Source organism: Tamandua tetradactyla, chromosome 10 (assembly GCF_023851605.1).
Source record: "Tamandua tetradactyla isolate mTamTet1 chromosome 10, mTamTet1.pri, whole genome shotgun sequence".
Classification (NCBI taxonomy): domain Eukaryota; kingdom Metazoa; phylum Chordata; class Mammalia; order Pilosa; family Myrmecophagidae; genus Tamandua; species Tamandua tetradactyla.
This window is the reverse complement of record NC_135336.1, coordinates 99,366,918-99,488,813: the sequence shown is the minus strand read 5'-3', so window position 1 is coordinate 99,488,813 and position 121,896 is coordinate 99,366,918. Positions and strand designations below refer to the sequence as shown.

At 49.3% G+C, this 121,896-nt stretch overlaps 1 protein-coding gene and 1 long non-coding RNA gene across 2 annotated transcripts; one reads left to right on the top strand and one right to left on the bottom strand.

The window, feature by feature from the left end:
- Positions 1–323: 323 nt before the first annotated feature.
- On the top strand, positions 324–24,435 carry LOC143648086 (uncharacterized). Its single transcript, XR_013158356.1, has 4 exons — positions 324–1,043; positions 2,353–2,519; positions 23,535–23,726; positions 23,895–24,435. It is a non-coding gene; the product is annotated as an uncharacterized LOC143648086 (long non-coding RNA).
- Positions 24,436–30,681: 6,246 nt separating this feature from the next.
- UMODL1 (uromodulin like 1) lies at positions 30,682–102,501 on the bottom strand. Its single transcript, XM_077117507.1, has 23 exons — positions 102,494–102,501; positions 102,053–102,258; positions 95,233–95,475; positions 87,475–87,636; positions 86,645–86,766; positions 84,064–84,250; positions 81,752–81,892; positions 70,660–70,914; positions 65,453–65,565; positions 63,663–63,882; positions 58,272–58,409; positions 56,602–57,207; positions 50,599–50,856; positions 48,894–49,006; positions 46,070–46,283; positions 44,143–44,280; positions 42,664–43,001; positions 38,775–38,920; positions 38,049–38,285; positions 37,672–37,831; positions 36,216–36,300; positions 32,806–33,008; positions 30,682–31,086 (listed from the first exon to the last, which is right to left on the bottom strand). Exons 1-22 carry the CDS (start codon positions 102,499–102,501, stop codon positions 32,827–32,829), a joined length of 4,272 nt encoding a protein of 1,423 aa, XP_076973622.1. The 3' UTR covers positions 30,682–31,086; positions 32,806–32,826.
- Between the last annotated feature and the right edge of the window lie 19,395 nt (positions 102,502–121,896).

Below are 121,896 nucleotides of genomic sequence, written 5' to 3'. Positions count from 1 at the left end.
AAACCAGTCCACCTCTGGTGTATTGCATTCCAGCAGCACTGGAAAACTAAAAGAGATGACAATGGTACAAAGTGTGCTATTATGAGCTAATCACTAGTAAACTCATTTACGAGACAAACTAAGAGCCAGAGAAGCAGGTGTGACTCCAGGGGAGCCATCAGCGCACTCTGTCTGCCTAGCACTGTGACCGCCTGGAGGCTTTATGGATCCCAGCAGACCACGTTCCTAAAGCTAATTCTTTCCCGCAGTGTAGACTTCTTGTGGGTGGGTGGGACTCTCTGATTGGGTTACTTTAGTTGAGGGTGGGCCAGGTGGGTCTTAATTCTCTTACTGGAATCCTTTATAAGAGGATGAAACACACAGAAGTTCAGAGAGAAAGACAGAGACGCTTCAGAGAGAAAGCTACAGGCAGAGCAGCCAGAAGCTCAAAGCAAGGAAGCTGGGGAGGCAGAGCCAGCGGACCCCTGTGCCCGGCCAGCAGCCGCTCTTCAGAGTCCCGGTACCGTCTTGATGATGCCTTGATTTGGACATTTTTAAGCTTGAAGTTAATACATCCCCGTTGTAAAAGCCAATCCATTTTATGGATTCTGCATTTCAGCCGCATCAGCAAACTAAAACAAGCACCGTTCCCTGCCTTTCTTCAGGTGACTAAATGGCTCGTTTCCAGGGAAGACTCCCCCCCCAGGTGCTCCAAGTAGGTCTGACCTCACCAACCCTGCGGTCTGGCCCTGACCAATCAGAGCACCCTGCCATTGTGATTGGTCTGAGCTTGCTCACATGATTCAAGCTGGGCCAATCAGAGGCCCTCCTGGACATCTGTGCTGGAGCCAGCGGGAAGGGTTGGCATGTGCATGGGTAGGACTGACCCAGGGGGGTGGGAGCCCCAGAGTGCTGCCAGGAATCTCTCTGGCCATCTCCCTGGCTGAGAGGGACATGCCTTGGAGCCATGGGGATGGGCAGGGGATGGGAGAAGACCCACGACATCTTTGAGCCGGGACAGGCACCAGCTGTGTACACCCTGGACCTTGCATTTGTGTGAGCCGGTAAGCTCCCTATTTTGCTTCCTCTCGTTTGATACAGTTGCAGTTTAGAGAGAGTCCTGCCTATACAAGCCTTTTACTATAGGGCTTTTAAAAGTAGCATTTTAAGGAAATTGCAGCTAGCAATCCCCCTCCCCCTCAATAGAAATAAAACTAGCTCTTGATTCAGGCCATTGAGAGAGGAATTATCTACGTTGTAGGGGTGCAGATAAACTTTTGCGTTTATACACGTTTTCCCCGCCCTGCCCTCGCCTCCTTCCGCACACACTTTCAGGGTCCTGTGAGATGAAATCACTTTCCCCAGCCGCTAGGACCTTACCAAGGACTGCAGAATAATCATTTTCTGAGTGGTACATTTTTACCGTTTGGAAAGAGTTATTGGCACTTCTGGAAGGAAGCCTGGCCCACCGTCTGGGGGTCATTTTTGAGTTGGTTGGCCCAGGCTGACTACTTGGGAAAGCCCTTCACCCCTGCACACCCATTTTGGATGCAGGCAACATATTGACCTTATTGTGTGGGGCCAGTCCTTGGGGCTCTCTGATGAGGGCTTGGAAACTTGCCCCCTGCCTCCCCATGAGCCACATGGGGTATTATCCTGAGGAACAAACCCTCCCCAGGTTCGTCTTTTGGGGGATCCCCTGGATTCACTGACACCCCCTATGTCAGCAGTTTCTCTTGCCCCTTCCACCCATACCTGCAACTCTCACCTGGCCAGGGCCCAAGCAGATGCAGGCAGGATTCTCAGTGGGATCCCGGCCTCACCCTCGGGTGCCCCGGGCCTGAGGTGTCTGGCCACTGGAAGTCCCAGCCACCAACTCCCCAGCCACTGCAGCCGCAGTGCTCCCGGCCATCAGCCAGATGACCAGAGCTCCAGGTCACCCCCAAAGCAGCCATCCCTCCTTTCCCCACCCCCCGTCTCTTGCCACTACAGTTCCATAGAATCGGGATGCAAGGGCTTACAGAGAGACTGAGCTCTGAGGCGGGCTCAAGGGAGATGGCGCTGACCTGGGAGAGAGAGGATCCGATATCTCGGCCAGCTCTGCTGCTGGGGGCTGGGGGGTGGTGGGGGGGTGTCCTCGGGCAAGTCACGTGACTTCTCTGGGCTACGGTTCCTCACGTGCATGTGTGAAGGGAGGCGCTGGCTGTGGTCAAGGGCATTCCAGCCATCCCCACCTCGCTACAGGGGCCAGGTGGTGAGTGGGCACCGCTGCCTCCTCCACAGGGCAGCTCCTTTTCCATCTGACTCACTCAGTGGTAGGATCCTAGGCCAAAAAATATACTTGAAAACTACCAAATTGCGTTATCCCTGAAGGACTTTCCCGTTCTGTGAGACGCTGAATGAGAAAACTAATGGCTGGCCCAGAATGACTAATGTGCTGGAGAGACGGTGGTAAATCTGGAGCAAATCAGTGAGCACCTGGTGGGAACTGTCCACCCCTCTTCGGGCACTTCCACCTCTGCCTTACATTGGAGTAACAGGTACACGTGGCCTACACCCCCCCCCCCATAAATACATACTAAATAAATAAAATATGAAACAGGAGGATTATTGAACTTCCTTCTAATTTTATGTTTGAGAGAAAATTCCTTAGTTTTTTTTTAATTAAATACATATTAAAGGTCCTTGTTTGAAATAAGTTCCCTACTATAATAAAAGGTTAAAACTAGCTAGAAGGAATGTTATTTTTGTTTTATTGCTTATTTATGTAGAAACTTTTGTTAAAGCACATTGTTATAATTTTCCCAGCCTTTCAAGGATTAGAAAACTAGAGAAAGTTCAGCAAAGCAGAGTAAACATCCTAAATGCTGCAATTGTTCTGAATTCAAAATGCTCAGAGAGAAATATTTCCCCACCCTCATTTTCAGGAGAACAGAGAACACTACCGCATGTTGTGAGCCAATTTTAACTATTCCCATGCCCCCCACTTTAGAAAACACTTAGTACATGTTTTCTAAAACCTTTGAGCTTGAAATTTCTACACCCCAAACTCTTAATACATTCACACAATCATGTAGTCAGTGCTGTAGTTCAGTTTCAGAGAATGCCTTGCATTCGATGAAGCTGCTAAGCTGCCTCAATTTCCCCAGTGAAATGGGGAGCAGTCTGGTCCAAGAAGACCTGGAACAGGAACACACTATGGGCCGCTTACCAGTCCAGTTGGTGCCAGGGTGCAGAGGGGACCCACTCTCCGTTCCCAGGCAGCCGTCCACAGCCACGTGTGTTCACAACACGATCACATCTGCAGCTTCCAGACACAATGGTGCATGCAACAGGCCATACTCTGCAGCACCTGGAAGGGTTCCAGAGGGTTCCACCCCATGTCCTGATATGTGACCTTTTAAAACCAGGTCTCTTAGACATATGCTTCGATGTTCCATGCAGTCTTCTTCCCTCTTGCAAAATTTTGAATGGGAAGTTGATGGTGAGAAGTGAGGACAGAGGGGAGAAGGTCAACATGGCAGTGATTGGGAGGTAATGTGTATACCTGGTTCTCTCTGTGATATTGTGCTCCATTCTCTGTAGTATTTGAACTGCAGTGTCTCATCCTTCCTTCATTCCCTAAGTCAGTCAGGAAGTTAGTGAGTGGAACATTTGTGGAACTTCTACCAAGTGCCAGGCATTGTGCTAAGGTTACAAGATGAATAGATATTGTTTCTGTTCTCAAGGACCTTATTGTCTAATGTAGGAGGACAAATAAATAATAACAGCACCAAAACTGCTGCAGTAATCAAAGTACGAGCAGCATACTCTGGAAGCAAGAGAAAAAGCCACACATTTGCTATGTTATTTTGGTATTTTGTTTTAAAAATATTTTTATCTGAAAGCTATTTTGCCTTTAAATTGTGATTTTAAGAGAAAGAGATCTACTTTTAAAAAGATGACTATGTATTGTAAGATTCCTAATATATATAAGAGTAAAATGTATATAAACAACAGCTTAAAGGAATCAATGGGGAAAATGAAAGGACGGAGTTAAAGCTGTAAGTTTCTTATGCCATAGTGAAGTGGTGTAATGCTATCTGAAGGAAGACTGTGACAAATTTAAATTTTTTACAGAGCATTATACTAAAAAGCCATAGAGCAAAACAAGTAAGTACAACTAATAAGCCAATAGCAGAGATAAAATGGAATACCTAAAAAATATTCAGCAGAGTAAGGCAGAAAAAAAAGGAAAAATGTACAAACAATTGATAGGATGAATAAAAAATAAATAGCAAATAGTAGACTTAAACCCAACCATATCCAAAATTATCTTAAATATAAATGGGCTAACTCTGCCTCCAGTTAAAAGGCAGAGCTTATCATCTTGGACAAAAGAAAACAGGACCCAGCTATAGGCTGTTTACAAGAATGCAAAGACAGTTTAAAGGTAAAATAATGGGTAAAAATATACCATGCAAGCACTAAGCATAGGATAGCTGAAATGGTATCTTGGTTTGTCGGAGCTGCTATGACAAATACCACATGAATTGGCTTAAACAACAGGAAGTTATTGTCTCAGATTTTGGATGCTAAAAACCCAACAACAAGCTATTGGCAGGGCTTGCTTTCTCTCAGGGTCTGTAGTGTCCCAGCAATTCTCTGTCACATTGTGATCGCTCTCTGGATTCTTCTGACTTCTGACCCCTATTGACCGTCCATGAATTTCCTTTGCCTTAAGGACTCCAGTCATATGGAATCACCACCCTGATTCAATTTGGCCCCATCTAAACAGAATCTTCAAAGATTCTATTCACAAATGAGCCCCCACCTTAGCTAATAATAGCAGCTTCAAAGGTCCTGTTTACAAATGGGTTCACACCCACAAAGCTTGGGGTTTGGCTTGAATGCATCTTTATGGGGGACATGATTAATCCCAAACAAATGACTATATTAGTATCAAAATGAACCTTCGAACAAGAAATATTACCACAGATGAAGGGGGATATTCAGAATGATAAAGGAATGAATTCCTTTATGAAGAGGACATGTTAATCCTACATGTATATGCAGCTAGAAAGAAATTTATAGCTTTAAGTGCTTACATAAGAAAAGAATTAGAGCCTCAAAATACATAAAGGAAAAACTGGCAGACCTGAAAAGAGAAATAGGCAAATCTACAATTACAGTTGGTGATTTCAGTGCTCCTCTCTCAGGAACTGATTGAACATGTAGAGATAAAATCAGTAAGAAGATATCCCTTACTCAGGGGCAATGCTATCAACCACTGCCCACCAACAGACCTTATTAATCTTTATACACACCCCACCCAACAAGCAAATTACACATTCTGTTCAAATGCACATGATACAGTCATCAAGACAGATCAGATTCTGGACCATGAAGCCAGTCTCAATAAATTTTAAAGAATTCAAATCATGGAATGTATGTTCTTTAACCACAAAAGAATTAAACTGTAAATCAATAATAGAAAGGTATGGGGACAATCCAAATATTTGTAAATCAATAGCATACCTCTAAATAACTCATGGATCAAAAAAGGAATCACAATAGAAATCACAAAATATATTGAATGCAATGTGTGGTGGCTTGAAGCTCCATGTACCCCAGAAAGGCATGTTCTTACTGATCCCTCCCTATGGTGTAAACCCACTGTAAGTAGGATCTTTTGATGAGGTTACTTCGGCTAAGGTGTGTGTGGCCCATCCCAGTCAGGGAGCTTAATCCCATTACTAGACTCCTTTACCAGCAGAATGAATTCAGACGAAAGAGAGATAAAGCAACAGAAGCAAGAATTTGCAAAGAACCCAGAAGTGCAGGAAGAGCCCAGAAGTTGCTGCCATGTGCCGAGGAGCCAAAAATCACCAGCATCCAGCCCAGAATACCATCTTCAGGAAGAAAGCATCACCTTGTTGATGCCTTGATCTGGATGTTCTCTTAGCCTCAAATGCATAAATGAACCAGTTCCCATTGTTTAAGCCAACCCATTTCATGTTATTTGCTTAAACAGCCTAGAAAACTAAGCGTGAAAATAAAATCACAATAATATCAAAATTTGTGGGATACAGCTAGAGGGAAATTGATATCTTTAAATGCTTATGTAAGCAGAAAGCAAAGGTCTCAAATCAATTATCTAAGTGTTTAAGCTAAGAAGTTAGTAAAACAACAGCAAATTAAGCATAAAGAAGAAAGAAGAAAGCAGTTCAGATAACAGTGAGGAAACAGAAGACAGAAAAATAACAAAAAAATCAACAGAACCAAAACCAAGTTCTTTGGGGAAAAAAAGCCAATAAAAATTGCTAAGTCTCTATTTAAAAATAAAAAAGAAAAAAGAGAAAAGACATAAATGATCTATATCAGGAATTGTAAGAGGGCATCACGATGGATCCTGTATTAGTTAGGGTTCTCTAGAGAAACAGAATCAACAGGGAACACTTGCAAATATAAAATTTATGAAAGTGTCTCACGTGACCGTAGGAACGCAGAGTCCAAAATCCACAGGGCAGGCTGCGAAGCCGATGACTCCAATGGATGGCCTGGATGAACTCCACAGGAGAGGCTCACCAGCCAAAGCAGGAATCCAACCTGTCTCCTCTGAGTCCTCCTTAAAAGGCTTCCCATGATTGGATTTAGCATCACTAATTGCAGAAGACACTCCCCTTTGGCTGATTACAAATGGAATCAGCTGTGGATGTAGCTGATGTGATCATGACCTAATCCTATGAAATGTCCTCATTGCAACAGACAGGCCAGCGCTTGCCCAATCAGATGAACAGGTACCACAACTTGGCCAAGTTGACACCTGTCCCTAACCATGACAGATCCTATAGATATTAAAGTGATAAAAGGGAAATTATGAACAACTTTCACCAGTAAAACCCACCTAATGCACCAATTAATGGATCTCATAAAACACTTTTGCAAACATGACATTTTCAAACATTGTTTAGGCTCAGCTCCACAAGGGCAGGGATTTTTTGTGTTTGGTCACTAATATAACTTGACTACTTAAACTAATTCCTGGAAGATAGTAAGTACCCAATAAATGTTGTAGTATGAATGCCTAACCTAGGATTACTTTAATAATCACTTCCTATACAAGGCTGATTGTTCAATTGAGGCTTTAGTCTGAACAAATCCTTTGAACATGACTGCAGACTGCTAGTTGGAAAAGTTCTTAGCCCTTAGGCAAACTTTTTTCTCTCTAAAAATGGTAGTAATTCACATCATTGGTTTAATAAGGTAAGATTTCAGCTTCATATACACAACTGGCACACTTCAACCACCATTTACACATCGAAGCAGAGAACAACTGGAGCACATATGAACAGAAGCTAGGCACAGATCCATTGGCCTTCAGGAACAAGTCCTGTGGTGTTGTCATCAGGCAGGTGCTACCAGTCACTGCATCCTTGTTCTCTTCCCCCGCCAGCCTGTCTTCTGAGCTCCAGGCCTCCAACATGCAGGCAGCCTGGCGGGAGGGCCTCGCCTATAAGGAAGTAGTCCAAACCTGCCTGGACCACTACTGGTTGGAGTTAGTGACTTTCTGCTATAATTTAGTTTTGTTTTACTTTCATTTTATTTGTTTCACAATGAAAGCAGGTGGAAAGACACAGACTACAGGAGAGAGATTCAAGAGCTCTGATGAGGTGGATGCCTTAAGACCTAAATGCTCAAGATTGAAAGGGTTGGGTGAAGTTTTGATAGCTATTGTTTTCCAAATTGAGTTTGACAGAGAATTTACTCATCAGATGATTCCAGGCTGAGGGAGTCATATGACATTCATTATGTAGTTTGTGCAGAGCACCAGTGTAGAATAAGGCTGGGTTTTGCTTTCACAATGTTCACAATCTTCAGAGGAACTGGCCTCCACCAACCTTTTGTGGTAGATTGGATGACGCCCCCAGCATAGACATGTTCTCAATTTTGATCCACGTTCCTGGATCTTCAGGACCTCTTGAAGATGTAATTTTTTCTTAAGGTGTGGCCCAACTGAATGTGGGAAGGTCTTAATACATATCATTAGAGGCCTTATAAACTGGAATCCAGAAGTCAGGGGAAGTCACGGGGAGAAGCCAGAAGTCAGCCGAAGCCAGAAGGGAAGAAACAAGAAGAGAGATACCGTGTGACGGAGGCAGAGATGTCAGTCCCTGAGCACCAGAAACTCTGGGGAAAAGCAAGGCCTGTTGATGGCTGACTCTTAGCCTCCCAAAACCTGAGGCCATCAATTCCCATTGTTTACACCAATCCATTGCATTGTATTTGTCATAGACTTGGGCAAAGTAAGACACCTGCCAAGTCCCACTTGCTCTTAACCCCGAGTCTGCACACATCTCTTTTTCTGCCAGGAATGGCTCCCCTCCCTCAACTCCAGTTTGCTTGGCAAATTTCTCTTGGTTCCTCAAGGCTCTACTCTTTCTATTGGGAAGCCATCCCAAGCCCACATACACACACACAGGCACAGTGTGGGGCCTTCCCCTGGGTTGCCCTAACCTTTTGTGAATACCTCCATTGTCTTTTTGCACTACAATCTCTTTTGTTCAGTCTTCCTCAGTAGATAGCACCTGGCTTGACAGCAAGAGCTGGGTCATATTTGTTTGTGAATCCTCACTGGGTAGGACAGTTCCTGACGTTGACTGGGCTTAATCACCTTCTAAAATAAATGGACAGCTGAATAAATTAATGGATGATTTTCATCTGGACAGTGGAAGCCTGAACAAGATCCTGTTGGAACCCACAGGTGGGAGATGGGTGTGGGAGGTGAGGAAGAAAGGAGAAAACAGGGAAAGGGTGTACCTGGAAGCCTTAAAGCATGAGTAGTGTCTCTCCAGGTTCTCACAGGTGAGTTGTAGTTACCTGTGAGAACAGGTAAGAGGGCATGCCAGACAGAGGGAATGGCAAGAGCGAAGGCACAGGGGCATGTGCTGTGGGGCCTGGCATGGCAGGATCACAGAGTGTGGGGGGTCCAGGCAGGAAATGAGGTTCATGTGGACCCGGAAAGCAAAGCAGAAGGATGGGTTTTATTCTGCAGGTGGCCTCGTGGGAGACGGGTTTGGTTTCTGACTCAGCAAGCTCAGTCTAGCAGCTGAGAGGAGGGCAGGCTGGGAGTGGAGACCCATGTTTCATTGTGTCAAATCCCCTGTGGACTACAGCTTCCGGTCTTTCCTTTCATTCTTCTCACTCTAGCGAATGCGGTGGTCAGCTACTACAGGACCTCTTCACATGTGGAGGGGGATTTCCCCATAGTTTTTTTGCACATAGTCAAGCGAAGTATTGTTCTTTGATATGTCACCAAGAAAAGCAGCAACAGAATTTTTAAAAAACCAATGAATATAATACAAAAGGCAAAATGGTAGAGGAAAATATTATCCAAACAGTAATAACTCTAAATGTCAATGGACTGAATTCCCCAATTAAAAGACATAGACTGGCAGAATGGATTAAAAAACAGGATCCTTCTATATGCTGTCTACAGGAAACACATCTTAGACCCAAAGATAAATATAGGTTGAAAGTGAAAGGTTGGGAAAAGATATTTCATGCAAACAACAACCAGAAAAGAGCAGGAGTGGCTATACTAATATCCAACAAATTAGACTTCAAATGTAAAACAGTTAAAAGAGACAAAGAAGGACACTATATACTAATAAAAGGAACAATTAAACAAGAAGACATAACAATCATAAATATTTACGCACCGAACCAGAATGCCCCAAAATACGTGAGGAATACACTACAAACACTGAAAAGGGAAATAGACACATATACCATAATAGTTGGAGACTTCAATTCACCACTCTCATCAATGGACAGAACATCTACACAGAGGATCAATAAAGAAATAGAGAACCTGAATATTACTATAAATGAACTTGACTTAACAGACATTTATAGGACATTACATCCCACAACAGCAGGATACACCTTTTTTTCAAGTGCTCATGGATCATTCTCAAAGATAGACCATATGCTGGGTCACAAAGCAAGTCTTAACAAATTTAAAAAGATTGAAATCATACACAACACTTTCTCGGATCATAAAGGAATGAAGTTGGAAATCAATAATAGGCGGAGTGCCAGAAAATTCATAAATACATGGAGGCTCAACAACACACTCTTAAACAACAAGTGGGTCAAAGAAGAAATTGCAAGAGAAATTAGTAAATACCTAGAGGCAAATGAAAATGAAGACACAACATATCAAAACTTATGGGACGCAGCAAAGGCAGTGCTAAGAGGGAAATTTATTGCCCTAAATGCCTTTATCAGAAAAGAAGAAAAGGCAAAAATGCAGGAATTAACTGTCCACTTGGAAGAACTGGAGAAAGAACAGCAAACTAATCCCAAAGCAAGCAAAAGGAAAGAAATAACAAAGATTAGAGCAGAAATAAATGAAATTGAAAACATGAAAACAATAGAGAAAATCAATAAGACCAGAAGTTGGTTCTATGAGAAAATCAACAAGATTGATGGGCCCTTAGCAAGATTGACAAAAAGAAGAAGAGAGAGGATGCAAATAAATAAGATTAGAAATGAAAGAGGAGACATAACTACTGACCTCACAGAAATAAAGGAGGTAATAACAGGATACTATGAACAACTTTACGCTAATAAATACAACAATTTAGAAGAAATGGACAGGTTCCTGGAAAGACATGAACAACCAACTTTGACTCAAGAAGAAATAGACGACCTCAACAAACCAATCACAAGTAAAGAGATTGAATTAGTTATTCAAAAGCTCCCTAAAAAGAAAAGTCCAGGACCAGACGGCTTCACATGTGAATTCTATCAAACATTCCAGAAAGAATTAGTACCTACTCTCCTCAAACTGTTCAACATAATCGAAGTGGAGGGAAAACTACCTAATTCATTCTATGAAGCCAACATCACCCTCATACCAAAACCAGGCAAAGATATTACAAAAAAAGAAAACTACAGACCAATCTCTCTAATGAATACAGATGCAAAAATCCTCAATAAAATTCTAGCAAATCGTATCCAGCAACACATTAAAAGAATTATACATCATGACCAAGTAGGATTCATCCCAGGTATGCAAGGATGGTTCAACATAAGAAAATCAATTAATGTAATACACCATATCAACAAATCAAAGCAGAAAAATCACATGATCATCTCAATTGATGCAGAGAAGGCATTTGACAAGATTCAACATCCTTTCCTGCTGAAAACACTTCAAAAGATAGGAATACAAGGGAACTTCCTTAAAATGATAGAGGGAATATATGAAAAACCCACAGCTAATATCATCCTCAATGGGGAAAAATTGAAAACTTTCCCCCTAAGATCAGGAACAAGACAAGGATGTCCACTATCACCACTATTATTCAACATTGTGTTGGAAGTTCTAGCCAGAGCAATTAGGCAAGAAAAAGAAATACAAGGCATCAAAATTGGAAAGGAAGAAGTAAAACTATCACTGTTTGCAGACGATATGATACTATATGTAGAAAACCCAGAAAAATCCACAACAAAATTACTAGAGCTAATAAATGAGTACAGCAAAGTAGCAGGCTACAAGATCAACATTCAAAAATCTGTAGCTTTTCTATACACTAGTAATGAACAAGCTGAGGTAGAAATCAAGAAACGAATCCCATTTACAATCGCAACTAAAAGAATAAAATACCTAGGAATAAATTTAACCAAAGAGACAAAAAACCTATATAAAGAAAACTACAAAAAACTGTTAAAAGAAATCACAGAAGACCTAAATAGATGGAAGGGCGTACCGTGTTCATGGATTGGAAGACTAAATATAGTTAAGATGTCAATCCTACCTAAATTGATTTACAGATTCAATGCAATACCAATCAAAATCCCAACAGCATATTTTTCAGAAATAGAAAAACCAATAAGCAAATTTATCTGGAAGGGCAGGGTACCCCGAATTGCTAAAAACATCTTGAGGAAAAAAAACGAAGCTGGAGGTCTCGCGCTGCCTGACTTTAAGGCATATTATGAAGCCACAGTGGTCAAAACAGCATGGTATTGGCATAAAGATAGATATATCGACCAATGGAATCGAATAGAGTGCTCAGATATAGACCCTCTCATCTATGGACATTTGATCTTTGATAAGGCAGTCAAGCCAACTCACCTGGGACAGAACAGTCTCTTCAATAAATGGTGCCTAGAGAACTGGATAACCATATGCAAAAGAATGAAAGAAGACCCATCTCTCACACCCTATACAAAAGTTAACTCAAAATGGATCAAAGATCTAAACATTAGGTCTAAGACCATAAAACAGTTAGAGGAAAATGTTGGGAGATATCTTATGGATCTTACAACTGGAGGTGGTTTTATGGACCTTAAACCTAAAGCAAGAACACTGAAGAAGGAAATAAATAAATGGGAGCTTCTCAAAATTAAACACTTTTGTGCATCAGAGAACTTCATCAAGAAAGTAGAAAGACAGCCTACACAATGGGAGACAATATTTGGAAATGACATATCAGATAAGGGTCTAGTATCCAGAATTTATAAAGAGATTATTCAACTCAACAACAAAAAGACAGCCAACCCAATTACAAAATGGGAAAAAGACTTAAACAGACACCTACCAGACGAAGAAATACGGATGGCCAAGAGGCACATGAAGAGATGCTCAATGTCCCTGGCCATTAGAGAAATGCAAATCAAAACCACAATGAGATATCATCTCACACCCACCAGAATGGCCATTATCAACAAAACAGAAAATGACAAGTGCTGGAGAGGATGCGGAGAAAGAGGCACACTTATTCACTGTTGGTGGGAATGTCAAAGGGTGCAACCACTGTGGAAGGCAGTTTGGCGGTTCCTCAAAAAGCTGAATATAGAATTGCCATACGACCCAGCAATACCATTGCTAGGTATCTACTCAAAGGACTTAAGGGCAAAGACACAAACGGACATTTGCACACCAATGTTTATAGCAGCGTTATTTACAATTGCAAAGAGATGGAAACAGCCAAAATCTCCATCAACAGAAGAGTGGCTAAACAAACTGTGGTATATACATACGATGGAATATTATGCAGCTTTAAGACAAGATAAACTTGTGAACCATGTAATAACATGGATGGACCTAGAGAATATTATGCTGAGTGAATCCAGCCAAAAACTAAAGGACAAATACTGTATGGTCCCACTGTTGTGAACGGACATTCGAGAATAAACTTGAAATATGTCATTGGTAACAGAGTTCAGCAGGAGTTAGAAACAGGGTAAGACAATGGGTAATTGAAGCTGAAGGGATACAGATTGTGCAACAGGACTAGATACAAAAACTCAAAAATGGACAGCACAATAATACCTAATTGTAAAGTAATCATGTTAAAATACTGAATGAAGCTGCATCTGAGCTATAGGGTTTTTTTTTTTTGTTTTTGTTTGCTTGTTGGTTTGTTTGTTGTTGTTGTTTTTTACTATTACTACTACTTTTATTTCTTTTCTTTATATTGATATTTTATATCTTTTTCTGTTGTGTTGCTAGTTCCTCTAAACTGATGCAAATGTACTAAGAAACAATGATCATGCATCTATGTGATGATGTTAAGAATTACTGAGTGCATATGTAGAATGGTATGATTTCTAAATGTTGTGTTAATTTCTTTTTTTTCTTTCCGTTAATAAAAAAAAAAAAAAAAAAAAAAAAAAAAAAAAACCAATGAACCAATCAACTGGGCTTGAAGTGAAAGCAGAGAAAGAGAATATGGTATTCTTTATAAATAATTCTTTATGAGAATGTCCTAAAACACTTTTGACCCAAGACATAGTCTACGGTAGTCCTTAGAAATCTCTGCTCTTCCAACATTGTATAATATTTGGGATAATTTATACCTAGACTTTCTTCTCCTTTGCTGTGACTAGTGTACTTGTGAATTCAAATTGAGTTTGCAGAGCACTGTGATAAAACCAGCTCAAGTTGGCTATTTAACCCTTCTAAATGAGCTCCCACTGCCATGCAAAGGTAAAATTCACGTTTAGGTGAACAGATTCATTATTTACTCAAATCTTTCCGAGAATTAATATCCCCTAGTCCTGGTACAATCCATGGCATCTGCTAAGGTACTTTGCATTTACATAGTGGTATCTTTGCCAAGGCTTAGGGTTTTTTTTTGTTTTTTTCCCCCTATTTTTATTCCATATGTTCTACTCATCTGCTGACAAGGTAGATAAAAGGAGCCTCGGACTCAAGGTTTTCACAATCACACAGTCACATTGTGAAAGCTATATCATTATACAATCATCATCAAGAAACACGAGACAAAGTGTAAATGCTGAGAGATTCCAAACAGAGTCAAGAGGTTATCCTGGAGGTTATTCTTACGCATTAAATAGATATCACCTTGTTATTCAAGATGTAATGGAGAGGCTGGAGGGAACTGCCTGAAAATGTAGAGCTGTGTTCCAGTAAGGCTTGGGGTTTTATAATCTATTTATTCTGTTTTGAAGTAACACTTTTCTAATGTCCAGGAAGCTTTTCTAATGTCCACTACTCTCTAGTTGAAAAATTACCCTGGGGAAAGAATCCCTGCAGCTTTTTGTTTTCTTGAAAATCTTTTTGCTAATGTCATTTCTCTCCAAGTGAAATTCTCTTATATTATTCAGAATATAGAGTTTTAAGCCATAACATTGAAGAGTATTTCTTTTTAGGATAAATTCTTCTTTAGAAAAATCTTAATGATCTTGAAGAGTTTCCCCTTGACTTGTCTGGTGTGGGCGTGAAACCTCTTAGGTGTTACAGAGAGGTGTTGAAAAGGGTTAACCCCAGGCATGCCAGTTTGCATCTGTGGTGAACCCCAGAAAAGCCTCATTCAGTATTGCTGGGTGGGAATTTTTTGATTGTCCATGGATATGTGACCCACCCAACTGTGGGTGGTAACTTTTAATTAGATGGTTTCCATGGAGATATGTCTCCACCCATTCAAGATGGGGTTGCTTACTGGAGCCCTGTAAGAGGGAACCATTTTGGAAAGAGCCACAAGAACCCACACAGCCAGAGACCTTTGGAGGTGAAGGAAAACGCCCCTGGTGCAGCTGCATGAAACAAGAAGACTGGAGAGAAAGCTAGCAGATGTCGCCATGTTTGCCATGTGCCTTTCCAGCTGAGAGAGAAATCCTGAACGTCCTCAGCCTTCTTGAACCAAGGTATCTTTCCCTGGATACCTTAGATTGGACATTTTCATAGTCTTACTTTAATTTGGACATTTTCATGCCCTTAGAACATGTAAACTTGCAACTTAATAAATTCCCCTTTTTAAAAGCCATTCTGTTTCTAGTACATTGCATTCTGGCAGCTAGCAAACTAGAACAGCAGGGGAATATATATGTATATTTATTATATCTTGGGTATATGTAGGTATATAATATATGTTGGTATAGTTTCAATGAATTATCCTCATTACCATAGATCTAGGAATGCTGATTGCCACAGTGCTAGAATACCTGAATCTATTTAAAATAAAGAACATTCAAATGGGAACTCTGAGAAACATGGCCTGGTTCGTGCTTAATTGTTTGGCCAAGACTGTTGAAGGTTTGGTACCTTTTCATATGAAGGGACTGGTTGGAGCTGGTGCTGTTGGCATCTGTCCACCTATCCATGCTCCCTGGCACTGAGTGTTCCTGAACTTGGCATGTCCTCCTATCAGCACCTGGGACTCTCTTGATTCCTTACCCCTCTTCCCACACAATAAATTATACTCCTATCCTAGAATCAATGTTTGCTTCTGGGGGCCACCAACCTAAGATGCTGGCCTATTTGAAGTTTGTTTCAAATAACTGTATTTTAAGGTTTGAAAAACAAGGAGATGGTTAATTAAAAAACAAATAAATGTCAAGTTAAAATAAAAAAAATACTTTGCCACCCTATTGCTACCAAAAGAAAAGAGAAAAAGAAATGTTTAAACAAATTATTTTTTTAATTAAACTGTCTAATAACTTATATTTGGACTTGATATTTTATCAATTGATCTGTTTATAAAATGAATTAAATTTAAGGAATACCAATGACTGAGGGCCCTGAGAGAGCATCAGCCTCCTGAAGTGACTTCCCCTATTCTCATCTCCAAGGACACTAAAATCCCTCTTCTGAGATCCATCTAACCCATTTCTAATTCCCCTGACAAAAAACTATTGCATTTTATATGCATGCAGCAAACAATTTAAAATGAAAGCTTAAAAATCTATTTAAAATAGCATCAAAAATATAAAGTATTTAGGAATAAATTTAACGGAAGATGTTGAAGAACACTAGAAAGTACAGTACATTGCTGAGATAATTGAAAAAAAACTCAAATAAATGGAGAGATATACCATCTTCATGGATCAAGACTCAGTGTTATTAATAGGTTGCTTTTCACAAAGTTGGTCTATAGATTCAGTGAAATTCCAATAAAATTGCACTAGGTCTTTTAGTTTGCCAAAATTGCCAGAATGCAATATACCTGAAATGGGACTTTTATAAAATGGACTGGTTTTTATAAAAGTTACAAATGTAAAGTTCTTCTGAGGAAAGGCAGCTAGCTTTCCTCTGAGTATTTCTGTCACGTGGGAAGGCACATGGCAGTTTCTCTCCTGGCTTCTGGGCTCCAGGGGCTTTCTCTGGGGCATGTCATTTCTGCATCTCCAAACACTTGGGTCTGACCTGCCTGAGCCACTCACTTCTGACTCCTCCTGTTAGGCCTCACTCATTGTGCAAGGCACTTCCCTTAGCCAGTCACAGATGTAATTGGCCACAGATGAATTTCACATGCTGATGATTTAAGTCCAGGAACAGAACAACAGGGCACCATCACCTGGCCATGTTGACATCTGAACTTAACTATTACACTAGGTCTTTTTTTTTTTTTCTTGTAAACATTCGCAACTAATTCTAAAATTTATTTGAAAATCAATGGACCTAAAACAAGAACAAGGTTGGAAGATATATACAATCTGCTTTATGACTTACTAAAAAGATTCAGCTGTCAAGATAGCACAATACAGGAAAAAGAATGAACAAATGGGTCAGTGAAACAATATAGAGACTCCAGAAATAGATAACGCTTGCATGGCTGTTTGATTTTCAACAAAAGCACCAAAGCAATCCAATGAGGAAAAGAAAATCTTTTCAGCAAATGTAACAACTGTATATCCACATGCAAAAATATGAACTTCAACCCCTCCCTCACAAAATACACGGAAATTAATATAAAAAGACCTAAAATTAAATGATAAAATTGTAATGCTTCTAGGAGAATACATAGGACTTGGAAGTAGACAAATGTTTCTTAGGACACAGAAAGCAATAGCCTTAAGTGAAAAACAAATTGATAAATACATCATAAAAATAAAACTCCTGCTTTTCAAAAGATACCATAAAGATAACAAATAGGCCAGGTTGGGAGAAAATATTATCATATGTATATCAGTAAAGAATGTGTATCCAGAATATACAATGAACTCCTACAACTAAAATCAAAGGATTTGCTACCCAATAGAAAGTGGGCAAAAGATTTAAGCAGATACTCATCAAGGAAGATATAGAATGTTCAAAGAACACATGAAAAAATGCTCAATATCATTAGTAATCAGGAAAACAACAAATGAACTATAATTTGATATCATTACTCTCCTACTAGAATGTCTAAAATTAAAAAGAATGACAACACCAATTGCTGGCAAAACCACAGGGCAATACTCATAGGTAAAATGGTACAACCACTTTGGAAAAATATTTAACAATATCTCCTCAAACTATAGATACATCTACCTTTTGACCCAACCATTCCGCTCTTAAATATTACCCAAGATAAATAAAACTGTATGTCCATTAAAAGGATAGTACAAAAAAGAGTAGCTTTAGTTGTAATTTTGGAATTAGGTTGGGTTTCCAGCATTAGCAGACTAGATAAAGAAAATGTGGCATTTTCACACAATGGAACAATACAATCAATAAAAGTAGTTGGCACTACCAGTACACAAAATGATGTGATTCTCAAAACATAAAGCTGAGTGGAAGGATCCTCGCACAGAGGACTCTGAACTGTGAAAGTCCATTTTTATGGAAGAATAGAACCATACAAATTAATCTGTGGTAAAATGAATCAGAACTGTAGCTTCCTGGAAACTAAGAAAGGTCATGAGGGAACTTTTTAGGATGATGAAAATGTTCTCTTGACAGAGGTTTAGACTAGACTTAAAATTTATGCGCAATGCTGTATGTAAACTTCACCTGAACAAAGAATCATAAGCTCACAATCAACTCTAGTTTTGATAAGACATGCTGAAGGGTTTGAGAGTGGAGCATACTGATCTGTACAGTTTACTTTAAAAAGCGTCCAGAAAATGGATGGGTATTGGTTGATTATAAAGATGGAGATGTGATAAAGCAATTACAGCAGATTGTGCATTGCAGAATCTGGTTTTCCATAAAGGTCCAGCGAGTATAAATTGGGGGTCTATGAGCCATGGAGTCTCCGCCCAATTACTCAGCTCTGCCATCGTAGCAAGGCCACAGCCACTGACAGTCTGTGAATGGGTGAGCACAGCTGTGTTCCAACATAAATATATTGATAGATACTGGAATTCAAATTTCATATCTTTTTTTTTTTTTGGCATGGGCAGGCACCGGGAATCGAACCTGGGTCTTTGGCTTGGCAGACAAGAATTCTGTCACTGCCCTAAATTTCATATCATTTTTGCATGTCACAAAACAGCATTCTTTGATTGCCTTTCAACCATTTAAAAAATGTTGAAACCATTCTTAGCTCACAGGCCATATGAAGACGGGTGGTGGCCAAGATTGGCCCACAGGCCATAGTTTGCCAACACCGATCTAGGAGTGAGCATTTGGGTGCTTATCGTACCCCAATTCTATCAACTTTTATGTATATTTGAATTTTTAAAAATAAAATATTGGGGGGGGGGAGGAGACCACAACAGATAGTTTCTTCAAAGTCTCCTATTGGTGAGTATTCCTGGCCATATGTGCACACCCATATGTATTGCTCCATGTGTTGCGTCTGGGAAGGCAAACAGGCTTGGGGAAGTCCCTTCTGCCTGCACACAGAGCTCACTTCTTCTGTCCATGCCACGGATTTTGCCCTGGTGATGTGTTCTTTTATGGCCTCTTCTGAAACGTACAGCTGCAGGATCCTTTCTCTGTTCCTTCCCACATCCCTGCTCAACAGCCATCGCTTCCATATCCCTTCCATCTATTGCAGGGCTTGAGATCTCATGTATGGCCTGGTTCCTTAATGGTAGAGTCTGTATTTCCGTTTGTTATCCTCTTGTTGCTTGTGAGTCTTCCTAGAGGGTAAGAGGAAATTCTGACTTAAAACCACCTCACTTAAACCAGAATATTCCCGTAGTGCATTTTAAAAGTGTGTCAGCTATACCCACCTTTTACATTTTTACCACATCCTATTCTAGGTAAGCAGTAAAATAGATGTGTTCCTTCGAAGAAAATAGAAAGCCATTCATTTATATCACTGCTTGGCTTATTAAAATAAGATAATCTGTAGGCTAAGTACAATAAGGATGGTGAGTAAACCCAATTTCCTAAAATGAACAAAAAAATGGGTAAATATAATTTCTCACCACAAATAAGTAAAACAAACATTATAGTCTCAAGGTTATATTAAATAAACCATTGTGGTTTAAGTAGAATCTCGCAGGAAAGCTTCTTAGTAATAAGAAGCTCCATTTTATGACAGCAAGATAGCAGACTAAAGGTAGATTTAATTTTAAGTATGACCTGCAGATAGCTAGAGTTCTTTGTCTTTTTGGCATCCAATTTAGATGTGTTCCCAGCACTCACTGCTCATTTATAAAACATCTGACGAGGCGCTGAGGGGACTTCACCTAACCTTCCCGTGGGTGCAGCCTGCATGGGGAGTTGGCTCCCGGGCTCTGTCTGCAGAGCAAGGAAGGTCAGCTGGGCAACGGGGCAGGGGTACCTGGGGTCACCCCACACGGAGGGAACAGCATGTGTGCAAGTAGTGAGGCTTCCAGAAGCTGCACGTGGTTCAGCAGGGCTCAGGCACCCAGCGGGAGCTGCAGAGTGAGGCTGGAGAAGGAGCAGGTGGTGGTGTGCTGGCAAACGTTGAACAACTGGGTCTCTGCAAAATGCTGTGTGTGTGTGTCTGTGTGTATGTGTCCGTGTGCGCACATACGTAAGTTTATTCTAAATCGTACTGATGTGAAACCTGTATAGCATGCATTTTACAAAAAATAATGAAATAACAACATAAATTCCTTTTGCCAGTGATTCACAGGGGACACTGCCATTGATTTTTGTCAAGCTCTTGTCTTCGTAGCCAACCCGCAGGTGCAATTTGACCACAGTTTGACACCTTTTTGTGCTATTCACGGTGTATCTGTTACAGGAGTGACACATGTTTAGGTTAATCTGCATGAATAATTTTTTCCTCCATCACTTTTTAAAGTCCAGACAGGTAACAAAACAGTGATTCAAGTCCTGATTTGCAGCGTTTGCTGATTTCCCACCGTGGCATTTCCAAGAACAGGGGCGCCCGCCGCGGCTCACAGCTCGGCGAGCAGACCGCCTCCACAGCACAGGTGCGGTGGGCTGTAGCAATCAGAAAGTGATGCGCGTTTCTTTGCCTTTGTTTTAACATCATTTATTTCATTGCGAGTTCCTATGCTTTATGTTTGAAACCACCCGTTGAACGCGGGACGCTGTGATCCCTCCAGCCCTCGCGCTTCCTGCAGCGAGGGGAGGGGTCCGGGAGGCCCCCAGGCCGAGTGGGAGGAGGGGCCACGAGAAGTGGTAGCGGAGGTGAGGCGGGCAGCTCTCTCGGGCCTCCAGGCAGGCTGAAGGAGGCAGCGGGGTGAGAATGGGGGGTGGGGGAGAGGGAGGAAGAGGGGCAGAGAGACCGAGACAGAGCGGGGCAGATTAGAGACCTCACTCCCTGCTGGGAGAGGGTCTTGGGGGAGGGGGAACAGGAGGGGACGAGCACGTGGGGGATGAGGAGGAGGCGTGAGAAGCAGAGAGGGGGCGGGGCGGGGGAGGGGTCCAGCTGCAGGACAGCCGGTGGGACGGCCTGGGCTTGTCTTGGGAGTCTCGGATGTCTGAGCTGAGTTGAGGCTTAGCAGAGAGGACTGCGCCCCAGCAAGCGGGAGGTGACATCCCTACCTGACTCCCACCTCCAAATGGCAGTGCGTGTGCAGCAGGGAAATAAATAACGGCCTCGAGGTCACCCACGTCCCAATTCCCTGGACCTGTGCATATGTTACCTTGTGCGGGAGGGGGATTAAGACAGCTAATCAGCTGTTGTTAAACTGAAGAGATTATTTGGGGTTACCCCATGGGCTCTGGCTGGGGAGGGGCGGCAGGGCTCAGAGCCAGCCGTGCCATGGGGAAGACTCTTGCCATGGTCGCTGGCCTGAAGACGGCGGAGGGGCCACGGGCCATGGATTTGGGGGGCCCCAAAAGCCAGAGAAGGCGGGGAAACAGGTTCTCCCCTGGTGCCTGCAGAGGGAGCAGCCCTGCCCAGCCCCTGCTGTTAGCCCGTGAGCCCCACTTTGGACATGTGACCTCCACAGTGTGAGAGAGTGAATTTGCGATGTGAGTGGATAGGGAGCCCGGCCGCACAGGAGAGCCATATGTCCATCCCTCCTGTTGTCCCCGGAGGGGGGCCCGGGGCTGGCCCAGCTGGCCTCGCTCCCCTGCCAGGCCGTCAGGGCGCTGGAACCAGGCTGCGGACGGGAAGCGCTCGGGGCGAGCGGGTGCCTGCAAGGTGCCCAGGCGTGAGCTGTGCCCAGCTGTCACCCGGCAGAATTGGATGCCTGGGGGCCCAGTCCTTGTTAAGCCGACTTCTCTTGGAAGGCTGGGTTCCATTTTTCCAGAAGCAGTGGTGGCTGAGAAGTCGCCGAGGCCTGGGCACAATGACAACTGTGCATTGTTTCCCGACAGATGCAGCCTGCATAATCGGCTTAATTCCTGAGAGCATGGCCCAAAGCGAGGCTGCTGGTACTTGTGTGTTTGTTCTTTCATGGCTTGGGGGAAGGCCATCTCTGGGAGTTGTTCCCTTCCGACAGAGCAGCAGAGCAGGAAATGTCCCTTTCGGGGCCGCAGCTGGCCTTGGATCTGCACAGCCGGCTGTGGCCTTTCCAGAGAACTTCCTCAAACGCCTGCAGCGCGCTCCCGGGACGAGCCTGGACAGGGAAGCAGTGGCTGTGAGGATTGCAGTTAGAGGCCCCAGGCAGAGAGGCCACCATGTGCTAAATCGGAGTGATTTTCCCCAAATTACAGCTAAGTGAATGAATGAGGGAAAAAGGACCAGAAACCACATTAAGTATTTCGGGTGCACACCCCCCAACCTGCCACCTGCTTCCATTGGCCTCATGCCCCACCCCAACCCCAGGCCTCGCCAAGCCTTCCGGCTTCCGAGACACAGGTCTTGGATTCTGGAAAACTCCACAGAGTGAACCAGAGGCCGGACTGTGGGCAGTGAGGGCTGGGGCCGCTGCCATTGGGGTCCCAGGCTCTCCTGTCTGCCCCGGCCTCCTGGGCCCCTCCTCCTCCCCGCCCCCTGCTCCTCTCGTGCCCCCAATCCTTCCCCCTCCCCAGGCAGCTCCAGATCTGCCTGGTAGAGAGACCCCAGAGCCTTCAGGTGGCTCCGCAGGCCTCGGGGAGAAGACGGACCCTCTTCTGCATGGGGCTGGGGAGGGGATCATTCCAAAGGTTTAAGCGGACCCTGCCTGGCTGAGTCGCAGGTGCAGGTTGGGGTGTGTTCAAGGGACCTGGCAGCATGGGGTCTGGGTCACCTCGGGTCCCACAAAGACCGCAGCCTCTGCAAAGACGCCCACCGCAGGGCCAGAGAGAAAGGCCTCCCTGTTCCTCCGCCCACAGAAATGCAGCCTTGGCTGCGTTGTGGGGTTCTAGTCGTGCCTCCTGCCACTGCTCAGAACCCCTGGAGCACCTGGGCATTGAGGGAAGGAGAGGGCCCAGCAGAAAAAAAAAGCCTAGTTTCCTGGCTGCTAAACCAAACACCACCCCATGGGTTGGTTTGACAACAGGGATTCTTGGTCCATGGTGTAGAGGCTGAAGGCTTCCTTTCCTGGGGTCCAGCAACCATTGGGGTTCCTTGGCTTTTCTGTCTCATGGCCATGCATGTGGCAATGCTGTCTCCCTTCTCTCTTGGGTTCCATTGAATCCCAGCTTCTGGCTGTACCCCTCTTGCTTGCCTTCTCTGTAAGCATCCAGTAACCGGGAAGACCCAGTCAGACTCAGAGGGGCACGCCTTAACTGAAGTTCCTCCTCAGAGTCCTATTTAAATGGATTAAGATTTAGAACATGTTTTCTAGGGTCCATAACTCCAAGCCATCACGAGGGATTTGAAGCGTCTCGGGTCAGAATTAAGTGGGGTAAGATGGACCTTGCCAAGGGGCCCAGGTTTTCTGTTAGCAAAGGCGAGGGACAGAGCCTGGGGCCCAGCCGCCCCTCCGCTTGTTGGGTGTCCTACCTGTGTGCCATTGGTCCTCCAGCTGACTCATAAATCCTTGGAGCTTATGTGTCTTTCTCTCCCCAGAATGGCACTCTTTGCTTTGTACACTGCTGGTGCTAAATAAGTGCTGACTGCAAGGAGCCGCTCTGCGGTCTGTGACTTCTAAAAGCAGGCCCTGAGAAACTGGGCTGCACCGTCTGTGACCTCAGATGACACCAGACAACGTGGGCACGACGCCCTGGGGCCGGGCACCGGTCAAACCCTCTCCCCCAGAAGGTAGACACTCTCGCTGCCCGCCTGCTGGAGCTTCCTTTCCCAGGTTGTGCCTGAGTCCCTTGTCCCCTGGCCACCCTGCCCCTCCCGTCATTTCCACGCGTCCCCATCCATCCATCTCCTGTTGGAGGGTTTAGGGGGTTTAGACTCACTATTTGCATCTTGGTACAGAGACCACTGAACGCAAAAGGGCACCAACCTCCCCTCTCGGACACCTCCTCTTACCTGGATTCGCATGGATTTGACATGCGTGGAATATATCTGTGACCTTTACACATGGTCGCAGCGCGGCTCCCAGACTTGGGTGGAAGTTGGTGATGACTCGGGGGTAATTTTTCACTGAAAATCCTGCACATTAATGAAATGTCCCCTCACCTGTAGTCGCCTTGGGTTTTTTCTCTTCTTTTCTTTTTTTTTTTTTCCCTTTCATCTTAAAACCCACAGAGATTAAGACTGGAGTTGGCTGCTGAACGTTGTAATACTTGGGCTTCCGGGTGCCAACTTGGTAAAACAAACAAACAGGTCATCATCTGGCCTCTCGCCCTCATGACCCCCAGCCGCTGTCTGGGATGGTGGAAGTGGCCGCTGGAGATTGGCCCTGCTGACAGCTGTGGACAGGAGCAGCCACCCTGGAGGGGCACCCGGGCCACTGGCCGCCCAGACCACAGGGCTTCCATTTGCTCAGTTCCATCTCTAATTGCGAAGCCCTGAGTTAGCGTATGGGCCACAGCGGTAGCGGACCCCCAGCCTGAGGTTGTTTCTGCCCAGGACCTTGAGTGCACATGTCACCATGGTTACCAACGTGTTTATTTTGGCCGGGCAGATGGAGATTTTCACTACTCTAAAGAGAATGTTTATAGACACTTTCAGAGATGTGTAAAATATGATGCAGCCAAAAATGACTTAGGGGAACCCCTGCCCAGTTTCACACTCGTGCCATGTCCTCGGGCCAATAAGTATTTATTGTACAAAGCTGAAGTCTTCTTTGAGCCCTTAGTCCCTCTGATCCATGTATCTGGATTGGGGTGATTTCCCTGCCCCAGAAGGCCTTGCAGTGAGGAGGGGGCTGGCGAGCCAGGGCATCCCTTTCTGAGAATTCAGTACCCAGAGGGATGCGCCACCATCCGACCCTGCTACCTTCCCTTCCTTGCCACAAATCTGCTGGCAGTAAAGGGTTAACTTAAGAGGCTTGGGTGCTCAAACCCTGCATGCTCCAAAGAAAGGACGAGCCTCAGCCTGGCCCCTGAAGACAACCTCTGAGCCTCTGGAATACCCTGCCTGATAAGAGTGCTGTGACCTGGGGCCTGGTCAGTTTATGCCAACTGGGGTTTGCGATGGACGTCTGTGCATGTCTCCTGGGACTCTGGTTTGCACTGCATCAGTTTGACCTCTGGAGACGCAGGAGAGTGAGGAGACAAGGTCAGATACCTGGACCCTCCATGCCTATGTGACTGGCCCCCAAGAAAATCCCTGGACACCAAGGCTTGGGTGGGCCACCCTGGTGGGCATCACACACTGGTGTCATCACCTGCAGTGTCATCACACTGGTGTCATCCCACACGGGGTCATCCCACGTGGTGCCATCGCACACTGGTGTCATCCCACACGGTGTCATCACACCGGTGTATCACACGTGGTGGCATCACATGCTGTATCATCACACACTGGTGTCATCACACGTGGTGGCATCCTATGAGGTATCATCACACACTGGTATCATTACATGTGGTGTCATCCTACATGGTGTCATCACGTACTGGTGTCATCCCATGTAGTGACATCACATGTGGTATCATCACACACGGTGTCATCACACACTGGTGGTATCACATGTGGTGACATCACATGCGGTATTATCACACACAGTGTCATCACACACTGGTGTCATCACATGTGGTAGCATCATACAATGTCATCACACGTAGTGTCACACACTGGTGTCATCCCACGTGGTGTCATTGCACACTGGTGTCATCACACATGGTGTCATCCCACGTGGTGTCATCACATACTGGTGTCATCACACGCAGTGACATCACATGTGGTATCATCACACATGGTGTCATCATAAACTGGTGGCATCACATGTGGTGATATCACATGATGGTATTATCACATACAGTGTCATCACACACTGGTGGCATCACACGTGGTGACATCACATGTGGTATCATTACACACAGTGACATCACCTGCAGTGTCATCACATGCGGTATCATCCCACGTGGTGTCATCGCACACTGGTGTCATCACACACGGTATCATCACACACTGGTGTCATCCCACGTGGTAGCACCACACATGGTGTCATTGCACACTGGTGTCATCACACATGGTGGCATCACATGTGTTGTCATCACACACAGTATCATCACACACTGGTGTCGTCACATGTGGTGTAATCACACACTGGTGTTGTCCCACGTGGTGTCATCACACACTGTTGTCATCACATGCGGTGGCATCCCACATGGTGTCATCACACACTGGTGTCATCACACGTGGTGGCATTCTATGTGGTGTCATCACACTGGTGTCATCACATACTGGTATCACCACACGCGGTGACATCACATGTGGTATTATCACACAGTATCATTACACATGGTGGCATCACATGCAGTGTCATCTCACTGTTGTCATCACATGCAGTGTCATTGCACACTGGTGTCATCCCACGTGGTGTCATCACAGTGTTGTCATCACACGTGGTGGCATCCTATGTGATATCACACTGTGTCATCACACACTGTTGTCATCCCACGTGGTGTCATCACACTGTTGTCATCACACGTGGTGGCATCCTATGTGATATCACACTGGTGTCATCACACACTGTTGTCATCCCACGTGGTGTCATCACACGTGGTGTCATCACACACTGGTAGCATCACACGGGGTGACCTCACGTGTTATCATCACACGGTGTCATCACACACTGGTGTCATCCCACGTAGTGTCATCACACACTGGTGTCATCCCACGTGGTGTCATCACACACTGGTGGCATCACACAGGTGTCATCCCATGCTGTGTCATCACACACTGGTGTCATCCCACATGGTGTCATCACACTGGTGTCATCCCATGTGGTGTCATCACACACTGTTGTCTTCCCACGTGGTGACATCACACACTGGTGGCATCATATGTGGTGACATCACATGTGGTATCACACACGGTGTCATCACACACTGGTGTCATCCCATGTGGTGTCATCAAACACAGGTGACATCACACCTAGGGACATCACACATGGTGTCATCACACACTGGTGTCATCCCATGCAGTGTCATTGCACACTGTTGTCATCCCACATGGTGTCATCACACACTGGTGTCAGCCCATGCAGTGTCATCACACACTGTTGTCATCCCACATGGTGTCATCACACACCGGTGTCATCTCACGTGGTATTATCCCATGTGGCATCATCACACACTGGTGGCATCACACACAGTGACATCACATGTGGTATCGTCACACATGGTGTCATCACACTGGTGTCGTCACCTGTGGTGCATCACACACGCTGGCATCATACATGGTAGCTGGGAGATCAAGCATTGTCCTCATGACTCTCCTGGGGAAGGAAAACTGGAAGCTCTCTCCTGGTCTCTCCTGGACTCCACTCTATGTGCCTTTTTCCTTTGTTGATTTTACTCTATGTCCTTTCACTGTGATAAACCATAACCTCTGTGAGTCCTACCAGGGAATCGGCAAAGCTGAGCATTGAGCAGGGTTTCCCAGCTCATCCTCTCCTCAGCAAACAGACCCTACTGGAGCCTCCACTGGAAAAAGATTTAAATGATTCCTACCCTTTAATGAGAGAAAGAGATTTGTCCCCTTCTAACCCCACTGCATCACCATGTAACGGAGCAGGAACAGGGAGCTGGGCATGGCGAGGAAAGGGCACCTGGTTCCCAGTCTCCACCATCTTCTCTGCCTACTACTAAGATTCCTTGAGATGCTGGGCAAATCCAGCCCCACTGCAGTGCCTGGCCCAAAACCCTAGAGAGGGAGGGTGCTGGCCCCTCGTCCTGAGTTCTAGGGCTCTAAGTTGAGGGTCCTTCCTCAGCCTGGGGTCTTCCCGCAGTCTGGGGTCCTTTTGCAGCCTGGGGTCCTTTTGCAGCCTGGGGTCCTTCCTCAGCCTGGGGTCCTTCTTCAGCCTGGGGTCCTTCCTCAGCCTAGGGTCTTCCCGCAGCCTGGGGTCCTTCCTCGGCCTGGGGTCTTCCCGCAGCCTGGGGTCTCTCCGCAGCCTGGGGTCCTTCCTCAGCCTGGGGTCTTCCCGCAGCCTGGGGTCCTTCCTCAGCCTGGGGTCTTCCCACAGCCTGGGGTCTTCCCACAGCCTGGGGTCCTTCCTCAACCTGGGGTCTTCCCACAGCCTGGGGTCCTTCCTCAGCCTGGGGTCTTCCCACAGCCTGGGGTCTTCCCACAGCCTGGGGTCCTTCCTCAACCTGGGGTCTTCCCACAGCCTGGGGTCCTTCCTCAGCCTGGGGTCTTCCCGCAGCCTGGGGTCTCTCCGCAGCCTGGGGTCCTTCCGCAGCCTGGGGTCTTCCCACAGCCTGGGGTCTTCCCGCAGCCTGGGGTCCTTCCGCAGCCTGGGCTCCTTCCTCAACCTGGGGTCCTTCCGCAGCCTGGGGTCTTCCTGCATCCTGGGGTCCTTCCGCAGCCTGGGCTCTTCCTGCATCCTGGGTTCCTTCTGCAGCCCAGGCCTGTCCCCAGCTGGTGTTCTCTCAGACCAGTTGGGCAGCACAAGCCAGCACCTACCACCCCACAGCCTTTGCTGGGCCAGCTGCAAGGAGGGGGAGCCTCGGGCCCAGCTCAGAAAACCAGTGACAGTAGGGAATCGATATGTCAATCCCCATCTGCCGAACAGACACCGGCTCACCCAACCAGGCACTGGCCTCAGAAATTAATTTAATTTCCCAGAAATAAATGCCGAGGGGCTCCCCTCTGCCACCTGACACTGAGCTGGTGGGCTTCTCTGGTGCTGCGTGTGGACGAATGCTGCGGTGTGTGTCTCGGGAAGCACGGCTGGCCGGGCTGCTGCCGGCTAGGGGGCGCTGTGCGGAGGAGTGGAGTGAGCAGCCCTGGTGCAGCCACCAGCGCATGGAACCTGCTCCCTCTTTCAACTGCAAGCTACAGCGCATGGCTCCGGCACATCTGCGGCTCTGAGACTTCCTCGGAGGGTCTCCCCTTACAGGCTGCATCACCAGGGTCCCTATCACAGAATAGGCCCCAGCAAAGGCACGCCTGAGCCCTGTGCCCTCTAGGGGCCGAGGGAGGCCGTCCATGTGATTCTGAACCCAGCCGCTTCCTTCAGCATCCTCTGTCTTTCCGGAAGGACAGGGAACTGGAGATGGAGGCGTGTGTGAAAGGAAACTGAGGATTCAATACTCCCTTTCAGGACGAAGCAGAGACTCAAATAAAGGATGTTTGCAACCACCCAGTGCCCGCTGAGCCCTAGAGGAAGAAGCGTCTGTCCTTCCCCTCCTAGGTGACATTTTAGAAGAGTCGCCACCTCTTTCAAACACTCACTTTTGGTTTTGTCAGTTATGAGGCAATATTACCAGACTTGGCCTCCAAATAAACCCAGAAATCACCAACTCCTGGGGAGGCTGAACTTGAGTGGGCCCCCCAAATGTCACCCCCACATTCACACATACACCCCAGGACACAGCCTCCCGAGCTCGGAGTATCTCGCCATGGGCATCGCCGTGGGCCTGGCCTTTTGCACGGCCACGCCTCATGGCTCTCCGGGGCTGCCTGTGCACCGACCATTGGTCTGCGTCACCTTGCTGAGCTGACCTTTTGTTCTCCCAGAAACGGAAAGGGAGGAGGACAGAGGCACCTTCTCTCCCTTGGAAAGTGGGTGTCCTCACAGGCTTTGCCTGCACAAACACATTTTTTGTCCCATCCATCCAAATAACTCATTGCTCCCTGTAGATGGTGAGGTTGGTTGTCCCTGAAAGATGGGGGTTGTCTTCTGAGCTGTCACAGGGCTCGCAGGGCACCACCCCAGCAGACACAGGGTGCTGGGGCTCTGCAACCCGGAGGAACCGTTTCAGATTCTAGAGGACCCAAGAGAGCCGGCCTTTGGCTGCTACGGGCAGGCTGAGGGGGCTTGAGAACGGGCCTGTGCCAAGACAGCGCTGGTTCGAGGTGCCATCTGGTGGTGCTCATGGGGCAGTGCAGCCTGGACCAGCGCACACGCAGGGCAGCCGAGGCTGCTGGGGGAGCCTGAGGCTTTTCTAAAGGACGGAGTTTTGCAGGAACTTCACAACTACTTACACAGATTTTCACTCTGGAAGTCGGAAGCCCCAGGGGAACAGGAAAGGACAGGCTGACTTTCCCTTGAGTGTTACAGTTTCAAGGAGAGGGAAACGCAGCGTTAACTTTGGTGCTCAGTGCCTTAGAAATTCCACAGGTGAGTGTCTGCCTCATTATTGGGATTCACGCTTTTTCAAGGTTAAGCAAAATTGACTGAACCCCCCTTGTCCCGCTCCTGGGGGTGTGAAGGGCCTGAGCACAGGCTGCTGCAGGGCTGGGGCCTCTTCCTGTCTGTGCTAGAAGGTTCTGAATCCAGCTCAAGTAAGTGTGAGGGTCGCTGGAGCAAAGGGGCTGGGGTGCAGCTGGGCCAACGTCTCTGACACCTGCAGGCCCCTCCAGGGCAGGTACGCATCTCTGGCGGCACTAGCACGCTGCACCTTTCGGAGTGTGCTGCAGTGTGGCCCAGCCGCACGGCCTGGACGGATCCTCTGATTCTCCTTCTATGCCTGGGCGGTACCAACCACACTTTGCTGAGTTGTTTCAAAGGCCTGTTACCCAAAAAGGCGGAAGGGCTGAACAAGGGAAGGGGTTCTCAGCCAGGGACATGTCTGTCCCAAATGTCGTGAGCTCCAAGCCAGTGATTAAAAGGAACCAAGCCGAGTAAAGTATTGTTGTTGTTTTTTTAATTAGACAATAAAATCTAGCCAAAGCCCTGCTCTTCACTCCCTATTTGGATGGAGAAGGTCCCAGACTAGCAACGAGCAGCATTTCTTTCCTGGGAGGCTTCAAAGGTGCCAGGAGAACACCTACTTTATTCATTGTGATACTTGATGCCCCTACTGAGAGAATTGTGGTCTAATTAGTTATCTGTCAAAATACAAACTCTCCAGGTCTTGGATGAACAAAAAAGCCAAGGGGTAACATTCTAAATACCTGTCAGTCATTTACACACTAGTATAAAAAACACATAGCATTGTTGTGGAGAGAATGGACTCTGGAGCCAGACTGCATGGATCCAAATTCCAACAGTGCCACTTCCTAGGCATGTGATCTTGGACATTCACCTTCTCTTTCTGCCTCAGAGGCCGGTCTGCAAAATGAGTGATGACAATCATTATATAACCTCATATGGCTGTTGGGAAAACTAAATGAGTTAATATATATTGAGCGCTTAAAATGGTGCCCAATGTGTGTCCATAAGGTGCACTCTCCATGTGTGGGCTAACCCAGTAGAAACACGGTCCTTTCCTGAGAACATGCTCTAAGGAGTACAGGCAGACCCTAACGGGACAATGGGTCCCTGAAGAGATGGAGAGAAAGCTGCCCAAGTTTGGAAAAGATGCAGACAGAAGAGCCCACTCCAGCAGAGTTTGTTGCTGCAAAACCAGCACTTGGTGCAAGGCATCTAGAACATTCTTCTTTGGGCTCTTTGCTTGGAGGGTGACGGTGGTGAGGGGTCCGTGGGAAGATGTTTCCTGGGATCAGGAGGGATGCCAGTGGAAAACCTCCCACAATAATGTTTGTCAAACCAAACTGGCTTTCACGGGAAAGCCCTCAGCTTCCACGAGGGAGCAGGTTCCAGGTGCTAAAGGAACGTACATCATAGGAGAAAAAAACGTATCTCACGCAATTTACAACCTCCCCAGTTATCAAGTATGAGGACAAAGGACTGGCTATGGCTTCAAGTGGAGACCCTGGAGAGTCTCCACACACTGCCGGTGAATGTGCTGTTTTCTCCATTTGAAATTACAGTGATAAACCTCTCACAGAAAGGGGTTCGTGTCAGGAGAGGAAAAAAAAAAAGAAAAAGAAATCTGGGTCAGCTTTGGAAGCAATATTAAGTGAGAACATTGACATCCTCGTTCAATTTCACCTCCAGAGTCTCTAATTCCTACCAGGTAAGGTCACCCCTTGAGAGCAGAGCCTAAAGAACTCACAGCTGTGGGGCCAGTGCCTCTGGGAGGTCTTGGGGCAGCACATGCCCAGAACCAATCTCCCTAACCCAGCACACCTCACAGAGCTGGAGGCAACGACTCTGCGAGGTCACTACAAATCCTCCCAACCATCAACCTTGGCCATGATCTTTTTTTTAACCTCACAACCTTTACAAAAATTATTCTTGGCCTTTCCAACTAGAGGTTTATTCTAAGGATGCTGTGCTCCAAAAGGTGTGTCACTGGTCTGCAGTGAACCATATTCATGTGAAGGTGGGGACCCTTTTTAACAGACCAGAAAACATCATGCACAGAAGTTAGAATATTTAAAATAATTGATGATTGCTAAAGCAATGCAGGAGCAATGTGCATGCATTGCTTCATCAAAGCAACGAACACTAATTCCTAGAGCTTGAAGGTTGGGGGACTCTGGACCAATAATAATGATCTGAACTCAGCATTCATGATGTGGCAGACACATGTAAGTACGTGTGCATTGTCTTCGATGCACTGTCTCATTACATTCTCACAAGCAGTCCACGAGGTTGGTGCTGTGAACATACACCCCCTTTACATTGAGGAAACCGAGGCACCAAAAGGTCAGGACCCTTCCCGAGATCACCCAGCAAGTAGGTGGAAAAGCCAGACCTGGAGGCAGCTGCCTGGTTTGGGGTCTGCTCTCCCCTTCTGCTGAGCCGCTCTGGTCCCATGGGAGACGGACTCATGGCCGTCGCCCCTCTCTCACTGCTTATCACTGGCTTTTCAGGCGGGGGAGTGTACCCCAGTCTGGGACCACAGAACGCTGACACCCCCAAATCTGCCCCCGTGGTGGCGAGGTGGGACAGCTGCGCCCAGGCTGCCTCCCCCTTACTCACCTTCCACTCGGCCAAGGCCCCCTACTCGTGGAACACCCGGTAGCTGAAGTTGTCCAGCCGTCCAGTGACACTGTGTCCCTCGGTCACCCTCTGGTAGTGGACCGTCAGAAGGGCGGCGACCCCCACCACCATGGCAAAGACGGCCGCCCCGATGAGGATGCTGTAGCCCACGCCCAGGCCAGGTCCCATGCCCGGGGCATGCCCTGCAGGGAAGGAGACAGGCACAGGTGAAATGTCTTCCCAGCTAAGGGGCAGCATCTGGGACAGAGCGAGTGCTCCACAAGTGCTATCTACTTTTAAAATATTACTATCTGGAGTCAATTGCTCAGAATTGCAGTGGTTATGAGGCCCCCGCCCCCGTGGGTGCCCAGGTAGCTGTGGGTTCCCAAAGATGATGGAGGCGGGAGGCTAATGCCCTGGGGTATCCAGCAGCAAGGACAGTCCAGCCTGCCTCCTGGCTCTGGAGCAAAGATTCGCCCAGAGGGCCCTTCGGGCCCTGCAATCAGGAGAAGGCAGCCGAGCCAGGAGACACAGCTGAGCCTGACCTCGTTCCCCAGTGCAGAGGGTGGGGCCTGCCCGGGACCGCAAGCAGCAGTGAAAACACAGGAGAGCATGCACACGAGAGAATTGAAAGCAGGGACACCAACAGATGCGCATGCACCGGTGTCCACGGCAGCATTGTTCACCACAGCCAAAAGGTGGAAGCAGCCCAACTGCCTATCAACAGTGGAGTATTATCCAGTTGTTAAAAGGAATGAGGGGCTGGTGCATGCTACAACCCCGGTGGACCTGAAAACGTCATGCTGAAAGAAAGAAGGCAGAGGCAAAGGGAAAGTATTGTGTGATGCTGTGTATATGAAAGTCCAGAGGAGGGAAATCCATTGCACCAGAAAGTAGGTAAGCGGTTGCCAGGGGCTGGGGTGCAAGGGGAGGGGAGCGGCTGCTGAGGGATACAGGGTTTCTTCTGGGGTTGATGAAAATGTTCTGGATGTAGACGGGTAATGTTTACACAGCTCTGTGAATACACTAAATGCCCCTGAACTGTACACATAAAAGTGGTTAATTTTATGTTATGTAAATTTTATCTCAATTATAAGGCACACACACAGCAGAAAACTGTGCTGAGAAGATGGAAGTCACCAGCCTGTCCTCCAGTCTTCCCTCTATCACCCAGGAAAAGACCACCGAGATGGCCCCACATTGTGGAAATGAGTGTGTGGGGCACGCCGTAGACGGCATCTCTAGTGGCGTCAAAACTCCACCTTGTGTCAGGTTCCTGTCTGTCCAGGCATGAGGAAACGGCTTCGGCATAGCATGAAGGTCTTCATTACGAAGGATTCTTACTTACTGCCACCCCAATGGACACTCACAACAAACTCGTGAGGTAGGCAGGACAGGTATTAGAACTTTCATGTTGCAGAGAACAAACGGGATGCCTGACACATAGTAGATGATGCTATTGATGAATAAATGAGTGGATGAGTAGATGGATGGATGGATGGATGGATGGATGAGTGGATAGATAGGTGGGTGGGTGGGTGAGTGGATGGATGAGAATGGGCGGATGGATGGATGGATGGATGGATAGATGGGTGGGTGGGTCAGTGAGTGGATGGATGGATGGGTGGACAGATGGACAGATGGATGGACAGATGGATGGATGGATGGACGGGTAGGACTCATAAGGTTCTATAGTTTTCCCAGAACCATACATCCCATGTATGTCCAAGCCAGTATTCAAACCTAGGGGTCCTAACTCCAGGTTTGGGGCTTTGCCCACTCTAGTATTTATATTCTCTATAATATTTATGAATAAATGAAAGTGTACCCCTTTTCTATAAATGAGAATGCATTTCATACACATCCTAGTTCATATTTCACTAGGGCTTAAAGCCAGCTAGTTTCCCACAACTATTAAAGAAAATGAAGAGGGCAGTCCTAGAACCTAGACCAGCGTCACCTGTGGGCCAGTTAAACCCACGTACCTAGAACACACCTCCACAGGTTCGGGTGGGGTATGCCTGGGAACCTGATCTATTTTTGCAACTTCACAAATGCTTAGGATGAAAGCCAGTGGTCGAGAATCACCAGCCCAGAAAGCTTCTTATCCTGCTTCCCCCAATGTGTTCCCCAAAGTCTGATCAGCACTCAGCTCCCAGCTCATACCTTTCAGGCCAACAGAAGTTCCTTACAGGAAACTATAGAGAGGAAAGGGGGTCATTAGTGTTCAGAAGGAAAAAAAAAAGGTGGGGGTCGACTAGGATGGATTCAGTTACAAAAAAAAATATGAAAACTCAAAATAAAAGTGAATTTTAAAAAATATGGAAATTTCTTTCTTGCATAAAAATGAGAGGTCAGAGCCAAGGCCTGGCCTGGCAGCTTTGTTCCAGTGTCCTTAGGAACCCAAGCTTCTATCCTCTTACTGCATCCACAGCCAGAGGGGGGGCCCTCTGCCTTGCGGTTTAGGCTGGCCCCTGTCCGCAGCCCTCTCACCTGTGTGTCAGGCAGCAGGAAGGCCATAATGAAAAGGAAGAAAAGGGCAAAGGATAGGAGCCCAGTGATCTTTAAAGAGAATGCCACAAAGTTGTCACCTGGCATTTCCATTTTCCTCTCACTGGCCAGAACTTACTCATTCAGCTACACTTAGCTTCAAGGGAGTTGGGAATTAAGGATTTCATTCCAGGTAGCCATGTGCCAACTAAAACCTGGATTCCAGTACTGCGGAAGGGAAGGGGGGCCCATATTGGGGAACAGTGAGCAGTTTCTGCCTTAACACCTAAAGCATACAATTTCATCAAACCAATTTTTTTTTCACAATAATAACATTGATCACATAGAAAATAAAATCAAGTGCCCCTGGAAAATTTATTTTTAAGTTCTGAAAATATATGTGTGAAATGGGCTGATGGAAGTTGCCTATGAAGGGAAATCATTTTTTGCCTCTTCTGATTTAACAGAGTCCTAGACAAAACAATGTTTTCTGCATGCACACCCACACGCACTTTAACACTGCCTGGTTATAGCTTGAGTTTCTTCCCCTTAAAAACCCACTTGATGGTCCCACCCAGAGCTAGAGAGCTTTACTGGGTGCGTGCTTTGCTGCGCAAACTGTTGCATTTTTAAACTTGTGCCTGACCTTGTGAAGCTTCCAGTTTCTCATCTAACCCTCAGGGTGAACAACAGATCCTGCTTCACGGCATTGCTGAGGGGTATAAACTGCACGCTGCACATTGCTGGCACAGCGTAGGCTCTCCATAGCTGTTAGCTGTCACTAGTTTCACCATTATGCATCTTTTAGGAAAATATTAAGAGTTTCATGTTTCAAAACCTATTTGTTGTTCTTAGCGTGCTGGTGAAATGGAATAGGTTGAGTCTTCCCTTCAGTTATTTAAACCAAGTCGTTGACTCACCTTCAGACCGAAGGAGGGGTCCCCAGGATGTCTGGTGTGTTTCAGACGCTTCACTACTTCTCAGCAACCGGAAATTTTTGCAATTCTGGTTTTTTTAAAGGAGAGAAGTGTCAAATTTATTGGCCATGTCGATGGGGTGATAATTCATTATTGGAGATAATAATATGATTTGTGCAGCTTTTTGTTGTTGTTGTCTGCTGGAGAAATTGAGTCACTGGATGGGGAAGTTTTGAGAGGGGGTAGGAGAACTGGAGAGGCCTGAACTTTGGAGCTCTGCCAGGTGGGTGAGCACACGGGGAGTGGTGGAGGGCACCAAGAGACCAGAGGAGGGGGAAAGAAGCGGGTGCACCAAGCAGAGAAATATAGAAAGCCCCTTGGCATGTCTTCAGTTGTGTGTGGGACCCTCTCATCTCTCCAGGGTCCCGGCTCCCAGAATCACCAGGGGCCAGTGCAGCCACCTTCTCCTTGTAATGCTTCTGTCTTACAAAAAGGCTGCCTGGCTCAGTGACGTTATGGGATCTGCTCATCATACATCCATCCTAAAGGAACTTGGGGAGAAGTATATGATGGTCATGCTGCAAAAGATTTGAGGCCCAACAGCTCTCTGCAAATGCAAAGTGTTACTGGGGCTGAACCTCTTGTCATTTCTGAGGGTTTGGTGGGACCTATTGTCCAGGAAGAGCCACCAGGCGAGAAAAAGTGCCATCGCCAATGCCAGCCATCATTGTGTTTCTTCTATCTATGTCCTGCTGCTGCTCGCAGGCCAGTCACCAGGGGCCCTGTTGGGGTTCTGTGTCACTCTCACAGATGAACACCGGAGCCAAATATCCCCTCCAAGCAGTGGGGCAAAAGGCCAGCGCAGCCCCCCAGGCTGTCCTCGCCACAAACAACACATGACGAGGTCACTTCACACACATCGTGAAGATGATCTGGGGGACAAAGGATGCCTTTAAAATCTCAGGATTGCAAACTGCATTTCAACCTCACAGGTCTAAGGCACTGAGTGTACAAAATCATTCCTAATCCAGCGTGAGCGGTGAACTGGAGGGGACAAACCTCATTCACTCCCTCGGCACTGATGTTTACCAGACGTTTTGCTGAAAATACAGTTAAATAACATTTTTTCCCCTAAATATTCCTTAAACCACCTGGACAGGAAGCACTGTGTCTCTGTTACAAAGTCGCGCTGGCTGAGCTAGCCTGCTGAACGGGCTGGCCTGGAGAAGGACTTGGCTCAGACATCATACAAGCCAAACGCGCACATGGCCACTCACCTGGCCCGCCATCCAAAAGCCACCCGGCGGGAACCCTCGTTTCCTGTACTTTAGGCACCATAACCACGGGTCCAGGGCCTCTTCCCAGAAGTTGGGGCTCAGAGACCCCCACCCCAAGCAACTTTCCCCCTAGCAACAAGGAAACAAGCCCAGACTACAGGTGAGGGAGCTGAGACACCTACTATTTTGCACGTGGCTTCCGGGGACTCCATGCAGATGCGGAGCTTGCAGTGCAGGTAGACTCGCGAGTTGTTGACGAAGGAGAAGATTTTGAGCTTGAACTGGGCCTTGTTGGAGTCCCCGTTCTCGAGGACGTGGGTGCGCGTGTTGGGAACGGGGCAGCTGCACACAGAGGGGATGGCCGCAGTGGCCGCGCCCATCGCATATTTTGGGGGTGACCGTGTGGCCCCCAGCACAGGGCGCTGGGGTGGTTGGTGGAGGTAGGGTCCCCTCACCAGCACCAGAGAGGCGTGTCTCCAGGGGGCTCTGCCCAAGCCCAGGGCCCACCCAGCGCTTGTCCAGAGTGACCCGGTGGGCCCCAGCCCTCCTGACCTCCTACCTGTTGTTGATGAACCCGAAGGTCATCGGGTCGCTGGCATTGCTGGAAGGGGTGGCCCAGCACTCGGTCAGGACCACCCTGAGGCCACTTTTCTGCCTGTAGAGCCCCACTTCGATCTTGACGTCGTCGCTGGCAGACACGCTGTAATTTTGAGGTATGGGAGAATCCCCAAGAAATAACTGCATCTCCGTGACAAAACGTCCAGCTCCGTGGAGGTCCTTGATGACAGTATAAACCCTGCAAGAGACGATGTCAGGGCACCCCTCTCTGTGCAAGAGACACCAGGACGCCCCTTTCCGTGCAAGAGACACCAGGGCACTCCTTTCCGTGCAAAAGACATTAGGGCGCCCCTTTCCGTGCAAGAGATGCCAGGGAGCCCCTCTCCGTGCAAGAGACACCAGGGCACCCCTCTCCATGCAAGAGACACCAGGGCACCCCTTTCCGTGCAAGAGACACCAGGGCACCCCTCTCCATGCAAGAGACACCTGGGCACCCCTTTCCATGCAAAAGACATTAGGGTGCCCCTTTCCGTGCAAGAGATGCCAGGGAGCCCCTTTCCATGGAAGAGACAACAGGGCACCCTTTCCATGCAAGAGACATTAGGGCACCCCTTTCCGAGGTGCCCCTCCTTCCAAGTCCCCCCCAAAGGGTCTCTGGGCGGAGGGAACCCCAGAGCACCGAGAGGTGCAGAGGGATGCCCGGTGGCAGGAGGGAGCTGCCACTCACCCCCACTCCGGGGTGTAGCCCGACGAGGCCAGGAGGTCGTTCCGGAAGGCACAGAGGACCGGGCTGAGGATCTGCAGGTGATGGATGACGCCCTCGGGGGCCAGGTCGTTCCGGAGTGTGGTTCTTGCCACCGTGTGTGTCGCGTTCTGGAGCAAGAGGGCAGCGTGAGCTGCTGGCCACTGCAGGTCTCCCAGACGCCGTGGGCGTGGGGCCGGAGGGGCTTATTCCCCCAGGTGTTGGAGCCCTGACCATTTCACCCAGACGCTGCCCCAGAGGACAGGTTCGGGCTCCCGCTCTCACTCGTTTCTTATTTGCCAAAAGGAGGGAGAAGCCACCCACCGAATGCATTTCATGAGACAAATAAGTCTCTTCGGGAAACAGTTTGCGGAATGTCAAAAGCCACCATCAAAGGCTTGGGTGGGTTCCAGGGGGCTTGGACGGCTTCTAAGGGACAAACTGGCCTTAGCTCCGAATGTGCTTTGAACCCTCTGGAACGGAATTGCCAAACCAGAGTTCAGAAAGCAACAGGCGGGAGCTGGGCTCTGCCTGGGGACGGGGAAGGCCTCTGGAGCCCCCATCCCTGGGGGCGGGGGCGGGGGCGCCGTCGGGCAAAAGCCACGGTCGGGCTTTGAGCGCTTTAACTCCTGCTTCACAAGTTGCGCTGCAGCAGCCACCGGCAGGCCCGTCTGCGCGCTCGGCACCCCCGGCCCGCCAGCCGCCCACTCGCCGCCCACTTGCTGCAGCGCATCACGCAGGTGAGGGTCTTAAGAATCTTAGGAAATAAAGCCCAGGAGGTAATTTTTCAGTTGGGCATGTTTGGGGATCTGGACCAGGGCGGTGGAAGCTGATCTGCCCCAGATGCTCCCTCGGTCAGAGGTCCCAGCGCTGTGGAGCTGAGGTCTTCCAGCGGGAGGCCAAGTCCACTTGGCAGGAGCCAGCCAGACCCACTGCCCAAGGGCCGGACACACCGCTCAAGGACAGCCCTCCACGGATGGCCCCAGAGCTTTACAGTTCACCACCCCACTTCTGGCACCCCAACATCCCCGCTTGCAGTTGCCTCTCCACCCCACTCCACGAGCTCGTCTTTCTCGTCCCCCTCTCTGAGCTAATCGCCTCCCCAGGCAGCGTCCCCTCCACCAGCAGCCACCCCTCTGCTCAGACCCAAGGTCACAGTCCCAGCTTCCACCTCAGGGTACGTGATCCGCCCCTCCCCTCCCAGGCCCCGAGACACCACCCCCCACCCCCATGCCCCAGGACACTTGGGCTCCTCCATCAGCTTAGCCCCTGAGGGAGGGTCCCCTTGGGCTGACCGTGACCCTGACCGCCCGCCTTGCTGAGCCTCCAGGTTGGTGGGTTAAGCGAGGCTAATGCCTCGGGGTTGTTTGGGAGTGAGTGCCGGCTGGCAGGAGCGTGCTCAGGGCACTCCACCTAACCCCCTGCTTCTGGAAACAAACTTGCCCACAGAGGACACTGGGTTGCTACCCCTGGAACTACGGTCCCGTCTCCTGACATGACAACATCCCAGCCCCAGGCTCTGCTCTTGGCTGAGACCCTCCTGGCAGTCCAACCTTTAGCCCTGGACCCCACATCCCACGCCCTTCCATGCATGCCCTTGTGGGTGGGCTGGCCCCCTCTGGATGGAGACCCTTAGATGCCCGAAGTCTGACCCCCACCCCACCCCACCTGGCTTTCTGGCCACCACCAGGATGTCCCACTGGCTCTCCCTATGGCCCCATGGGCCATCCAGCCTTCTTCCAGGGCTCCCGTTCAGGCCACACCGTCCAGGCCATGCCATCCAGGCCATGCAGCTTGGTGAACCTGGCTCTAGGGCCACACGTTTCTCCAGGGAACAACAATCCCTGCACTCCTTCTCTCTATCCCCACACCCAGTGCTGTGCTACATTCCTGCAGGTGCTGGGGTTCTCGCCTCCTGCTGCTGCCAGTCTGGCCAGCAGCCCACTCAGAGCAGAGCCTTCTAGCTCAGTGTGCTGGGTGAGGGGGGCGTTGGCCAAGAGCTGGAGCTGCGACGCACCCCAAGGGGGCTGCAAACCAGGGGGCTCTACAGGGCCCAAGGGCTGCCCTGCAGCCACATGCAGGTGCCCAGAGCTGCTGCCAGAGTCTCCGGGGAGCCTCCTGCACAGCACCGTGAGGCCTCCAGGCTAGGAAAGCCCCGTTTGCCTAGAAGACCTGTGCTCCATCAAAGACCCTGCGGTGAAGAGCTTCCTGCAGGGCCACAACCAGGCCGGGGAGCTCTGACCCACCAACACATCCACAGAGTACTGCGTATGCACAGGCATACACACAGCACACACACACACATGCATGCATGCACACAAATTCACACACATGAAGACATACACACACCTGCACCCATGCATACACACATGCATGCACACATGACACACACAGGCACACATGCACATTCACACCCAAACATAGGTGTGTGCACACAAAACACATGTGTGCGCATGTGACACATATACACATGCATATCCACACAGAGACACAAAGATGTGTGTGCACATGCACACACGCATGCACACACCCCACACATACACATGTGCACACATGATACACATATTAACACACATATTAACACAACGGTACTTACATATATATGCATGTATTCATGCATATGTAGAATAAGCATATACACATTCTTACACAAACTTCACACGCAACCACAAACATACATACACACTAATACACATTCTCACACTCATTTCATACACAATCACACACATGCACATACACTTTTCTCACACACACATGCATACCCATGTACTCACACTCACATACATACATACATGCACCCACATTGGCCCACATCTGCACATTCACACGCCCATATTGTCAGGACTGCATCACACCCCCCACAAAAGGCAGGTCCTGTGGGTGTGAACCCATTTGTTAGCAGGACCTTTGAAGATGTTGTTAGACAAGGTGCCCACGCTGAATGACGGGGCCTCAATCCACTGTGGCTGAGGTCTCCATGTGCAAAGGCAGTTAGACATGGAAGGAGAAGCCATGGGGAGGGAGAAGCTGGAAGTCAGTGGAACCCAGAGGAGAAGGGAGACACCACCATGTGCCTTTCCATGTGACAGAATAGCCAAGGAACCCTAAGGATTGCTGGCCAACCAGAAGATGCTGACCCTGTGGGAAACCAGACTTTGAAACCATGAACCAAGAAATTCCTGTTGCTAAACCACTCCACTGTACAGTATTTGTTTTAGCAGCTGAGAAACTACAACACATACAAACACACATACATGTACATACTTATACTCACATGAGCACACTATACATATCCATGTTCACACATGTTCATACACACACACATATGTACACACAAATGCACAACACCCATACGTACACACACATACACTCACATATACACATTCATACATTTACACACACATTCACACTCACACCCATACCTACATACATATACACATGCCCACACACTCATACATATATACACATATTTACACACATGCCTGCATAGCCACTATACATACATTCGTATAGATTTCCACACACGCACACAGGCTCCTGCACTTTCCTGTCCTCTTGCTCTCTCCTGGCTCTCCTTCCTGCCTGCTCAGGAGAATCACCTGGGAGGATGTGCAGGGACGCTGGTGCCGCCTGCCGAGCCTAGGAGGGGCCGCAGCCCACCTGCCTCCAGCCTCCAGCTGGTTGTAGGCTCAGAACTCGGCCCTGTCCTGACCCCCTTTGCTGGGTCCCCTTCCTTAGAGACAGAGACCTGGGGTGCAGGGTCCTCCCGGATCCCCAGGCCAGGTGCAAGCCTCCTCCCAGGGGTCCCAGATAGCTGGGATGCCCCCTAGCTGCCCCAGCTTGGCCACCCCAGCTCGGCCGCCCTGGCCCTTACGCTTTGCACGAGGGTCCCGCACTCGTTCCAGCCGGCCGCCAGGAGCACGTGGGTGCCGTTGCTGCTGCTGACGTTGCAGGCCGGCTCCCCCAGGTACAGGGAGGCCTCGGGGATGGACTCCTGCTGCAGGAAGTGCTTCTGCAGAGCGATGGCCACCTTCTCCACCTCACACAGCACACTGACCACCCCGGTTAGGTTCATCCGCCCAGGCAGGCCCTGGGGGGCAGGGGAAGCTTCTGGAGCCAGGGTAGCCCTCGTTCCTGCTGCAGGGGGAGGCCCCTCTGGGTCAGAGGTCACAGAGGAAGCAGGGGCCCGGGTGGTGTTGCTAGGAGGGTCACCTGCAAAGCACAAGAGAGAACAAGGCAAAGATTGGATCTGTGTCCAGGCACCCTGGGGAGCCCGGCCCCAGGGACGGGCCCTATAGCAGGCGGGGAGCTGCACGGTGCCTGCAGCGCCAGCCTGGGAGTGGTGCCTACAAGCCACAACCACATGCATACTCGTGTTCCACACTCATGTTTCTGCCGACAGGAGGAGTGCCTGGCTTAGCTCTCTAGGGACCACCACAGACCAGGACCAAGGGGTCCTGCCCTTGCAGCCTGTCCCAGGTGGCTCTGGGTGTGCACTGAGTCCGTGGGTGAGGTCCGGCGCCTACATCAGGGGCCTCTGAGTCCTGATGGCTAAGATGGGGCTAATAAGATCCCCCTGGGCACCTTGTGGCCCTGGCTCCTTCTCCTTGTCTGTTCCCGAGCACTCTTGAATTCGAAGACTAGAAAACCAACAAAGGGGCATGGCACATCACTGGGTGCCCAGAGTGCTCACCTTTGGTCTTCGTGGAAGCAGACACAGGACAAGTCACGGCGCGGCTCCCTGAGGTTCACTGCACAGCTCTGGCTTGGTCTCCTGCTCACCCCATGCACTCCTGCTCACGGCCTGGGCTCTCCAAGCACTCCACCCCTTCCCCTAGCTCACCCATCTCCTTCATTCACCATAGACCCCTGCATGGCTGGGTCATCTTGGGGTCCCAACTGAAGCCCCTAGGGCCCTGTTTAATTGGAGAAGGACTGGGTGCGGAATGACCAAGTAGAAGCATTTCCCACATGCCTCGTCACATGACCAAGAGTTCTGAGGATCGCCTCTTAGCACCTGAGCACATTCAACCTCCGCCTGCCTAAGTTTTCATGCTGCAGCAGAACTAACCCTCGTAGATAGAAGGCATCGCCCAGAAGGCTGGGGATAGATGAAAGAACGTGAAGGACACACACACACATACATACACTGTCACACTCACATACACACATGCTCACACACTCACACACGGTCATACACATGCATAAAGCCTGGGCACGCACACAGTAAAGAGACTTGCCCAGGCCGCAGAAATCTGCGGGCCTCATTTGGAGAAGAAGCACTTTGTGAGTGGCAGTCCTTAGAAGCGCAGCCTCGCAGGCTAGTGCTCAGGCGAAGGGTCGAGCACCTTACCTTCACAGCCGCGCCCTGGGTACTCCACGATGAGGTCAGCACCTCCCCCTGGGCAGCTGCAGGTGAAGGACCCAAACGTGTTGTGACACGATGCACCCGCCACGCAGTCGTCCTCGTTCCGCGCACACTCATCATAATCTGCGCGACATTTAGGAAGAGAAACAGAGAAACGTCACCCGTGCGCAGGGCCCAGAGAGCGGGGGACACCTGCAGCCCCAGACAGCAGGCTGCGGTGAGGTGCATCTCAGGGAGCAAAGAAAAGCATGAAGTGAGGCCAGCCACCCCAGAAAGCAGCAGCTCTGGGGGCTCAGGGGAGAGGGAGGCACCCCGATTGTCTGTGGCAGGGGGGGGAGCAGTGAAAGGAAGTGTGCAGGGACTACCCTTGTGCAGGGTGGAGTGGGGGTGGTGGTTAGTTCCTCAGGGACGTCCCTGGTCGCGGGGCTGGGAGCGGAGGCTGGGCAGGGCAGGGAGCCAGGCAGCGAGACCCACCCAGGCGGGAAGCCCTTCCACAACCTGCCTGCTTGCTTTTTAGCTCAGTTAGTGTAGTAACAGTAATGCACATTTACTGCAGAAAATGCACAAAAGCCAGAAAAGTGTGGCGAAGAATATGAAATCTATCCCCGAGGCTCAGATGTCACAGCATTCCCATGTTGATGTATTTCTTCTGGTCTTTTAAATTATAGATTACAATGTTGCTAAGATCATGTTTTGCAGACAAATCAGCAATGTTTTCTATGTCAACAAACTTCATTTTTTATAATTTTCTAACAGTCCATGATATTTACTTAATATCTTCCCCTATGACTGGACCATCCGTTATTGCCAATCCTTTTACTTTTAAAATCTCTAGGTATGTAAACTACAATCCACTTGAAGTTCATTTCCTTAGGAAAACGTCCTGGAAGTATGTTTTCAAAGTCAAAGTGGATGAACCTTTTTAAAAGCCCTTGAAGCAAATTGGCACATCGAGTACCAGGAAGTGTTAGCAGTTTCTATTCTCACCAGCCACACATGCAGCGAATGTCTCACCACACTCCAAACATAATAAGTGTTTTTAATAGAAGCGTTATCATTGGAAAAACAAACAAACAAAAGACACATCTCACTGCAGGTGTCTTCAGTTATTACATCTTAGTCATCTGTATGTCCTCTTTTATATGTGGTCCGTTCAGGTCTTTTGCACATATACCTATTAGGCCTTTAGAATTTTATTATTAAAATGTGTGATCTATCTCTCTATATTTAGGTTATTAATTCTTCATCAAATATATCACAAGTTTTTTTGGGGGGGAGGGAGCATTGTTTGCTTTTTATTTTGTCCTACATGTAGTCAAATATTTCAATCTTCCTTTCTGGGTTGCTTTCCCTCTATTTTAAACCTTGGAAAACCTTTCTCACTCCCCAAATCAGAAAAATATTAACCTATATCTTCTTCCACTTTGTTTAGACACATAAATATAAGCCATTTGTAATTTATTTTCAATTAATTTTTAATAATTAATTTAATGTGATTTTTCATTCACTTAGTTTCAAATAATTTACTTTCAATTACTTCAATATGATATAAGAAAAGCACCTAAATTGCCTATCCCCTCTGATTTTCCCTTCAATTATTTTTATTAGTATCTCCTTGCAATCTGTGCTTGGAGGGAAATCTGGCTGCAGAGAGGTGCATGGTGCCCCCAGCCACAGAAATGGGGTAGGGGGAGGGCATCAGCAGGCAGAAAAGCACCAGCTTCACCCAAAAAGGTCTTGAACTCTTACACCTTTCAGACCCCAATCACAGCAGCAATGAGAAGGTAGGGGAGGTCCCCATGCATTTCACAGTTTCACCTAGTTCATAGGAGAGCCCACACAAGGAAACACATTTCCCAAAACAAAGGGACACAGCTGGGCTTTTGCTGGGTGGGGTGCAGCCTCTACCTACCCTCTATGAAGGTGTCGTCTCTGACCACCTCCAGCAGCGACATGTTGTGCAAGGCGGTGAGGAAGGCAGCAGACACCTCCCTGACATCCACGTCTGCGACTATGAGCAAATGGAATGCCACCACCACGCTGCCCTCACTTATGCTGGTGATCTCCAGCTTAATTCCACCGGTGTCCATATGCCGAAGCACGGCAGCTGGTAAGGGCTCCCGCACCTGTACGGAAACAGACCAGGAGAGCAGAGCTACCCACTCCGCTCCCCCTGGCACTCTGGCCAGGCACAGGGCTGGCCCTTGGCTAAAAAGGTAAAAGCCACCGGTCAGTTCTGGAGCCCTATTTCCATCTGTTTCTCCCCCCAAACCCTGCCCAAAGGCCTGGGTGTTTTGTGACAACGAGGAGAGTCATCACCTCCATCAAAACCAGCAAACAGTTACAGAAGGATTTCTGTGGCAGAGCTTGGGGCTAGGTGCAAAGGCAGGGGCCCTACCAAAGGGTAGGGGCCACGGGTGCTTTTAAAAGCTGCTACTCTCAGCTCAGCGTCGCTGGGGGCAGCAGATGGGATGAGAGAACCACTCCCCCTTAGTTCTTCTGGAGCAATTCTTTTGTTTCTGATGCTGCAAAACATCTCCCCCTTCCATGTTTCCTCCCTAGATTGCTTCCTGATGGACATTGTTAGTGCCTCTCTTAGGATGGGCATCTCCTGCCCTAAAAAGCTTGGTCTCTATATTCTGTAACTTTGGACAGAATCATACATACTATATTATTCCACCCTGACCCATCAATCAAAACGTCCTAAGAGACATAATCTTACAGTGAGTTTTAAATATTTGATAGAATGCAAATCTTCTATAGAAAAGTGCACTTCTGAGATTTGCCCTCAAGAAGAAGACTCCATCCTCATTTTAACTGTGTGGGAGCAGGGACACAAAGCACAGGCTCACGGCTTCATTTCTAGGCCGCAGAAGTCCTAGCGTGAGCACAGCCATTATCACCTGCCACCCTGCAAAGGCTGAAGACCCAAAACGCCCAGGGCTGCCTTTCGTTGGTGCTGTCACACAGCCGTCACCATAAGCATCTGAACAGACCGTCCCCCCACCCCTCTCTGGGACTTCCAGACAAGGGCCTGTCACCGTCTTGGATTAATGTCACTTTTAGTTGTATTTCAAACAAGTCTCAAAGCAGAATTCCAGGGTCCTTGCCAGGAAGTGATGAAGAACCAGTTGCTCAATCAACCCACCACCTCCCAAAGTTGCTTTTAACATCCTACATGCATTAGAAGTTGCACAATTATCTATTATCCTGAAATTCTAGACCAACAACAACAAAAAAACTATGCCCGAAGTGAGCAAAGAAGGAAAAATTCATCAAGAAACACAGGGTGAGAATGGAGCCGCCTCCTTTGCCCACTGAAGCTGTGTGAGACACTCTCCACGTTGACTGCTGAATGATTATGGCTGAATATTGTGGGTAACCCTCACCAAACCTGAAGGCGATGATGAAAACACAAGGTCCACCAGACCACCTACGACTCCTGAGTGACAGACACTGGGCCAGGAACTACAGATCCCAGGTAAATGAGGCAGGATTCCAGGCCTTGAGATGCTCCCGTGGGACAGCCCCTGAAGGCAGGTGGGTCCATCCTAGCAGAAGGTAAAGCTGACGGGGTTGACCAGATCCCCGCGTGGCCACCGGCATTGCCAATGCAACACCGGCCTCTCATGTTCTGCCACTAGGGGGCACTGCTAAACTCTCTCTGCTCTGAGTCTTAAAACCAAACTTCCAGACCAAGGAAAGGCTAAAATTTATGACATTTCCGCTATGCCAACGAAATCACTAGATTGTCATTTTCAAGTGTACCCTGTATTCTTCAAAGGATGATCTAACTCTTATCCAAAAGATTATTGAACCCTAATAATATACATCTCAAAGAATGCCAAGGGGATGGCCAGGGGATGGCCAGGGGATGGCAGGGGGTGGCAAGGGATGGCCAGGGGATGGCCAGGGGATGGCAGGGGATGCACAAGGAAGAGGGCAAAGGGTCAAAGCAGCATTTCTCACAATAGCCAGAAGGCAGGAGCAACCCAAAGGCCCATCTGTTAATGAAAGGAGAACAAAATGTGACATCGCCATCCAAAATGAAATATTATCCAGCCATAAAAAGGAATGAAGCCCTGACACAAGCTACGGCATAGATGAACTTTGAAAACATTCTGCTAAGTGAGAGAAGCCAGACACAAAGCACACATTTTGTATGATTCCATTGACATGACAGATCCAGAATAGGCAACTCCAAAGAGACAGAGAGTCGATTAGTGGTTGCCAGGAGGGAGGGGGAAATGCGGAGAGACTGTTGATGAGCGCAGGGTTTTGGGGGTTGTTAAAAATATATTCTGAAATTGGATCGTGGTGATGGCTGTACAATTCTGTGAACATACTAAAAACCACTGAATTGTGTGCCTTTAAAAGGACACATTTCATAATTTGTGAAATAGATCTCAATTTTTTTTTAAATGCTAAAGGCAGGGGAAGGGCTCTCCACTCCATAGGTCCCATAGCCGATAAAAAAGTTACAATGGAAAAAAAAGAATCAGTACAAAGCAAGGATGCAGTAAAACAAAGGTGCCTCCTGTCGACTGGCACATCCAGTGCCAAGCTCAGGTCCTCGCAGGTCTGGCGGGACGCCCAGGGGTGCCACGCCAGACTTTACAGCCCAGAGGAACCCTTAGGGACCTACAAGCTGAACTCCTGGTTAGTTGAGGCTAGAATTCTGCTCACTCCCATCCCTCACACCCCAAAGGAAATAAGAATCAACTCCACCAACTCACCATCCTAAGGAAGAGCTCTAGGAAATCCTGGTACGCCCTGCTGCTCACATCGCGGAAGGAGTCTGCGTACCTGACGTTGGCAATCCTGGCTTCCCCACTGAGTTTCTGGGCCACTGTAGGATGGAGAATAAAGATATTTGGAATGGCTATGTATCAGGTAGAGGGTTATCATTTGGCTATTAATAACCATTATTTATTAACATTAAACCCAGGCCCCGCCCTGGGCCCTGGGAAGGAGTGTCAGCATCAGAGCTCATGGACACTCTGCGGCCAGGCCTGAGGAACCCAGCTCAGCCCCACCCCCCCACCCCCGCGGCCTGCCTCCCTTGCTGCCGTCTCCCCTGCCTGGAGATGCTCAGGGCATCCAGGCAATTAAGAGAGACAGTTTTGAGAAAGAAGAGACTGAATAATGAGGACAGGCGTAAAATGGGGTGGTCCCAGGCATGGGGTCTCCTTCCGGTGCCTCTGCTCAGGGCCCATGGCCCGTGGCCCCGTGCCCAGGAGGACTTGCTGACAGTCAGCTCTACTTCCTGCCTCGTTTGGACCTGCCCAGTGTGCTCCTCCACCACATCCTTTTCCCTCCACGTCCTCTCAGGGCACGCGGTGAAGGCCGCCTCCTGGGTGCTCACTCATTCCTTCACCCAGTCCCTGGTGCGTGCCAGGGAGGAGCGGGCAAGGAGACGAGGCTCTCCCGGCACGGGACGCCCAGCTCCTCCTGCAGTGGGGCGCGTGCTCGGGCCGCGGGTCTGCCCAGCCCACGTCCTCGGGAACCATGGCGGTTGCTCCACCTGAGGCCACTGTTCCCGAGTCATGACAGCCGGAGCCTTCGACCGGTCTGAGAGCTGTCGGGAGGAGGGCAGGTGGGTGTGTGCAAGGGGACCTGGGCTCAACTCAGGCTGGGTCGCTCGGCGGCTCAGACCCTCCCTGCGCTGTCTTCACCCATGTGCCAGCCGCCTCCTCGCCAGCTCCGCAGCAATTTGAGGCCCGTCTGACACAATCAGCATCATCGCACTCTTTCCTTCTCATCTCCCAATCCAACACTAACTCATACTTCAATCTATATAAATGAAAGTTCTGCCACTTCTCTCACCTTATGCATTGTCCAAGGAGTTTGGACCACACTCAGAGAACACAGCTATCAAATCTCAGCAGCTCCCCAAGATTTAAGAACTAACCCAAAGCACTATTAACCCCTGTGGCTACTCAGAGAAGCCACAGATTTAAGAAAAAAAATCAGGATCATAGATTCTGTAAAGAAGAAAAGCAGAATTTTATCTGAGTCTATAGTTATGGATAAGGATTAACTCCAAAGTATTGGAGTTTACACTGGATTTGTTATCACTCAATTCTATGACTGCTCCTTTTTTCTGCTCCAGACTCTGTTGGTCTGTTCACAGACTGGCTGCCTGTGATTGTTCTTCCTGAACGTCAAGTAGGGGCCCCCAGGGCATGTAGGGGTGAGCAGCTGCAACCTCTGTGGGCAGAGCCGGAGCACCTGGCAAGGCCACCACTGGCCCATAGCCTGCCGACTCACGTCTGGCAGCCCCGGGTCAGCCAAGCAGGCAGTGGGCAGGCTGGTTGCCTCTCCACGGAGAAGTGAATGAAAACCAGCAGCCGTCAGGCAAGGGCTGAGCGCTTAAACTGCTCATGCATTCCTCCCTCCCCTCTGAGAGCAGGTGGCCATCACGCTTCTGGAACCCAGTACCTGTCCTCACTCTCAGGTGGACAGGAGCACTGGCTGCCCCGCAGGCCTTGGCCACGATCTCCAGCAGGTGCAGAGTGCCGGATGCCAGCCCGGACAGCGCAAGGCTCGTGTTCTGCGTCTCCAGGCCCAGTGGGAGGTTTCCCGGAGACATCAGGGTGAGCCGGAAAGTGGGGTGCAGGGTGGGGTCTGCCACCCACGCCACGTGGAAGCCGGCACTGGTCACATTGGAAACCACAATCCTTTGGATGGTGACGGGAGCTGGGAAGGGAAAATCAGAGCTGAAATGGAGACCAGAGAGTTCCCAGGAGGGACAGGAGACGCCTCGCTCTGCGCCGAAGCCTGTGAGGACCCTGTGTAGGGGAACAGACATTTCAAAAGCTATCGTAAGTCAGAGGCACTTATTTACAAAAGTGCTCAGCCAGTGGGCATCTCTCTGTGCCACCCTCCCCCTGCCACCAGCAGCAGATGCAGGTCAGGCTTTCGCCGTTGGTTAAAGGCACAGCGGCAGTCTCACTTTCCATTTTCAAATGTCACGCGTGAAACCTAAGAGCCAAACACCCCAGATGAAGGCATAAGGGTGGAGGCAGCAGCTCCTCAGGGCTCGTTCCAGATCTCTCAGGTGGTCCCGGCCCTTGGCTAACCGGGAAGGAGGCATGTGCTAAACAGAAGCCAGTTTAAGAAATTTACTGGGCATTTGCCATGGGCAGGGCAATGCTACCAGGGGCTGTGGGGAGGAGGGGGCAGAAGAGATATGAAAATAAATAAAGCAAAGTTCTTGCATCTGGAAGCACAGGAGGGACTCTGGAGTTAAAAAGACTGGGCCTTTTGTGTCACCAAGAGCTGCGGGGCCCACAGTGACCAGGGTGTGTGGGGTCTGGTGAAAACGAAAGTGTGGGGGCCTCATCCTAAAATTCAGATTTCACCATGGCCACAGCAGAGCTTTACACCACGCTCAGGGTCCTTCTGAGCACAGGGTCCTGGCTGACCTGGGCCAGCACCCTGGAAACCAGCCTCACCTTAAACCCCTACATTCCTTGGGGAGAAGAGATGCAGTGGACTCTGGGTCTCTGCTCTCCCCTGTCCACTGGCAGGATGGGCTCTGCAGGCTCCTGGAGGCCCAGACGCTAGAGACAAAGCCTGGGGCATCAGCCAAGGTGGGCACCCAACTCAGCCGCAGGTGCGTCCACCCACCCCTGCATCTCCTCTCTTTTTATCTTTGTCAGTCTAACTAAAGTCTTGTTAATGTCATTGATCTTTTCAAAGAGCCAACTTTTGGATTTACTGATTCTCTCTTTTGTTTTTTATTCTCCATTTCATTTATTCCTGCTCTAATCTTTGTTATTTCTTTCCTTCTGCTCACTTTGGGTTTAGTTTGCTCTTCTTTTTCCAACTCCTTCGGGTATGAGGTTTGGTCTGTGATTTGAGTTCATCTTTCTTTTTTAACAGAAGCATTTAGAGCTATAAGTTTTCCTCTGAGCACTGCCTTCTCTGCACCCCATAAGTTTTTGTTTATTTGTCTGTTTTGCATGGGCAGGCACTGGGAATTGAACCAGAGGGCATGGCAGGCGAGAATTCTGCCACTGAGCCATCACAGCACCCTGTATCCCATACGTTTTGATATGTCATGAGTCTGTTCCATTCATTTCAAGACATTTCCTTATTTCCCTTGTGACTTCTTCTTTGACCCATTGACTGTTTAGGAGTGTATTGTTTAGCTTCCAGGTATTTGTGGATTCTCTGTTCTCCCTCTGATACTGGTTTATCATTTCATTCCATTGTGGTCTGAGAAGATGCTTTGAATAATTTCAATCTTTTGAAATTCACTGTGACCTAACATGTGATCTATCCCAGAAAATGACCCTGTGCATTTGAGAAGTGTGTATATCTGCTGTTTCAGAGTGCAGTGCTGTATACATGTCTGTTAGGCCTAGTTCATTTATAGCACTGTTCAAGTTCTCCATTTCCTCATTGAGCTTCCGTGTAGGGATTCTATCCATTGGTGAAAGTGGTGTGCTGAAGTGTGCAACTGTTATTGTAGATGTGTCTGTTTCTCCCTTCGGTCATGTCAGTGTTTACCTCATGCATTTTGGGACACTGTGGTCAGGTGCATAAATGGTTATGATTATTATTTCTTCTTAGTGGATTGACCCTTTTATTAATGTACAGTGTCCTCTTTGTCTCATAACAGTTTTTTACTTAAAGTCTACTTTGTCCAATGTTTGTATTGCTACCCCAGCTCTCTTCCTGTTTATTATTTGCATGTTATATATGTATTTTTTCCTCCATTTTAATCTGTGTATGTCTTTGAGTCTAAAATGAGTCTCTTGTAAACAGCATTTGGTTGGATCATGCTTTTTAATGCATTCTGCCAACCTGTGTCTTTTGATTGGGCATTTAATCCATTTACATTAAGTATAGCCACCAATAAAAGTCAGATTTACTTCAGTCATTTTGTTCTTTGTTTCTAATGCATCTTATATCTTTTTTTGGCCTTCTTTTGTGAACATTTGATCTTTTGTGGTGTAACTGATTGATCCCTTCATCATTTATGTTTCTGTATATATTTTCAAATACATTCTTTGTGGTTATCCTGGGGTTTGTATTAAACAACCTGTCCATAGCCTACCAGTTCAAGAGACCAACTTAGATAGCATACACAGTCTCTGCTCCTAAACCCCTCCATTTCCCCCTGTATGTTGTTTTTGTCACATATTCCTTCTTTATATTCGGTGTGTCCATAACATGGAAATATGGTTATTTCTTGTCAAATTGCATCCTAAATCTTACAGGAAAGAAAAAGTAGAATTAGATACTGATGCTATCATGCTGTTGGGTTTTGCATTCACCCATTTACATACCTTTATTGAGATCTTCACTTCTTTGTACATCTCCAAGCTCCTACCACCTTCCCTTCCCTTTCCTTTAGCATTTCTTGTAGGGTGGGTCTCTTGGTGAAAAACTCTCACAGTTTTTGTTTATTGGTGAATGTCTTAAACTCTTCCTCAGTTTAGGTCAGTTTTGCAAAATAAAACATTTTTGTGCCTGTCCTGTTTTTCACTTTGGTGCTTCCCAGACCTGAGTGTGCATCCGAGCAATGGCAAGGCTTGTAAAACACATTGCTGGACTCATCCCAGAATTTCAGTTCAGTATGTCTGGGGTGGGGTCTGAGAATTTGCATTTCTCCAAGTTCCCAGGAAGCTACTGGTCCAGGGAGCACACTTTGAGAACCTCTGCTCCTCATCAGCAGAGATGCCAGGCCAGGTGAGCCTGTGATTCTCAACACTGGTGTTTACTTCTAAGCGCAAGCATCAGACCCCCACCCTTTCCTGCAGGGAAGCAAATGGAGAGAGGATCCCAACACACACACCCAGAGCTCCTTCTGCCACATTTAACAAAGGGCCAAAGAAAAGCTTGGAAGGTAGGAGTTTTCCAAGAATTTGGCTTAGAGAAAGGCTGACATCCCCAGGTTTGAGAGTGGACCTTTCCATCCCTGAGGAATCTACATGTGGTTGATTTAAACTCTTCCAAGAAACATGGGGAGCACTCTCAGCTTGAGAACACACCAGGTGATGGGCAGGTGTCAGGCTGGGGTGAGGTGGGAGGCCCTGTGTGGTGGTTGGAGTACCTCAAGCCCACTCCAGAAGGAGGTTGAACAAACCCTGCCTCAAAACCTTACTGTAGGTACCCGTGTTGATGAGTGTGTGTGTGTGTGTGTGTGTGTGACTACAAGTTCATAAGAACATTCCTGTGTGTATTTGTGAGAAACTTTTTTTGCTTTGTGGCCAAACCACACGTGTATGGTGGCATTTGATTGGGAGGGTGCGTTTGTTAGGTTCAGTATTACAGAGGTACAAGGAGACTTGACATCACCCAACTGGTTCCCTCATTCTACAGATGAGAAACTGAGGCTCTGCGAGGCAGAGTGCCCCCCGAGGCACACAGAGGAGTGGGGACACGGGATGGGGAGCACACACACACACGCCTTCCTATCTGCTCATATGCACACATGTTCATACGCTCAAACACCCATTGCTGCTTAGAAGTCGAGCCCGTAGACTTGCCTTACATTGAGTTGCTCTGGCTTTGTAATGCCAAAACCACTCCTAATTCAGATAGCAACCATGCTAAAAGCCTGGCTTTGAGAAGACACAGCTCCAAATCCATCTTGCTAAAAAAAGGGAGCCCCTAGTCTGAGCAGTACCTAGCCCACTGCCCTTTCCTGGTTCTCAGTTGCCAGTTCCCCACTGTCCCTCTGAATGGCCTTACTCAGGGCACCAAGATTCGAGAGCAAAGTGCACCCCAAGGTTCCCTGCCCAATAAAACGCTGGTTCTGGCGAGCATCTCCTCCCATCATACAACAGAGCCCTGAGCATGAAGACGCATTAGATCTCTAGCACCTGAACTTGGAGACCAGTATTTCATGAAGAACTCCCAAAAACGCACAGAAGGAATGGAAAAGGCATAAGACCACATAGTAATGAAGTCAGGTGATCGAGCAGGCCAAGGTCAGGGTTAGCAGTGTGTTCTAGGTAGGAGCAGAATGCAGGGAGGCCTTGTGTGGTGGTTGTTTTTTTGTTTTTGTTTTTATTTTAAATGCAAAAGCCCCTAAGTCTCTCTTCTTTCCTTCCCTCAGGCGAGCACCCCACAGGGAATGGCTGTTTGGTCAAGAGGGTAATGCTCACTGAGGCTTAAGGGAGCATAACCTCTCAAAGCAAAACTCCAAGAAATAGAAAGTGAAAATGCACAGACTTTCTTTCTCAACACAGTGGGAACCTGGAGGGTTCTCAGGCGGCACCAGCCAAGCCATGTCCTGTGCAGTACAGCCCCACGGCCCTCATACAGAAAAGGACTCTGGGCTTGGTTTGGCTTCAGGGTATGACTCAGACACACCAAAGATGTCCCTGGACTTCCAAAAACCAAGGCCTTGTGGGCAGGTTCTGGGCAGCAACTACCCAGGGAGCGTCCACCTTCAAGCCCCTGGGTGGACCTACTGAGGTCTCAGCAGGGTGGGCACTGCTGGCCAGGGGTTATGTGGGCTTTAAGGTTTAGACCAGGAACCTGCTCTACATTTAGTAGATGAAATGCATCGATGGCAATCAGTTGCCAATTTCATTTGGATTAAACCCAGGGTTGGAACAGCTCAGCAATCTCACACAGACATGCCAGCAGCATTTACAGCCTATCTCCGGCACAGCCCAGGCCCATATCTCCTAAGTGCACCCAGGGCCCTTGGCAATGTCTAAGCCCTCACCACACAATGTGGAACTGCTGAGGGTGCAAAACTATTGAGGGCTGCAGAGCTACAGAAGTGCAGAACTATTGGGGTGCACAACCATGGACATGCGGAGCTGTGGGCATTCAGAGTGGTAGAGGATGCAGAGCAGCTGGGCAGAGAACTGTTGGGGGTGCAGAACTGTTTGGGTGCACAACTGCAGAAGGTGCAGCACTGCGGGGGAGGTACAGAGCTGCTGTGGGGTGCAGAAGTGTGAGGGTACAGACTGTCAGGGAGTAACTTTGCTTCAAAGTACAGACTATGAGGTGCAGCATATTTGGGGGTGCAGAATTGCTGTGGGGTACAGAACTGTGGGGATGCATTACTGCAGAAGGCAGAGCTCCTAGAGGTGCAAAGCCCTGGGGGGTGCAGAGCTGTTGGTGGGAGGCGTTTCGGGGCCTAATGGAACCAATAGACCCAAAGTCCCTTCCCACATGTCCAGCTTCCTGTCCCACTACCTGGAGACTCATGTTGTGGGGAGGAAAGGGCTGGAGAGAAAATGAAGAGACCCAGTTTTCTCTAAACCAGGAACCAGTGCTGAATGATCCTGCTTCCCTGTGCTGTGGAATATTCAACCACCACCTGGAAAGACCATCCAGTAGTTCCAAATGCCTTTGGACTCTATATTCTGTAAGTCTTTGCCAACTTGAAATCACACAGGCTACAGTTTCCATCACTCTCTGGCCTTTTCCTGCCCCAAGGACTACAAGAAGCGCTGCTCAAGCACTCACCACAGGAAGGGGTCTTCAGTGAAGTGGGGCTGAGGGTGAGCGTCGGACCCGGGAAGCTGGAGGGTCCAGGATCCCTGTTCCACGGCAGTGTAGATGGAATTTCCTGCATGGGGACGCTAGCATGCCACACGATATGGCCCTTGGGGCCCTCGGTAGGGGATGACCAGGAGGACAACTCAGTGGTCATGTTTTGCAGGAGCTGTCCAGGGGGATCCAGCAGGCCTGAGGCCCCCAGGAGGGAGCCATGGGTTGGCTTGGGGGCCCTGGAGGGGGAGATGGTGGTGGCCAGCCCACCAGTTCTCCACTGGCCTGTCACCAGGTCTGGGGCCTGGCTGGACACCTCCTCCTCCACTGCTCCCCTTGTGCTGTTCCAGTCGTACCCAACCATGTCGCTGTCACCCCCTCTTCTGGGTGGGGGTACAGGTGTCTGGGCCTGGCCTGCTTCCAGGGTGCTCCGCAGGTGCAACATGGCGGGGGTCTCTGGGCCCAGGGTGGACCTGTCTGCAGTTTCCGCTATACCATCAGCTGCTGTGCCAGTCCCGAGAGCTGGAGCCGTTATCTCTGTTGTGGGAGACAGCGTGCCTCCCATGGGGCTTACCATTTCACCTGCCAAGACACACAGTCACTTTCAGACACCAGCCACTCTCAGAAGGGGCATCTGGTCGACCCCTGTCATGCTCATGTCTGAGACCTCCTGAGCAATAAGGGTCCCCAGCCTGGGAGGAAAAGGTGGGCTGTCCAACCAGGCTGCCCCTGCACCCCCACCCCCACCCCAGCTAGACCCAAACTGGGGGCTTGGACTATGTCAGCTAGTATTTCTGAACTCAGTCTCCCCAGAGCTGTCATGAGGAGCCAGGCAGGCAGCTCCACTTTGCAAACGACCGAGTAAGGCCCCAAGAACAAAGGGGCTGCCCCGATGTCTGCAGAACCAGGGCGCAGGTGCCGGGCTCGGTTCTCGCCCGCCTTGGGCAGCCCCTCAGGCTGTCAGGGACGTGGAGCCACACGCATGGGACCCGTCTAGGGGCAGCCAGATGTCCGCGTAAATAAAAACAAAACCAAACAGGAGAGGAGACGGGGGTGTAGGAAGCAGAACAACGCTCCTGCTGAAGGACAGTCTTGTGCCTGCCCCTCCCAGGCTGCGGGCCGGTGCGGAAGGGTGGCTAAGCGCCTCCACCCCAGCCTGGGGCCGGGCTGGGGATGGCCAACCCCTCACCCCATGTTAGGTCTGGACACCGCTTCCTCATGCTGCCAGACCCAGCACGCCAGCCAGTCCCTGCTGACCGGCCGGAACGGGCCCAGGACAGGGACTCAGGGGGCCCAGGCACCTCCACACTGCGCTTCCTGGGCTGCCATGCACCCTGGGGCTCACAGCCGCCTGGGGGGGACCTCCCAGGGCCAGGGCCATGTGGGCCCCTTCCTCCATAAAAAAATAAAATAAAAGTTATATTTTACAACTGCCTTGGTGTGAGATGAAGACCCAGGTTGGATTCATTAGTATATATTCCTTACCATCATATTCACTTTTTTTGCTGATTTAAAAAAAAATCGAAATTAAAACATTTCTGTGGGCTCCTAAAAATCTAGGGGGGGTGGCCTAGACACGGCGCCCTCTGTACCTTCCCCTTCACTCCCCCTCTGCACCCCGTTCCCCAGAGGTTTCGGGGACCCACCCTCACAGACGCGGCCTGCCCGGGCGGGGTGGGCGTCCCGGGTGGTCCAGCACTCGCAGGTGTAGGAGCCTTCGAGGTTGACGCAGCGGGCGGCCGGCGCGCAGTCGTTCTCCTGGCTGTCGGCACACTCGTCCCAGTCTATCAGAGCGGACAGAGGCGACAAAATGACCCGAGGCGCTCAGAGGACACGACGCGCTTGCCTCTCTCCCTGACACCGCGATGTAGGGAAGGGCTGGGAGCACACAGGTGGTGGGGGAAGGGGCAGAGGAGCCATCAAGTGGGGCCCGGGGGGGCAGAACCCCGACACGAGCCCCCTCCGGAGAAACCACCTGCCCTTGACCCCAGGCTAACGTGGCTGCTGGCTTCTAAGGGGGCAAAATGAGGGAATGGTGGTTGTCTGCGTGGCGTTAGCACACAAAAGTGCAAGTGTAGTCCTCCCTTATGTATTCTCTGTCCCCAGACCTAGAAAAGTTGAGATGTACCCCCCTTTCTCCCACACACCAACATCCCTTGAGAGTCAGTGCTTCAATCAAGAAAGAGAGAAACCAGCTGAGCCAGGAGTAAAGCACAGCGTGAACTTCCCGCGTCGCTTCACAGCGCCCAGGTGTTGGGGCAGGTGTGGGAACGGCGCTGGGTGCCCCCTCCATGTCCTGGAATTGTCCTGTTGTGGCTTGAATTGAGGGTGTTGCCCAGCCAGGTCCTAACGCCCAGACCCATGAAGGTGATTCTATTTGGAAATAGGGTCTCTGAAGACGTGAGTCGTTAAAATGCCAAATGAGTAGGGTGTGCCCTGGCCCAATACGACGGGCCCTTCTAGGAAGAGGGAGCTCGGACACAGACAGGCCGACAGAGGCGACGGCCGCACAGTGACAGAGCAGAGCCAGAGAGCAGCTCGGCCACCAGCGGACACCACACCTCAGAGGGCGCCCCGCCCAGCCCACACCTTGAATTTGGACTTGGCCGCCAGAGCCGTGAGAACCACGTTCTGCAGTTTCCAGTCCCACAGGTCAGGGCACTTTGTCACAACAGCCTCTGGAAACAAAGTCACGTCCCCAAGACCCCAGGTAATGTCCATCACCGAGAGCCCGCCCCTCCCCCCACAGCGCCCCCAATCGCTGACACCCTCACCTGCACCCATGTTTCCAGGTCAGCCGGGACTGGCATGAGCCCAAATTGTGAGGCAGAAAATTCCCCAGGGATGCCATCCCTACTCTTTCTCCTCCTCTTCCTCTCCCTGCCTCGGGCTCCCCCTGGGGGTGGCCATCCCATCCCACACTTGCTCCACGGGGGAGACCCTGACAGCCTGCTGTGTTTTGACTAAACAATCAAGTGTTGCTGCAACACAGCCTGAAGGCAGGAGCAGCTTGGGCTGTATTTCAAGGGGGAAGGAGCTGGGGTGGGAGACAGTTTCCTACATGCTCAGTTCCAGCCTTCAGCCCAGGGCAGCAACAACCTCACCTCGCCTCCTGGGGTGGTGCCTGGTGGCTGGGGAGGGATCGGAGGAGCCGCCTCTGCAGGGAGGGGGCGTGCTTCCCGTGTGGGGTGCTAGAGCTGAGGCCGGGGGAGGGCAGGGCGGGCCTGAGACCCTTGGGGCCGGCCTCAAGGGAGCTGCCGTCAGAAGCCCCCTCTGGAAGGTGCTGCTCCACGCCCAGTGTCCAGCTGAGCCGGGCCTGGGCCTGAGTTCAAGGCAACCTAAGGGCCAGTTCCATTTAGTTCGAAGAAAACATGCAGCCGAGCCGTAGAAGGCTCTTGTGGGCTTCTCAGCTTTGCCCCCCAAACCTTAAGCCGACCTGTGGGGAGTCTGGCTTTCCTCTCCACGCAAGCAGTGGGTTTCCCCAGAGAGCAGCAAGCCCGTCAGCTGATGCAACAAGGACACCTTCCTGCCCAAGAGCGCTCACTATTGCCAGGGCGCTGCTTTGCTCCCTGCATTCCCACCCCGCTGGCCTGCAGGCAGCCGCCCTGGGGATCGGGGGGAGCTGAGGCACCTGCAGAGCCCAGGCTGGAGAAAAGGAGGTGCCAGATGAGACGTGCCCAAGCCACAGCACACGTGGCGTCTGTTTGCAGTGTGAGGTGATCACCTGCCCCTCGCCTCCCAATGCCCCATCCCCAAGCAGGTGCTGGTCAGCCAGAGGAAGGTGCACCCGCAGCTTTACCCCATCTGTGCTGAACCTGGCCATCACGGTCAGCTCACACCTGCAGTGGAGAGCAACGGAGGTGGGCAGGCAGGAAGAGCAAGTGAGAGGGCCCTTGTGCCCCCTCCAGGCCTGACAAGGATGGGCAGGACCACTGGGCAGGGAGCTGCTCCCTCACCCCCAGCCCTGCAGCATGGGGGAGAACCTGACCCACCTCCTGGGGCCAGGGGACACCTGCCACAGAGCTGCCACTCCCTGGTACACGGTGCCCCCTGAGCTGGCCCCAAAGACAGGGAGAAAGCCCAGGTGGCTGGAGTTCCTGGGACTGCCCTGCCCTGGCAAGGGGCCGGGTCCCGGCAGGCCACATGTTGTCCTCCTGTGCCTGCAGAGTGCCCTTGGCGGGAGCTGCCCTACACCAGAGCCCTCTGACTCTCCTGGGGGGCTGGCGGGGTGGGGGACCTGGGAGGAGCATCTGCAAGCATCTGGTTGACTCCCAGAGAAAGGCAGGCACGTGGGGCTCCAACAAAAGGCAGTGCCAGCGAGTTTAGGGGCAGAAAACCCACTCAGGGCACCCATCAGGGCACAGGGGAGGGAACAGAGAAGGGGACCTCTGGGGGCTGCCAGCCAGGGCCCACAGACCCAAGAGGCTCCTCCCCCTACCCGAGAACAGGGCCTTGTCAGAGTTGCACTCCTCTGGCTGACATCGGGCCGCGATCTTAAAGGCAGAGGCCCCACCCAGAGAGCAAGCGAGCATGCCACCCTCTCCTGAGAGTGGACCTGTAGGAAGGGGGACAGGGCAAGAGAGCTGGGGCATGGTGCAAGGGGGGTCGCGTGAGGGGAGAGGGAGAGAAGCCCCCTGAGCAGGAAGGGCCCGCAGGGGCCCAGCCGGGCTGAGAACTCGCCCTAGACATAACCATCCAGCCTGGAGAAGCTCAGGCTCGGTGTGGGAGGTGGGCTGACCCTCTTGGTGGCTGGCAGCCCCAGCTGGCAGCGTGTCCTGATCATCTCCCCATTTCACAGATGAGGCTCGGGAAGGTGGAAGCACCATCCTAGGTCCCACAGCAAGTAGGTGGCAGAGCTGGGATTCCGGCCTGTTTCAGGGCCCATGAGCTAACCGCCATGCCGCAGCCTGCCCCTGTGGGGACAGAAATACGGAAGGCCAGCCTGACCCCCCATGGCGGGGGTAGGGGACCTCAGACACACCCCCACCCAAGGGAGCAACCGAGCAGGAGGACGGCCCTGGGAAGACAGAGGTAGAGGTCAGAGTGATGTTCCCGCAAGCCAAGCACACCACGATTCCCAGGGACCACCAAAGGGCGGGAAAAGGCAGAAAATGTCCCCTAGGCTTTCTGAAGGAGTGTGGCTCTGCCAGGCCCTTGATTTGGGGTGTCGAGCCCCAGAACAGTGGAGAATATCATTCTGTTGTTTGCAGCCCCCCAGCTGCTGGTTACCTGTCCCGGCAGACGCAGAGCACTGGGCTGCTGCCCAGCAGGGGGAGGCCGTGTGCCCAGCGGCTGCCCCGTGGGCTGGAGTCAGGAGAAGCTGGTGACTCAGATGCTGTGTAGAGACGGGCTGCCCGCCCCCCGGCCACCCAACAGCCCAAGGCCACTTCCTGGGTCAGCGGCCTGGGAGACCCTTCCCTCAGCCCCCTGCTCTGAAAAGTGAGGTGAGCAGCCGCTGTGGGTCAGCAGCTCTGCCGGGCAGGAGCCGGCCCGAAGGCCCTAACTGCTGAGGGGGCTTCTGGAACCTCTGGGGAAGGGACCGGTGGGAACGCTTTTAAAGGACCTATTTAGGAGTCCCTGCCATTGGAAATGCAAGGGACCCTTCTTCCTTTGCATCCGCGTCCTGGGCTGCTGGTGACTTCAAAGAAAAATAAAGAGGAAAAAACAAAAATCTGGTGACTTCAAACAGCAGAGCGTTCTGGAGGCCAGAAGCCTGACATCAGGTGTGGGCTGGGCCCGGATGCCACCAAAGGTGCCAGCCGAGGCTCCTTCCCCGCCGCCGCCAGCCCCTGGGGCTTCAGGTGGTCCTGGGCCTGACAGCATCTGTCGTCCCTGGGTATCTGGGTGTCTTCTCTGTGTGTCTTTTATGAGGACACTTGCCGTGACCCAGGGCGATCTCATTTCAGGATCTTTCACTTACATCGGCAAAGACCCTAATTCCAAATGAGGTCACAGGCACAGGCTTCGGGGTGCAGGTCCACGGGTCTGGGGACCACCATTCAGTCCCCCACTCATGTGACCGTGATGTGAAACCGTGCGGCCTGGTCCTTGGAGAGCAGTGGAGACGGGCTGGGCTGAGACTGCTGGAGAGACACAGCCTGCCCAGGCCCCGGCTCCTGCCCGGCTCCTGCCCAGCTCCCGGTGCAGAGGCTGAGCTGCCGTGGCGTCTCCCTCCTCGAGGTGCACCGAGGGAACAGAGCAGCCCCCAGGCTGCACAAGCAGGTATTCTCCAGGTGCAACTTCAAATTGCACACACACCCTTGGCCTTCCCTGCATTCCTGGGACAGGGGAAGTTTGGGACCGAGAGCCAGCAGACACTGGGCTCAGAGCACATGAAGGAACCCGCTCTCAGAGGGGGTCCAGATGGACATCACTTCCACCTTTTCACAGAACCCATTTGTTCCCTTTGTCATCAAGAAGAGACACCCAGACTGAGGCTCTTTGATGTCGCAGGGGGACTCAACCTCAAATTTGAATGGCAAAACTTTCCTTAAATGCCAGAGCCCGCTCTCTCTGTCTCTGTCTCTCTCTGTCTCTCTCTCTCATTGTCTGCCTTCTGCACCTATGATTTCTGAGTACTACTTGCTTTCAAGGCAATATCAAGCAAAATTAAATAATGTATGGGCTAAGGAAGTAGACCCACACATTAGCAAGTCCCACAGTCCCACAACGAGGCAGGGGTCCTGAGTACAAGACACACACACATGCACCCCCAGACTCCCCCACCCAGGTTTCACCCTGTACCCTGGGCCTGCAATAGCAAAGGGGCATTGTCCTTGCAGGTGGGTGCTCAACCCCAGGCTCTCCAGAAGCTTCTCCTACCTGGGCCAATGAAGGTGTGAAATGCAAGTGGAGTTGGTGTTTCAGGCTTAAGGCCCCATGATGCCTGATTCTGGTGGAGGAACCCAAACTAAGGATTCTCATTTCGTTTACTTTATTTCTCTTTGGGGATAAAATACATGTTGACCCAAAATAATGTCACCTAGAAGCTGGAGGGCATCATGGCGTGCACGCAGGGCTTGAGAATTAGAACCTACCTTGCACTAGCGTCCCCTGCTGGTCAATGCGGAACACTGTGCTTGCAAACAGTGGCGGGAGCATGGCAGCCAATGTCGAAACGTCCACGGGGATCTCGGGGTCTTGCACCGTGACTCTGAGTTTTGCAACCACGCTTCCAGCCTGGAGCGACACAATCTGCATCTGCAGCTTCCCTCTTCTGTACAAGTCAGAAAGAGCCGGTGGGAATGATTTCTCAACCTAGCCAAGAAAAAGCGACATAACTCAGACAGAGCACACATTTCCATCATCATCTTCTTCAGCGCCATTAACCGGGACCTCGTGTGACTGGCAGTGGTTCACAGAACCCATTTGTTCCTTTTGTCATCAAGAAGAGACACGCAGCAACCAGCCTGTCGGGGGCAAGCAGAGACACCCATCTGACCCGACTGTGCTTTCCCTGCGACAACCAGAACTGGGCCTGGTCTTTGCCAGGGAGCTCACAAATACCCTGCGGTTCAAGCTCCTGGTCCTGCAGTATCGAATGAAAAACTCCCCCTGGATGCTTTAAAATTTACTGTGAAGTTAATTTGTATGAGAACCTCATACAAAGAAGAAAAAGAGGGAGAACTTTGAACTGACTGACTGATGGATCGATTGTTGGATTGAGCAATTGACTGACAAATAGGGACCACCAAGAAACAATCCCTGTGGCTATTTGGAGCTATCCTTCCCTCCACACTGCATTCCCCTGGAAACCCACTGCTCAGGGTCGCTCCTGCTGGGGTAAGAGAAACTCCAGCCTTCCCCCCTCTGCCTCTCCACCCCTCTGTTTCTATACACAAAGCTGAATAAAGAGAGAGAATTTCCTAAGAGCTCAAACACTGATCTCACTTGCAGGGGACAGGTGGGACACAACTTTGCATGTTTTAGGAGCAGAGGCCCTAACTACCATTTTGTTCCAGAATATTTTTTCAATGGGGTCTGTATAGTGAGCAGCCTCAGAAGATGAGATGACATCTGTCTCCAGAGCAAAGGAAAGGTTTCTCCACTGTCCTATATGATAAAGATAATGTCTCTCTCTAGAGCAAGGTAGAGGCAGGATTGCTTCCAGCCCATTGTAGAAGATTTAGGTTTTCTAAGGTTGGGATCCTCAGCTGTGACACAAACCCACTGCATGTAAAACTTCCACCTGGGTTTCCCACATCATCCTCAGGGAACATGGGGGCAAGGGGAGCAGAGACAAACACAAAGCCCAGGCTTCCTGCTGTGCCGTAAGTAATACATTTCTGTATCTCTGACCCAAGAGTCTTGTGTCTTCTTCTAAAAGCCATGAAACCATGATGGACAAAAAGAGTGAAAACTCAGACCTTTCACAGTCTTGACAGGCAGGTCAGTCATTTTTGTCTTCAATTCATCATCTAAGGATAGATAGTGTCTAGCCCTGGCCTGATTCTCCTGGGATATGTGCTGAAGTCTCCCTCTGGATATGGGATCACTGACAAATGTTTGGTCAATGAAGCTACTCCAAAGCAGGAAGACGGCTTGCCCAGGTCCCGCAGACGGAAGAAACCCCAAGTGTACAATCAAGGGGGGCAGTCCATTGGGATCGAAGTCATATGCTTCAAAGATGGGTGAGCCCAAACCAAAATCGAGACTAAATGTCCCTTAAAAGGGAATGATAACTGGTGGGTCTAACCTCCCTTGAAGCTGTGATAAAATATAATTTTACTCCAACCACAGAGGGCAGGGTGTGCGTTGCTGGCTTGTGTTTGGTGTTCTCACTCAGACCCTCCGTGAAAAGCTCAGTGTCTCTGCACTTGGGCTTTACCTCATGAAGCAACAGTCTGGAAAAGTCCTGGTATTCCACGCTGCTGCGGACGAGTAGCTCCTCTGTGATGTTGCGATTTATGATTCGTATTGTGACTTCGAATACCTGGGCATCTGAAATAGAGAGCAATGCAAATTAGCTTAAATTGGGTGAGCAACAGTCATGCACTTTTCTGTTGCTATTTCCATAAAGCTTATTCTTTTGAAGGGAAATTCTCTAAAGAGCAGGTGGGAGCATATGGCTTAGCTTAGCAGGAGCTGAGATGCAGTCATGCACGTGGGTGTAGGGAGGGCCCCTGCAGCCGTCACAGCCCGGAGCCCCACAGGCCCCAACTCCTGGGTAAACGACTTGTCCCAGTGGGTCCAAAGCTTTCCCAGTTTTCACACTGAGAGTCCTGCTTCCTTAGAAACCCCTCAGCAGCTGCCTAATCAGTAAGGTTGTTCACCTCACAAGGAGGTTTCCTTTTCTTTGGATATAAGCAAAGCTTGAAAAAAAAAAAAAGACTCAAAATGGAACATGTCTTTTTCAGCAATGAAAATAAATCCAGCAGCTGGAAGATGGCGGCTTAGTAAGACGCGCGGATCTTAGTTTCTTCTCCAGGACACCTACTAGGGGAGTAGAAACGATACAGAAAGCGCCCAAAGCCACAACAGAGATAAAAAAGACAGCGTACCCCATCCTGGAACGGCTGGCTGGCTGAGAGAAGCAGCTCGGGTGAGCTCGCCGAGGCGCGCGGGCCTTACCGGGCGGGGTGGCAAGCAGCCGGAGTTACTCCCTTCCCCCTTCCCGGGCCGGCTGGGAGAATTGGAGAGGCGGTCCCCTGAAACCAAGACGGCTGGCGCCCACACCACGCGCAGCCCCCGGACCAACTGAGAGAATTGGATCGGAAACCCCCAGGCCGCGGAGAACGGTGACGGGTGGGGGAGGCCCCTTCCAAACCCGTGACTCCCGGGGAACGTGCACTCTCTCGGGCGGGCCGCTGCCGCTGGCGCCCTCCCGCCACGCTTGTTGCCCAGGGCCGACTAGGAAATTCGGACGGGCTCTTTCCCTGGCTGCGGCGACCAGCAACCCTCCCTGCGTTCGGACCCCGGGCCGGCTCAAGCCGCTTCGGCTAGCGAACCCCCAGGACGGCGAGAGTTTTCCAAAGTTTAAGGTCCCACAGCACCTTTTACTGGTGGGACCCGCAGACAAACGTGTGCCACGAGCGCCACCTACTGGGCAGGATAAGAAAAACAGAACCCAGAGATTTCACAGAAAAATATTACAACCTTGCTGGGTCCAACACCAAGAGAAATCTGAATAAATGCCCAGACGCCAGCAGCAGAAGATAACTGTCCACGCTCAAAAGATTGAGAATATGGCTCAGTCAAAGGAACAAACCAATAGCTCAAATGAGACACAAGAGCTGAGACAACTAATGCTGAATATACGAACAGAAATGGAAAACCTCTTCAAAAACGAAATCGATAAATTGAGGGAGGACATGAAGAGGACATGGGCTGAACATAAAGAAGAAATAGAAAAACTGAAAAAACAAATCGCAGAACTTATGGAAGTGAAGGATAAAGTAGCAAACATAGAAAAAATAATGGATAGCTACAATGATAGATTTAAAGAGACAGAAGATAGAATTAGTGATTTGGAGGATGGAACATCTGAATTCCAAAAAGAAACAGAAACTATCGGGAAAAGAATGGAAAAATTTGAACAGGGTATCAGGGAACTCAAGGACAATATGAACCGCACAAATATACGTGTTGTGGGTGTCCCAGAAGGAGAAGAGAAGGGAAAAGGAGGAGAAAAACTAATGGAAGAAATTATCACTGAAAATTTCCCAACTCTTATGAAAGACCTAAAATTACAGATCCAAGAAGTGCAGCGCACCCCAAAGAGATTAGACCCAAATAGGCGTTCTCCAAGACACTTACTAGTTAGAATGTCAGAGGTCAAAGAGAAAGAGAAGATCTTGAAAGCAGCAAGAGAAAAACAATCCATTACATACAAGGGAAACCCAATAAGACTTTGTGTAGATTTCTCAGCAGAAACCATGGAAGCTAGAAGACAGTGGGATGATATATTTAAAATACCAAAAGAGAAAAACTGCCAACCAAGACTCCTATATCCAGCAAAATTATCCTTCAAAAATGAGGGAGAAATTAAAACATTCTCAGACAAAAAGTCACTGAAAGAATTTGTGACCAAGAGACCAGCTCTGCAAGAAATACTAAAGGGAGCACTAGAGTCAGATACAAAAAGACAGAAGAGAGAGATATGGAAAAGAGTGTAGAAAGAAGGAAAATCAGATATGATATATATAATACAAAAGGCAAAATGTTAGAGGAAAATATTATTCAAACAGTAATAACACTAAATGTCAATGGACTGAATTCCCCAATCAAAAGACATAGATTGGCAGAATGGATTAAAAAACAGGATCCTTCTATATGCTGTCTACAGGAAACACATCTTAGACCCAAAGATAAACATAGGTTGAAAGTGAAAGGTTGGGAAAAGATATTTCATGCAAATAACAACCAGAAAAGAGCAGGAGTGGCTATACTAATATCCAACAAATTAGACTTCAAATGTAAAACAGTTAAAAGAGACAAAGAAGGACACTATATACTAATAAAAGGAACAATTAAACAAGAAGACATAACAATCATAAATATTTACGCACCGAATCAGAATGCCCCAAAATACGTGAGGAATATACTGCAAACACTGAAAAGGGAAATAGACTCATATACCATAATAGTTGGAGACTTCAACTCACCACTCTCATCAAGGGACAGAACATCTACACAGAGGATCAACAAAGAAATAGAGAATCTGAATATTACTATAAATGAACTAGACTTAATAGACATTTATAGGATATTACATCCCACAACAGCAGGATACACCTTTTTCTCAAGTGCTCATGGATCATTCTCAAAGATAGACCATATGCTGGGTCACAAAGCAAGTCTTAACAAATTTAAAAAGATTGAAATCTTACACAACACTTTCTCGGACCATAAAGGAATGATGTTGGAAATCAATAATAGGCAGAGTGCCAGAAAATTCACAAATACGTGGAGGCTCAACAACACACTCCTAAACAACGACTGGGTCAAAGAAGAAATTGCAAGAGAAATTAGCAAATACCTCGAGGCGAATGAAAATGAAAACACAACATATCAAAACTTATGGGACGCAGCAAAGGCAGTGCTAAGAGGGAAATTTATTGCTCTAAATGCCTATATCAGAAAAGAAGAAAAGGCAAAAATTCAGGAATTAACTATCCATTTGGAAGAACTGGAGAAAGAACAGCAAGCTAACCCCAAAGCAAGCAAAAGGAAAGAAATAACAAAGATTAGAGCACAAATAAATGAAATTGAAAACATGAAAATAAATCCAGCAATCCAGCACCCACAGCTGCCTTTTAGTTGGTGAACATGGGAGACAGATCCTAGGGAAACTATGCACATTTCTGTGATTATCCAAGAGCTACCTGCTCTGTCCCCATCCAGGTTCACCCCTGCTTTGACTTTGGGGTTGTCACACAGTTTATCACCTCTGCATGCCCCCATTTAAGGCCATAGAAATGTCATCACTTAGTATTTCTGTATTTCCAGACCAGGTCTCCTCAGAACTCCTCCCATCTTAGCCACAGACAACATAAGGGTATGGTCCATGATTCTCAGGTCTCAGGGTCAGCTCCGATCTTGGCCACATGGCCAAGGCTTTGGAACAAGCAGGATCCATCAGTGTCCTGGAATCCTCGGTTCATAGTGAGCCTCTGGGTATCAACTGCTACAACGTGCCTGCTGCTTTCCAATGCCATAGACTTTCATGGTAATTTGGAGCTACATACCCCAGAAAAGCACATTCTTCAACTTCATGCATTCCCCTGGGTGTGGCCCCATTACAAGTAGGACCTCCTGATGAGGCCACCTGAGTTAAGGTGAGGCCCACCTCAATCAGGACGGGTCTGAGTCCTCTTTCTGGAGTCCTTCATAAGCAGAATGAAATTCAGACAGAGGGAGAGAGAAAGCCTCAGGGGGCAGCCAGAAACGGAAAAGCAACTGAACCTAGAAGAGGAAGGAGAGGCCAGGAAAGGCCTGTGTCTTGCCATGTGATGGAGGAACCCAGGATGAGGACCACCAGCAGCCAGCCCCGGATGCCAGTTTCAGGAAGAAAGCACGGCTTTGGTGAGGGCTTCATGTGGACTTCTCCTAGCCTCAAAACCATGAGCCAACCAATTCTCACTGTTTAAGCCAACCCGTTGCATGGTATTTGCTTTAGCAACGAGGAAACTAAAACACTCATCAAAGTGGAATTAAGCAAATTGGATGCCTTATTTAAAAGGGCTCTACCAATGAAAGACATTTTTCCAAAAATGAGATTTAATGAGAATCACAGCTAGGTCAAAGAAAGGCTGGCAATTCAGGAATTCCCCCCAATTATCTCTGGAATTGGAATGTAGGTTTTTTTTTTTCTTTTTTTTTTTTTGCAGGCTTGTGGTTGGGGGGGTGGAAGTCCCTACTGCAAATCGCATCTAGGTAAATGCACGGCCCATTTAGATGAGTACATGCCCTGTAGAGATGGGCCATGCCAACTGCCTCCGCGAACTGAAGCTCCAACCTCATGCGTGTGCCCTGTTTGTTTAGGGAAAACCTTTCCCCCGGCACGAACGCAGTATGCGTTCCGGTCATCTTCTTGTGTTTCACCGGGAAAGGGGGCAGGCTCTGTGGCTGCTTTAAGGTGGCGGTCAGCGATTTGGTTTTGGAAGTTTTCCAGACTCAGGCCTATGGGACTAAGGTAGGCAGGATACCTTTGAACACCTGCCAATTGTGCCCCCTCTGGCCTTATTATACTTTTGCCACACTCAATCTGATTATTTTATTCAAGTCCTTCAAAATAGAGGAAGTTGGACGCTGCATGGAGCTCCTCACTTGTCCTCTGAGATGCCAGAGGACGCCTCGACCAGAATGAGATGCACAGAAGCCAGAGGGGCCTGCGAAGGTCAAAGCAAGGAGGATGCAACCCCTCCCCACAATGGGGGGCTGGGAAGGAGGGAGCCCGCCCTCCCCATTAGGGAATGTGCCTCCACCTCTCTTGCTTCCCTAGCTCCTATTAAAGCAAAAGCATGGGGGCCTATAGAACCGGATGGAGAAGCAAACTTGTGAAGCAGCATGTGGGCTTGGGGCCGGGGCTCTTACCGGTCCTGACAGCCAGCGCGGCTGTGACGTTGGCCCCGCACGCCCCGTAGCCCGTCTTCACCGCGTACAGCACTCCCGCCTCCAGCCCAGAGACCGCCACGCTCCTCGCGGTGGTGCTGACCCTTCTGAGTAGCTCCTCACCCTTGTAGACCTGGATGCGGAAAGTGTGATTCTGGGTACAGTTTAGACTCCAGGACACGTGAAAGCTGCTGCCAGTGACGTTGAAGATCATGTAGTTCCTGATTGGAGGGCAGTCTATAAAAGTCCAAAACAAAGAAGGTTTGGAAAATGTCAGAAAAGACTGCTTTCTCTTCTGTAGTAGGGGATATGGTTTTAGTTCTCACCTATTTTTGGATAAAGTCAACAAATGCAGGACAGCATTCTCTCTTTAAAAAATTATGAATTAACCCCATTAGTTCAAAATAGAGGTATCGAGCCTTTCTTTCCTGAAACACCCGAGTCATTTTGGAAGATGGTACACGCTTGCACTGGAGTGATTGGGAAATCTTGGATGAAGCGAAGGGAAAGGAAAATAAGGCAGAGCATGAAATCTCGGCCCCTCTATCATGGAGCCAGGTTCGGGGACAGCTAACCCAAGGTGGCCGAGATGCACATGGCAGATAACACGCTGTCCTACTTTGTTTTTTTGTGGTCCAGAATCTGTGATTCCCAGAGAGCCAAAACACTTCTCTGGGCCCGCTGACAGATTCATCCTACAGAAAACCTCTAGTAGTGACAGCTGCTATGGTGTGATTTTTTTTGTGCTCCATCTATAAATAACGCCTCATCACAAATTACAGAGCCCCAGCCATTCTGATTTATGATATAAGCACTTGGTCATTTGCACAAGGGATTCCTGCACCCAGCTAATGCGCCATGCTGAGAGGATGGCTCTGTGGACAAGCAAGCCTCAGGAGTCACACAGATCCCTACAACAAATTAAAGCTCTCTTCAGGGGGGTGGGAGTTATGTGTCCATCTGCTACAGGCAACTGGGCAATATGAATTATATAAAAATGTCTGGTGGTCCTCAGTCTAGTTGCCATCATTTTTATACCAGAATTTCAGTTCTATGAAAAACAATCAATAAGGACCTTTCTTTTATCTTTTGCAAGACCATATTTAAAAATATTGTTAAGCTTGGGATGTTTCCCAGAACTTTTTATGTAAGGATTCATTGGATATATATATACTAGAAATCAGTATCATGAAAAAATTGTGCCTTTTCAGACAAATGTGTATGCTTCCTTTCGGTAAAAAATGAGAAGCATAAAATCCAACCCATTTCACTTTAGGCTGTGGCTGCCAGGAGGCTCAGAACAAAGTTGAAGATTCAATCGCAGTCCCACAGTTTAGACCTGCTGGCTTCTCTTCCGACTGAGTATTGACCTGACTTTTCTTAATGTCAGCCACCCTGTGGATGTGCTACAGCACGGGCAGCCCCGGCAGATCCCCTTCCTGGAACGTGGATATAAATTATTGGAAGAACACGAGAGGCTGAGCCCAGTTCTTCCTCCTCTGTCTTACTTGGACAGGGTCTGCGAAATGCATCCAAACTCTCACTGTTTCCTAATACTCTCCTCGCACAGGGAGGTTGAGGGCATTTCTGAAGAAAGCATATCTACAGTTTTCGCCAACTTGCCCAGTCTCTTTCTGTATATTGTGATTCAGATTGACACAGATGTTTTCCTTTGTGGCGAGAAAAGCAGAACGTCAGACTGAGAGTCAGCCAGCAACGCCAGCTCTGAGTCAGCGCGCCCCACGCCCCATCTCCTGGTCCCAGGAACCCTGAAATCAATAGCCCCCTCACCCCACCCCCAGGGCCTGATACTTCCAACAACCACACAGCTTTTTGTCCTGTTCCTCGGCAACACGTCTTACCAGCAAAATAGAGAAGGGCTACAGCTTCTTTTCTGAAAACCTGCTAAAAGTGCTAAATGTTCTATTTTCATATGGGAAAACTATGTACCCTGAAAGCTTTAGGAACCAGGACACTTTCAGGATGGTGCTTGCTCACAGGTGCCACGTGCCTGCCCAGCACTGGGTTCCCAGTGGGGGCTCAGCCGTCGCCTGCACCCCATGGCGTCCCACCAGCTCTCGCTCGCTTCTCCTTGTTGCCATTTGGAAACAGATGACTTGGAGCGAGCAATCAGGGGAAGGGAACTGGCTCAGATGGACTCTGGGCTGGGTGTGGGGCCATCATGCAGCTCATTCCACAAGAGTACATCAAAGCCGGGGGAATCAAAATAAAGCACCCCCAAGAATTTGAAAAGAACCCAGGGAATGGGTGCCAGGGAGGGAGTCTAAGAGAGTTTTGGGGCTGGCAATGCACACATGACCTCTTACAACTACGGATTCACTCCTTATACCAAGGTTCTGAGGGGCTCTTAGATCCCGGGATGGAGGAACCCCTAACCTGGGTGTTTCCAATACTGCAAAAGCCTCCAAGGCACTGCCTGCGGTGGACAGAGGCTGGGGCGCTGGGAGCAAGAAGACTCCTTTTAATCAAAAAGAAAAAAATCAAGAATTTCCCTGAGGATAACACTACCACTGAACATTTCTGTGGCTCTTTACCCCTTTATTTCTTGGAGGCACTTGAAACTGCCAATATTCAACCATTTTTTGACCAAGAAAAGTGACAATTTCATGCAGCTCCACCTAATATTTCCATCAGCATTTACCGAGTGTCTCCTGCCTACTGGCACTGCAAAGAGATATTTTTAAACCAGGAATACTCTTTTTACACCTTCCCCTCCCTGCTCCAGGATAAACCCCTGCAGCTTCATTTATAGGTTCTCATTAGCCAGGACACCATCTTTCGGTTGCACTTTAGCTTTTCAACATTCCTCTTGAAGTGTAGCTCTAGAAAATAACATTTAATTCTTGACTGCAAGTGTGATTCAAGGGCAGAAGCAAAATGGATAATCTATAATTCATGCTCCAGGGCCCATGCACTGAGGCACAATTCAACCCACTGCTGTGAACCCAAATCCAAAACTTGACATTTATCTTGGTAAAATACATTCATTCTCCATGCTCGTAAATCTGCAGCCTTTGTTTCTTCCAGGCAGACCTGACAAAACGGTACTGCTGCAAACACTGCCTTGCCCAGTCTCTCACTGTCAGTTTTACTCCTCCATCAGGAAGCCTGCCAGCTTCACACCTGACATGACGAGCATTTGAGCCAAGATTCTGAGCATTCAACTGTTCAAACTCAGCTTGGCATGGGAGTGCTGGCCTGGGCGAACCTGAGCTGCTACGTCTTGCCAGCCCCAGCTGCCTCCCCATTGGACACCCCTCCCCACGCCAAGCTGCAAGTTTGGGGGTTGATTCTCTCTGGAGCAGTGGCCAGCTGTTGGGTTCCAGCTGAGAAGCAGAATCATGTCACAAGGTGCTGGGATGCCCCTTGAGAACAGATCCCATTTTGAAAGCAGAACATGTTCCTGGACTGTTAGGTGTTAATCGTGCAAGTATTTTCTACAGTTTTCTGTTTGTGCAATAGTCCAGATGCCCTGCATGTCATTAATTGGGTGACTAATTTCACAAGAAGAGTATCTGGAATTTGTGCTGTATTTTCCAGGGATTTATACCTCTTAGCCATTCCAACAAATTGCTCATTTATATTTGCTTTGAAATTTAAAACATATGTTGTAAATGTAGTATGTGATCGGGATCCACATTTATTATCTGAAAATACTGGATTTGTCTTTTCTGCCCTATTAGAAGTGAGTCCGAGCCCTGCAGATTTCCCTAGCAGCCCTTCATCTCAGAGGTCTCCTGCAACTCCTGATGGTAGCATGGCGGGGTTTGGCTGACACCACTCCTGAACATAAATAAAATCCAATACATAAATATTTCAGATTACTGACCAGCGTAAAAAGAATCTTGTTCCAACGTACCATTCTCATTAAAATGGCAGGATTTCCACCTGGGAGACCACAGACCTGGAGACGGCTGGAGGGTCTTCAGGCAGGGAGCGTGCGAACATTAAGGACACATTTGTGCCTGGGGGGTGGTGAGAATCTCTAATCAGATTCTCAAAGGTTCAGAACTGCCATATTACAGAGTAGGGTCTCTGACACCAGAGATGGGCTGATGGTTGCTTTGTTTTTTTTTTAAACATCTAGAGACCACAAAACAAGCAGCTCTGAAGCAGCCCTTTTAGTTCATCTAGTCCACGAATGCCTATTGAGTGCTGAGTTCCTGCCAGGCACTAGGCACTCGTCTGGCAGCGAGCAGGAGACAAGGCCCCTTCCTTCGTGCAGCTTCATCCTGGTGGGAGAGGGACCGCCCACAAATGGTTCTGGGAACCAGCCCAGGTCCTGCCATTGCCAGGAGTCTGCCCTGAGCCCCCACTTCCTTGCCCGTAGAGGAGGGAGAGGGTCTGTAAATAAGAATCGTGGGTTCATTTTCCAAATCTGGCTCTGGAACATTGAGGATAATACAGCCACTGCTCTCCAACGCTACTCAATTCCTGGTCCTCCTTTAGTGCACAGGAGAGGATGTGGCCATGGAATGGCCGTGCCCCAGGGCACTGTTCCCGGGAAGACATTGAGAGTGGCAGCTACTGGGACACTGCCTGGGGGCAGGGAACAGATCGCCCATATTGCCAGAGTATCCCCCACCAGGGCTGCTTGGGAGGAGAGCCTCAGCCAGGCAGTGGATGGGGAGAAACGGATAGCCTGAGGCATGGGCAAGTTCTCCCTGTAACCACCTCTAAGTAGGCTTCTTCTCGCCTCAGTTTCCACTCCTGCAAAATGAGCACATGACCAGTTGTGTCATGGGGTTACTCTAAGAATTAAATGAGTTAACAGTCAGGCATTGCTTAGCACGGAGTGCCTTATGGATCAAGCAGCTCTTAGCTGCATTATTTATTATGGACAAAGGGTGAGTCTTTTGTAGGGAAAAGAACAAATGCATTAAATTATTAATTAACTCAAATGAGGTATAGTAAGATTCTCTTGATGATGTTAAGGAAAGTTCTGGCTTTTGTTGCAGAATGTTGCAAACATTTTAGCTCCAAAGAATAGAAATAGCTCAGAGCACTATATCTTGGCCAGAAAATATCATTATTATTCAACCCCTGAAAATTTCAATTATAAAGACCAAGTTATTTCTTGGAAACTTTAGATTTTAAAATGTGAAGCCAAGAAAACAGAATACGAAGTTGTATCTATGAGGAAAATTTAAGATAGAAACAGGCATTCACGGTGCAAGACCCTGGAAGGGAACTTGCAACAGAGGTGAAAAGGGCTGGTTTCCTGAGGTCGTGAGACCATGGGTGGCTTCTCCCATTGTCATTAGCATGTTCTTAAAGTGGTTAAAGTTGGGAATGACAAGGAGACAAACTCGGCGGCCAACTGCACTAAGCAGCCATTGCAAAACCCCAGACATTGAGAGGAGGTGCCAAGTCCACCAAAGTCCTGCCCTTATGCAATGTAGGAACTACAAGTTTGGGAAGGTGGCTGTTCCATTTCTTGCTGATTGTCAGGGAAGCCGTCTGCCCTGTAAGTCCAGCCTGGCCCTGGAAACTCTGCACTTTCCTTTGTGCCTGCATCTTGCCTTTCAGCTGTCCTCAGAGCCTGAGTGGCTGCCTGTGTCCTCCCCAGGCCCCTGCCTGGGAAGCCACCTCCCTCTGAACACCCCATCCTACCACTCTAGTCCAGTGACTGCTTGGGTAGAATTGGGATCAGCTGCTACCCACGGGAGAAAACCCAAAATAACAGAGGCCAGGCTTTATTCCCTCAGGCAGAGAAAGTCGCAGTCCCCAGGTCAGGTGTGGAAAGGTGACCATCACAGCTGCCCCAAGCCCACCTCCTTCTCCAGCCCTGGGCCTCCACCCTTATCCTCTAGGGCTCCACAAGTCCAAATGGCCAAGGGGGCCTCGGGCATCACATTCCTATTCCTGGCATGTTCCCAGTAGGGTCCGTAACCCATAAACAGTCTCCCCAAACCCCACAGGACACTTCTATGCTGGCTCATCAGCTGGACCTGAGCCACAGGGCACCCTACCTACAACGGAGGCAGAGAAAGGCAGACTCTTCAGGGGGCACATTTCCACAGGAAACAGCCAAGTTCCATCACTAAGGAAGGAGAGAGGAAATCTGGGGTCTGCTACAACACCTCTAGTCCATTCTCCATCCAGCAGCCAGAGTGAGCCTGGACACAGGAATGTGGGAATGTACCACCCACAGCTCAGTGGCCTCTGCCTCTCCATCCTACTCACATGGGATCCCGTAAATACCCAATGCTTGCCGCAATGCCAACATTGCAGCAGTAAGTACTGTGGAAGAACTGCCCTGTGGAGTCATCTCACCACCCTTCTCTTCCCCCTCCAAAAATTGTGGGAAACAATATGGCGGTCACTCAAAAAATCCAATATGGAATTACCATATGATCAGGTATTTCCACTTCTAACGTATAGAAGAAAGTGAAATCAGGGTCTCAAGCACATACTTGTACTCAAGTGTTCACAACAGCATTATTCACAACAGCCCAAATGTGGAAACAACCTGCACCAGTTTGAAACTATTGTGTTCTCCAAGAAAGCCATGTTCTGTAATCCTGATTTAATATTGTAGGGTGGAAATCTTTTATCAGATTGTTTCCATGGAGATTGACCCACTCAATTGTGGATGTGAACTTCTGTTTAGATTACTTCCATGGAAATGTGACTCACTCAATGTGGGTATGACCTTTTGATTACCATGGAGAAGTGACTCCACCCATTCAAAGTGGGTCTTGATTAGTTATTGGAGTCCTTTAAAAAGACAGACATTTTGGAAAAGCACAGTTGCTTCAGAGCTGGCATAGATGTGGATATTTGGAGATGTTCGGCATGCCAATAAAGAGAGCAGATGCTTATACATGGGCTTTTAGAGATGTAGAGCCCAGCAGATATCACCATGTGCCTTTCCATGAGACGCTAAGGAAGGCAGAACCTGGAAAGAGGAAAGGGACGCTAAGAGATGAGAACCTTAGCGAGAAAGCCACTAGAAGCAGAAGCTGGAAGCAACCAAAATGGGAACAAGGATCAGCAGATGTCAGTCAAGTGCCTTCCCATGTGACAGACGTTGGCCTTTCTTGAGTCAAGGTATCTTTCTCTAGATGCCTTAGTTTGGAAATTTTTATGGCCTTAGAACTGTAAACTTGTAACTTAATAAATTCCTTTTTTAAAAACCATTCCATTTTTGGTATATTGCATTCTGGCAGCACTTGCAACTAAAACACAACCCAAATGTCCATCAACAGATGAATGGATAAACAAAATGTGGAACATACATACAACAGACTATTCTTTGGCCATAAGAAGGAATGAAATTCTGAGACACTGCACCATGGATGGACCTTGAAAACATTATGCTCAGAAAAATTAACAAGACACACACAACAAATATTGCATGATATCACTGATAGGAGATTTCTAGAAAAAGCAAAACCACAGAGACAAGAGATAAATTAGAGGTCAGCAGGGGATGGGGGTGGGGGAAGGGGAGTGTGTGTTTAGTGGATATGAAGTGTGAGTCAATAAGATTAATTTAAAAAATCAACCCTGAGTCTGCTAAGGCCTCTGGACCAGGAGTCCTTAACCTGGGTGAGGGACCACAGACAGAATTCAGGGATCCCTAAAATTCAGATGGAACTAGATCTGTCATAACTTTCACCAACCTCTACCCAAAATGCACCTCTTCCTGCAGGCTGACCACAGTTGTGGGAGGGGTTCCTGTGCCTTTGGCAACCACAAAACCATGGAGAGCTTCATATCCCGTGACAGATGCTGTGCTTCTCAAAATGTTTATGTTTCTAGGGACTACCAACGTAACAGGCCAAGCCCTCAATTTGGGGGCTTGCCCTGTGAAATTTATTTCTGCAAAGGAGAAGCTAAGATAATTTATAATTTGCCTAAGAATCACCCCCAGTGAATCTCTTTTATTGCTCAGATGCGGCCTTTCTCCCTAAGCCAACTCTGTGGGTAAATGCACTACACTCCCACCTACTTAGGATGTGACTCTCAGGGGTGCAAATCTCCCTGGCAACGTGGGGCACGACCGCCAGGGATGAGCCTGGCTGTGGCATTGTGGGATTGAGAAAGCCTTCTTGACCAAAAAGGTTCAGTGCCTGAGAGACTTCAGATAGTGTCAGGAGGTTACGTTTATGCATTACGTAAACATCCTTTTTCAGTTTTTAGTGTACTGGAGTAAATAGAAGGAAATACCTGAAACTGTTGAACTGTAATCCAGTAGCCTGGATTCTGGAAGATGACTGTATAACTAAATATAGCTTTCATGGTGTAACTGTGTGGAAACCTTGTGTCTGACACTCCCTTTATCCAGTGTATAAGTAAGAAAGTAAAGACAATAAATAAATAAATAATAGGGGGTGGATAAGGGGTATGGGGTGTTTGGGATGTTCTTTTTTTATTTTTATTTTTATTTTCTTGGAGTAATGAAAATGTTCAAAATTGATTGCGGTGATGAATACACAATTACATGGTGATACTGTGAACCATTGATTGTGTGCTTTGGATGATTGTATGGTATGTGAATATATCCCAATCAATTGCATTTTAAAATATAGTGATGGGGAGTAGTTTTTCAGACTTGACACTCAAAGCTCAAGCAATGAAAGAATAAATAGATAAATGGGACCTACTAAAAAAAATCAGATACTTCCGTCTTTCAAAGGACTTTGTCAAAAGGATGAAAAGGCAATGGACTCAACTGGAGAAAATATTTGGAAAGCACACATCTGATAAGGGTTTGATATTCAGGATATATAAAGAAATCCTATAACTCAACATTAAAAAAGAGAAATAACCCAATTTTAAAATGGGCGAGAGACATGAATAGACATTTTTCCAAAGAGGAAATACAGATGGCTAAAAAATACATGAAAAGATGCTCAACTTCACTAGCTATTAGGGGAATGCAAATCAAAACCACAATGAGATACCATCTCACACCTACTAGAATTGCTGTTATTAAGCCAACAGGAAATGCCAAGTGTAGGAGAGGATGTAGAGAAGTAGGGACACCTGTTCACTGCCGGTGGGAGTGTAAGAAGGTACAGCCGCATGGAGGATGGTCTGGGGGCTCCTCAGAAAGCTAAGTATACAGTTGCCCCATGACCCAGCAATCTTGCTACTTGGGATAAACCCAGAAGATCTGAAAGCAGGGATGCAAACAGATGTTTGCACACTGATGTACATAGTGGCCTAATTCACAATTACTGAAAGAGGGAAACAACCCAGGTATCCATCACCAGATGAATGAATAAACAAAATGTGGCGTATACATACTATGGAGTATTTAGCAGTAAGAAAGAATGAAGTCCCGAAGCATGCAACAACATGGATGAAGCTAGAGGACATTACGTTAAGTGAAATGTCAGACACAAAAGAACAAATATTGTATGATCTCACCAATATGAACATATTAAAATACGTAAAATCATAAATATAAAATGTAGACTATAGGTTACCAGGATATAGAATGAGGCTAAAAAATGGGGAGTGGTTGCTTAATAAGTACAGAATGCTTAGCTAGGGCCAACTTAAATGTTTGGAAATGGACAGAGGTGACGGTAGCACATTACGGTGTAATAATGACCAGTGCTGACTGGTGTGTAATGTGGTGGAAAGGGGACGCTGAGAGCCATATATGTCACCAGAAGGAAAGCTGGAGCTTAAAGCATGGGAATGTATAACACAGTGAATCGTGTGGTGGGCAGTGACTGTGCTTAGCTGTGCAAATATTTAAAAGTTCTTTCATGAACTAGAACAAATGTATGGCACCATTACAAGGAGTCAATAATAGAGGGGTATATGGGGAAAATGTACCTATTGCAAACTATGGACTACAGCTAATAATAATATTTCAATATTCCTTCCTCAACAGTAAGAAATGTACCACACCAACACTATGGGTCAGCAGTGGTGGGCGGGGAAGGTGGAGATGGATATGGGAGGATTTAGGTTTTCTTTTTCTTAGTATTTTCTTTTCTGGAGTAATGAAAATATTCTAAAACTGACCATGGAAATGTGTGCACAGCTATGTGATGATACCGTGAGTCACTGATTGTATAGTTTGGATGCTTTATATGGCTTGTGAATATATCTCAATAAAATTGCATTAAAAACTGCCACTTGCATGCCAATGACTAATGCTCACATTTGCAGGTAAGTCAGTCCAACCTCTGAGCTCCAGCATCAACTATCCAACTCAGTTTCATTTTGACATCTCCATTCAATGTGAACTCCATTTCAATTTTAACTACTAATTGTCAAAAATAATAAAACAACTGTAGCCTTCCTGATCTCATTCAAAGGAACCACCATCAAGTTAGCATTCGGCAAGACACCTGCCATTATTCCCTTCTTCCTCTCCTGCCTCTGGTTGAGCAGGAGGCCCTGGGGGTTCTACAGCATTTCTTTTTTCTCATTTTTACCACAATTCCCTAAATTTGAGGTTACTTATTTGTTTCTTACTATATGCTCCTTGATGGCAGAAGCCATCGCATATACCAGGATTTCTAGAACAAATCCCTACTTCCTTGGACCCCCTCGCACCTGGCAGCCCTCCTCCCCCCAGGCCCCACTTCCAACTGGAATGGAGCTAGGCACTTTCTTCTCTCTGTTTCCCCCAGCATCCAGCCCAGGCTTTTGCTATCCAGATGGACCCTATGATCCCAGAGATAGTCCCAGCTGCTCCTGCTGTGCCCGTGCAAGTATTAACGATGACCCTTCCACTCTCACGTGTCCCAATTAGACATTAAACAATATATACATCATGTGTGACAAATACCTGACATATTCTTTAGTGAATTTACCAAATCTAATGTTATGCTCTATTCCTGAATGTTCAGATTGCCGGCATCTACCAACTATGGAATGGCACTTAAGTGAAAGAATGAATGCAAGAATGCCCCACGATGGGATCCAGAGCAGCCAAAAGAACTGGGTGATTATTCCATGCTCACAAACTAGCCTCTAACTTTGTGAGGAGGAAGAAAGCTCTGTGGTCCATGGACCATCTGGCTGTAAGTGAATTCCTTGAGCCATCCCAATACTATCTCAGAAGAGCCCTGTCCATTACCTTCACACGCGTCATTCAGGTTCTGGGGAGACGAAGTCTGGGAGTCCTGGTGATGAATGCATTGGTAGGAGCCCTCCACGTTTAAACAAAGTTCCCTTCCGGAGCACGCATTGAGCTCATCGTAGAAACATTCATTCACATCTAGTGAAAAGGAGAATATTTCAGAACACTCACTGGAGTCATACCATTTTGACACTCTCATTAATTTTGGAGTGTCCCCATGGACTTGTGTCACATAAGCTGAGGAGGTGATCCTGAATGTGAGAACTAAGCCCTGTCTTAGCAACCCCTATATGGCCGGATTCCTGTAAGCACCTGGCCATAGCTCACCACATGCAGCTCACCTTGTGGGCACCATAAGCTCTTTGGTAGCTGCTGTTACCTGAGCAAAACCCTGAGAGACAATATTGAGTCTGAAAGTTATGCAGTGATGGAGGCCATGTGCAAAACCTGGCAAGCCAAGTATTTTTCTGAACTAAGTAATGAAAAAAGAACAGCCCCTGACCTTTGGCAGCTGGCCCAGACTCATAGCTGGGCTGCTTTGTTCTCCTATTAGACACAAGTCATCTCACAGGACTCCAGCCTCAGATGAGATTGAATGACACTAAAGCAAGTGTTCTGCAGACTCTTGTCTAAGCACAGACAAAAACAAAACCTCTGTGTCACCAAAAATGACCCTTGCAACCCTTGTCCAAAAACAATGACCATTATTTCTTTATCGATTACAGCTTTTACCTTCATGCCAGTCTCCCCCTTCTCTAGATAAGGTTGATTGAGATACCTCATCATAGAATTGGTTCCCACTTTCTGACGGCATTTCATCTAGAACAAATCCCCACTTCCTTGGACCCACTCACAATGACCTAACCAAAGCCCAGGTCCTGTACTAGTTCTTTCCAACACCCTCTTCCGAAGACACCCAGTGGTTCCTAGCAGTGTGTGCTCTCTCACTCGGTCGATGGCATTTGGGTTTCCTGTGGTCTTTGGCTGAAGGACATGGACAGAACAAAAACAAGGAAAGCACTCGGCACGGGAACAACTCATCTTGGTTTTGAAGAACATCTGTGGATTTTGAAGGAAAATCACTCAAGCGCTCACTGAGCTTAAAACCTGGTGATCTGTAATGTCATAGAAGATGCTTCTACAAAAACAGCCATCCTTCTCATAGCCCTGAGGTCAACAAAGTATGGCACACATGTTTTTAAAAAGGAAATTTTACGGGAACCAAGTCATACCCATATGTTTATGTATCATCTATGGCTGCTTCTGTGCTAAAACAGGATACCTGAGTAATTGAGACAGAGACCACGAGTGTGGGAAACAGACCTTTTGACCTTCAGGATAAACCTTGAGACAGTGGGTCACATGGCTCTTGCTGAACACCACAGGTGGCTCTTTTGACGGGTAAAAAGGCTGGGGGCTGGAATGTGCTATTCTTTGAAGAGGTTTCACAGATAAACCAACATAGCTTAAAAGGTTTTGCATTTTCTTGTATTTTGCTTATTGGCGTAATTGTAATTAACATTAAAGATTAACTTGATGTTACTTCCTCCCGCCTTTTGAAGTAACCACTAATAAATAACTGGAGCAAAACTAGCAAAGGGTTCTTGGCTCTAGAAGTTCAAGAGTCCCCTGCTCCCATTTTCAGAAATCTGTGTCTGTCTTAATTCTTGCATCGCCCTGTCAGCAACAATGTGGCTTGCAAGATCCAAAAATATTCACTGCCTGGCCCTTTAGTGGAAAAGCTGGCCAACCCCTGTCATTGATTTAAAAAAAAAAAAATGGAGCAGGTAACATCTATAGGCTTCACAGACTATAAATTCAGCTTTGTACAAATTCTCCTGACTTCTTGGTACAAGGATATCCAGGATGAGAATGAGAAAGAGGTGAGAAGGCAAATTTAGGAACCCAAAGGACTAAAGGGTTCCTTGTGTTGTTATCAGATTTTATGCCAGTGCCAATTTGAATGGAATGATGAACCTATCTTTTAAAGAATGAGAAAGTCATGTGAGAGTTTAGAGGAGAGACACAGGGAGAGAAATAAAAGAGGTGACATTGGAGAAAAACAATAATTCTCCTCAAAATCCTTATATCAGAACTTGAAGTTTAAACTTGGTTTGGGCTAGAGTGAGCTAAAGGTGTAGCAGACCACACCGAACCTGATGGGTAAGTGTGCTTGAACCAATTATTCTCTCACTCCTGGATTTAAACTCGTGAAGGGACAAGTCTTAGCTTGAGCCCCTCCCTCGCAGTTTGGCAATTCAGTCCCACTTTGCAGCCTCCCCCAGACAGAGGGCCCAGGGGAGCACAACCTTGCACCTGAATGCCGATCACTTCGTAGGCGCGCTTCACCATGTCGCCCAACATGGCCGAGACGTTGACCACAGGCAGCAGCTGTCGCAGGCCCAGCAGCAGCTGCGACACTGTCATGGAGGTGTCCTTGCCGGCCGAGTGCAGGTGGCGGACAGTGGAGTCCAGTGGCTGCAGGGCACTTGTGACCTGGGAAACCAGAGTCAGAGCATCATATGGTGGAACTGCACACCCATTTGGCAGAAAAGGAGACTGTGGTCCAGAATAGTTAAAATTAATTGCCCAAGGTCACTCAATGGCTTAGTCACCGGCCTCAAGGTCAATGACCTTTTCACAACATGCATGCTAGATGAATATGAAAACCGAATAACAAGGCGCATATGCACATACACACAGGCAAACACCATTTTGCTATACAGAAAAGAACTTCTACAATGTTCGTATATCTGTAATCATTCCCATGAAAGTCCTGCAAACCAGGATCATAAGAGTTTTGGCAATAGCGTTCAAAAGCCACAGAACCCCTCAGCCCACTGCCCTTGCCAATACTATGTGTCTCCTGCAGCTGATGACAAAGAGAACGAGAAAGTTAGGGATCAAAAGCCAGGATCCCATGTTGTACACATCTGCTTCTTGGGAGGAGGTTTCATGATCCCTTTTCTCATTTCATACGGATTTTTTTTTTTATTTCAACCCTACTATCCTGAAATTTGAATCTTTGCCAAGTCAGGCAAATTGAGGTGATCACACAGAAAAAAACAGCATCACCAAAGCAGACTTTCTCAACAAAACCTTAAGTCTCTATTGGGTACCAGAAAGGAGGTATGGGGAGATGGTTGCAGCCCTTCCCCTCGGCAGTCTTTGAACACCTTCCCAGAGGGAGTGACAACTCATAATTTAGAGGACAAGAAAGAGAACCAAGACCAGCCTCTTTGGAATTCCTGATTCAGCAGTAAAACAAGCACTGGAGCCCAGCACTTGCACATCAGGCCCCTGGGCCGGGAAGGCTACCTCCGTCAGGGAGGCACTGGTCTGGATGGAGAAACAAAACGCACACATATGAAAAGATGACTGGTTTCACACAACAATAACAATATTTAAAATACCAATGCCCATAACCCATGGGAACCCACACGTGATAGGCACCAGCCTGCATTCTTTACATGTACTACCTTGTTTAAATCTCTCAGTCACCCTCTCATGTAGGAATGTGAGCATTTGTATTTAAGAAGGAGGAATCCAAGGCACAGAGGGTAAGGCCCAAGGCCACACAGCTGATCCCACAGTGCTGGGATTTGAACTCAAGCCAATTGGGCAGTCCCCAGCCCTGGAAGGCTAAGAAGAAATGGAAATTAGTTCCAGCTCGTGTGATCAAGGAGGCTTCTGGATGAAGGAGAGGTGAGGTTTCAGAGGACCTCTCAAGCTGCTTTACTGGACAGAGTCTAAGAATAAGGTTTGTTCTGGACCTACCCCAGCCAGGGTCGAAAGGCTAGGGAGGGAGCAGAGTTTGGGTCTGACGCCACGACACCCAGGGACACACCTGGGATCTGAAAGTCAAGCAGGACTAGCCATATAATGGGCAGGGCCCAGGCAGCATGAAAATGAGGGCCCCTTGTTCAAAAATTGAGAATCTCAATAAGCAACCCTAGAGCATCAGTGCAAACACAAGTCCTTCTGAGCACCTGTGGGACCGCATTGATTGCCCACTCCTGGCGCTGGCCCTCCCTAAGTTCAGGCCACCAAGTGAGGAAGGCCACCCCAGGGTTATGCGCCCTGTCCTGTCCACTGCTGTGGCTCCCGTAACTGAAGGCAATACTCAGCAGGGGAAGCCGTCCTGGTGGAGATCAGGCTGCAGTGTCGGAAAGCACAAGCTGGGTCTGGACCAGCGGTTCTCAACTAGGGCCGATTCTGCCCCCTAGGGGACATTGGGTGATGTCCAGGGGTGCTTCTGGTTGTCACAACTGGGGGTGCCGCTGGAATCCAGTGGGGGGAGACCAGGGATGCTGCCCAACACTCCACAATGTACAGGGCAGCCCCCCACAACGAAGAATTATCTGACCCAAAATGTCAGTGGTGGCAGGGTTGAGAACCGCATCTAGAATTTTCCATCTCAGCACTTTTCAAGATTCCAGCACTGTTTTTTCCAGGATCTGCTGAACTCCATAAAGCAAGGATTAGAACGGCAGGGGTTTGTGAACCAGGCTGGTGAGGGCAGAGCTCAGGGACTGAATCTGTCCCCTCTGGGACGTGCTGGCCTCCTCTCGTTGAATGGCCAGTCCATGACAAGTTAGGGACTCTGTGCTCTGTAGCAGGGTGGACTAAGCTTACAAGGAATGTCCGTCCAGACTCAGCCAACTGGACACTTAAACTTTGGGCATTTTGTCGTATGCTAATTATACTTCATGAGTCCTGTCTTTTTTTAATTAGGAATTCAAATTTGGTTCAGGGCCAATCATTTGCAGGCCATTCAGGGAATGTACCCCTCCCCAGCCCTCAGCCCTGGTCTCACCCCCTCCCCTTCATCAGCTGGAGAAGCCATCCCAGGAAGAAACCAAACCATGCTCTTTCTCCCTTCCTACCTACCAGGGAGCCCAGAAGTCGCGTGTGATTCCGGAGGCTGGGGTCCACTTGACGGAGTGCCTCAAAGTCCATTTTCACCAGGGCTGTCACATTGTACCAGAAATCCGTCAGGTTCTCCTCTGCAGCTGCATGAAAGCAACAGCTGATGGGTGGCAGGCCCCAGGTAGGGCAGGTGCCCTATGAGGGGCCTCAGGGGATGAGAGAAGGAAGGGGCTGGAGGCATTTACCTCCCTGCACAGGGAAATCTGCCATCAGAGAGAGTCTGGGATCCAGCGGGGAGGGGCCTTTCCTTTGAAAAACTACACTTACAGGGTATGATATGTAGTTTTACATAATACATAATAATTCAAATGTAATAAGATTTAATAGTTCCAATACAAATATATTTTAAAATAAATACTTTTTATAAGTATATATCATTTTCTCCCCTCTGAGCTTGAAAGGCCCCTTCTCCCGGGTGCAGCCCACAAGCTCAAGAGCAGAGCTTTTCAGTCGGGACAGGTGTGCACAGGTGAGCATGGGGCCTCAGCAGGACTTCAAGTCCCCTGTGAGGCTTCACCTGACTTGCCACCTGACAGTTCAGCTTCCAATGTGCCCCTCGGAGACCCCAGGAAAGGGTGGGAAGTTCTGGATCATCACCCATCTCTCCCAGGGACGTCTCCCCTCGACAGCACCCCTGAGAGGCTGGGGGTGCTGTTCTCCCCTAGAAATCCCACTTACTAGATGCTGGTGAGGATGCTGCTTGGGGGCTGCCCCTGGCCCCAGCGCAGGGCTGTGGGCAGCCGCTTCTGGAAAGCCCCCTGCCCCCTGCCTTGAGGATCTTGGGGTCCTACCTCGGGGCTCGGTGGCCATGCAGCGGGGTCCCCCTGGAGCAGGGCAGCACTTCTGAAGCCCTGGACAGTCAGTGTCCAAGGAACACGGTGTGGCAGAAGGTTCCAGTCCGTCCTTCGGGCAGACCCCAGGCCTCGATGCAAACTCCCTGGACCGATTCAGGGCTGGGGGCAGACGACATGGTTAGTGACGACAATGAGGCATCCTTCCAGGTGCTGGACGCCATCTGTGACTCCTGGAGGTATGGCATGGGCTGCTGGGGACAACCAGGGCCTGCCTGACCCCTGTCCTGCCCACCCAGGCCAGGTGGAGCTCTGCCCTTTCGGGGGCCGATGGCTTTGTCTTCAATAGAGTGTGACAGTCAAAACAATGCACGCCCATTTATTCAAAAACAATTTATATATATATAAAACACACATATATATATATATATATATATATATGGGGGCAGATGCAGCAAAATGCAAAAATGGTTCCAGTTAAATGAAAGGTAAATGATGCATTGCTCTTGTTCTGTCGGTTTTTCATTTTAACTTCTCTATCAATTTGAAACTTCAAAAAAAAAGAAGCTCAAGGAAAAAGTCTTCACAGCATAAGACAGTAGCACGGAAAAAGGGCTTGAGAATACGAGTCGGACACAGAGAATTTACTTCTAAACACTTGAGGGTACCTCTCTAAGGATAAGGACGTTCTCCCCCAAAGCCGTTGTCACACCTGGGAAAGCTAATTTATACATATATTAATTTATATAAGTATATCCCTGTTCCAGGAAAGGGGCCAGTTTCAGCTGCGGCCCTAGGTGCCCCTTTTCCTCCAATCTTTAGGAGAGCAGCCGTATGCAGGGCTTCCACCACCTTCTTAGAGATCTACTTGCTGCTTCATGTCCTGATGCCTCACTCATTCATTCATTCACTCATTCATTCATTCATTCAGTGGTGGACCAACGACAAAGGAAGCTGATTCTGCTGGGAGGAAAGGACGTGCACACGGGCCTGCAGAGGTCAGCTGGGGTGGTGCTGCAGAGAGGCTGGGTGGTCAGGAAAGGCTACAGAGGTGAGTGGAGTCGGGCAGCCACGCAGCCCCCAGCCCCCTTTGAATAATCCCACCCCTGGCCATGCCCCGTGGTCCTGGCCTGGGGTGTAGAGGGAGGCCAAAGGAGTCAGGCCCACAGAGGGATGGGATCGGGGCCCCTGGACGTTTGGAGTGTTCGAGCAGTGATGAGACATGGTTGTTGCACCACCAGGATGCTCAGATGACTCTACCCAGCTCCAGGTCCCCCTCCCGGGGTGATCTACTCCAGGGCTGAGGTGTCTGGCGTTGTGCAAACCCCCTTACCCCCCCCTGCAGCCGTGACGCGGCCCCCATGATCGGCACAGTCCTCTCCCCTCCTCCTGCTGGCTCCCGGCAGTGCGTGCTGGGAGCACCTCCAGTGCCTGGTCACATCTCACGGCTCCTGGTGGGAAACCTCCCGGGGAGGGAGGGGCTGCTGCCTGAGCAGGGGGCCTGGCTCAGAGGCTGTCCTGCTGGTCCAGGTGAGAGATGGTGGGCACTGGACCAGGGTCCTGGGTGGAGGAGGCGAGAAGCATCCGCTGCTTGGGTGTATTTCGATGGAGGCGCCAACAGGATGTGCTCACAGTTGGGATGGGGGATGCAAAAGAAAGAAAAGCATCAAGAAGGCTCCAGCCTTCTGAGTCAGAGAAGGTTTCCAGGAGTGAGGCTGTGGGTGGAATCCAGGGTTTGGCCGCAAAACTGTCACATCTGACATGCATACTGAACAACTACGTGGAGACGGGCAGCTGACGGCACTGTCCTGCTTCCCCGGTGAGTTGCAGTGAGATCAACTGAGGTCGCTCAGCCTGGCTTTTGGTTCGCATAATCCCAGGGGACACCATTTGCATTGTGTCCTGTGTAGACCCCTGCCCTGGGGCCCAGCTCCATGCAGATGATGATGGGTCCATGCATAAATGCAGGCGAGCCACTGGGGGATGCAAAGATGATGAGGAATACATGCCTGGACATTGAGGGGGAACCTCGGGGATCACTCAGTGATCCCAATGACCCAAGATAACCAGGTGGTCAGGGTGGGCTTTGGAGGAAAAGGGCTCTCGGTGATCAGAGAAAGAGCTGGATTTGTCTGAAAATCCATAGGCTCTGAAGGGGGACTGGTTGGGAGCCAAGGATACTGATATTCAGGGTGAGAGAAAAGCACTAAGAAGAGGGTGAGAAAAGAAGCTGACCCTCGAGGAGAGGTACTCTGCTCAGGAAAACTCAGCCGGGAGTGTGTGCACAGTGCCATCTCTGGGAAAGAAGGGGAGGCGGGGCAGATGCTGTGAGAAGAGTCCCCAGTCCATGCAAACCGGAAAGGGGCACAGGGCTTGGGACAGGAGGGAACCTCTTCCACCAGACATGGAAGAAAGTGGAGAAGATGCGAGCTCAGGGGCCAGAGCTCAGAGGGAGGTGGATGCGAAGAAGACAGGACCCGGGGGTTGGGGTCAGGGGAGGGGCCTGTGAGCCCAGCAGTGGTCATGCCCAGCAGAGCCCCAAATGAAAGCAGGACAACACTGGATGCTAATTAACGCCCAACCCCAGCTAATGCCCAGATATATTTAGAGGACTGTGCGTCTGCAGATGACCCACGAGATGCTTGGACGTACCTTTCCAGGGTCCTGTTAACTCTAGGTAACCCAGACAGAAGCAAAAATTGGCCAAGCCCTATGGAAGATCAGTAGAGGCCTGAAACGTCCGGGACCTCCAGTGGGTCTTCCTGCTGGTCTCCACTGAAGGTATTTGCAGCTACCAAGAAGGAGGCCATTTCTTCTGGTAAGGACACATTGCCACCAAGTCTGACAGGAAGAAGCCAAGGCTGCTTGGTGCACTGAAAGTCCATCTTCCCCTCTGCTCACTGCTGGGGGCTCTGCCATCCTGCTCCATTTGACTCACACCGTTGCTGGAAAACTTCCCAAGCCTGGAGTTGAGGTGCTTTCTCTGTGGCATTTTCCTTTCAACCTTGTCCTTGGCTCATTCTTCATTTCCTAGTCATCAGGCAGCTAGCCTAATGTCTAAAGGTCCTAGAGAAACCATGGGGGCAGTGACGGGCTCTAGGACATGATAAATAGACACCACTAACCAAGAACCTAAGGATCATTGCTTCACCTCCCATTATGGAAAAGCTATGGTCTCAAGGCTAAGGACACATGACAACTACATGTCACGAGGGATCCTGGAACAGAAAAGGGCACTAGGATACACAAGGAGTAGAATCCAAATGGATTGTGGAGCTTAATTAACAGGGGTGTACTGTGTGGTTTCCTGAGTGGTGACAAATGTACTCGGGAACCTAAGATATCAGCATTGGGGGAAACGAGCTCCGAATATCCGGGAACCGTCTGCATTATATCTGCACCTTTGCTGGAAATCTAACGCTATTCTAAGTCAAAAAGTTTATTTAAGTGAAAGGAAATTATAGGCCACCACCCCTCCCAAATGGCTTCCAAAAATGTTTGCCTAATCACAACCGAAATGTTTTCAAGTTAAAGTTCTTCATCTTAATTTGGCCAATTCTGGGAATCCCTCCCCGCAGCTGGGTGCTGACCCAGTTAAGGAGGGACCCAAGAGAAGAGCCAACAGTTCACTTGGTAGAAAGTCAAAAACCTGCTTGTCCTTCCCCAAACTCAATGCAAGCAATGAAACAGAAACTCTCATTGCCTGGCAACTGGGGATATTCGGGCCTCAGCAGTGACAGCTGAGCTTCCTATTTGAGGGACACCATCAAAGCCTCCGCAGGCTGGAAGAATCTGATGGGCTGGGGAATCACTGGCCTGGACAGGGCAGGAAGTCTCTACCTGGGCCCCTGCTCACCAGGAACCAGTTCAGTGACTCCCCGGGTTCACCCAAAGAGGGAGAGCTGAGCAGGAGGTTCGGTCTGTGGGTGAGGGTGCTGCCGGAACCGGGGATGTCACCATGGTGTCGAAGTGTCAGCTGAGATGCTGAGTCCCACTTCCAGGAACGCATCCTGAGTAAATAATCAATATTGCCTGAGGCAGAGTTGGTTCTGCAGGACGTTTGTTGCAGTGTTCTTTATGACGATGAACATGCCCAAGTCCGTGTTAAGCGGTGGGAAATTGCATAATCAATGCAGGTGTATTTGTATGAGTCATTCCATGTGGCTCCGTTGTGCTGGGGGGCGTTTATCGACCTCAAGAGGTGTAGAGCAGGAATTGCTGAGTGGGGAAAATGTGCTTGGGAAAGACCCTGAACAGGGCAGCCTTAATTCTGCAAAATGTGGGCAGTGAATGAAGACTAGACGAAGTGCTAACAGAGTTGATCCGGGGGTGGCAGGCTCAGTGGTAATTTCTTTTTCTTTGTGCCTTTTCTGTGTTTCCACATCTCCTGCATGGATCATCTATTCATTTTTGCAATTAGGGGAAAAATGCGTTTAAATAAAGTAATGTTCCACTTATGCTGCGAAGCAAATGCTGGATTTAAAAAGTGAAAAAGTCATTTAGAGTGAGCTAAACATCCCATGTATTTACATAACGACTTCCTTGGGAGGAGAAGGGAGACAAGCTGGAGCCAAGCTGCTGCCTGGGGCATGCCTGGGCTCAGAGCCCTTTGCGATTTGGCAAGCTGGAGGCCCCATCCCCAGAGGAGAATGTCCTCTGCTCTCCGAGCTTCCCCAACCCTGCGGGCTCGTGTCTTCCGTGGCCGGGCCCTGGCCCTGCCTCCTTCTCTATGGGCAAGACCCCGATGGGCTCACACCCAGGTCCTGGCCTAGGCGTCTCCAAGTGAGCTTTAATTAACATTCCAGCTTTGATCAAAAGAGCGTGGACGATCGATCGCTGAAACGGCCCTGGCTGGGGCATTTGCCATTGTCCCCCGGTGAGCCTGGGACCCGGGCAGCCCTGGGCACGAGTGGGGAAGAACCGTGCACGGTCGCCTTGTGCAGCTCGGAGCCCGCCCGGGACACCCCGGCTGTGCCCACACCCTGGGCGGCAGCCGGAGCACAGGCTAGGCCCTGGTCCAAATACTCTCACGTGTCCTCCTCTTGTCCCCGCCACCACCTGTTGTAGGACCGCACACCCTGTGCACCCACACCGGGCTTGGGGAGCTGAAAACATCTCAGCCCCAAGGCCTGTCTGCAGATGGGGGGACCCCTTCCTCTTGGAGGGTGACTCCATATTTGTGGGGGGTGACCCCAGGCTTTGGGGGGTAATCCCGTCCTCTTGGTGGTGACCCCATCCTCTTGGGAATGACCCCGTCCTCTTTGGGGTGTCCCCGTCCTCTTTGGGGTGCCCCCATCCTCTTGGGGGGGACCCCATCCTCTTAGGAATGACCCTGTCCTCTTTGGGGTGCCCCCATCCTCTTGGGGGTGACCCCGTCCTCTTTGGGGTGCCCCCAGCCTCTTGGGGGGGACCTATCCTCTTGGGAATGACCCCGTGCTCTTTGGGGTGCCCCATCCTCTTGGGAATGACCCCATCCTCTTGGGGGGTGACCCTGTCCTCTTAGGGGTGTCCCCATCCTCTTGGGGTGACCCCATCCTCTTTGGGGTATCCCTGTCCTCTTGGGGGTGACCCTGTCCTCTTGGGAGTGTCCCCATCCATTTGGGGGGATGACCTCATCCTCTTAGGGGAGGACCCTATCCTTTGGAGCTATTGTGAAAAAACGAGAGTGAGGGCTTCCTTGCTGCTCTAAGAAGGCACCTCCCACCTCCTTCCTCTGGGGATCCAGCAGGCTGCTCCCCTGCTGCTTCTAGGGTGATCCTTCTAGGAGCCCCCCAGGCTCCCTGCTCCTGGCACCGTCCCCTTCCACACCCCCACTCTCCACATTCCACACTATCCTCCACTGTCCCCAGGCAGCACACTCTCCCAGCCCCTGGGGCTCTAACTGGACATTCTCTCCCTGTTGACTGATGCCCTGAATGGGGTGAGGGATTGAGGATCCCTGAGAGGTATTTCCCGGTGGACGGTTTGTGGAGTGGGGAAGGGTGAGGGCAGATGGAGGATGAGCTCCTTGAGCCCGGCAGAAGCTTTTCCTACCAGGGCAGCTTCTGTCACAGAACAGGGAGGTTCTGGAACAGATGCCGAAAGAGCTTGGGGGAAGTAAGGAGCCACTGAATGGCATCTCCTGAGGGCCCCTCCAGCCCCTCACTGGTAGGAGGAAGTGTGCCCCAGGGGAGGATGGGAGGGGCGGGCAGGGGGCCATCTCCTTCCCCAGGCCTCTGCCCTCCCCATCTGACTGCGAGGTCTTCACAGCCAGGGGGTTCTAGTGGACCCCACCCAGCCCCCTCACAGGAGAAGTGGCTACTCCCAGGGCAGGGGCAGCTGCCCTGCAGCCCCAGGCGGACAGAGAATGGAAAAGGGGTCTCCCCCACAGGGTGGGTCAGCCAGGGCACCTACGGTGGGGACAGGAGGATCTCTCCCTAACAAGTGCCCCTTTAGGGACCAAGGAGCGTGTGGACAGGGCCTGAGCTAGTGGATGTGAGGTGAGTGGCCCCATCTGGGGTGTATTAGCGGGGGTGGGAGTGATATTTTAACACTCCAAAGAGGTGGGTTCCGTTAAACTGCTCAGCCCTGCTGCATGGGGACACCTGCCTGTGTCTGGCCCTCTGAGTACTTTCAATTGAAAAACATCAGCCATCCTCACCCCCGGGAAAGATGCTTGGGGAGACCCAAAGGCACGGGGTTTTGTACTGGTCTGAGACCCTCCAGCCTGCAGCCCCTGGTTTGGGAAGCAGGCTGGGGTGGGGGGGGGTCCATGCCTTTGCCTCGGGTCGTGGGGGTCGTGTGGGACACCATGGCAGCAGCCCCCAGCCTTGGGGTGGGCCCTGCAGGCATCTAAGTAGGGCCACATGCATCTCATTTCCCCTTCTTGATGGGGTGGAGGCACCTTCTCAGCTCCTGTGGGGTCTGGTCATGATTCACCATCACTCCCCACCCCTGCCACACACCCACATGCACACACAGGGACACACTCTTCCCCCTGGAAGTAGTCATCTGGAAAGCTCCCCCATGTCGTGTCAGGGGGTAGAACCCTGAGCCCCTCAGCCCAGCCTGTCTCAGACCTAGAAACCGGCTCCGAGGCCCTTCATAGTAGCCACTGTCAAAACAACAGAGGAGACAGGAGCTCCCACAAGCCACCTTGGGGGACCTTTTGGGAGTTAAGTGGGGGAAGGACCTCGAGGGACCCCTTCCAGCCCTCCCACTGATCAAGATACAAATTAGAACTTCATTGGAATATGACATTCTGCCACCAGCTCTTAAAAAAGCAAAAAGGCTGAACATAACTAGGGAAGAGTGCAGAGGGCTGGTTCTCAAATTCACCTGCATGTTACTGTCCCTTGGGAGCTTTGAAAAACCAATGCCCAAACTATGCCCCACACCTGATGGGACCCAGCATTGGCATTTTCAGAGATGCCCGGGGGTCCTGGGGTGCAGCCAAGTCTGAGAACCTCTGCCCAGAACAAAGTTCTCAGGGTAGGGGTGGGGTGAGGTCCCTGGGTGGGCAGCACAGGCTCACCTGGGAACTTGCTAGAAAGGCAGATTCTTGTACTTCTCCCCTGACCCACCAAATATGAAATCTGGGATGGAACCTGTGACCTGCATATTCACAAGACCTCCAGGGAGCTTTGAGATCCAGAATTCTAGAAGAATCTACAGGTCCAGAGCTAATGGGCCTGAACAGGAACAATTCTGGTGACACAGAAGTCGTAGCGAGGGCGGGAGCAGCCCCACCCGGCCCTTCCCAGATGCCCAGGGACTCACGCAACACGCAGTAGAGCCCAAGCTGCTCGTAGCCCTCGCAGCAGTGAGTCAGGTTTCTGGTCTCGGAGACCTCCACCGTGCGGTACTGTGTCCTGTAGATGGTCTTGAGGCAGCGCCGCCATGGAATCCACCCACCGCAGGGCGTGTAGGTTGCATGGGACGTCTGGAAGGCCACCACTCTCTGCACATTGTGGGTCACACGGTAGCTGCACAGCTGGTAGCTCAACAGGGAGAGGCCTTTTTCTAAGAGGGAGGGAGGGGGTCAAGGAGGGAAAGACCATGGATGCAAAGAAAAGATAAAAAACTCAGCAGAATCACATCAACGTGACTGGAATCCTCCCCTTCTGCAAAAGCCAGTGAAATGAAGCATCCAGCCCTTTGGCTGGGCTCTCAGTATCTAGCCACCAGCCGTTTTTTTTTTTTTTTAATTTATTTATTAATTTAAAAAATAAACAAAACAAAACAACATACATAATCAGTAATTCACAATATCATCACTTAGTTGCATATTCATAATTTCTTAGAACATTTGCATTAATTCAGAAAAAGAAATAAAAAGACAATAGAAAAAGAAATAAAATGAACACAGGAAAGGAAAAGAAAAAAAAAAAAGATTATACCTACCATACCCCTTACCCCTCGCTTTCATTGATTACTAGCATTTCAAACTAAATTTAGTTTAGCATTTGTTCCCCCTATTATTTATTTTTATTCCATATGTTCTACTCCTTTGTTGACAAAGTAGATAAAAGGAGCATCAGATACAAGGTTTTCACAATCACACAGTCACATTGTGACAGCTGTATCATTATTCAATCATCCTCAAGAAACATGGCTACTGGAACACAGCTCTACATTTTCAGGCAGTTCCCTCCAGCCTCCCCATTACATCTTGAATAACAAGATGATGTCTACTTGATGCATAAGAATAACCTCCAGGATAACCTCTCGACTCTGTTTGGAATCTCTCAGCCATTGACACTTTGTCTCATTTCCCTCTTCCCCCTTTTGGTCGAGAAGGTTTTCTCAATCCCTTGATGCTAAGTCTCAGCTCATTCTAGGGTTTTTCTCAATCCCTTGATGCTGAGTCTCCACTCATTCCAAGATCTCTGTCCCACGTTGCCAGGAAGGTCCACACCCCTGGAAGTCACGTCCCACGTAGAGAGGGGGAGGGTGGTGAGACTGCTCGTTGTGTTTAGCCACCAGCTGTTATCTGCAAGACCTTTCTCTAAGCTCAGAAGGCCATTGCATTCACGTAAACTCCCAGGAACAAAGCATAGAGGTGGCTGAAAAGTTCTCTTTTGCAGGTTGTGGCGCTACCTCCCTGGACCCCACCCAGGTTTCCTGGCAGCCCAGGATTCTGACAATATCCTGAAGGAAGAGCACAGATAAGAGATCAAAAAGCTGAGGCATATCTCCCTCTGAATCCATGATGTAGCTGCAGAATCATGCAGATCTCTTCATCTCCAGGAGCCTCAGAATGTCCTTCTGGGAAATGAATGTGCAGCAATTTCCTCAACAGATAAACTCAGAAAGACTTATATATTGTACACATGGTCACCCTTTTCTTAAATGAGGTGACCATGGATGATAAATAAACAAATATTTAAAGTGCTTGTGAGAAGACTAATAGAAATGTCTGTTGATGTTGGGAGAAGAGGCTTGTACTGGTTTAACTCTGTTATGTGCCCCAGAAAAAAACCTATGTTCTTTAAACCCATTCTTGTGGGTGCAGACCTGTTGTGGGTGGGACATTTCGATTAGGTTATTTCCATGAAGATATGACCCTACCCATTCAAGGTGGGTCTTAATTCACTTGCTAGAGTCCTTTAAGGGAGAGAAACTTTTAAGAGAGCTCAGGACTGAGAGAAGCAATGACAGAAATATCCCAAGAGAGACAAGTAAGGACAGACAGAAGTCCAGAGACATTTTAGAGAAAAGGGCCAGCAAACATTGCCATGTGTCTTCCTATATGACAGAGAAACCCCAAATGCCATTGGCCTTTCTTTAGAATCAAAGTATCTTTATCTGGATGCCTTCATATGGACATTTTCACAGCCTTAGAACCGTAAATTTGAAACCTAGTAAATCCCCTTTGTAAAAGGCAATCCACTTCTGGTATATTGCTTTCCTGGCAGCTTTAGCAAACTAAAATAGATTTTGATACCAGAGAAGTAGGATGCTGCAATTTGCAAATACCAAAAATGATGAAACAGCTTTATAAATGGATAAGGGGAAGATTCTGGATGAATTGTGAAATGCTTGATAGGAAAGGCCTAAACTGCTTTGAAGAGACTATTGTTAGAAATGTGGACTCTAAAGACACTTCTGTTGAGGCCTTAGAAATGATACATGTGTTGTTGCAAACTGGAAGGAAGGCAAACTTTTGTTTTAAAGTGGCAGATAATTTGGCAAAATTGAGTAGTAGTGTTGGATGGAGGGGAGAATTTGAAAGCAATAAGCTGAGATATCTAGATGAGGAAATTTCCAGATTAAATGTGGAAAATGCAGCCTGGCTTCTCCTTGCAGCTTATAGTAAAGTGTAAGAGATACAAAGAAGCCATGAATGGCTGAGCTGAGCCAAGAAAATTCTGAGCTTTGGGAAAGTAGTCTCCAGAGACTATCACTCCATGTGATGATTCAACCAAACATGGAACCAGTCAGCCTTTTCAGAAAAAGCCAGGACTGGAAATTCAGTTATCCAGGAAAGATTTGTGGAAAGTCCTATTGTCTGATGGCTGTATGGAAAACTGACAAGTTTGTTATGGGATCTGTAGAAACAGAACTACTGCCAGTCTGGACTAAAAGGGACAGATTGAAGAAAAAATATTTTAAAAGCAGAATCATGTAAACCAATGTCTGGAGCTAAGGAAAGTGGACCAGGAGAGTGGGCCCATTGAGGAGAGGGTGAGTTTGGCCTGGGGTTTACAGAGGGCATAGCACATTCTCCAGGGACTGGGGGGAGCCTGGCCATCACCTCACTGTTCTAAAAGTGTTGAGCATGTGCCCTGGAGATGGCAGAGAGTCTAGGTGCCACCCAGATGCTTGAGGAGGGCACAGCTGAAAACACGGTGGCCTCTTCAATGCTTTCCAAAGTTGCAACCCTCACCCCAGTGTCTGGAGAGAGCAGGGCCCCTCCAAGGTGGGAAAAGAAAGGGTGGGACTGCTGCTCTCTCAAGCCCTGAGGATAAAACGTCATTCTATGGATGACTCTCAGACTTTGAAACCTAATGGAGTTTGCCCTGCAGGGTTTTGGAATTGTTTGGGACCTTTGACCGTCATTTTTACGCCCAATTTCTCCTTAAGGCAATGGAACACTTATCCTATGACTGACTGTCCTTTGTATATTAGAAGCAGATAACTTGTTCTGAGTTTCATCGGTCTACAGCCAGTGGGAAATTTTACTTTAGGATGGACCACGCTTACAGCTGATTTTGATAAGGCTCTGTACTGTTTTTGACTTTGTATCATATTTGTTGTTACTGAAATGGCTTAAGACTTTTGCTAATTATGATGGAATGAATGTATTTTGTATATGGAAAGAATATGTCTTTTGGGGATCCAGAGGGTAGGACCTGCTGGTATGAATCTGTTATGTACCCCCATAAAAGCCATGCTCTTTTAATCTAATCTTGTGGGTGCAGATCTATTGTAGTTGGGAACTTTTGATTATGTTGTTTCCATGGGGATGCGACCCCACTCATTCAAAGTGTGGGCCTTAATCAGCTTGCTGAAGTCCTTTAAGGGAGAAATATTTTGGAGAGAATTCAGACTGAGAGAAACAAACACAGAAATGTCCCAGGAGGCACAAGCAAGGACACACAGAAGCCCGGAAACATTTTGGAGAGGACAGCAGATGAAGCCATGTACTTTCTGACGTGACAGACAAACTCTGGATGCCAATCGCCTTTCTTCAGAGTCAAGGTATCTTTCTCTGAATGCCTTAATTTGGGTGTTTTCATGGCCTTAGAACTGTAAACTTGCAAGTTAATAAAACCCCTTTGCAAAAGCCATAGCAAACTGAAACATGGGACAGGGGTGCAATCATTCCCCCGAAGCCCCCATAGAGGACCATCTCTAAGCTCGCCTCCCTGGGGTCCTAAGCCTCTGCCACCTGGAGCCCTATTTCCTGCACGCATGCATCCATCTCCCCTGTCTCCAGACGGCCACTGGAATCTTGAGACCCTGCAGCACCTTCTACCTTCACCAGCCCTGTTGTGAACTGCCCCCCTGTAGGCTCCTGGCTCTCACTGTGTCCCCAGAGAGCCTCTGTCACCTTCTCCTTCTCTGCACACCAGTGTCTCTCAGGGCTGGAAGAATGAATGGTTTGGGCATATTTTGCATCTTCAGATACTCAACCTCTGAGCTTCAGGGTTGACTAGCCTAGGCAGGAGGGTCGCGACTAGAGTTTATGCCCCTCAGTGAACAGCTGGATTTCCGCAGGAGAAACTCAGAGAAAGGAGCAGCACTTGTTTTCATTCCCCACACCTGGAGATGTTCTCAGGAGATTTGCGCCTCTGCCCTCACAACCACACACAAGTCTGGGACACCCACCACCCCGCCCACCCCTGACCCATCCACTTTACAGGTGCAGAAGGCTTCTGGGCCCCCGGAAGAACCCCTAGGCTGATGACAGAGATGTCAGCCTAACGGTGGGCAGCGCCCAGTCACAGGCTAGGGCCAGAAAGAAGTGTGAACCCACTCCGAGAGCCATGAGGGCCTCCAAAGTGACTCATGCTGTGGGATCCAAAGGGCCTCTGTGAACAGGGACAGCCCACTGCCCGTCCTCACTGGGGCTCGGTACAGTCAGTGCTGGGAGGGAATGGGGGTTCCTTCTTATATGGGGTGGGGGAGGAGTACTCCACAAAGGGCTTAATCAGGACGTGCGGTGGGGCTGCAGAAGGTGGCTGTAATGAACCTCGTGCTTTATCCAGGAATCAGGCTGGGACAGCTCCTGATGACTGGGTGTGTGGAGAACTTAGCGAGAAGGATCCGGATCGCGTTCTATTTTGCACCTGAACCTGATGTTTGCGGTCAGCTCGTGAATGAAGTGGAGCTCCTTGTCTCCAGAGAGCTCCTGAGTCTTGACAAGTTTCCATCTGATCATTAGCAGAGCCCTCTTCCCCCAACACCTGCACTCATGTGCACACACATGCACACATACATGGACACCCTTGGAGACCTTTGCAGGCCACATAGCACATGTATGCACACATGTACACACATGCACACCCATGTATGCACACACAGACGTGTGTGTGTGTGTACATATAGAGGTACAGGTACAACCACTCATGAATGTCCACACAGACAGGCACACATGTGCACACACATACACTCCTATGTAGACACTTGTGCATGTACACACAGGTGCACAGAACACCTGCATGCATGCATACATGTTTCCTGCAGAACTCTACCAAGCACCTGTTGTGTTTGATTTTCACATCCTACCCGAGGCTTGCCTGTCCTCTCCAGTTCTGGCTGCTGGGTAGAGCCCAGGGTGGAGGACTTTGGGCAGACACAGCCATCCAAATCCCTTCAAGATCCATGAAAATGGGAGTCCCAGAGGCAGGAAAGCTCCGGAGCAAGCCAGGCAAGCATGCTCACCAGCTTTGTGGACAGCAGCTGTGGTTCTGAGCACATCTCCTGCCCTCTCGGGTACCTGGGCCTGTCATTTGTGCAATGATAGCTGTGTCCTGGAGTGTAGAAGGATTCTATGAAGTCACGCCCATGAAGGCAGTGCCTGATGCTGATTGAGAATTCAATTCAGACCTCATGGCTCTCAGAACTAAGAGCAAATAGCTGTACAGCCCTGATCAACCAGGGATTCTCTGTTCCCCATCTCCTCATAGGCGGGTGTGTGTGTGTGTGTGTCATGCAACTCCATGTAAGACCCCAGCTATCCAGTGTCACAACATCACAGTCCTGCCATTGTGCTGGGTTATTTCCATGTTACGCGTTCCAAAGGAAAAGCCAAGTTAAAAAAAATCACTATTAAACCACAGTCTAGCTTGCCGATGAAAAGACTCTCCAATTAGCACAAAAATGAAGTTGATTTTAGACACAGAATGGATCTGTTTAAATTCCAAAACAGAATAAGACAGATTGTAAAAGGGAAATGATTGAAAGGAGGTTTGCCACCTCTGAAATCCCTGAAACCTGGGGTTTCAGAAGCACAGCGTGGTTTAGAGTAGCTGCTTCGTTAACCCTGGGCTTCCCGGGGTTGTGGACAGGCGCTCTCACTGGTCCCCGTTTTACCCATGAGGAGACGGGGGGTCGGTAGAGCCCAAGGTTGCACATCTCGGGAGTGGGGAAATGGGCGTTAAAGGCCGAAAGCCCTTTCCCACTTCTGGTCCTGCCTCCCGGGCAAGGCTTCAACAGTCCAGGGGTCACCTGCTCTTGATTCTGCCCTTGGAGAGCAGTATCATCTGGACAGGCCCTCAACGGCACGGGGTCTATAAATTGAGGACCTTAATATCCCAAGGCTCAGGAAATCCACCATTCTAAGGTCCCAGAGCGTGGGTCTCCCAGCCCAGCGCCTACAACTCAGCGTCCCTAGTACCTAATCAGACCGGTGGGCTCTGACTCTGCACTTCAGCCCAGCCACCGCAGGTGCCCTCCCCCTTACAGCAGCCCTCCCCCTCCATCCAAAGTATACGCACCGCTCCTGCTCCACATTTGGAGTCAGCTGGCCGCGGTGGTGCACATTCCCCTCCTTTGCAGCTGCACAGTTTGGCCAGAAGGACCAAGCATCACCTCTCAGGGCAGACGGTGCTGTCCCCGGGAGCCCCCCACGCCTCCAGCCCGAGCCCCTCACCTGTGAAGCCGCTGGCCTGGCTCGGGCCCACGGCACTGAGCAGAGCCAGCACGGCCAGCCGAAGGGGCCTGAGCACGGTCCGACCGTGGTGGCGCAGGGCCCCTGGCTCCATCACAGCATATCCCCGGAGCTGGAGCACGAAGAGGCCTGAGTCACAGGAGTGCAGAAAAGGCTTTCTGTTCCTTTGCCTGCTGGAGCACCGATGGCTGCAGAGGGAGCACCAGCTCACTAGGGAGCAGCCCCTTATGACTGCTTGTTAAGGCCTGCCACTGCCACCGGCGGTCCCTCGGGTGCTGCCGTCTCCTCTCGCAGCCAACAGATGCATCTTTCAGGAAAGGTGAGTACCCGACGGCCTCTTTGGCCCCCAGCTCATTGTTACGCAGAAAGCATGTTTCAAACCCAAATCTGACTCCCTCCATCAAAGACAAAGTATTTTCTTACCTGATCATTCTGAACTGGCAGGAGAAGACAGCATCAAATCAAAGTGGTCCATCGCGTTCAGGAAAGCACCCTTCAAACCATGCGGCGGCACAGCTCCGAGCCGGGCAGGCATTCGTCCCCCTTGATGCGGCAGCACCTCTGAGAACCGGTCTGAGGGCATTGAAGCCACGTCCATGGATGTGTTCATTGTTTATCATGACTTAAAATGGTAAATTAGAGAATTAAAGCACCGCAGGAGAGCATGGGAGTCAATTACTACAGAGCATCGGGATGCAATATTCTGCAGACACTCATATAACAATTGTGGCAAGTTAGCATGAAAAATTACCTAACAGTGTGAAGAGTCAAGAAAGCAGCTCAGGGTGGGCCTCGGTGGCTCAGCAGGCAGGAATGCTTGCCTGCGATGCCAGAGGACCCGGGTTCGATTCCTGTTGCTTGCCCATGTTAAAAAAAATAAATAAATAAAATTTAAAAAGAAAGCAGCTCATACTATTTTTGTCTCCATGAAAATGATATCCCTGTAAAACTATAAATATGGACAAAAGCCAGAAGAGACCATAAGGTTTAAAAAAAAAAAAAAAGGAAGCTTTTAGGGACAATAGAATTACAGGCAAGTTATTTTTCATTTTAGTAGAGTGACATCATGTATGTGAAACGGGTCTTTCAATTTCATATCAAATACTTTTGTAGCTTGTGGCAGCTTCTTGTTTCTCCATTGGATTGCTTTTCATGGGGGGGTACTGAAAGCTGAAGCACTGTTTTTTACATCTGATAAAGAAAATCTAGTAAGATTTTACTGAGAAATAGGGTAACAGAGAACCATTTGCTATCTGGTTCAAAAGTGTAATTCCCTCGTGTTCTAAGCACAGAAAAACATTCTTCCAGAGGGAGCTTCTCTCCTAACTCCAGCACCGTGGTTGCCACATCTTCTATCCTTAGGAGATTAGTCTCCAAGCTCATGAATTTCCATTGACAACATCACCCTTTACAGCGGGTCAAAGCTTTGTGCAGTATTGACCCTAAGCTGTAGTCATGAGGCTAAAAAAAGAAAAAAGTTTTAATATGAAAATAATAAAATTTAAAATTATTAATATAATATTTAAGGGAATAAATATTTGATTAGCCTTAGCAGAATGAATTTATAATTTAGCTCAATCTGGATATTTTACTCTGTGAGAGTTTTTGCTGTTACAATGTATGAGTGGCCCTACAGAATGTGGAAGTAGAAGCAGGAATGATGTTACACTGTAAAGCTCAAAATGCACCGTCTCTTTCCAGCCTGCTGTCTCTCCAGCTCCGCCTCTCACAGGCACAAGAGGAGATAGCCATGTCTGCTTTTAAAAATTTCACCCTCAGTAAGGTATTTTCCTCCAGTTATTATTTATGCATATTTTCTACACGATAGCTACAGGGTTTTTTCACATTTGCCTTTTCCAGTAAACCCTTTGAAGAGAAAATTTCCACCACGCTTCGCCGGTGGAGGGAGAATTCTCCAGAACATCGTGTCTGCCACTCCCAGGCTGTGCCCAGCTCTGGCAGTCTGTCCCGAGAGCCCCCGAGTTCCTGTTCTTCAGGCAGGCTCTCAAGGTAGCACATCCGAAGCTTCCAGTGGGCTTTTGGCTTTTCAAGAACCTGAGAATGAGGGAGGCCACAGGTGTGCAATGCTAAGTCCAGGGATATACTCATGCTCGCCCATGTCTGCTCTCACGCACACTCACATATGCACACACACATGCACACCCACATATCATACACATTCTCACATATATGCAACCACACACTCATATGCACACATTTCACACTCGCACTCACACATGTCCACACCCGGACATACTCACACATTCACGCCCAGACATATGCACCCATTCACTCACATTCTCATGTATGCATACACACACACTCACAACTACTTGCACACTCCCTCACATGCTCACACCTATACAAGTACACAAGAGGACGAGTTTCCTATCCCTGGGGCCAGTTTCTTCCCAGTTCCGCACTCTGCTCCGGGTTCTGGGGGAGCGCAGCTGAGCCGAGTTCCACCTGGTTTCCTTCCCCTGTGAAAGGAGGGCTTCGAATCAGGCCACTTCTGGGCAGCCTTTCTCAAAACAAGCCCTGAGTTCTGTGACCCCCCCATGCGTAGCCTCACGGCGGTCCCCTAGGCCCCCTTACAGTTTCCACCCGTCTTCATCCTCGGGACCCAAGCGTGTGAAGGCCAGCGCCATCATCCCGGGATGCGGAAGCTGCGCCCCGAGGGACAGCTGTCTGCATCACCGGTGGGCTTGGCACCCTGGTCTGGGTCAGGGGTGGTCCGTCATGTGTCCCCACCGTGAGTCCTGCTCGCAGGCAGCATGGGCAGCGACCCCCAGCAGCCTGGCCTGGCACCAAGGGTGCTTGGTTATCTCACCTGATCTGAGCATCTGGGGGAGGCAAGAATGGCAGAAACAGGTGTCCGGGATAGCTGTCCTGGTGGGGGTGAGACCTGCACCCCGTGGCCTGACTGGGCAGCGGGTGGGGAACTGGGGAGCTCAGGAAGGGGCTGGACCAGATGGCGTCTCTGCCTGTCCAGGTAGCTGCTCCCCAGTGGTGGGGGAGGAGGGCGGTGGGGAGGGAGGTGCCCTCCCCCCGCAGGGTGGACATGAAATCCGGGACAGCTGCGCCAGGCAGCCATGCAGAAGAGCTGGGAAGGAGCATTGGAAAAGTGTGGACACTGGGTTTGGAAGGGACCTAAGCCACTGGCTCACTTCCCTCCCAGCCCCACAGCCTCCCTGACGGCCACAGGTCCCTGAACCCGTGTTTCTCAGGCTTGGGTGAGGACCCCGCAGTGCCCCAGCTTTGCCCAGACTTTGAGCATGAGGGGAAGGGGCCCCAGCATCTCCCCCCAGGAGAGAGGAGTGCATGCAAAGGGCAGAGGACACCAGCAGACAGGATTCCACGCATCCTAAATGCAGCCTTTTCCTATGGAGGACCGGCTCGGTCAGAAGTTCTCCTGATGTTGAACCAAAGCTGTCCCCCCTTCAACAAGTGGTTACAGGACAGATCCCAGAGTTTGTCATGGGCTCCCATATGATCCTCTCAGATTTTTCCTTCTAGCTGCTCCAGAATATAGGAGGCTGGAAGGCTTAAACTTTTTTTATCATCACAATTGACTTTTTTCCTTCTTTTTTTGTGAAAAGTAATATGTATACAAAAAAGCTATAAATTTCAAACCACAGCACTGCAATTAGTAGTAGAATATATTTTAGAGTTTGGCATGGGTTACAATTCCACTATTTTAGGTTTTTACTTCTGGCTGCTGTAAGATTCTGGAGACTAAAGAGATATCAATGTAATGATTCAGCATTCACATTCATTTGTTAAAGCCTGTCTTCTCTGTATAACTCCACATCACCTTTGACCTTTCTATCCCTCTCTTCAGGGGTGTTTGGGCCAAGGCCATTCTAACTTTTTTCATGTTGGAAGGGGCTATCACTAATATAGGTAGGGAGATGGAACTAGCTGATGTTCTGGAGAGGCTGAGCTCTCTAGGTTTCAGGACTTACCTGGTCAGGGATCCATCTGGAGGTTGTAGGTTTCTGGAAAGTTATTCTAGTGCATGGAACCCTTGTGGAATCTTATATATTGCCCTAGGTGTTCTTTAGGATTGGCTGGAATGGTCCTGATTGGGGTTCGGCAGGTTATGATAGGTAGCAATGTCTAACTGAAGCTTGTGTAAGAGCAACCTCCAGAGTAACCTCTCGACTCTACTTGAACTCTCTCTGCCACTACATACTTTATTAGTTACACTTCTTTTCTTCCTTTTGGTCAGGATGGAATTGCTGATCCCACGGTACCAGGGCCAAGCTCATCCTTGGGAGTGATCTCCCACATTGCCAGGGAGACTTTCACCCTTGGATGTCATGTCTTACATAGGGAGGAAGGCAATGATTTCACTCGCAGAGTTCGGCTTAGAGAGACTGAGGCCACATCTGAGCAACAACAGAGGTCCTCCAGAAGTAAGTCTTAGGTATACCTGTAGGTAGGCTAAGCTTCACCTGCTACCTACTAAGCTTCACAAGAGTAAGCCTTAAGATCAAGGGCATGGTCTATTGATTTGGGTGTCCCTAATGTTTGACAGTATCAGGGGATTCCCTGATGGTAAAGTTTAATAGCTCCATATTTTCTTCCCACTCCTCAAGGGACTTCGCCAATACTTTTTGATTACCTGCTTAATATACTCTAGAATGACACACACACACTTTTTTATCTTGGTCTTTTGGGTTTTATGTTTAGCTTTGCAGAGGCTCACACTTTAAAATCACAGCATAGATGACATTCTGCTTTTCCTCATGGCCCCCTTTGCCAACTGTGGCCCTAGCAGCTGGGGTGGGACGGGCGGTACAGGCAGAACATGGGGTCCCCGAGCCCCCCAGGAGCTGCTGAGCCTGTCGCTCCCTCATGCTTGGGCCAGAGCAGGCTGGAAGGTGAGAGAAGCAGGAGGCTTCCTGAAAGGGCCCCCTGGGCAGTCAGAGGTGTCCTGGCAGCTGCAGGCTGGGGAGCTCCTGGGGGGGGCTGCTGTGCCAAATGTCACCCAAGACCAGGAAGGCGGGTCAACGCACACATGCTCACTTGTTTTTATGTCCTGCCTCACTTGCGGTGGCATGGAGGAGAAAGCCTTGGATTAGGAGTCCAAGGTCTTGTGTTCAGGTCAATTTCTGCCAACAACCAGGTATGTCACCATGGTTGACAACACCTGACCTCCCTGTTCCTCAGTTTCCTGGTCTATAGATTGGGGTAATTATGCCTTCTAATGTAATTGTGTTTTAAAGCCTTCTAATTTTGTGAGACTCAAATAAAAACACTGTTCAGAAAACATGCCATAAGAGACATCCTATCTAGCCTCCTGGAGATGCCCATAGTACCTTGTCATTAACTGTATATGGAAGGCGAGCATGGCATGGAGTCAGGTGAAGCAGGTGCCCTAAGGTGAGACAGGAAGGTCTTCTATGGTCTTGCCTACTCAGAGGTTCGAGCAATGAGGTAAACTTTAGAAGCCATTGATAATAGCACTTATACATGATCAGGGGTAATATTGGTTCTACGGAAGAATGTTATGATTATTAGTGGTTCATGTAGAGAAGCTAATGCACATGCAAAAGCAAAAATACTTCCACATCAGGATCTGAGACTGTGGCAGTGGACAGCCACAAGACGTAGCATAAAGGGTAGTAGGCTGAGGCTGCATGTTCTGGGTCCATGCAGTCCATGCTGGACTCTGCCGGCCTGTGTGATCTGAGCAGTCCTCAGCCCTCTGGGCTTTAGGATCCGGATTCCATACAGTGGGAAGATGGTAGCCTTCGTCCTTATCAGTCCCAATATTTTGTGATTGGGTTATTTCTTGTTTTGTTTCCTAAGCTGCTTAAAGCAGATACCATGAAATGTGTTGGCTTAAACAAAAGGAATTTATTAGCTTACAGTTTGAGGCCATGAAAATGTCCAACTCAAGCCATCACCAAGGTGACGCTTTCTTCGTAAAGACCAGCGGCCAGTGATCCTTGGCTCCTCCATCACATGGCAAGGCTCATGGTGGCATCTGGTTGTCTCTCCTTTCTCTTCTGGGTTCTGCTGCTTCCAGCTTCTTGCTTCCATGGTGCTCTCTCTCTCTGTCTCTCTGTCTCTCTCTCTTTCTCTTTATCTTCCTCTCTCTTTATTTATTCTGTCTACAAGGACCCCAATAATAGGATTGAGACCCATCCTAAATGAGGTGGGTCACACCGTAACTGAAGTAACCTCAACAAAAGGTCCTACCTGCAATGTGTTCACACCCACAGGAATGGATTAGCTTTACGAACCTGATTCTGGGGTACATACAGTTCCAAACCACCACCCCTGCCTTGGGATGGGTTGAAACATAGTCCTCCTAGAACCATCAGGACTGTTCTGTTCCCAGTAATGGATATTATCATGTGGATTTGAAATAAGAAGAGTCATATAATCAACCTGAAACATAATAATAACCAGAATGAATCCATTTCGTTTCTTTGGCTTCTCAAGCAAATATCACCCCACAGTTTGGCTTAAGCAATGGGAATTTTATTTGCTCGCGATTTTGAGGCTAAGAAAAAGTCCAAATCAAGGCATCATCAAGGCAACGTTCTCTCCCCAAAACCTGTGTCATCCTGGGACTGGCACAGGCATTGCACATGGCAGCCTCTCCTGTGCTCTCCGTTGAATTTCAGCTTCTTGTTTCCATGGCTCTCTCTCTCTCTCTCTCTTCAAATTTCATTCTGCTTGTGGAAGACCCCAGTCATAGGATTAAGACCCATCCTGATTGAGTTGGGCCACTCCTTAACCGAAGCAGCCTCATCAGAAGTTCCTACTTGAGATGGGTTTACTCCCACAGGAACAGATTAGATTTAAGAACATTTTCTGGGGTGTGTACAGCTGCAAACCACCACAGAGTCTACACTGTGACCTATTAGAAGGGTTTCTGCCAAAAGATTCCAGACAGCTTTTGCCTGTGGCAGAGGGGACTCTTCCAGGCCCACCCCACCGGCTCCCCCAGGCAGCTGCATCAACACAATCACCCGGAAAGCCCCTGCTGTCCCGGTAGGGGGAGACTTTCCACTCAGGACTGTTGAGTTGGGGTTAAAAGCACATCGAAAAAGTTAGCTATGACTCACTTGAAGGAGGCTTTTATTTGAGAGGAAAACAAGGAATATGAACCCTGAGGGTTTTAGAAATCGAGAACAGGAAATTATTGATTCAATAAATGCAATAAATAAATAATTCTCCAATTCTCCGACATCCGCTCACTTGCATTTCCTAGTCTTGGTCTCAAGTGGTTGATGGGAACTTTCAGAAAACACGCGGACAAGTACATGACGAGCTGGCCCATGTGAGCTTCGGCTCATGGGTGGGGTAACATCTACTCTGAACTAAGAGCTGCTCAAGAATAATCCGATGAACATAAATGCCCGGAAGGACAATGGAAAGCCTATGTTGAGAATCAAGCTCACCTGGAAGATCTGCCCCTGAGTGGCTGCTGTGCCCAAAGGGCCACAGCCCCTTCCCCGGGTCCCACCAGCTCCCTCTCCCCGGGTGGCGTCGGGGCACCGGCTGCCGACGGTGACATAAATTAAATCTGACTTCCACACAGAAACGACACTGCAGCTGCCCCAAGGGCTAGACGTCAAGGACAGAGGCATGCAATGCTGTCTTTTATAGGTATGGGTGCAGACATAATTGTTAATCAACTCTGTGAAGTAACGAGCTTTGTTGGGGTTGCTCTGGGACAGGGATGGCTGGTTTAGGGTGTAGTGGATTAGAAGAGAAGAACTGGTCATGAAGATGGATGAGTATGGGTTTAGCCTGGGAGCAGTCCCTCTCGCCCAACTCTCTACTCCCCACTCCCCTACCCCACAAACACCAAAAGTAAAGGGAGGGAGGGACAGACTGAGGGGTGGAGGAACAGAGGGACAGTAGGAGGGACAGAGAGATGGAGGGAAGGACAGAAGGACTGAAAGAGGGACTGAGGGAGGGATGGAGGGAGGAAGGAAGAAAAGAAAAACAACCACTGTCCAGAGAGAGGGGCAAATGCGCCCTCCGCCTGCCCATGCACACACCTTCTTTCCGAGCCCCAAGGCAAGTCACCCACGGGGAGTACAGGCCCAGCTCTGTAACTACAGGTGCCTCAGGGGGCACCGAGGGACAGGAAGTCAAGGGCAGCGGTTCAGCAGCAGCCTGTTAAAAGAGTCAACAACTGTCTTGGAAGAAGGTCGACCTTTACGACTTTTTGCAGTAACCTTCCAGAATGTTCTTAGGCGTTCAGGACTTGATGTTCCTTTCTCCCCTTTCACACTCCTCCCTCTACGTGTGGGACAGCTCGCCCTCCCCTCCCCTGCCCTCCTCTGTGGGACCCATCTCCTGGCTGATGTGTGGGCACCAAGAGCCCCCTGTTTGCTGGGACACTGTGGGTTCAGCCAGGACGAGTGCACAGAAACCAGGGGAGACCTGGGGCTGGGGAAGGGCAGCCTTGGGACACAGGGATTCATGCTGCCCAGGGGCAGGTGAGGGGCTTTCAGTGTCTCGCGGTGCTCTGTGCCCAGGGACCCGGGGTGGGGGTGTGCACGGCCTGCTTTCCAGAGGCCGTGGGCTCAGTACGGTGCTGACATCTGGGATGTGCCCACACTGTGTGATTCCAGCAAAGCTTCCGGCAAGGGAAGCTGGAAGAGAAGTTCCTGTAGGCTGCCTGCGTGCCCCAGCCCCGGTGCTTGGTACCCTCTGGGGCCTGACTGGTCAAAAAGGTCCAGGACTAAAGCCAGAAAATCCCATGCCAAACGGGGTGAGCTGGTCACCTACTGGGAAGTTCCTGAAGAAACCCAAAGCGTTTTTTAGGATCTCTTTGCTCTAGTTTGCTAGCTGCCAGAATGCAACGTACCAGAGATGGGATGGCTTTTTAAGAGGGGAATTTAACAAGTTGTTAGTTTACAGTTCTAAGGCCAAGAAAATGTCCCAATTTAACAAGTCTATAGAAATGTCCAATGAAAGGCATCCAGGGAAAGACACCTTGGTTCAAAAAGGCTGATGAAGTTCAGGGTTTCTCTCTCAAGTGAGAAGGCATATGGCGAACACAGTGACAGTTTCTGTCTCATCTGGAAAGGCACATGGTGAACATGATCAGGGCTTCTCTCTCATCTGGAAGGGCTCATGGCTAACACAGTGTCATCTGCTAGCTTCTTCTCCTGGCTTCCTGTTTCGTGAAGCTCCCCAGGAGGTATTTTCCTTCTTCATCTCCAAAGGTCGCTGGTTCATGGCTATGTCGTTCTGCTCTGCCCTCTTTGAGTCTCCCTCATTCTCCAAAATGCTTCCTTTTTTATAGAACTTCAGAAACTAATCAAGACTCACCGGAATGGGTGGAGACATGCCTCTACCTAATCCAGTTTAACAACCACTCTTGATCAAATCACATCTCCAAGGAGATGATCTAATTACAGATTCAAACATAGAGTATTGAATAGGGATTATTCTGCCTTTACGAAATGGGATTTAGATTAAAGCATGGTTCTTCTACGGGACATACATCCTTTCAAACCAGCACACTCTTTAAACCTTGGCATTTCTCAAAGCCTCTGTGGGGATTCCAAGGGACAGCCAGGGCTGAGAACCGCTGGCCCCGGCCAAGCCCAGGGCCGTTCCCCAGTGGGGAAAAGCCAGTGAGGTGACCTTGGCCAAGGTCGCTCAGAGCAGTGTGTTGAATAGAGGTTCCCAAGGACAGTCCAAGCCCCAGCCCCTTGGCCACCCACCTGGACACAGGCCTTATCTGAAAATAGGGTCCTCGCAGGTAGCATGAAGGGGTTGGGACAAAGTCAAACCGGATGTCCACTCGTGTCCTTCTAAGAGAAAAGAGGGAAATTAGAGACAGCAACACACGGAGGGGAAGGCCGTGGGAAGATGGGGGCAGGGATGGAGAGACACAGCCATGCCAAGGAACGCAAAGGCTTCCCGGAAACCTGCAGGAGCCTGGAGAGAGGCGCAGGGCACGTCCTCCCTCAGAGCCTCCAAAAGGAACCAATTTGCCGACTCCTTGGTTTCAGGCTTCTGGCTGCCCACGCTGCCAGAGGAGGAATTTTGGATGTTGTTAGCCACGAACTTTAGGGTAATCTGTCACGGCGGCTCCAGGAAGCTAAGACACCCCATGTAGGCCTGGTGGCACCTCACCCATCTGACCCTCGGCCGGTGCCCCTTCCCCGACTCAGACTCGCCCTCTGTCCCCATCTTCCCTCTTCCCCACCTCCTCTCCAATCCCCCCAGTTTGGGCAGTGTTTATTTGGGGGTAAACAATGAGTAGCAACTGAGTAAATGTGGGGATTGTGGGCTGGCACACGCATTTAGTCCTCTGGGGACCTGAAATAGCTGCCACACCCTAAACAATGGGTCCAGGTCTCCACAGCCTTCAGGCTCTGGGAGTTCTGACAGTTTGCAGAGCCCAAGGTAGACCCTCGGGGAAGCCTGCCAAAGGCACGTCATAAACCAGACCCCTCGGGTTCTTGTCAACAGCCAGGCCCAAATGCCTTCTCTGCCTGGCCAAGAGGGTCCCTTCCTTTGATGTAACACACCTACAGTGCTCTCAGCCCACCTCGGAAACCTCTCTCCCCCTTGTGTGAGGGAGCTGTGTTGGGGGTTCCAGCGCCGACCCCACCCCCAGCTCCATCCCCTCTGCCGGGCACTGCGGTTGTCAGTGACCTGGGCATGGTTAGCACTGACTCGGCTGGCTTCTCTGTTCTTCCTGCCCAGCTTGCATCCGAAATTCTCTCACTTTCTCTGTTACTCATAACATCAGTGCTAGGTAGGTTTTAGAGGGTTTTTTGTCCTGAGGCCCTTATCCCCATTGGGTAGGGCAGAGAGGAAAGTGCCAGAATGCTCGCCATCAGAGGCAGCCAAACTCCTAGCCCAGGCTGCCTCGGCTGTCCCTGACTTCTATGACCCAGCTGCTCCACACAACCCAGCTGCTCCACATGGCCCAGCTGCTCCACATGGCCCAGCTGTTACATGCTGCCCTCCTCTTTGGTGGAGGAGCTGTGAAAGCACTGACAAGGCACCCATCTCCCCAGCCCCAGTCCATGGATACTGCTGGTTTACTGAGGTGCAGCTAGCCTGAGCTTGCAGCCTGGGGGTGGAGGGGAATTTGTGAAGATCAAAGGCAGCACCCACGAGAGAGGTTTCAGGCCTGCCAACAAGTGGAGGAAATGAGGGCAGGAGAAGCTGTGGCCTCGCCTGGGAGTGCAGCACAGGTCTCACGCCAGAGGGAGCCACTGCCGGTGCTGGGGGCTCTGCGTCCCATCTCCCCTGCATCCCCTGAGTCCTCTGTGTCCCCTGTTTCCCCTGCACCCCTGTGCCTCTGCATCCCCCGTGTTCCCTGCACCCCTACATCTCCTATGTCCCCTGTGCTCAGTGCACCCCTGTATCCCTTCATCCCCTGCATCCCCTGCACACCCTATGTCTCCTGTGTCCTCTGTCTCCCCTGTATCACCTGCATCCCCCAAATCTCCTGCCTCCCCTGTGCCTCCTGCACCCCCTGCATTCCTGGAAAGGATCAGGTTGATGCAGGAATTGTTCCTGAGCCTGCTTGGACACCTGTGGGTCAGAGCCTGGGGGACAGCAGGGAGCCCACTATCTGGCCACTTCTATTTGGGAGAGCGTGTACCCTCTCACTGGGCATTTCAGCTTCTGAACCAACTCAGACAAGAGGGAGGGAAACTGCAAGTGAAAACTGGAGTAGGGCAGAGAAGAGGAGGATGGGGAGATGGTGACACAGAGGTTTCATGTTTGAGAAGAATCAAAGCCACGAGGAAGAAAAGAGAGAGAAATCATGGGCCTCAGAGGGACTTTTCCCACAAGCTTAGTTCTTTCCATTTTCATTTCAAATCCCACCTTTCCACTCCCTCACCCCGCAGGCTTTCCTTCAGGCTTTCCATGGTGTGCCTGGGGGCTCAGCAGTGGACAAATCTCGCCCGGACCCCGAAGGCCTTAAAGTGTAGCCGGGGGAATTCACCAACATGAATTTCCCAAGCAATCCCGTCATGATGATCGGGTCCTTGGCACAGGGGCAAGCGTAGAGAGTTGGAGAAGCATCTCTGGGAAGTGACCCTCCAGCTGAGACCTAAGGGAGAGGGAGCAGGCAGGCCTTTTGGAGATGGCATGGCTTGCGGAGGTCCCGGGGCTGGAGCCGCGCTCATCACAGAGTGGAATGGAGGTCAGGGAGGCTGGAGCCCAGGGCACAAGAAGCCGTCCCTGGCCCCGCCGTGTCGCGCCACTCTTCCACCTGCAGCCCTCCCCCAGCCCCTGGACAATGTGGCATCTGTGAGCCGTGCCTCTCTCAACGTGGGCATCCAGGTGAGAGCAGGTCGGGGTCACCTTGGGTCCTGGGGCCCAGGGCTGACACTTCCAGGGGTGCTGACGCCTCCAGGGGCACAGGGGCCTGGCCAGGAGTCCTCCACTTCCCTCAGGGCAGCCAAAGAGGGGGGCTTGGATTTCACAGGAGGTATCTGGGTCAGATAAGGAGGGCTGTAAGCCATGGTATGCCTTGCAGAGGGCGTTGTGACGGGAAAGCTGGCTCCTCCTCACCCCCGCCCACCCACCAGGTCTTGTCCCCTCCTGCCCCTCCCCAGGGACTGGCTCCAACTCCAGGGACCTGCAGGCAACCAGCTCCAAGAGCGAGAACGCAAGGAGGGGCAGGACCGGCGCTGCCTGAGGCGGGGGAGGCAGAGTGCATCCCCGGGACCTGACTCAGACATAGGCTTCTTTCCCCTTTCATCATCTCAGTTGTTCTGATTTTCCAGGAGCATGGGATTTTCCAGACATGGAGAGAACCCTAGCTGTAAGGGGACTCCCAGCAGGTAAGAAAACCCACTGGAAAATCCTGGTCTGGATTAACCCCTTACCAGCCACCATTGTAACATACTGCAGAAATCCCTGCTGGAAACGCGGCCCCGGGGGCCAGACGGGGCCTGCCCGGGAGGCAGGAGACAGAGGCGACCACAATCACCCCAAGGGTTTGGGTAGATGTTCTTAAAACTTGGAATTCCCCTCCCAATGAGGGGAATTTTTACTTTCCGAAGGTTAGGGAGGTTTTTGTTAAGAAGTACATTTGAGGTGAGATTAAGGAAAAAACATAGCCTTTCTGAAAACCTCAAAGTGTGTGGAAAAAGTTCCTCACGGCTTGAGCCCTCGCGTGGATTTTCTCGGAGGATCCGAGCCTGTTAACAACAGCCGTGCCTGGCCTGGCGTTGGGTGAGTAAGAGCAAGGCAGAGGAGGAAGTCCTCATGGAAAGGTCAGCGTGAATGTGTCACCGATGGGCGAGCCTTACAGAGCATTTTTCCAGCCCAGCAGGAAAAAGGATGAAGTTTCCAGCACCTCCGCCAGGGAGTCTGCCGAGTGGAAGAGAAGTGTACATGCAGCCTCTGGGGACACTGCCCCAGGCGCCTCTCATCAGAGTTTGCAGAATGCAGAAGTAAGCTGGGCACCCCGGGAGGATGAGGTAACAAACAAGGACAGTGTTTGTAGTGCATTGAATAATCCCCCCCAAAATCCAGGTCTAGACAGAACCTCAAAACGTGACTTTATTTGGAACTAGGGGCTTTGAGGATGAACTTAAGGTTGGGATCAAGAGAACACCCTGGAGGAAGGTAGACCCTAAATCCAATCCTTATAAGAGCCAGGAAGTGCCTCTGGGAAGCTGCCAAGTGAAGATGGAGGCAGAGGCTGGGGTGACGAGCCGGGATGGCTAAGGATGACCAGGACACCGAGGCCGAGGGCACAGAGGCTGGGCAGTGTGTCCCTCTGGGCCTCTGGAAAGAACCAACACTGCCCACAACTTGAGCTCAGTCCCCTGGCCACCAGAAATGTGAAAAACACACCTTTCTGTTGTTTTAACCACCCAGTGTGTGGGTCTTTGTGTGGCAGCCCCAGGACACAACACAGTTGTGGGTCACTCAGGCTCAGGGGGCCCTGTGCCGAGACAGGGTCTCTCCAGTTGGCAGTGGGAAAGGGGCCAGGCTGTGCCTTCATCCAAGGGGCCACTGAGCAGCCACTTTGGGGTGAGCAGCCAATGGCTGAAATCTCACCTTGAGATAAATGGTTCAAACATGAGAGTAGCTCATAAAATATTCTTTCCTTAAACCTCTCAGGAATGACGTAACCCAGGGGATACAGTCAACTCCTTTTGCATTTACAGGACTCGCAGGTTCTCCAGTCAAGAAAGCCGTCAGAGCTAAGGTCAACCTTGTGTCCCTTATGGCCCAAAGCCCTGAGAAGGCCCAGACGCCACTGTGTGCTGCCCCTGGGAAAACAGGTAACCCCGATCCCAACTTGACGAGGTGTCAGGCAGAAAGCCAGAGAGGGTAGGGCAGGAGCTGGTCTGAGCTCATCAGAAATGGCAAGGTCATGAAACAGTACAAAAGGTTTAGGAGGTATGCCAGCTTAAAGAAAGTTCTAGAAATAGACAACTGATAGCACGTGTGATCCTGGATTTGGTTCCTGGTGGGAGTAAATGGCTCTGAAGGGCATGATCCTTGGGGTGACTGACGAATGGAAAAGTGGACTGGGCAGGAGATGTCAGTATTGATCAGTGCTGAATTTCCTAGCTTTGATCACGTTGTCATGGTTTGAGACCTCTTCAGCCGAACTCTTCCCCTCGACCTTCCGGTGAAGTGGGGGAGACAGCACTTAAACGACGATGAAGAGAGCTGGGCCGCAGGGACAGGGCCAAAGGCTCTGGGCAGGGTCTGGCCCAGCTGCAGCCTTTGGGCTGACCCGTGTGGGGGCTGCGGTGCCGGCCTCGTGAGGGGTTCAGAAGGCACCCCCTGGGGCCTTCCGCGGCGGAACTAAGAGGCTAGATAATTTCACATCCTTCTTTTCTCAATTTTTAAAAAATAACAATAAAGTGGCCTTTTGGTTATTCAATAGCCCCTGGGAAACCCCTCCCTTGAAAAATCAGAAAGAAAGAAAGAAGAAAGAAGTGTGTTGGTTTGAAGCTATTGTGGACCCCGGACAAACCATGTCCTCTAATCCTCATTCAATATTGCTGGGTGGGATCCAGGTTTCCATAGAGATGTGACCCACCCAACTGTGGGTAGTAACCTTTGATTAGATGGTTTCCATGGAGATGTGTCTCCACCCATTCAAGGTGGGGCTGCTTACGGAAGCTCTTCAAGAGGGAACCATTTTGGAAAAAGCTTTAGAGCCAACAGAGCTAACAGAGCCCACACAATCAGAGATCTTTGGAGATGCAGAAGGAAAATGTTCCTGGGGAAGCCGTTGAAGATCCCTGGAGAGAAAGCTAGCAGACATTGCCATGTGCCTTTCCAGCTGAGAGAGAAACCCTGAATATCACTGGCCTCCTTGAACCAAGGTATCTTTCCCTGGATTCCTTAGTTTGGACATTTTCATAGCCTTTCTGTCTTTGGACATTTTCATGGCCTTAAAACTATAAACTTGCAACTTTAATAAATCCCCTTTTTAAAGGCCATTCTTTTTCTGGTATATCACATTCTGGAAGCTTTTGCAAATTAAAACAAGAAGGAAGGGAGGAAAAGAGAAAGGGGGGAAAAATGAAAAGTTTTTTTGGGTCAGAGACATTTTCCTGCATTTTCATTCTATTCCTCACAGTCCCTCCCCTCGTGCTTCACAACCCTAGGTTGTGAAATCGCACACGTGTACACCACCTAGGACGATGTGTGTGAATGTGTGTGTGTGTGTGTAGAGTCCCAGCAGAGGGCCTCTGCGGCTTTGCCCTCTGGGCTGTCTTGGTCATTGAGGAACCAGAACAAGTTCTCCTCCCATCACCAGTGGACTGACGGTGCCCACCTCCCCTGCAGCTGGCCCACCGGCCCTGCCCCCCGACAGGCAGAAAGTCCCCGGGGTGAGACCCTACCTCACTACCGCTTCCTGTCACAGTGATCAGCTGAGGCCGAGCTCACAGGTGGCTCACCCCCGACACTCCCTGCCCACGAGCCCATCTCAGCCCGTGGGTTCAAGGACACCCAGGTGAGAAATGAAAGTTTCACTTTACCCGCCCCCATATTTTTTTTTAAAAATTGTATCATGGATATATATATATATGTATATAGAGAAGATAATATATATATATATATATATATATAACACAGAATTTGCCATTTTGACCACTTTCAATGTACAATTCGGTGGCATTAATTACATTCATGATGGTGTGTTGCCCTCACCACTATCCATATCCAAAATTTTCCCTCTCCCCAAACAGAAACTCTGTGCACACTGAGCAATGACCTGCCCCTCCCCCGCCCCTTCCCCAGTCACCTCTCAGCCACGGTCTGTCCATGTGATTGTGCTTATTCCAGATACTGCATGGCAGTGGGGTCGTAGAACACATGGCCTTCCGTGTCTGGGTCACATCATTCAGGGAGATGGCATCCAGGCTGGCCAGGTCCTGGTGAACACGGGTTCTTCATTCCTTGTTGTGGACCCTTGACTCTTTCCTGGGTGCCCCCACCCTCCCCCTGCACACCCCTCTGGTTGCCCAGGCTCACAGCCCCCCACCCCTCATCATCCCACCCCCTATGGTGCCTGGTATGGGATGTGGGCACACGCCTTGGCCTCAGCCCCCTCCTGTCTGTCACTATGTTAGTTTGCAAACTGTCAGAATGTGATATACCAGAGCTGAAATGCCTGTTAAAAAGGGGAATTTAATAACTTACAACTTTACCTAAGTTCTAAGCCTATAAAAATGTCCAAACTAAGGCACGCAGGTAAAGACACCTTAATTCAAGGAAGGCTGATGGGTCAGGAATGCCTCTGTCACCTAGGAAATCATGTGGCTGGCATTTGCTGGTCCCTTGCCCCTGGGCTCCGTTGCTTTCAGTCTCTGTTCCTGTAGGGGTTTCTCACTTTGCTTCTCCAGGGTTGACTTTCATTTCTTGGCTTCCCTTGGCTCTCTCCAGGTTCTGGCTTGCTTAACATCTCATGACAATATCTACTGGGCTCCAACCGTCGCCGAACATCTGTGTCTCTGTTCTCCACTTGCTGTCATCTGTGCCAGCTCTGCTCTGAGGTTTCTGTCAGCTCTCTCTCCATAGATTCTGAGGCTTCTGTCATTTCTGAGGTTTTCCAAAGTGTTTCCTCTTTTAAAAATTCTGGTAAACTAATCAAGACCCACCTGGAATGGGTGAGGGCCCATCTCCATCCGAGCAAAAGGCCATACCCACAAATGGGTGTGTCACATCTCTGTGAATATAATCTAATCCAAAGTTTCCAACCTACAGTGTTGAATCAGGATTAAAAGAAACAGCTGCCCCCACAAGATTGGGTCAGGATTAAAACATGGCTTTTCTGGGGTACATAATAGATTCAAACTGGCACTCCTGCTATCTCCACAGCGACCTGGACACTCAGTCCTGAGTCTTTCTCCAACAGGGCTAACCCAAGCCAAGGTACAGAGGCCCCAGGATTGATGGGGCCATCTGGCTAATTGACACTGCCCAAATAAAAAGTTGGTGTAACATGGACACTCTCCTGGTGGAGAGGGGCTCCTGTGGCCACGTGTAGGAATCATTCCCCAAGAGAAAACCAAAGACGGGCGTTACAGCTAGCTTCAAGTGTGTGCAGGTCTGTCGTGGGAAAGAAGCACATATTTATTTGGTTGAGAGTCAAACACCAGAGCTACGGCCTATGGCTGAAGGCTACCCTAGGTGCATTTCAACTCAACACAAGGAAGATGCTTCTAATAGTTACAGCTGGGCACCAAAGGCTGCCTTGTAGAGTAATGAGCTCCCCAATCCCAGGAGTATTCAAGAAGACAGAGGTCCAGTAAGGTTCCAGGAGCTGAAGCTTGGGCCTAGGTTTGGAGCATGGCCCTGTGCTGACAGTGACAAGCCAAAGCCTTGCTCTGGGTGTCAAGGAAAGGCCATGAGACAAGGGATAGTCATGGAAGGAAGAAGTGAATTTGAACACAGAGCAGGAAGGAAGTTTTAGAGGAAGAGGACAGAGCAAAGCAATTGTCTGAACTTGGATTGCCTAAGAACATCCAAAGGCCAAAGCCAATCTCCGGTGGCCACTGTTGCTTTGGGAAGAAGGGGGTTGGTGTGGGGTCAGGACTGGGCCTGGGAAAGAGGCAGGGGCCTGCCTGCACTGCCGGCCTATGTCTCCCCTGGATGGCAGAGCTGGGATGGGCTGAGACCTTCCAGCCTCAGGCCCCGCAGCTCCATCCTACCTGGAAGCCTTTTGGGCCGATGGCCTGAAGGTCACAAGGCAAGCCAGGGCCAGAGGCAAGCAGGCCCAGTTCTCCATCACTGTCTCCCCGCGCCCTCCCGCACTCCAGCCTGGCATGGCTTGGGGGGCTGCAGGGTTTAGGGCCCTCTCCCCCCACGTCTGTCCACCCCTTGGACCCCACTCTTTAACGTCTCCCTAAAGACTGTGGCACTCACTTTGGAGTTTTCTTAGGGGCTGAGAGGGAGGGGGGTGGGGAGTTCTCCAGGAGAGCCCCTGAGGAAGTGTTTGGAGGCCTAAGGAAGTTTGGGAATAAGTATAGGGAGGCCGCATGGCACGGTGGGGGAAACCCGGGCTCTGGAGTCAGCTTGGGCTCCAGTCTTCCCTCTGCCACAAGGAAATCGAAAGTCCTGGGCAATGCAGCTTCCTGAGCCTGGTTTCCTTATCTGTGAAATGGAGACTCCATGAAATAGGCAGAGCGCTGGCATTAGGCACACGTTAGTTCTTTGTCTTACCTCCTCCCCACCTAGAGTGAACCCATGCCAAGCTCATCATTCCAAGACGCAACTAACTTCTCCCTGCTCCTGACCTGGAAACAAGAGGGAAAATGATAAGCCGAATTCCTGGTGCCTAAAGCAGAGCAGAAGTCTCAATAGCAGGAATGATAAACGTTAGGTTTATCACAATTTTTGAAGAACTGGGATCTGGGTATATTAATTTAGATAAATTTTAGCAGGCCTCCAAAGATGGATGGAAACAAACTGGAACATGAGGCTGCATTTTGGGGGAGGTAATTGAAATTGCCCTCCAGAATGGCTAAAACTGAAAAAACAACACAAAGTGCAGACAAAGATGTGGCACAAACCTTGGAGGAAGTGTAAACTGGTGGTTGTTCCTTTGGAACAGGATCTGGCAATTTCTTACAAAACTAAACATCCATTTATTCAGGCCCAAAGATACCAATTCTAGGTATTTACCCAAGAGAAATGAAAACATACGCCCCCAGGAACTGTATACATACATGGACTACTGAGTGGCTGCAAGAAGGAATGAATTTGTGAGGCATGCAATTAGATGAATGAAACTTAAGTACTGTATGTTGAATGAAATGCCAAAAATAAAAAGAGAAATATTATCCTGCCTCAATCATATGGACTAACTATAATATAAAAACCTGGTGAACTGAAGTCAAGAGCATGAGTTATCAGGTTGGGACAGCAATCATATATTCAGGAGTTGTAACTGTTATTGCTAAATTCTGAGATACTGAGCTGTTTATATATAATCTGGTCGTCCCCCAAAACTTCAGCTGTTTAGGTGACACCTGAGATTCGAAGTTAGAGCTCTGAAGCTATAAAAGTCAACAGTACCCCTAGGAACTGTTTAAAAAGTTGAAAAAGGAATCAGACTTGAACTAGAGATATGAAGGAAGCTTATCTGGATAGGACTAAGGTAGAGCAGAATACAAGTAAAGGCTGATACCTCTGTATTTTAAAACTTCAACTTCTGTGTGAGATCAAAAGGAGAGATGCTTATTTGGTACAAAATTATATTTTGGGTAGTGCATTAACTAATTTAACCTGAATGGTCACTTCAGTTGTACACCGTCAGTACATGGAATCTTGAACAGGGTGTGAGATTTTGTTGGTTTATCCAGGTTAATGTGATGCCCCCAACATAT

Excerpts from the sequence above, each read along its gene's own strand:
- UMODL1 (XM_077117507.1), bottom strand. Across the intron at positions 38,921-42,663 it reads GCGGGACCCTCGTGCAAAGC|AACGCGACACACACGGTGGC; the intron begins GTAAGGGCCAGG and ends CTCTTGCTCCAG. Across the intron at positions 38,286-38,774 it reads GGCTACACCCCGGAGTGGGG|GGTTTATACTGTCATCAAGG; the intron begins GTGAGTGGCAGC and ends CGTCTCTTGCAG.